Source organism: Oncorhynchus gorbuscha, linkage group LG16 (genome assembly GCF_021184085.1).
Source record: "Oncorhynchus gorbuscha isolate QuinsamMale2020 ecotype Even-year linkage group LG16, OgorEven_v1.0, whole genome shotgun sequence".
NCBI lineage: Eukaryota > Metazoa > Chordata > Actinopteri > Salmoniformes > Salmonidae > Oncorhynchus > Oncorhynchus gorbuscha.
Genome location: NC_060188.1, coordinates 67,847,647 through 67,970,429, shown reverse-complemented (window position 1 = coordinate 67,970,429; position 122,783 = coordinate 67,847,647). Strand labels below are relative to the sequence as shown.

The following is a 122,783-nucleotide window of genomic DNA, read 5'->3' as shown; positions in this document are numbered from 1 at the left end:
CCAACCTCTCTCAGCCTATTGCGGACAGTCTGAGCACTGATGGAGGGATTGTGCATTCATGGTGTAACTCGGGCAGTTGTTGTTGCCATCCTGTACGTGTCCCACAGGTATGATGTTCGGATGTACTGATCCTGTGCAGGTGTTGTTACACGTGGTCTGCCACTGCCAGGATGATCAGCTGTCCGTCCTGTCTCCCTGTAGCGCTGTCTTAGGCGTCTCACAGTTTGGACATTGCAATTTATTGCCCTGACCACATCTGCAGTCCTCAATGCCTCCTTGCAGCATGCCCAAGGCACTTACATGCAGGTGAGCAGGGACCTTGAGCGGCTTTCTTTTGGTGTTTTTCAGAGTCAGTAGAAAGGCCACTTTAGTGTCCTAAGTTTTCATAACTGTGACCTTAATTTCCTACTGTCTGTAAGGTGTTAAATCAAATCAAATTAATTTATATAGCCCTTCTTACATCAGCTGATGCCACAAAGTGCTGTACAGAAACCCAGCCTAAAACCTCAAACAGCAAGCAATGCAGGTGTAGAAGCACGGTGGCTAGGAAAGACTCCCTAGAAAGGCCAAAACCTAGAGAGGAACCAGGCTATGAAGGGTGGCCAGTCCTCTTCTGGCTGTGCCGGGTGGAGATTATAACAGAACATGGCAAATATGTTAAAATGTTCATAAATGACGAACATGGTGAAATAATAATAATCACAGTAGTTGTCGAGGGTGCAACAGGTCAGCACCTCAGGAGTAAATGTCAGTTGGCTTTTCATAGCCGATCATTAAGAGTATCTCTACCGCTCCTGCTGTCTCTAGTAGAGAGGTCGACCGACTATGATTTTTCAACGCCGATACTGATTAAATCGGACAATTTTTATTTATTTATTTGTAATAATGACAATTACAACAATACTGAATGAACACTTATTTTAACTTAATATAATACATCATTAAAATCAATTTAGCCTCAAATAAATAATGACACATGTTCAATTTGGTGTGAATAATGTAAATGTGCAATATGTGCCATGTAAGAAAGCTAAAGTTTAAGTTCCTTGCTCAAAACATGAGAACATATGAAAGCAGGTGGTTCCTTTTAACATGAGTCTTCAATATTCCCAGGTAAGAAGTTTTAGGTTGTAGTTATTATAGGAATTATAGGACTATTTCTCTCTATACCGGTTGTATTTCATATACCTTTGACTATTGGATGTTCTTATAGGCAATTTAGTATTGCCAGTGTAACAGTATAGCTTCCATCCCTCTCCTCGCCGCTACCCGGACTCGAACCAGGAACACATCGACAACAGCCACCCTCGAAGCAGCGTTACCCATGCAGAGCAAGGGGAAAAACTACTCCAAGTCTCAGAGCGAGTGACGTTTGAAACTCTATTAGCGTGCACCCCGCTAACTAGCTAGCCATTTCACATCGGTTACACCAGCCTAATCTCGGGAGTTGATAGGCTTGAAGTCATAAACAGCATTGAAGCATTGCGAAAAGCTGATGTCAAAACGCACAAAAGTGCTGTTTGAATGAATGCTTACGAGCCTGCTGGTGCCTACCATCGCTCAGTCAAACTGCTCTATCAAATCATAGACTTAATTATAACATAATAACACACAGAAATACGAGCCGTAGGTCATTAATATTTTCAAATCCGGAAACTATCATTTTGAAAACAAAACGTTTATTCTTTCAGTGAAATACGGAACCGTTCCGTATTTTATCTAATGGATGGCATCCCTAAGTCTAAATATTGCTGTTACAGTGCACAACCTTCAATGTTATGTCATATTACGTAAAATTCTGGCAAATTAGTTCGCAATGAGCCAGGAGGCCCAAACTGTTGCATATACCCTGACTCTCTGCATGCAATGAACACAAGAGAAGTGACACAATTTCACCTGGTTAATATTGCCTGCTAACCTTTCTTTTAGCTAAATATGCAGGTTTAAAAAACATATACTTCTGTGTATTGATTTTAAGAAAGGCATTGATGTTTATGGTTAGGTACACGTTGGAGCAACGACAGTCCTTTTTCGCTTATGCGCACCGCATTGATTATATGCAACGCAGGACACGCTAGATAAATTAGTAATATCATCAACCATGTGTAGTTATAACTAGTGATTATGATTGATTGATTGTTTTTTATAAGATAAGTTTAATGCTAGCTAGCAACTTACCATGGCTTCTTGGCGTAACAGGCAGGCTCCTCGTGAGGCAGGTGGTTAGAGCGTTGGACTAGTTAACCGTAATGTTGCAAGATTGAATCCCTGAGCTGACAAGGTAAAAATCTGTCGTTCTGCCCCTGAACAAGGCAGTTAACCCACCGTTCCTGGGCCGTCATTGAAAAAAAGAATGTGTTCTTAACAGACTTGCCTCGTTAAATAAAGTTGTGAAAAAATATATTTTGAAAAGCAGGCAAAATCGGTGTCCAAAAATACCGATTTCCAATTGTTATGAAAAATTGAAATCGCCCCTAATTAATCGGCCATTCCGATTAATCGGTAGACCTCTAGTCTCTAGAGAGTTGAAAACAGCAGGTCTGGGGCAGGTAGCACGCCCGTTGAACAAGTCAGGGTTCCATAGCCGCAGGCAGAACAGTTGAAACTGGGGCAGCAGCACGGCCAGGTGGACTGGAGAACAGCAAGGAGTCATCATGCCAGGTAGTCCTGGGGCGCAGTGGTTAAGGGCGCTGTACTGCAGCGCCAGCTGTGCCATCAGAGTCCCTGGGTTCGCGCCCAGGCTCTGTCGTAACCGGCCGTGACCGCGAGGTCCGAGGGGCGACGCACATTTGGCCTAGCGTCGTCCGGGTTAGGGAGGGGTTGGTCGGTAGGGACGTCCTTGTCTCATCACGCACCAGCAACTCCTGTGGCGGGCCGGGCGCAGTGCGCGCTAACCAAGGTTGCCAGGTGCACGGTGTACCCTCCGACACATTGGTGCGGCTGGCTTCCGGGTTGGATGAGCGCTGTGTTAAGAAGCAGTACGGCTGGTTGGGTTGTGTATCGGAGGACGCATGACTTTCAACCTTCGTCTCTCCCGAGCCCGTACGGGAGTTGTAGCGATGAGACAAGATAGTAGCTACTACAACAATTGGATACCACGAAACTGGGGAGAAAAAAGGGGAAAAAAAACAAAGTTAGTCCTGAGGCATGGTCCTAGGGCTCAGGTCCCCCGAGAGAGAGAAAGACAGGAAGACAGGAAGAGAGAGAGAATTAGAGAGCATACTTAAATTCACACAGGACACCAGATAAGACAGGAGAAATACTCCAGATTTAACAGACTGACCCTAGCCCCCCGACATAAACTACTGCAGCATAAATACTGGAGGCTGAGACAGGAGGGGTCAGGAGACACTGTGGCCCCATCCGATGATACCCCCGGACAGGGCCAAACAGGCAGGATATAACCCCACCCACTTTGCCAAAGCACAGCCCCCACACCACTAGAGGGATATCTTCAACCACCAACTTACCATCCTAAGACAAGGCCGAGTATAGCCCACAAAGATCTCCGCCACGGCACAACCCAAGGGGGGCGCCAACCCAGACAGGAAGACCACGTCAGTGACTCAACCCACTCAAGTGCGCACCCCTCCTAGGGACGGCATGGAAGAGCACCAGTAAGCCAGTGACTCAGCCCCTGTAATAGGGTTAGAGGCAGAGAATCCCAGTGGAGAGAGAGGAATCGGCCAGGCAGAGACAGCAAGGGCGGTTCGTTGCTCCTGTGCCTTTCCGTTCACCTTCACACTCCTGAGCCAGACTACACTCAATCATAGGACCTACTAAAGAGATGATTCTTCAATAAAGACTTAAAGGTTGAGACCGAGTTTGCGTCTCTCACATGCGTAGGCAGACCATTCCATAAAAATTGAGCTCTATAGGAGAAAGTCTTGCCTCCAGATGTTTGCTTAGAAATTCTAGGGACAATTAGGAGGCCTGCGTCTTGTGACCGTAGCGTACGTGTAGGTATGTACGGCAGGACCAAATCGGAAAGATAAGTAGGAGCAAGCCCATGTAATGCTTTGTAGGTTAGCCGTAAAACCTTGAAATCAGCCCTTGCCTTAACAGGAAGCCAGTGTAGGGAGGCTACCACTGGAGTAATATGATCAAAGTTTTTGGTTCTAGTTTATTTAGTGCTTTATCTTGGTAGCCGGAAAGTAGAGCATTGCAGTAGTCTAACCTAGAAGTAACAAAAACATGGATTAATTGTTCTGCATCATTTCTGGGCAGAAAATTAGATTTTTGCAATGTTTTTTGCAGAGAAAAACACAGTTGAAGACAGAAGTTTACATACACCTTAGCCAAATACATTTAAACTCAGTTTTTCACATTTCCTAGTAAAATGCCCTGTCTTTGGTCAGTTAGGATCACCACTTTATTTTAAGAATCTGAAATGTCATAATAATAGTAGAGAGAATGATTTATTTGAGCTTTTATTTCTTTCATCACATTCCCAGTGGGTCAGAGGTTTACATACACTCATTTAGTATTTGGTAGCATTGCCTTTATATTGTTTAACTTAGATCAAAGGTTTTAGGTAGCCTTCCACAGCTTCCCACAATAAATTGGGTGAATTTTGGCTTATTCCTCCTGACAGAGCTGGTGTAACTGAGTCAGGTTTGTAGGCCGCCTTGCTCGCACACGCCTTTTCACTTCTGCCCACAAATTTTCTATGGGATTGTGGTCAGGGCGTTGTGATTGCCACTCCAATACCTTGACTTTGTTGTCCTTAAACCATTTTGCCACAACTTAGAAGTATGCTTGGGGTCATTGTCCATTTGGAAGACCCATTTGTGACCAAGCTTCCTAACTGATGTCTTGAGATGTTACATCAATATATCCACGTAATTTTCCTACCTCATGATGCCATCTATTTTGTGAAGTGCACCAGTCTCTCTTGCAGCAAAGCACCCCCACAACATCATCCTGCCACCCCTGTGCTTCACGGTTGGGATGGTGTTCTTCAGCTTACAAGCGTCCCCCTTTTTCCTCCAAACATAACAATGGTCATTATGGCCAAACAGTTCTATTTGTGTTTCATCAGACCAGAGGACATTTCTCCCAAAAATGATGATCTTTGTCCCCATGTGCAGTTGCAAACCGTCGTCTGGCTTTTTTTTATGGCAGTTTTGGAGTAGTGGTTTCTTCCTTGCTGAGTGGCCTCTCAGGTTATGTCGATATAGGACTCGTTTTACTGTGGATATAGATACTTTTGTACCCGTTTCCTCCAGCATCTTCACAAGGTTCTTTGCTCTTGTTCTGATTTGCACTCTTAGCACCAAAGTACGTTCAATCTCTAGGAGACAGAATGAGTGTCCTTCCTGAGCGGTATGACGGCTGCGTGGTCCCATGGTGTTTATACTTGCGTACTATTGTTTGTACAGATGAACGTGGTACCTTCAGGCATTTGAAAATTGCTCCCAGTGATGAATCAGACTTCTTGGATGTCCCCAATATTTTGAGGTCTTGGCTGATTTCCCCATGATGTCAAGCAAAGAGGCACTGAGTTTGAAGGTAGGCCTTGAAATACATCCACAGGTACACCTCCAATTGACTCAAATGATGTCAATTAGCCTATCAGAAGCTTCTAAAGCCATAGCATCCTTTTTCTGTAATTTTCCAAGCGGTTAAAAACAAAAAGGCACAGTCATCTTAGTGCATGTAAACTTCTGACCCACTGGAATTGTGAAATAATCTGTCTGTAAACAATTGTTGGAAAAATTACTTGGGTCATGCAAAAAGTAGATATCCTAACCAACTTGCCAAAACCGTAGTTTGATAAAAATAAATTTGTAGAGTGGTTGGAAAAACTACATTTAAATGACGCCAACATAACTGTATGTAAACTTCGGACTTCAACTGTAATTAATTATATATACATACACACAAACACACCACACACTCTCCTATTCTAACAATAGAAATTGCTAGCTACACGTTGTATATGTATAACAATCAAATATATGGCACCATTAGTAAAAAGTGTTTTTGTTTGATAGCCATTATTTGATACTCCTCACCACACAAGACCAATTGATAACGGTAGACAACCGGAGTCAGCCAACCGCCAAAGTCCTTCCCCCTTCCAGATTGTTCCATTCATTTTGAATTAGTCAGCAGCGCCAGGTAGGCTACTACTGCCCTAGTACTACAGCTGCTGTGGACACCTTACTTTACTCTCAGTATTTGGTGGTAGGCATGCGCTGTGTTTGTGTGATGCATCTACCCCAAAATAAATGGTTTATTACAAAGGAATATAATGCATACATATAAAAACAGCAACTTTAGACAGATCTCTGCTGTTCCCCAATCATAGTTTCACTTTGAATTGCATAGATAAAAAACATAAATAATGAAAACGATTCAAACTTACAGATATCATTTTATTGTTCCAAGATCATAACCCAATAAATCCATTTCAGGTATCCATGTTGTGGAGGGCAGGATCTCTCATATCATGGAAGCAATGTTAAATCCTGCACATTTTCCACATAAGGCAACAAGGATCCTCAAATCAATCTGCAGATGTCTTTCTTAGAGTTGACTGGGTTTTAAAGGGAGAAGTTCAGCTCAAAAATAATTTGACTAATTTAAAAACAGTAAAAACATCATAAAGATTTGATTCTGGGGTATAACGGCCTTGCAGTGTATTGCGCTTACCAGTTAGATAGTCGTGTTTGAGAGTTATATGGCTGACAACACTTTATAATCAAAAAGAGAAAATATTAGGCCCTACACATACACAGGAGTTTGAACTGCTCAAGCAGTCATTTTCTAAATGGACGAAGACTAAACTGAAGTTGAAGGCGCGCATGCTACCCCAAGCGGCGAGTGCCCGAAGGATTCCCGAGTTTGAGCGCTGACGTTCCTTTAATAATTTGAACATTCCAATACCTCGCAAAACCACTTGGGTTAGTAAAGCTAAATGAATGTGACAGCAACATTAGAAGCTCCATGCATTAAAGGCCTTATTGCTTGATGAATAAAAGATGGCAGATGTGCAAGAGACATTGAATCACATTCATTAGGTATACACAGTGTACAAAATCTTTCCATGACAGACTAGGGGGTTTCAAATTGATTCCACGGAGAGCCTAGTGTCCGCAGGTTTACGGTTTCCTTTCAATTAATCCCTAGATAACCAGGTGTGGGAAGTTCCTTGCCAATTAGTGACCTTAATTCATCAATCAAGTACAAGGGACGAGCGAAAACCAGCAGACACTTTGCCCTCATGGAATGAGTTGACACCTGTGACATACTCGCCAGGTGAAAGCTAGCTCTTCTTGAGATCACCTGTTAAATCCACGTCAAAATCTGTGTAGCTGAAGGGGAGGACACAGGTTCATGGATTTTAAAGCCTTGAGATATTGCTTGTGTGCCATTCAGAGGGTGATTGGGCAAGACCAAAATATTTTAGTGCCTTTGAATGGGGTATGGTAGTAGGTGCCAGATGCACCGGTTTGAGTCAAGAACTGCAACGCTGCTGCGTTTTTCACACTTTGTATCAAGAATAGTCCACCACCTAAAGAACATCCAGCCAAACTTCACACATGGGCCAGCATCCCTGTGGAACACTTCACACCTTGTACAGTCCACACCCAGACAAATTGACTGCAAAGGTGTTCCTAATGTTTTGTACAGTGTGTTCGCACAGCAAGTGATGCTTTTATTACAATTACATAAAACCATGCAACTAAATATTTAAATCATGGTATCAACATGCCAAGGCATAGAATTAAGGACACTTTAACGGATTGTGAACAGCGCTTCCTAGAATATCGCATAAAAAACAAGCTTATTTAGCATAAAGACAACTGAAGACTAGCTTAACTAAAGCAAGGATGTAAACAATACACACGGCTTTATTCTTGAACAACTGTGCCAAAAGCACATTTGTCGTAAAATTAAAAATACTGTCTAGGAAATGCAAGTGGGTAGCTGCACATTTCATGTCCCCCCAAATATAAACAAATATCAGTGACAAAAAACAAACAAGCTCATAAAACAGAACTATCTTGGAGCGTTTCTCTCAAATGGGGCATCAGCAGCAATGTAAACTACAACTTTCAATCTTACAATAGACAATGCTTAAATGTAACAACCTGGCATATTATTACACAAAGTAACTCAAATCTGCATTTGACAAGTCAAAAAGGTCAAACCTGTAGATAGCCAGTGCAATAACAGAATATTGGAAAAAGTAGCCTACCCCACGGTAGGAGTATTTACTAACTACTTCCATCCCTTCTCTTGAAACGGGAAATGAATGAATGGGCTGTGATTGTGGTGCTCCAGACATCCCTCCTTTGGTACAGGTTCACCTTGTTACAAGGGAACATGGCTGAAGAGATACGACACAGACTCCCCGTTGTGTGTCCGGCGAATAGCCTCTGCCAAGATCATGGAGATGTCAATAACCTGAAATGAGAAAACAAATTAACAAACCAGAATCTCACTCGGACTTCTTGAATATTGCCTCACAGATAACTTCAAACCGCCAAAGATAAAACAATTGGTCAACTAAACACCAGTAGGTGTGTAATATATCAGTGCATTCGGAAATTATTCAGACCACTTGACTTTTCCCCCATTTTGTTGTTACAGCCTTACTCTAAAATGGAAAACAAATAGTCCCCCCCCTCATTAAAATCTACACAATCTAAAGCAAAAATAGGTTGAAATTGTTACATAGTAAACCTGATATATCTTACTTACATAAGTATTCAGACTCTTTACTCAGTACTTTGTTGAAGCACCTTTGGCAAAGATTACAGCCTCAAGTATTTTGGGGTATGACGCTACAAGCTTGGCACACCTGTATCTGGGCAGTTTCTCCCATTATTCTGTGCAGATCCTCTCAAGCTCTGTCAGGTTGGATGGGGAGCTTCGCTGCACAGCTATTTTCAGGTCTCTAGAGAAGTTTGATCAGGTTCAAGCCCAGGCTACTCAAGGACATTCAGAGACTTGTCCCAAAGCCACTCCTGCATGGCTGTGTGCTTAGGGTCGTTGTCCTATTGGAAGATGAACCTTCACCCCAGTCTGAGGTCCTGAGCATTCTGGAGTAGGTTTTCATCAAGGATCTCTGTACTTTGCTCCATTCAACTTTGCCTTGAGCCTGACTAGTCTCCCAGTCTCTGCCACTGAATAACATCCCCACAGCATGCTGCCACCACCACGCTTCACCACAGGGATGGTGCCAGGTTTCCTCCAGACGCTTGGCATTCAGGCCAAAGAGTTCAATCTTGGTTTCATCAGACCAGAGAATCTTGTTACTTATGGTCCGAGTGTCTTTAGGTTCCTTTTGGCAAACTCCAAGCGGGATGTCATGTGCCTTTTACTGAGGAGTGGCTTCCGTCTGGCCACTACCATAAAGGCCTGATTGGTGGAGTGCTGCATAGATGGTTGTCCTTCTGGAAAGTTTTTGCTCTGATATGCACTGTCAACTGTGGGACCTTATATAGACAGGTGTGTGCCTTTCCAAATGATGTCCAATCAATTGAATTTACCACAGGTGGACCAATCAAGTTGTAGAAACAAAGGATGATCAATGTAAACAGCATGCACCGGAGCTCAATTTCAAATCTCATAGCAAAGGGTCTGAAAACAAAGTTCTGTTTCTAATTTTAATAAATTTGAAAACGTTTCTAAAAACCTGTTGTTTTCGCTTCGTTATTATGGGGTAGTGTGTGTAGATAATTATTTCAATCCTATTTTAGAATAAGGCTGTAACGTAACAAAATGTGGAAAGAGTCAAGGGGTCAGAGTACTTTCTGAAGACACTGTAGCATAGTTTCAACACAGTAAAGAGACGAGGACAATGCAAAACACAGTAAGAATTCATCAAGCAGATCCTGTAGTTAAGGCAACATACTGAGTCAAGGAAATGAAGATTATCTAAGCAGCAGGCTGTCAATCATTGGACATTGTTTAAAGAGGTTGCTATGGAGTGGAGGGAGGTTGGTATGTGTGCTCTGTACCTGGTGTCATGTGATCTGCTATTTGTGAAAGCAAAACATTTGTCCAAACTTCAGCCACTTTCAGTGAATTTCTTACAGTTCAGAAAATGAACTACAATTAAATTATTGTAGAAAATATTATGTTTAAATTCCCGAAGTGACCTAAACCCTGCAACAACAAGTAAACCGTTAGGTGCTGAGGCAGGGATTCACACCTAGGGTTGGGCGATTTATCAAATTAATTATGTTTTAGCGCGATATTCCAAACGCCTACATCACAAGAATCTCTATTTAAAAAATAAGCCCACTTAAGCCCAGCTCATGTCGATATGGTCTTGTCGCTTTCACTTCTGCGATGGTGTACATTCCTATTATCACACACACAACAAAGATGAAAGAAAACCACTTGTCAGAGAAGGTTTCAATTTGCATTTGAGGTTTGGCCCAACAGAATCGGTCATTTGGACACCGAAACACATTGAGAAATTGTTTTACTGTAATAGACAAGAACTTAAAAAGGGTATCATTGGAAAGGTTGTCCCTCAACTCCTCAAATTCCTCGATGAGCAGACACTGGAAAAACAGGAGTATCAATTAATATTGAGTCTGGAAAATTAATGCTCAGTTTGTCAAGTGCGGGTTACCCCTAGCAGTATTTTAGCCAGACTTATTTTCTAAAATGTGTAATGAGCATAAACAACAATTATATAAGGAATTGGCAACTCGTTCTCATTCTGAGAAATAAGGTAGGCACTTGAATTCAACATCTGAACAAAGTGGATAGTCTGTCATGCTGTTCAAACAGTTGGAGACTGACAGAAGGGTGTGTTAATTATTCAACTGTTCTACCTTGTTAGCAAGCAAATTGATCCAAATTAGCTAGACTTTAAATATAAAGATTAGCTGGCTACTTCCTAGCACATGGGCTTGTCTTGAGACATGTTTATGAGGCCCGTGTTCATTTTCTATACTGCCTGCTAAGTTGGTCATTATTAGTGAATGTGCATTGTTCTGGTTAAATTTGTAACCAAAAGCCATTTTCAGACTTGAATGCCAGAGCAGTGATTATAAAAATTTTAAAAAGCAAGTTAGCCTATTTTGATAAAATAATTAAATTATTAGTGGTACTGCTGAGCTATTAGTGCTTCGAGGTCGGTACGATTATGTAAATAATCAGTTTGATTGAATGCTGTAACACAGACTAAAAAACAATTAAAGTCCCATGATGGTAGTGATTGCCTGTCACTTAATTTAATAAAATATTTCAGTTATGTAAATTATGTTTTATTTGATGACGTTTTCCCCATTCTGAGTCATCTCATCTCTATAGACCTACTGCCAAGAGAATTCTCTTCGGTTAGTCACAGCCGTGTATATTCCCCCTCAAGCCGATACCACGATGGCCCTCAAATAACTACACTGGATACTATGCAAACTGGAAACCACATTAGAGGTTGACCGATTAATCGAAATAGCCGATTAATCAAAAGAAATCAGCCAAGACCTCTGAAAAAAACATTGTAGACCTCCACATGTCTGGTTCATCCTTGGGAGCAATTTCCAAACGCCTGAAGGTACCACGTTCATCTGTACAAACAATAGTACGCAAGTATAAACACCATGGGACCACGCAGCCGTCATACTGCTCAGGAAGGAGACGCCTTCTGTCTCCTAGAGATGAACGTACTTTGGTGCGAAATGTGCAAATGAGTCCCGGAGTAACAGCAAAGGACCTTGTGAAGATGCTGGAGGAAACGGGTACAAAGGTTTCTATATCCACAGTAAAACAAGTCCTATATCAACATAATCTGAAAGGCCGCTCAGCAAGGAAGAAGCCACTACTCCAAAACCGGCATAAAAAAAAGCCACACTACGGTTTGCAACTGCACATGGGTACAAAGATCATACATTTTGGAGAAATGTCCTCTGGTCTGATGAAACAAATAGAACTGTTTGGCCATAATGACCATCATTATGTTTGGAGGGAAAAGGGGGAAGTTTGCAACCCAACCGTGAAGCACGGGGGTGGCAGGATCATGTTGTGGGGTTGCTCTGCTGCAGGAGGGACTGGCACACTTCACAAAATAGATGGCATCATGAGGTAGGAAAATTATGTGGGTATATTGAAGCAACATCTCAAGACATCAGTTAAAGCTTGTTTGCAAATGGGTCTTCCAAATGGACAATGACCCCAAGCATACAGCCAAAGATGTGGCAAAATGGCTTAAAGACAACAAAATCAAGGTATTAGAGTGGCCATCACAAAGCCCTGACCTCAATCCTATAGAAAATGTGTGGGCAGAACTGAAAACGCGTGTGCGAGCAAGGAGGCCTACAAACCTGACTGAGTTACACCAGCTCTGTCAGGAGGAACGGGCCAAAATGTACCCAACTTATTGTGGGAAGCTTGTGGAAGGCTAAACAATTTAAAAGGCAATACACTCAACTAGTAGTAGCATGTAAACTTCTGACCCACTGGGAATGTGATGAAAGAAATAATTCTCTACTATTATTCTGACATTTCACATTCTTAAAATAAAGTGGTGATCCTAACTGACCTAAAACAGGGAATTATTACTCGGATCAAATGTCAGGAATTGTGAAAAACAGAGTTAAATGTATTTGGCTAAGGTGTATGTAAACTTTGACTTCAACTGTATATATTTGTAATAATGACAATTACAACTAAACTTAATGAACACTTCATTTGAACTTAATACATAAAATCCATTTAGTCTCATATAATGAAACGTTCAATTTGGTTTAAATAATGCAAAAACAAAAAAGTGCAAAAAGTAATATAATATTGCTAAAAGTAAAAGTGCAATATGTGCCATTTGAAAAAGCTAACGTTTAAGTTCCTTGCTCAGAACATATGAAAGCTTTTTCACGAGTCTTCAATATTCCCCGTTAAGAAGTTAAAAGTTGTAGTTATTATAGGACAATTTCTCTCTATGCCATTTGTGTTTCATAGACCTTTGACTATTCAATATTTTAATAGGCACTATAGTATTGCCAGCCTAATCTCGGGAGATGATAGGCTTGAAGTCATAAACAGCACTGTGCTTCAAGCATTGCAAAAAGCTGCTGGCAAACGGAGGAAAGTGCGGTTTGAATGAATACATACGAGCCTTGCCGCTGCCTACCACCACCTCAGTCAGACTGCTCTATCAAATCATAGACTTAATTATAATATAATAAACACATAGAAACATGAGCCTTGGGTCATTAATATGGTCAAACCCGTAAACTATCATTTCGAAAACAAAACGTTCATTCATGCAGTGAAATACGGAACCGTTACGTATTTTACTGAATGGGTGGCAACCCTAAGTCTAAATATTGCTGTTACATTGCACAACCTTCAATGTTATGTCATAATTATGTAAAATTCTGGCAAATGAATTAGTCTTTGTTAGGAAGAAATGGTCTTCACACAGTTCGCAACGAACCAAACTGCTGCATATACCCGGACTCTGCTTACAATGAACGCAAGAGAAGTGACAATTTCAGGCACCGCATTGATTATATGCAACACAGGACAAGCTAGTTAAACTAGTAATATCAACCATGTGTAATTAACTAGCGATTATGTTAAGATCGATTTTTTAAATATCTTTTTATATAAGATAAGTTTAAATGCAAGCTAGCAACTTACCACGGCTCCTTGCTGCCTGCACTTGCATAACAGGTGGTCAGCCTGCCACACAGTCTCCTCGTGGATTGCAATATAATTGGCCATAATCGGCACCCCAAAACGCTGATTACCGATTGTTATGAAAACTTGAAATCGGCCCGAATTAAAACCGGCCATTCCGATTTAAATCGGTCGACCTCCAGTTGACACGGTCATTGATTTATTTAGAATTCAAAGCACACTTAACCAGCATGGCTACCACAGCGATATGCCACCCCATCTGGTTTGCACTTAGTGGGACTATCATTTGTTTTTCAACAAAACAATAACCCAACACATCTCCAGGCAGTGTAAGGGCTATCTGACCAAGAAGGAGAGTGATGAGTGCTGCATCAGATGACCTGGCCTCAACAACCCCCCAACCTCAACCCAATTGAGATGGTTTGGAATGAGTTGTACCGCAGAATAAAGGAAAAGCAGCCAACGAGTGCTCAGCATATGTGGGAACTCCTTCAAGACTGTTGGAAAAGCATTCCAGGTGAAGCTGGTTGAGAGAATACCAAGAGTGTGCAAAGCTTTCATCAAGGCAATGGGTGGTTATTTTGAAGAATCTAAAATATTTAAACACTTTTTGGTTACTACTTGATTCCATGTGTTATTTCATAGTTTTGATGTCTTCACTATCATTCTACAATGTAGAAAATAGTCCAAATAGAGAAAAACCTTTGAATCAGGTGTGTCCAAACTTTTGACTGGTACTGTATGTAGAATATTGGCCTGTTGGAAATTACAACTCCCTACTACATCACAGTTCAGGATGGGATCTGAATTACCTGTAGAGAAACTGTGCAACGTGCGCCTTGAGCTCAGAAAAAAAAAAAAAATGAAATGGAACTCAAACAAATTGAGTCAACTTCTGTCAGTTGTTTAAAAAACAAACAAAAAATCATCTACATTTCAGTTAGTCGCTGAGCACTAATTATTAGTGGGTCTTATGGTTGTGGAAGGCTTATATTTTAGCAAGCCCTGAATTCATTAGATTATTGCTGACTGTTTCACATGCAGTGTATTTTACCTTTAATTGTACAAAAAAATATATTGCGAATCTCCATATCGCCCAGCCCTATTCTGACCTGTATTTTTGAACAGTGTTTCATCTTGTCCTCCTGTGGGATGGTATTCGTGACAACCACAGCCTCAAAACAGGCATTGTTAATGCGGGTGATGGCAGGGCCTGAAAAGATCCCATGGGTCAGGATAGCGTAGACCTTTGTAGCTCCAGCAGAGACAAGCCTGGATGTCCAGAAGGAAAGAAAGACAAACTAAAAAGTAAACTAAAATTAAAATAGGTCGAATTCACCCCATTTTGTTTGTAAACAACCTTGCTATCCAATTTATATTTTCAGAGACTGTTCCCTAAATAGTAATAGTTTGTCAGTATCGGTTGTACATTTAAAGATTGAATATTCAGTCTCTGCTCTGTAAAGATCTATGCAGCTAAAACACAGTAGTGACTCACTTATCTGCAGCATGGCAGATGGTGCCGCAGGTGTCTGCCATGTCATCAACTAAGATGGCCACTCTGTCCTTCACGTCCCCCACCAGGACCATGCGGTCCACCTCGTTAGCCTTCTTTCGCTCTTTGTGGATGAGAGCGAAGTCCACATTCAGCCTGTCTGCTATAGAGGTGACCCTGCAAGGGGAATCCACAGATTGGTGAGGTTATGGTACTACAGATGATGCAAATTATTCCAAAGTTACATCACATTACAATTAACATAGAAACCGGTTTATAATTCTTACTATAATGATAAATCGCAAATTACAAGCACATGCACTGATGACAGTATCAAAAAGATTATTGCCTATTACAACTAAATGGTTGTAATAATGAACGAGGTGAAAGTAATAAACACGTTAATGAATTGATCCACAATCATCCTTTCAACATGCTGATATTTCTAACAACTAAAATCTGTCCCTTTGAATTGATGTAGCATCTGTAGGCCCATTGGTACCTGCTTTACCTTTTTGCTCCTCCGGCATCAGGAGACACAATGGTGCAATTCTTCCACTCATTGATGTTCTCTTTTATCCATTTCAGCACAGCTGGCTCAGCGTATAGATTGTCCACAGGGATATCAAAGAACCCCTACAGAGGCGTACAGAGAGCAAAACCATGGTAAGATACAGGATCATTAGTCAGTGTCCTCAAACTTCCTTACTTGCAACAGCTTTTTGGAGAAAATGTAATGTGGCTCATTATAGTATGTAAAACAAGTATAGTCTAATGAATAGTTTGTACATGTTACTTGTGAATCCTACACCAGTGACTGCAATATACTGATGGAATGAGACAACTAATGTGCTAGATTGCTCACCTGTATCTGCGAGGCATGCAGGTCCATGGTGATAATGTGATTGGCTCCTGACACTGACAACATGTTTGCCACCAGCTTTGCAGAGATGGGTGCCCGACTCTGTGAAGAAGAACATTATTAACCTCTATGCTTATACAATGCCTGAAGGACCATTGAGTCGCTGCAATTATATATATTTTTAATATTAAAAAGGAGGAATACCCATCTCCTTTCTGAATTAGCTTTGTCAGTAGGGTTGTAAAGGGTCGGAAACTTTCCAGAAATTTTTCATGAGGAAGTTAAGCCCTGGAATTTTGGAAATGTTCCTTAAATTCATCAAAAGAATGAGTTAACAGTGAACCATTGTTTTGTACAGCATGCATAAGTTAATTATAGGTCTTGTGGCATATTTTGGTTAAACTATCCCCAATTCAATGGAATTATAACCCTCTGCATGCACAGTGCACTCTTCCATCACATGTACAGCTGATTCTCAAGATCTTGCACACTAATGATATGCTATTTAGCCCACACTACTACACTGTCTGAGCCAAGGACTACATGCTTTCTGGTCAGTTTTGATTACAATACTGGGTGGGGTGAATATATTTTAGATCACATTATCTTTTGTTAACAAGTAAATAGTAGCCTACAGCAAAGTGTGTTAAAATAATTTCTAACTTGCTAATTTCTGCTAGTTAGTTTTTTCTACCATGGTTTTAGCTTGCTTGAGCCTGCTAACTGAAGTGTTAATTCACCTGTTTCCATACATTCTTCATTCAAAAAAAATATATCTTAGAAAGGAGTTGTTTAATCTAACTGCTAAACTATTTCCGTACAGAGTTATATTATTACTTTTTTGCTCATTTTTTTCTAATCTTTACAGGAAAATGCCACGGGCACTATCTGATGTGTGGAGACTTTTCACTGCAGCTAATGTAGAAGGAAAAGCTGTGTACATTTGCAAATACTGAGCCAAATCCTATGTGAAGAATGCAACAACGATGCAGAATCATCTGGCCATGTGCTTAAAGTTCCCTCAGCGCTCACAACAAGCAACCTCTGACAAGAGTCCCTCTACTTCTATTCGAGGTGAAAATTATAAATCAGACACCGTATCGATAACAGCTCATGGTCCTCCTGGAATCAGAAGTTTTTTGGACTCAATGGAGGAACGTAGTCAGAAATGCTGATGAATGTCTTGTTCGAGCCGTGTATGTAACTGGTTCACCTCTGATGCTCACAGGCAATGTGTATTGGAAGAGATTTCTGAAGGTTCTTCGCCCAGCATACACCCCTCCAACCAGACATGCTTTATGTACTCATTTTCTGGATGCAGAGTTCAAGTGAAGGTCAAGCAAATCATAGAGAAAGCAGACTGTTTTGCAATCATCTCTGATGGGTGGTCAAATGTTTGTGGGGAAGGAATAATTAATTACAATAATTAAATGTTTGACAGTCTCCTGGAGGGGAAGGAGTCTCTCCAAGAAATGGCCATATCGCAGTCTGCCATCAAGAGGACCCTCCTGGATGATGTATTTTGGGAGAGAGTGGTAAGCAACCTGAAACCTATAGCAGTTAGCCATTGAACAGATTGAGGGAGACAATGCCATACTGTCTGATGTTGCAGACGTAAGAGAAGAAATCCGTACTGCCCTGCCCACTTCACTGTTGCTCCAAGCAGAGTGGTGCTTGCCTACGGAGCTGTGAGGGGAACGGCACCTCAGTACCTCCAGGCTCTGATCAGGCCCTACACCCAAATAAGGGCACTGCGTTCATCCACCTCTGGCCTGCTCGCCTCCCTACCACTGAGGAAGTACAGTTCCCGCTCAGCCCAGTCAAAACTGTTCGCTGCTCTGGCTCCCCAATGGTGGAACAAACTCCCTCACGACGCCAGGACAGCGGAGTCAATCACCACCTTCCGGAGACACCTGAAACCCCACCTCTTTAAGGAATACTTAGGATAGGATAAAGTAATCCTTCTCACCCCCCCCCTTAAAATATTTAGATGCACTATTGTAAAGTGGCTGTTCCACTGGATGTCATAAGGTGAATGCACCAATTTGTAAGTCGCTCTGGATAAGAGCGTCTGCTAAATGACTTAAATGTTAAATGTAAATGCAGAGGAAACTGCAGTTCTGAGATACATCAAAAAGCAAAGACTTCTGCCTGAAGCCCGTAAATGTTGGACCCCAAGTATGCTGGCAAGAGCACCCTATCTGGTGCAGAGATCAATAAGGCCTATGGTGTCATCACTACTGTGTCTCTCCACCTTGGCCTGGATGAGGGCAAGGTTCTTGGCAGTCTGGCGAAGTACACTTCCAAGCAAGGGCTTTTGGATGGAGATGCAATATAGCAGTTGTGCCAACATATTTCATCAGCCACCTGGTGGAAGGGACTTTGTGGATCGGAGGCTCTTCCCGTTGCCTCCATCATCCTCCAAATCACACCAACATCAGCCGCCTCAGAGCGCAACTGGTTCTTGTTTGGGAACACACGCACACACCAAAGCACGCACCTGGCTGACCAATACAAGGATAGAAAAATTGGTGGCCATCCAGGCAAATTTGAGCCAGATAATGAGCCATTCTCAAAAAGGTTGGAAAGTGACAGTTAAGATGAGGCCTCAGAGTCTGATGTTCAAGAGTTGGACATTGAGGAGGTCCAGGGAGAAGACATGGAAGCATGAGAGGAAGACAGTAAAAACTAAAGCTTTGGTTTTCATTTTACAGATGCACATTGAAAATGTTTTTGGGAGATGCGATGAATCATTGAGATCATTCAATGTTCCCTTTCTTTTGATGTTCAGTGAAATCATCCCATGTGAAGAGTCAACTCAATTAAAGTTCAATTCATAGCATTTTTTTCTATTAGAAGGATTTAATCATTTGCAATTATGTCTACTTATGATAAACCTTTTACCTTACGTTTCTGTTGCCATATAATAATGGTAAATATATGCAATTCAAAAAACACCTAAATGGTATTAATAATTTGCATATATTTGCATTAATTCCCATAGAAAGTTTCCACCTCAATATTGCCCAAAATGTGCAACCCTAGTTAGTCCATTCAACCAAAGTGGTTCGTCCAACAAGGTATTTTTGAAAAGTAGTCAAATATTTGCTGAGATCAATCAAATCAAATCACTCACTGATTGATATTGATAGTGCAGAGCAGCGGTTCCCAAATTAGGGGTTACAAGCCCCATTTGCGCTCTCCTGATATTAAAAATGGGGTCGCGGGAGAATTTCATTCCCACTGTGAATTGCTAGGCCCGCTACGCTATGAAACCACACACTATTGCAGAGACGTTCATGTCACAGAACGCAATTGATATAGTGAAAACAATGTGAGTTTCTGCACCTCTGCCAGAAACACATCAATACCTTTGTCAGATAACACTGTTAAACTAAGAATTAATGCTATTGCTAGCAATCAAAAGAAAACTGACTGAATGACAAACTCCCCAGTTTATACTCTCCAAATGGACATTAGCTGTGAGGGCCGAGATGCCCATGCACTGACTTTTGTTCGCTACACACGTCAGGGAATGCTATTTACCAGGACCGATTGCTCGGTCTCATGATTCAAGAGCATAAAACGTCAGAGGAGATGTTCAGTGTGCTGCGTGGCCATATTGACGAAAAACAAATTCCATGGGCTCAAACGGTGGACTTTTGCACAGATGGGGCTCAATCTATGGCGGGGCAGGGCAAGCCTCTGCACTCTAGTTATGAATGTCTCCCTCTCCCATATGGATATACTGAGAGCAACTGGCGGCAAAAGAGCTGAGCACAGAACACTGAGATAAATTGCAGCAGGTAACTTTGATTGTAAACTACATCCACTGCACACACCCATTCGCAAAACTTTGTGGAGATATGGGATCAGAGCATGACAATGTTCAATTTCACACCAAGGCGTGGCAGTTATCGAGAGGGAGTGTTGGAAAGATTTTTTCGCATTGAGAGATGAACTGTTGTCATGTAACAGACATATTTGGGAAACTGAACGCAAGCACAGAGGGGAAATACAAAAACATTTTACAGATGAGTGAATCAGTGGATAGAATTCTTATTGGAGAGTCTTTCCAAAGTGAACCATGACACCATTCCTCAGCTGTGCATGTTTCTAACAGAAAACAGAATCAGTAAGTGTCCCACACGAGTGATGGCTGCTCACCTCCAACACTTGGAAGAGCACTTTCTGACCTACTTCCCAATCCTGACTCAGTTGACATGCCGGTAAGTGAAATCAAACATCTGATCAAGCAGTCATGTGACCGAATGCTGCAGACAACATAGGCGTTTTTGTTCCCGACTCAAAGGGAATAACCTGCAGTCTCCCTCTAAGCATTACAACTCATGGTACCCTTCGCCAGCTCATATCTGTGTGAAGCTGCATTCAGTGATCTTGTCTGCATTAAAACCAAATATAGATCCAGGTTGGATGTGACAGCAGAGATTAGGTGCGCACTTTCGACCACACCCCCTGACGCGACATGCATCAAGCACACCCATCACATTAGTGGCAGTGAGAAGAGACATATCAGACTAATTTGCAAATGACTTTCATAGCCCCACATTAAAAGTATGTGATAAGTTGAGAAGACAATCAGAAATAGTATTAGAATGTTTTTCAATTGACTGCCATTGGAGTCAAAAATAAAAAGGTAACATTGGCAGTTAATTACAACAACAAAAATGGCAACATGATTGGGGATGTGAGAATGGGGTCGTGGCCCAGAAAAGTTTGGGAACCCCTGTAGTGTGTTGGTGCTGTGAATAAAGAACAAACGATTTAAGTTTCCCTCACCCCCACCTTGTCCTTCTTGTCTTGTCTTGCATATGGGAAACATGGGATGACAGCCGTGACTCGTGAGGCAGAGGCAATCTTACAGGCATTGATCATGATGAGGAGCTCCATTAAGTTATCGTTAATCTCACCACAACCACTCTGGACAATGTAGACATCCTCTCCTCTGACACTCTCCCCAATCTCCACGCTGCGGGAATAAATCATGTGGTGTCAGACAGTAGACTATACATGGTGACAGGCCCATAACAGGTAGAGAAACAATAAGATCCTAGAATCATGGAACTCATAGAACTCAACAAATTCATGTTCTGTATATTCACAGTCATACATTTCTGCTCTACCAACTATTCTGGGATCTAACATTATACCAACAATATAACTTGAAAAAGAAACAGGGGATATTGAAGAACCCTATGGATGTCAACACTCAGGATGAGGGCTATTATTACAAACCTCCAGGTAAACAATATTCTTAAGCTTTTCACATGTCAAAGGCACCTGCTACTTATACCCAGCAACAAGCAAGCAAAGTCCAATGTCTACTGTCAGACAGGATCATTTTACAACACAGTACAACTCAGAAGTACTAATATGGTTATATGAAAATAATTTAAATTGGTTTGATAAGACTGAACTCCTGTGATGGATGGAAAATAATTTGTTGCAACAGAGTACATCGCCTACCAACTTCACCTACTGCTAGAGGGTCAGTGTGGGTGCTAGCATCAAAAGGAAGTAGAGTAATACAATTATAAGCTTTTAGCCTGACAAATTGGCCAGAAGTCAATTATGCAAAAAAAGATTCCCACTACTTGGAGGATGTAAAATTCGCTAGCCAAATGCCGCTTTCAAAACAACTGGGACCTCGGAAATCTACGACTTCAGACATTTCGGAAAACTAGGGGGGGGGGGGGGGGTCGTTTAAAGGTAATTCAAATCGGAAACTCTGGCCTCTTGCCGTGTTCAAAACTGGGAACTCGGAAAAAAAACGATTTTAACGTTCATCCAACTCGGAAACAATTTACAGAGCTCTGCATTTCCGACATGAAGATCTCTGACGTCATGATTTGACCTCGTATTTTGTCCGAGTTTCCAGTTGTTTTGAACATTCTAGAGTTCCTACTTTCCGTCCTGAGTACGAGTTCACAGTTGTCTTGAAACACCAACAAACAACAGTCAACCTGAATAATGGTGATGATGCCATGATCTCGTGCAGCGTTCAAGTAGTAGTCGGAACTTTAAAAAAACTCGGAAATGTCAGACGTGCTAACTGGCTGTAGTTATACACGTGCTGCAAGTTAACAAACCATAAATGTTCCGAATAGCACGTGAACGCGGCATCCATGCAGAAGTAGCGCATACTATTCACACGTGAGGGACAATTAATGGTATGTGATTCACTGTGAATGGTTTAATGGGAGAAGGTTAACTAGCCCGCTCTGCTTGCTAGCCATTTATACATGTAAAGGGCCACGAAGGGGTTCCCACTAGATAGCAGCCACAACGTCAAAATCGGCTATATCGTAAAAATGACATCGTAAAATGTTAACATTTGCTGTTTGGTCTTACTGTAAGGTTAGGCATAACGTTAAGTAGAGATTTGAAATAACATTTGATTCTGTATTTTAGAAATAGGCGGGGTTTGACATTGTGGCAACAAGTGACGATCCTATGAAAGGTCATTGAAATGACATCCCACAACTACAATCCAAACGGTTTTTGGGAGTTGAAGTTCGAGGCCTCCTTCCCTTACCCGGTCTCATTTGATGGTAAATCTAAATTGCCAACAACTAGTTAACTAGATACAAACATGTACCAGTAGTAGATGCCAACCGCCGTTAAACTCCAATGCCCGGTTTGTGGTAAACTAATCTTAGCTACTATAGCTAGCAACAACGACCACTCACTCGCACTTTCAATTGGCCATGTGGGCTAACTTTAAACTCACCGTTATCTAACGTTGGCAAACAATTACTACAATTCACACATTTGTCAAAAATAACTAACGTTTGCTTGCAATATAACTGGTATTCGGTCAGATCTCAATTGCTTAAACACAACCTACCATGTCTCCTGATTGCTGAATTTTTTAGTCACAACCTTCCCCAGTTCAAGTCCCAGGCGGTCCGCTATTTTCTGGCCAAGGTCCGGATGAGAGCTGCCGCTGAATATCTTTATGTTAGGCATTTTGGACCTACGAGGGATACGATTGAAATAGCCAAACACCCGTAATTACATAAATACACGGCTAACAAGAAAAAACATACATAAATGCTAGCTAGATTATCTTTAGCTAACCCACCAACAGCCAAGAAGGAGCGCTTGGGATGGTGAATGATTCTTTTTTGTCTATAGGTTGGCTGGGTTACTCTTACTATACGGTGCCCAAATTGATGACGGGGAATGCTTGTGTGGTGAGAACTCGATCGGTTGAAATACGATAGGAGCGTTTACTTCAGAGAGCGCTCCGTAAACCACGCCCCAGTGGACAGAGCTAAGCATGTTGCACCGGGACACGTTTTATAGCCTGTAATTTTGCTATGGGTCCGCGGTGGTTCTGTGTAGACTAGTTATGCTAGTATATTTGAGACCAATACGAATGGGGGAAAGAGACAAGAAAGTAGTCAAGACGACTAGCTTGATTAAGTCTTCTCCATGTATATCTCACTAGGTCAGGGTTTTTTAGTCTCCAAATATTCACTATTTCTAATGTGTCCATAATATATTTGAATTCTCGGTGATGATAGTATGGAGAGTAATTTCCTTTACGGACCATTGAGGTACTTAACACTGTGTTATAGTCTCCTACCATAATGATTTGACCAATTCTTGCCTGTAAGTTCAATAAATGGGTATAAATATTTTAGAAGAAGTATATATCATCCTGGTTTGGACCATATAGATGAATGAGCCAAATCTCTTTTTTGTCCACTTTCATATTAAAAAAGATCCACCTTCCTTGCGATTCCTGACTATTTGCACATTCAGATTGACATTTTTGTTAATTATTATCATCATATCTTTTGAGTTCCTGTGTCCATGACATAAAACATTTTCACCACCCTATTTCATTTTCCACACAACTTCACCTAAGGATGTAGAGTGAGTTTCCTGTAAACAGTATATGTTATATTCCTTTTCTTTTAGTCACATAATCACTGATCTTCTTTTTTTATAATCTGTTAAACCGTTACAATTATAACTGGTTATACTTATTTCACCCCTTACTATAACTAGATACTATTCTCAGTCTAAACTGACCATAATTAGTGCTTGTAAAGTTACTGCCATCAGAGGTATTATGACGGTCAAAAGTAGAGCTTTCAAATGTCTGATATTTAAAATTCAAGAAATAGGTTCTAGCAATATTTGTTTTATTCCCTTGCCTGTTCGCCTGTGAGCCAATGTCACAGATGTTAGAAAATTGAGACAATATTATGTGTGTAATAAATCTGATTAGGTTGATCTGTATGCTATTGGATGTGATTTAGTGAGAGTGTACGATGTCTGTATAAGAGTAAGACTATAATGTTTGCTGTCCAAATAAATAATAACTCTGCCAATTTGCATGGTTGAGTGTCTATGTGTGTAACATGTAGTGCGTATAGCCTTAATATTCATGATGATAATTGTAATCCATATTGTATCACCGTCATAGTTGCATCATAATTACCTTTAACATCGTTGAAAAACACATCCCAGCATTTCCATAGCAATTGATGTTTCACATGATCATGAAAGAGACCTTGCATTACTATAGAGACGGCTTCACTACAGTACAAATGTATTCCGTACAATATGTTATTATTCCCCAATGCCCCTATTCTGATATCTTCCCCTTGCTTGTTGTAAACATATATAAACTTGTAGACAAATACATAACAAAGATAGACAAACAAGAAACATATTAAATTATTAAACAGTTCTCGGAAATAGAGAGTGGTGCGAGAGGGAGAGAAGAGAAGGGAGAGTGAGAGAAGAGAGCGAGATTAGGTGTGTGTGTGTGTATGTATAAGTCTGTATGTGTAAGCGAGCATGTAAGTGAGTACGTGTGTGTTCATATCCACTTCATAGTGTTCAGATATTTTTACAGTTCCCAAACATCTTTTTTTTGTAACCTGATGTCCCGGTAGAATTTAGTACAGCCATGGTGTTATGGAGCTCTCTTGGAATAGCTGTCCATCTATAAAGAGTTTGTCCACAATGAGAAAGGCACGCTTAACCTTCTCCCTCTGTTGTCTCTGTACCGGATACAGTCTCTTAGGACGTTTGTTTATCTCCCTTGGAAATTGGTCATTGAGACCGAATTTGATCCCTTTAAGCTCCCTTCCCCTGCTTTTGATCAGCTCCTTTTGATGTTAGTGTTCAAATTTTGCGATGATCGGTTGGGGACCCTTGGTCTTGTCGCGCCGATCTCCAAGTCTGTGTACTCGGTGGAAGCCACCTTGTTTACAGTCTCAATAGAAAGTTTCAAGGCGGATTGCATGAATTCTCTGATTGCACCATTTGGATTATTGAATGCATCTTCAGTAATCCCAGAAAAATATAGATTTTCACACATGCTACGACCTTGTATGTCTAGTAGCGACTCCTTCATCACCCTGTTTTCCCTGAGTAGAATCATGGATTTTAACCTTTGCTGTGAGTGCCTTGTTCTCTTGGAGAGGGAGAATTTCACTCTGGCTAAACTCCAAACTCCCCCTCAGCCCTGCTACCTCCTCACACAACTTTTCCAGTGTTGCATGGATTCCAGCCAGAGCACTAGCCTCTACTTCAACGGTAAGTAAATCGTCCATGTCTGTCGATTAATCTGTTTTTCTTTTTTTGTCAGGTTAAAGTTATTTTGTGAGGTAGTCGGATCTTTCCATGATGGAGTATGTTGTTCCTCCGTAGAGTAAAGCTGTTGGTACTTGTCGATTTCCCTCAGGATCTCCTTAGTATCCTGGTCTGCTCTTTACTGCAACCAGTTTTTTACGAAAAGATAACAATGAGTCTTTCCCACGACAAAGACAGGTTTCTGTAATACAGCCAGCTAGCACTCGCAGAATCCACACTACTGGAGCAGCTGGCATGCAACTAGACCATGTGTCAAACTCATTCCATGGAAGATAAGGAGATAGAAAACCCCTCAATGTGAAGCCCTTGGTGTAGAAGTGTATCGATCTGCATAGGCCAAAATGCTTTCGCCAGAAGCTGTCTCATCACTAGATTACAAGTGAAATGATCTATTATTATTATCTCTGCATAGTCACTTTAAAAGCTCTACCTACATGTACATATTACCTCAATTACATCAACACCTGTACCCCGAATATAAAGCCCCGCTATTGTTATTTACTGTTGCTCTTTAATAATTTGTTATTCTTATCTCGTACTTTTTAAGGTATTTTCTTAACTGCATTGTTGGTTAAGGGCTTTTCACTGTAAGGTCTGCACCTGTTGTATTCGGCGCATGTGAAAAATACCATTTGATTTGAAAACCCTTGTTTGCACATATTATATCTCCTCCATTCATGCCTCCTAGTGGAAACGTTCTCTATGTGTAAGTCTCTCTTTTCCTTTGTGACTTGTCCACCCCCCCTTACCTTGAGGGAAAAGGAAGGATACAACTAGTAGAATGCACCCTGTGTATTTCCATAGCTGGGTTTTGTTTCACATCCTCCCCAGGTTACATTTCATAAATATTCAGTTGTCTTCCCCTCAGTGGTAGACATTCTTACTCCTCTCACTCAATTACTGAGCATGCTGACCTTGGGTTATGCTGTTACCGTAAACAATAGATACACAACATAATATTTTTTAATTTGGTTGGAATATTGTTGTTACATGCAACATTCACACACATTCCTATTTATCTGTTATTTAATTAAAATGTGTGCAGCAGTTGATAAGAAAAGTATATGAACATACCTATTGTGCAACGTATAATCCATGCAAACCATGTGTTAAAAGACAATACACCAGGATAGTTTGAACTAATTCTCATAAAGAGAAAACGATTGAATGGTGCCATCTGCTGGACTAAGAGCTCTATCAGTTGCACTTCCTTGTGCCAAATCACTAAACATAACATAGGAATAGTTTACGCCATAAAGGATTTAAAAATTGTCTGGCCTACTAATTTATCCAGATAATTCAGACTAAACCGTTTTCACTAAAACTTGATGATAATTAGGCCACTAGTTTGACCGGTCCATGCGAGACTTCTAGAATCTAGAGTAGATTGGTGCGTGGGTAAAATCACTAGGGAAGCCAAGCCAGGGAAAAAGCCATATTACAACATAAGTGTTGTGATAATTGTGTTGTTTGCTCTATAACCTGTAAATTCTTATACCTCGTTGCCACCGTGATATATAGGCCTAAGGCTGAGACAATAAGAAGACTCAGTGGCAGAACAAATTCAACCACACCTTTGTTTCGTCACAAAACCAGAGATCAACCTCTGTCCGGTGGAGTCCACAAAGCATATTGCATGTAATAAACAGTTGGTCAATGAAGTTGATGTTTCCAGCACTACTAAACAACTATTTATTTAGAACACCGGAGTTGCTGCAAGTTGCCAATAAATCAGGAGCTGCCTCCACTATTCCAGGATCATTTCAACTTAAACATGTCAACATCATCAAATTACCTATGCTTAATCTAATTCAGTGACAACTAAAAGATTCCAAAAACAACAATGTAGTCCAATCAACGTAAACTAAATATCATGTGGCTTTCCATGGTACTGATTTCTGTGTGTGTGTGTTTATGTATGTAAGTAGAAAAAACATGTTGACTCACCCTAATGCCATTGCCATCCTCCTCTCTTTCATGGATCGGAATCGCCATTGTAATCATTGGCCAGTACGGAGAATTAAGTAAAACCACAAGTTCAAATCCTTATCTCCATCCATGGCTAATTTAGGATAGGGTCAATTTTAGCTAGCTAGCTAGTCACCAGAGGACAACAACACAACAACATTTCTGTCTATGACTTTTGGCTATTGATGTGATGCAATTGGTGTGAAGCCAAATCCAAATTGGCTTCCCGTGACACTTTTTTTTTGGTGCACTAGGACCATTCACAGTTGAGTTCACTCAGTTCGTTGATTGGCTATTATTTTATACATTTTTCTATCAAGGGAGGCCAAATTCTCACTTGCTTCCCTTGCATTCAATGACCAGACATCATCAGCTAGATGGGCTACACATACAGAAACAGAGGGGAGCTGTTTTGCACGCTCAGATGCTTTCTCCGGTGAGACACATTCAACCTCTTGTGAATTGAAGGAAAATAATGAAACACAAGAGAGATAAAATATTTTATGTTTTTTGGGGGTTTTTGTAAATTTTTGGGGAAGCCATCCATGAATATATGCCACTGGAGTAGATAGATTGTAGTCTCTCTAAACATATGCCTATTCATCAAAGCAAATATCTGAAAAAAAAAATTATATGAAGTAACATGTTTTGCATTTTGTGGAGTCCTGGGAAGGTATCTATTTTCAGACATGCAAACACATGCACAGACTACAATAAATATTTTAACATTTCTTGAAATCTTCAAGATGCATGCAACATAAGGACCGTATACATTTTCAGGAAGAGGTCAATACAGTCCCTACATTGAAGAAAATGGAGACCTCATCTGAAAGCAGCAATCAAAAGCTAATTTTTATTTTATATTTATTCCATAAACATTATTACAAAACTCAGCAAGTTACCAATATTACATTGTCACCATACAGGCTTGTCCACAAATATTTAAACCTTTGCAACAGTTACAACAAAACAAAATAATACTAGAATGATTTACATGAAAATCTATAAAACAGCAATAAAATCACAAACATGTCTTTATTTCAGTTTTTCTTTTTGTTTTATCATACTTTTTACACAGTAGCACTACACTCCCACAACAAGATTGGTCTGATTACAAAACTTCCAATAAAATGTTACAACTTTTTTCCCAGTGTTTTACCCTCTTCTTTTTTGGAGTTTTTTTGTTGTCATGTTTGTTATTTTGGTTTTTAAAACCAGAGGCATGTCATTATGCATCCCTTTCACTGCCTGTAAAGGTGAAAAAAGAGTATCCACACTCACAAATACTTCACAGCACTTTCTAAGAAAAATATACACTTAGAAAATATTTTACAAATCGGCACACTGAAAAATATACAAGATTCATCGAGGACGTCAAGAGTTCTTCTGGAATCCCTCTGACAACAACTCTGACGATATTTATAAAGCTCAATATTCTTTTCAACAAAAAAAAGGCAAAACATAATTTCAATTAATGTCAAAATCATGGCAGAATTAGGCTACATCAAACATAACAGTATCTAATACATTCATAAATAGGGCACAGAGGATTTCTTCATCCTTTTTTCAATTACCTGTAAATGAATTTGCTTTCAAGCACCTTTCCGAGGCAGCTCAACAGTGGTACATCATATACAACTCTTGTTGGAGAGGAAGTACAGTACATTCAATTGACAATGGGCAGGGATGATATAAGGCAGTCTACTCCACATCACCTGGTGGTGACACTTGTCGTGATCCCACATCTAAATGACTAGCCTGGCAACCTGGAGAAGATGGAGGGAAGGGGGGTTGCGAGAGACAAAGGTCTTCACAATAAATAATGAGCTCTGATGGATAATATCAATATATGTCAATTGAAATAAATTGTAGAAATCTAATATAGAGCTCCATGTTGGTGCAGTGGTAGGTGAATGCATGAGATTACATTAATCTGTGTGCTAATCTTGAGTATAGTACAAATGCAAACCTTTTGAGCGCTTGGGACTATAAGGTTCTATCTGCAAAAATATGATTCTGAGATAATTGGCTTTAAATTTCCGAACCCTCATTGGTTTCAATGGTGTCTGCAATGTTTATCTTCTATTCTTTTGAAGTTAACAACATGAATTGGTGTATTTACAGTGCTATACAGGTAGAGAACATTGAACAGATCAAGGCTATGCCAATAACTACATTTTGACAAAAATGCAGATAGAACCTTGTCGTCCGATGATCTCGATTTAATTAACCTGTTAGAGCATATTTAATCCCCTTCTCTGTATCTCCATGCTGGCTGTTGATTTTGAGTTCAGATGGTAATCATTTCAGAAGAATGTATGAAAGAAAAGACAGTCATTTGCATTTTGGTCAAATGTGTATCACTGTCAGCTGCAGGTGCTTGGCAAACGGAATAGATCCCAAGTGTAAGATCTCTGGAATGTCGACCGGCCACCATAGTCCAGAACCCCCACCGCACAACCGTAACAAAAAGAACATGAAACAGCCAATATACATACAGATAGAAAATGTTTATACAGGTACTTGATCAACGTTTGGCACATTAATTCCATTTTCAACATTATAATTATTGTCATATTCTGCAAATAGTGCATATGTCTCTGTACAATAGCATTAACAAATTGCAATTTTGGGTACTTACTCCACTTACCCTCCCACCAACTCTCCCCAAACCATGGCAATAAGCCAATGACAAATAATACCATTTAAAGATATTAATACAATTAGGACAGTTTGATAAATTTGTCTTATTGTTAATACAAAAAGAGTCCCTTTTTTAATTCTGAAAAGTCTGTTTCCCAGCAGAACAGTGATACAGTTCTCCAACACCAGCGAAACATCCACAACTGGAATGGCAGGGTGATATCAGTAATGATAGGATAGGCCTACTGTAACTGTTCACTTATGACTCACTCCACTCTCTCTTCTTACACTGAAGAAAACCACTGTCTGAATGTAAGGACGGACAACCTTTGAACTGGGATTTTATTTTGTGGAGAGCCACATACAGAATTTTGACATTATTAAGATGGGGCAAGCTGTTCTGCTGAAATGGAGAAATAAAAACACAAAGCAAACCACTAAGTATCACCAAAAAATATTTTCAAAGCAGTTTCAAAGCAGTTTCAAGGCAATCTTTCTTATTATACAAAAGTCAAATCTAAAGTAACAAAAAACAAAACAATCTAAAGACCAAGAAAGGTGAATCAAGCAGCAGTCAGAAACAAAATGGAGCCACGGTAGTTTGAAAACCCAGTCAAGCTGAAGACAATCAATCACTCAATAGGTAGCTTCTCAGGAACAAATCAAATCTTACATGCAAGTTATTTCGGCTCTATTTAGGGTAAAATAAGCAGGTGGGGTAGTCAAGGTTAATGTCTTTGCCATGCAACACTTGGATTTAAGTCAAAAAGGGAGAGCAGTAAGGGAACCCAGGGAACTGAGCAAGGGGCAGGAGGAAATAGAGTGAGTGGGACATATTTTGCAGCCACCGGTACAAAATATTACCTCAGTTTCTCATAAGAGGCCATCAGAGCTACGTTCTTGCTCGAGTCCCGCTTCCCTGTATTGTTTTCGTCTCGAGCAAATTTTGCACCGGTTTTGTGACGGTACATTTTCTTGTGTGCGGGCCCACAGATGCCAGGTATACCGAGGCTGGACTTGTTAAACATGTTGCAGTCCAGCATGAGAGGGGGGAAGAAGGGGTTTGAAGGACTTAACTTGGCTTGGTTTTTGGCTCCCGTGCCCGTTGCCTTCCTGCCCCTTCCTGCCACAGGGGAGGTGGTATAACCACCCTTTTTCCTGACATTAGCTGTTGTTCCCGCCAGGATTTTAAGTGTCTTAGTTTTAAGGCTGTTGGCATCTGGAGGCTGACAGAGTCCAGACATGGGGTCCCACAGTGGCTCGATTGACACCTTCATAAACCTCTGGACCTCTGCCATCCCAGAGGCTATGTTGGACAGGATGTTGGAGGGCTCTTCAAACTCTCGCTGGTCGTCATCCACAGGACTGTTGTTGTTGCCGTCTGTCCAGCCCCCACCATGCTCCTCCAGTAAAGGCCAGTCTTCTGACAGTCCAGCAAGGCCTTCACTTTCTTCACCTTTTGCATTTGCCTTTGCATCAAGCAGGGCTTTTAGCTTTTTGGATGAACTAGAATTCTGTCTAGGGGCTTTGTTCTTCTCTGTCTTGGGGGCCCTTGGAGCCTTGGTTTTCTGTTTACTGGTTGTTTTCCTTTTTGACTTGGGACCTTTAATTCGACCTCCGATGGATTCGGGCTGCTCATCAAAGACGTTGGGGCCATCAACCTTACATGTGCCGTCATTATCATTGAAAGTATGGAACTGGAACTGATGATTGGTTATCGCTCTGCCATCATGGTTTTGTGTTGGCAGGACATTACAGTCCCACTTAGTCCCATCAGGTGGAGCTGAGAGAGTCTTGTCTCCTGTCTCTCCCTGAAACTCCCTGGCCTTTCCTAGGCTTTCCCTCATTTCCGTCCCCATCACCTGTGGGGAGAGATTTGGTGTGTCGGGTGGTGACATCTCTGACAACGGCGAGTGCCTGAACTTATCGGGGGTGAAGTTGGAGATGTCCAGTAGGTCTGTAGACTCCCTGAGGGGAGTGATTTCATCGGTACTTTGCTGGATCACCAGTTTGGGACTGCAGTGGGCCAAGAAGTTCTCGTTCACATCCTCTTCACTCTCCTTTTCACAGGACTTGAGACTCATAGAGCTGTAGTTGCTGGAGGTGGCAGACAGTGAACTCATAGAGTCATAGCTGGCCAGCCTGCCATTCTCTGTGTTTAGAGTTACTCTATGGAACTGCACCTGTTCCTCTTCAGCTGACCGGCTGACTTGTAGGCCTGAGTCTAGTCCTGGTGGCTCCTCAGGTAAATATGCCTTATCATACAGCAGTCTGTTGCCATCTACATTGACTTGACTATATCCTGACAACGGCAAGTTGTTTGTCATTGGCAAAGAAATGGTGCTGGAAAAGCCAGAAGGTTCAGGTTTAATATCAGGTGTAAATGATAAATGTTTACCTTCAGACTGCCATGATGTGTGAGTGAAGTTTGGCTCCATTTGATTGGAGCAGTTAGAGGGAGATTGTTGGAGCTCAGACTCTGAGGGTGGGGATAGAACACAGCTCTGGGCCAGCTGTAGGTTAGTGAATGGATTCTCCTCCTGGGAGAGGCCATGAGGAAACTGCTGTCGGGGATGCTGCTGATGCTGCTGTGAGTAATATGTCAGCCCAGTGTTACTGGATGAGTCAGAGGCCTCTAGTAATGTCTGCAGGTAGCCTCCAGGGATGACATGTAGACCACTATTCACATTTACAGGATGGGTCATTGTACTGGAAGGGGAGCAGGGGGCTGGTGTAAAAGGGGACGTTTCATTGGGGTTGACACTGACAGTGGAGTCATCACAAAGCTGGGGGCTGCCTGCAGTGGAGTAAACTATGTCAGGGTGCTGATTTGGGGATAGTGGGCCAACCTCTTGTGGCTGTATCACAGTTTTACCATCCTCCCGCTGAGCCTCGTTCATTTTTTTCAACCTCAGTCTGGCCTCGCTTTTAAATTTCCTTATTTGCACAGTCTTATTCCCAAGTCTTTTCCCCTCCCTCTCTAGCGATCTGCTTTTTCCTGTCACACTGCCTTGGTCTAATCTAGCAGCACAGTCAGAGGTCGTTGTTGTTATAGATTCCATATCTGTACAGGCAGCTTCATCCTCAGCTGCGCCCACCTCTTGCTTGTGATCGGTGAGGTTTGGCGAGAGCTTTACAGCGTGAATTCTTTGAATCCGGACTCTATTTGCAATCCTGTATTTTCTTTTTGTCAGGCTCGAATTAAGGGAACGCCTGCAGCCATTTGGAAATGTGTTTTTATCACCAGCAGCCAGCATGCGCTGCTCCTGCATTTCCTGGCGCCTCTTTTGCCAGTAGTCTTTCAGAGGAGCCATTCTCTGGTACTTATGAACTAAGTCCTTACTTAAGCTTACTGTTGTCTCTGATGTGTCAATTTTGCCAAGCTTTAATAACATGTGCTTCTCCCCTTTAAATCGGTTTATGATAATGTATTTGATTATCACCGGAGGCTCTTTTCGTGAGGATTTTCTCCTCTTCTTTGGACACCAGTCGTCATCCTCCTCTTTTTTTGTACCCACCGTCTGCTTGTCTTTTTTCTCTGTGTTCCTCTCGCTCTCGATAGAATCCACGTCGTACAGATAGTCGTCGCTGTATCTGACTTTCCTCTTGGACCTCAGCCCATAGCTCAGCTGGCTGGAGGAGCTGGAGTTCTCCCTGGAGAGGAAGCAGTGTTTCTGTTTGGTCTGGCAGGTGTCAAGGGAGGATCCAGTACAGGAGCTGTCATCGCTGTACTCTCCAGAGTCCACTGTGGAATTGTTGAAGTCAAACAGGTAGCTGCTCTCTGGACTGACATTCGGTGTCACCTCAGCAGAGCTGCTGCTGTTGTTTTTGTCAACCTTTTCTCCAGCCGCCCAGACTTCAACTATCTCCCCCTTCACCTGTGCCCCTTCAGCTCCCTTCTTCACTGTTCCCTCACCCTCCTTTTTGGCCACGACACTTGGGAAGAAGTTGAACTGGGTTTCCTCCTGAATGGGGTTGGTCTTTTCTCGGACGTTGTCCTGGAAGGACTCATAGCGGATCTTCAGCGAGCACACGTCACTGCCCAGGGTGGAGTCCTCGTCCTCATCATCAAACATGTAGTTGTCTACGTCCTCTTCTGAGAAGAGGTTGACAGAGAGCTCATTCTTAGAGCAGAGGTCCAGCAGCTCGATCTTACTTTCGCTGATAAAGGACTCAAAGCAGCCCCAGTCCTGGCTGGAATTGGCCAGTAGAGCCTCCTCACCATTGCACTTGTCCAGGAGCAGGCCTTCGTAGATACTCTTTGACGTGGCGTCCTCCGAGTCGCTGTCCTCCGCTGACTTCTCATCATCTGTCTTCTCCTCTGCCCTGATCTTGTGCTCTGGGTAGCTGAGGAGCTGGTCTGAGAGCAGCTGATCCCCGTAGCGGATACCATCCCCAGAACTCATGCACTGCATGGCCATGTCAGGACAGGAGACAGGACAGGGGTCATAGTCCCGGCCCAGGTCCAGCCCTGGCTCAGGCTCTGTAGCGTCCTTGGTCTCGATGAAACAGCCCAGGCATGTGCGGCTTTGTGGCATGAGGCAGTCCCCTCCAGACAGGGCTGATACACTCCCTACCTCCATTATTGTGAAAGCTGCTTTGTTACTACAGTCCTCTGGAAGAGCCCAGGGACTCACCTCTTTTGTTGTGCAAGAGGAGGTGTGGGAGATGGCATGGATAGAAGAGGAGTCATCAGTGGTAGTGGTGGTGATGCTGGGCTCAGAGGTCTCTGTTGGGCTGAGGGGTGAGGATGGGTTCAGTGAGGTCCTCTCACTCTCATGGCCTCCTTTTGGTTGATTGGCTGTAGGTGAGATGGCGGTGCTGTCTGGCTGCAGATTACTGTCCTGGATGTGCGATTCTGTAGAGCAGAACAGAGAGATGATATCAGATAATAACTAATTCACCAGTGAACTCACTGATGGACAATGTGAGAGTACTTTAATATACTGTCCTTTATGAGAGGACATTTTAATATACTCTACTATTTCCTATCTTTAATAATTTTTCATTTTCAGCTCAATGTATGTTCCTAGCCTCTCTTACAGTTGATAAAATGTACAGGTCGTTTTTTTAAAAACAGGCTGCACAAAGTAATCATTTTGTACAAAGACAAGGAATAATATAGCTAATTCAAGCTGAAAAGGTGAATTCTGCTTTTTATTGAGGAAAATGAAATGCTCATAATTTTCTCATCATTGTGTTTCTTGTGCTTTATAATTTGTGATAAGAATACATTGAGAATAAAATACCCAATAGAAAGTAATGGGACAATTATAGTGGAAATATACCATTAGCCTATTTTTGACTCTTAAATAAGGCCTAGGCACGGCCTCTTCTATTACTCTGGTTCATGTATTTAAAGGATACATGGAAGGAATGACAAACGTAATAACCTTTCCCCTGCTCTTTGTGAGTGGTCTTCCCCCTTTGACATTCAGGATCATTAGGGGTGGGAAAGGATGATAAGTACTTTCAGAAGTAAAAAATGGAGGAAAACATTCCACACATTGGAACGTTTCTGAGCACTGAAACATTACTCATCCATTCAGATGCAGCAAAGGTTAAGGTCAATAAATATCAAGGCTGGGGCTTCTTGCCTTTCAGTTCTGTGAAGGTAACAGGCAAACTCAATAGCAGAGGAGGTGAAAACAATGCATAGCATAAGAACTCTGTGCCTCCTTGTAACCAGCAGGACATCATGTACTGTGGTCATGTGACACCATTCCCTCTGTTCCTTAATAGAAACATGTTAAAATGCTAAAACATACAGTATGAAGTGTTGATATATACCTGAGGTGAGGAATTACATCTTGGTGTGTCCATCATTTTTTATATTCAAGTATGAAATGTCTTTACCATTCTCATCCTCTTTGTTGATCTGTTCCAGGTTTGGAGCCAGCACAGAAAAGTTGGGTTCTTGAAAAACATCCATCAATTTAGCTTGGTTCTAGTTGTCCCTTACACTTTTGCCACTATCCAACCTGCAAAAACACAGAGAAAGAGACACATGAAAAAAGCTGACAAAAGGAGAAGGCTTATTATGTCATCATAACAATATACACTGTCACGTACATCTCTATTGACCCTCGTCTTTGTCAACTACAATGTATGAAAGGCTTCAAAAGTGCCTAGGGAATGGAGATTTTATGTATGAAAATGTTTTTTTTTTTTAACGATATTTCTCCTCAATAACATGTTTTTTTGCCGACGATTCTATTCTTTGTTCCCCTAAAATATGTGTCCCAATCTACGGGCTATTAAGGGATATTGGGCACCAATATAGGAGACTGACATATATTGTATATTGTATCTAGTAGACTTTTCAACACCTGAGCCTCAGGCTGTATGCAAATTGTAGGCAAATCCTCCTGGCCTTTTGAATATTGCTTTAATCAAGCATTTCTCAGCTCTGAAAACTCCTCAATAACTTGCTTGCTTTATGAGAATTGCTCTAAGCAAATGTCAGAAGTAACAATAGTATAAAATCACACCAACAAGATCCGATTTCTGTACCATATTCAATATTCTTAGCTCTCTAACTCTCCTGTTCACTCTTCCCCACTCCCCGTCCTCCTCCAACCATCCATTTTCTTGCAACCAAGGAGCAAAAACAAATGGCCAGATTAATGAAGATGGAGAAGAAGCAATAAGAGGTTGCATAAAATTAGCCTTCTGTCTAACGATCATGTCCAATTTAACACCTTATTAAGCCATGTTGTTTCATCTCCTGGAGGCCATTTGCAACAAAGGTTTGTGAGCCGCATGAAACAAGACTTTCTGCCAGTGCAGTGCTGACTCACTGCCAGCTGGAATGATGCTGGTAACCTGGACTGGGTCTCTGTCTCTGTGTAATTAACCTGGGTCTCTGTGTTAACCTGGCCAACCATGGGTCTTTGTGTTAACCTGGCCTGAGTACTCTGTGTTAACTTGGCTATTGTTCTCTGTTTTAACCTGGCCATTATTCTCTGTTTTAACCTGGCCATTCTTCTCTGTTTTAACCTGGCCATTATTCTCTGTTTTAACCTGGCCATTATTCTGTGTTAACCTAACCAGCCATGGTGTTTGTGTTAACCTGACCAGCTATGGTCTTTGTGTTAACCTGACCAGCCATGGTCTTTGTGTTAACCTGACCAGCTATGGTCTTTGTGTTAACCTGACCAGCCATGTTCTTTGTGTTAACCTGACCAGCCATGGTCTCTGTGTTAACCTGACCAGCCATGGTCTTTGTGTTAACCTGACCAGCCATGGTCTTTGTGTTAACCTGACCAGCCATGGTCTTTGTGTTAACCTGACCAGCCATGGTCTTTGTGTTAACCTGACCAGCCATGGTCTTTGTGTTAACCTGACCAGCCATGGTCTCTGTGTTAACCTGACCAGCCATGGTCTCTGTGTTAACCTGACCAGCCATGGTCTTTGTGTTAACCTGACCAGCCATGGTCTCTGTGTTAACCTGACCAGCCATGGTCTTTGTATTAACCTGACCAGCCATGGTCTCTGTGTTAACCTGACCAGCCATGCGTCTCTATGTTAAACTGACCAGCTATGGGTCTCTATGTTAAACTGACCATGGTTCTCGACTCTGTGTTAACCTGGCCATGGGTCTCTGTGTTAACCTCCCAAAAACTGTTTGAATCAATGTTGTTTCCACATAATTTAAACCCAAAAAATGTAACGTGATGATATTGAATCAATGTAGAAAACTGATTGGATTTGCAAAATGTCATCAGTGTAAGGGAATTGTATCTATTTTTACCCAACCTAAATCCAATGTCAATGTGATTTCCCGTTAGTTGGCAACAAAGAAAGACGGTGAACTGACATCTATGCCAGCGGGCTGGCCACGGGTCTCAGTGTTAACCTGCTCATGTCTGTGTTAACCTGACCACGGGTGTCAGTGTTAACCTGACCACGGGTCTCAGTGTTAACCTGATCATGTCTGTGTTAACCTGACCACGGGTCTCTGTGTTAACCTGATCATGTCTGTGTTAACCTGACCACAGGTCTCTGTGTTAACCTGAACACGGGTCTCTGTGTTAACCTGACACGGGTCTCTGTGTTAACCTGACCACGGGTCTCTGTGTTAACCTGACCACGGGTCTCTGTGTTAACCTGACCACGGGTCTCAGTGTTAACCTGACCATGTCTGTGTTAACCTGACCACGGGTGTCAGTGTTAACCTGACCACGGGTCTCAGTGTTAACCTGATCATGTCTGTGTTAACCTGACCACGGGTCTCAGTGTTAACCTGATCATGTCTGTGTTAACCTGACCACGGGTCTCTGTGTTAACCTGACCACGGGTCTCTGAGTTAACCTGACCACGGGTCTCTGTGTTAACCTGACCACGGGTCTCTGTGTTAACCTGACCACGGATCTCTGTGTTAACCTGACCACGGATCTCTGTGTTAACCTGACCACGGGTCTCAGTGTTAACCTGACCACGGGTCTCAGTGTTAACCTGACCATGGGTCTCTGTGTTAACCTGACCATGGGTCTCTGTGTTAAGCTGACCACGGGTCTCTGTGTTAAGCTGACCACGGATCTCTGTGTTAAGCTGACCACGGGTCTCTGTGTTAACCTGACCACGTGTCTCAGTGTTAACCTGATCATGTCTGTGTTAACCTGACCACGAGTCTCTGTGTTAACCTGATCATGTCTGTGTTAACCTGACCACGGGTCTCTGTGTTAACCTGACCACGGGTCTCAGTGTTAACCTGACCACGTGTCTCAGTGTTAACCTGATCATGTCTGTGTTAACCTGACCACGGGTCTCTGTGTTAACCTGACCACGAGTCTCTGTGTTAACCTGATCATGTCTGTGTTAACCTGACCACGGGTCTCTGTGTTAACCTGATCATGTCTGTGTTAACCTGACCACGGGTCTCAGTGTTAACCTGATCATGTCTGTGTTAACCTGACCACGGGTCTCAGTGTTAACCTGACCACGGGTCTCAGTGTTAACCTGACCACGGGTCTCTGTGTTAACCTGACCACGGGTCTCAGTGTTAACCTGACCACGGGTCTCAGTGTTAACCTGACCACGGGTCTCAGTGTTAACCTGACCACGGGTCTCAGTGTTAACCTGACCATGTCTGTGTTAACCTGACCACGGGTCTCTGTGTTAACCTGACCATGGGTCTCAGTGTTAACCTGACCACGGGTCTCAGTGTTAACCTGACCACGAGTGTAACAGATGTCCAGTGTAGACAAGAAAACTGGTCTCGGCACAAGTGTAATATATGTTATCGTGTATCGTAACTCTCTTGTGTTGTGATTTTAAAGAAGGGAATACCCAGCCAGCGGGCCAAGTTGATTGGTGTTTGTTCTGAGGATAGACACAAGAGTTGCCCATTAGATGTGCAAGACAACAGTATGTTGATGGCTGTAGATTTGCGATCCATCGCGATCCATGTCAATATCAGAATGGGTATTTTGTAATCAAACATAACCATGACAAAAAGAGTACAAAATACAATAAATGTAAGTACCTGATGATAGACACAAGGAATCACATTAGATGTGCAGGACAATAGTATGTTGATGGCTGTAGTTTCATGATTTGTCTGTTAGCATGGAAATAACAATGATTTAGCAGGGACTAGTGTGACCATTGCCATCTTGAGCATGCTAGCTAACTCGCTCTTACAGAAATAACATGCAAAAGCACATCCCAAGATGCTCCCAATATCTAACAGGTACTGTACACATATTCCTTCATAAAGTATCCACACTGCTTGACTTTTTACAAATTTTGTTGCCTTACAAAGTGGGATTAAAATGGATTTAATTGTCATTCTTTGTCAACAATCCTCACAAAATATTCTAATGTGGAAGAAACTGTGGAAGAATATGGGAGAAAAATGTGGAAGAAAAATTCTAACATTTGTAAAACATTTATGAAGTATAAAACACTAATATATTTTGATTAGATAAGTATTCAACCCTTTAAGTCAATACATGTTAGAATCACCTTTGGCAGTGATTACAGCTGTGAGTCTTTCTGGATAAGTCTCTAAGAGATTTCCACACCTGGATTGTGCAACATTCCACCTCTGTCAAATTGGTTGTTGATCGTTGCTAGACAACCATTTTCAGGTCTTGTCATAGATTTTCAAGCAGACTTAAGTCAAAACTGTAACTCAGCCACTCAGGAACATTCACTGTCCTCTTGGTAAGCAATTCCAGTGTATATTTGGCCTTGTGTTTTAGGTTATTGTCCTGCTGAAAGATGAATTCATCTCCCAGTGTCTAGTAGAAAGCAGACTGAACCAGGTTTTCCTCTGGGATTTTGCCTGTGCTTAGCTCCATTCTGTACATTTTCTATCCTGAAAAACTTCCCAGTCCTTAACAATTACAAGCATACCCATAACATGATGCAGCCAACACTATGAATAAAAATATGGAGAGTGGCACTCAGTAATGTGTTGTATTGGATTTGCCCCAAACATAAACACTTTGCTTTCAGGACAAAAACTTAACTGCTTTGTCACATCTTTTGAAGTATTACTTTAGTGCCTTTTAGCAAACAGGATGCATGTTTTGGATTTTTTTTTGTTTGTTCAGGCTTCCTTCTCGAACAACATAATTCCACTTTGACATTATGGGGCATTATTGTGTGTAGGCCAGCGACAATTTTAAATTCCATCTGCAACACAAGAAAATGTGGAAAAAGTCAAGGGGCGTGAATAATTTCTGAAGGCACTGTATACACATCAGGACATATACGCAGTAGACTCGTACACATTGTAGAATACGTTACTTCAGAACGTGACCTACATGCTTGCATGTCAATATCAGACTGGGAAGAATGTATTTTTGCGATCTCCCCCTATCTGCAAGCATGACTAATGGCATAACATCTTATTGATATGTAAATTCAACCAACCAATAGGAATACAGAAACATCGGATACATATTTCTGCAGTGTCAAGTGGAAACATAACCAACCCCATTAACAAGATCGGACCGTTTTTATTTTTTTTTGCCTAAAATTACATACCGAAATCTGCCTGTAGCTCAGGACCTGAAGCAAGGAAGCATATTATTGATACATTTTTAAACACTTTGAAGTTTGTGAAAATGTGAAATTAATGAAGGAGAATATAACACATTAGATCTGGTAAAAGATAATACGTGTTTCTTTGTGTTTTTTGTTCCGTTATCTTTGAAATGCAAGAGAAAGGTCACAATGTATTATTCCAGGTTAGGCTCAATTTTGATTTTGGACACTAGATGGCAGCAGTGTATGTGCAAAGTTTTAGACTGATCCAATGAACCATTGCATGTCTGTTCAAACTGTTGTATCAAGTCTGCCCAAATGTACCTAATTGGTTTATTAATACATTTTCAAGTTCATAACTGTGCACTCTCCTCAAACAATATAATGTTATTATTTCACTGTAATAGCTACTGTAAATTGGACAGAGTAGTTAGATTAACAAGAATAAAAGCTTTCTGCCCATATCAGATATGTCTATGTCCTGGGAAATGATTGTGTTACTTACAACCCCGTGCTAATCACATGTTTACTCAACCTTCCCACGGGTGGGGGGTTGGGGGGTGCACCGATCCTGTAGAGGTTAACCTGGCCAAGGCCCTCCTTGTTATCCTGGCCATGGTTCTCTGTCTGTTTTATCATGGCAATGGGCCTCTGTTTTACCCTGGCCACTCTGTCTACCACTGTAAACTAATTTTACTGAAAAGACTCTGGTCTACTCTTAAGTTATCACTGAGTCATTGGGAAGTGGAGTTAAAATCTTAACTGTAGAATTGTCTTATCTCAGCACTGCGTAGAGAGAGACCACTGGAAACAGAGTAGTACAGGGAGAGAGTTTGCAGAGATATGAAATATTATCTTCAGCGGGAGATGCTCAGCATCTTTTTACAACTGAAAACAACACCTGGTGGGCCCAAGATGACAAATGCGTGAAAGTATAACTGCCAGACTTGAATCCATTACTGGCATGGAGTAGCATCTGTGGTTATCAAACCCTTGTGAGGCACATTCAATGTATTTTTTAATGTATGTATGCAGAGAAAAGGAAAACATGTCCTATCATCTGAAATGAATGCCCAGGTTATCATAGCTCTCTCTCTACTCAGAAGGGGTCACTGTTAAACAGAAAGGATCACTGTTGATGCAGGAGAATTCACTTGTACAAGTCCACAATTACGTCCACATCACCTGATCCACCTGCTGCAGTTAGGGCTCTAAATGGGAGGATCTGTGACACACACTGACACTGCTCTGTGCCTTTCTTCTCAGGAGGAACAACTGACTTCCCAGATAAAACACTGAATTTAATATGAACCAAATATGTTTTTCTTGAAATTTGAAATGGTTACTCTTTGTACTATGTTTCAACTACAGAATACTTTCTGAAAGACATGCTATATGGTGGTGCTAGACTACAACATAGCCAACCTGGTTGACCTGTTTCACTTAAAATAATTAAATGCTATGGATTTGTAGTAGAGCATAGCAGTATCCCATTACAGGAGTATGTTGATGTTATAGCAAATTGTAAGTCTTCAACAGTCAACTTTCAAAATGATACAAAGTTCTGTTTGCAAGATACAACTGAAAACTGTCGTCCTGATTAAAGAAGCAATAAAACCGGCCATCTTTAGACTTGTTGAGTATCTGGAGCATCAGCATTTGTGGGTTCGATTAAAGGCTCAAAGTGGCCAGAAACAAATAACTTTCTTCTGAAACTCGTCAGTCTATTCTTGTTCTGAGAAATGAAGGCTATTCCATGCGAGATATTGTCAAGAAACTGAAGATCACTGTGTACTACTCCCTTTGCAGAACAGAGCAAACTGGCCCTAACCAGAATAGAAAGAGGAGTGGGAGGCCCCGGTGCACAACTGAGCAAGAGGACAAGTACATTAGAGTGTCTACTTTGAGAAACAGACGCCTCACACGTCTTCAACTGGCAGCTTCATTAAATAGTACCCGCAAAACACCAGCCTCAACGTCAACAGTAAAGAGGCGACTCCGGGATGCTGGCCTTCTAGGCAGAGTTGCTAAGAAAATGCCATATCTCAGACTGGTCAATAAAAAGAAAAGATTAAGATGGGCAAAAGAACACAGACACTGGACAGAGGAACTCTGCCTAGAAGGCCAGCATCCCGGAGTCGCCTCTTCACTGTTGACGTTGAGACTGGTGTTTTGCGGGTACTATTTAATGAAGCTGCCAGTTGAGGACTTGTGAGGCGTCTGTTTCTCAAAGGAGTGATGGATTGCTGATAATGGGCCTTTGTACGCCTATGTAGATATTCCATTATTTATTTATTTTATCGTTATTTAACAAACAAGAAGAAATTCAGGAGCAGAACAACAGATTTGTACCTTGTCAGCTCGGGGGTTTGAACTTACAACCTTGCAGTTACTAGTCCAAAGCTCTAACCACTAGGCTACCCTGCCGCCTCCCAAATCAGCCGTTTCCAGCTACATTAGTCATTTACAACATTAACAATGTCTACACTGTATTTCTGATCAATTTGAAATTTTCTTTCAAAAACAAGGACATTTCTAAGTGACCCCAAACTTTTGAACAGTAATGAACATTATACTGCACCCTTTTTTTCTTTTTTTCACCTTTATTTAACCAGGTAGGCTAGTTGAAAACAAGTTCTCATTTACAACTGTGACCTGGCCAAGATAAAGCATAGCAGTGTGAACAGACAACACAGAGTTACACATGGAGTAAAGAATTAACAAGTCAATAATACAGTAGAAAAAAGAGAGTCTATATACATTGTGTGCAAAAGGCATGAGGAGGTAGGCGAATAATTACAATTTAGCATATTAACACTGGAGTGATAAATGATCAAATGGTCATGTACAGGTAGAGATACTGGTGTGCAAAAGAGCAGAAAAGTAAATAAATATAAACAGTATGGGGATGAGGTAGGTAAATTGGGTGGGCTATTTACCGATAGACTATGTACAGCTGCAGCGATCGGTTAGCTGCTCAGATAGCAGATGTTTGAAGTTGGTGAGGGAGATAAAAGTCTCCAACTTCAGCGTTTTTTGCAATTCGTTCCAGTCACAGGCAGCAGAGAACTGGACCGAAAGGCGGCCAAATTAGGTGTTGGCTTTAGGGATGATCAGTGAGATACACCTGCTGGAGCGCGTGCTACAGGTGGGTGTTGCCATCGTGACCAGTGAACTGAGATAAGGCGGAGCTTTACCTAGCATGGACTTGTAGATGACCTGGAGCCAGTGGGTCTGGCGACGAATATGTAGCGAAGGCCAGCCGACTAGAGCATACAGGTCGCAGTGGTGGGTGGTATAAGGTGCTTTAGTAACAAAATGGATGGCACTGTGATAATAAGTCTAGCTAGACACCTAGGTACTTATAGATGTCCACATATTCTAGGTCGGAACCTTCCAGGGTGGTGATGCTAGTCGGGCGTGCGGGTGCAGGCAGTGAACGGTTGAAAAGCATGCATTTGGTTTTACTAGCGTTTAAGAGCAGTTGGAGGCCACGGAAGGAGTGTTGTATGGCGTTGAAACTCGTTTGGAGGTTAGATACACACATTCCTTTGCTTGAAGCCATATTGAGAAATATTAGTAAAAACCGTGCTCTTACTTAGCTGCTAAGCAAGTGAATAAAAAAGAATCTCCTGAAATGTTGATTATGGGATCATTTGCTTGAGTCCACGTTCAGTACAGTAACACCCTTACTAGACCGGCCACATTGCGTGCACAAGCGTAGCAAAATAAATGTACACATACATGTTATTCAATAATTTCATCCAAACTGCTTGCGCGCGTTAACGAGCGTCTGCGTAGCCAGGTGCTAAAATAGAACTTGGTTCTAGTAGAGGCACTTCACGTGCTGCAAGTCCCCTCTTTGCTGGATATCACGAAGATACAAACCCACGAGGATAGATTAATCAAATATAACTAACTAAAAACTAAATAGGTTTACCTTTTTATCTGTGGATTATTTGTCCGAGAAGAGAAACAAGATTATGTAAAACTCCAGATAAAATTCTACAAAGAACCAGCTAAAAAGAGGACCATATGCATGTCAGGTAAAATAACAACAGAATGTTCATCTCCCAGGACATCAATGTTACCTACAGTACCTCCGGAAAGTATTCAGACCACTTCGGTACTTTGTTGAAGCACCTTCGGCAGCGATTACAGCATCGGGTCTTCTAGGGTATGACACTGCAAGCTGGGCACACCTGTATTTGTGGAGTTTCTCCCATTCTTCTCTGCAGATCCTCTCAAGCTCTGTCAGGTTGGATGGGGAGCATTGCTGCACAGCTATTTTCAGGTCTTTCCAGAGATGTTCGATCGGTTTCAAGTCTGGGCTCTAGCTGGGCACTCCTGTGTTGTTTTGGCTGTGTGCTTAAGGTCGGTGGCCTGTTGGAAGGTGAACCTTCGCCCCAGTCTAAGGTCCGGAGCGCTCTGGAGCAGGTTTCATCAAGGATCTCACTGTACTTTGCTCCGTTCATCTTTTCCTCGATCCTGACTAGTCTCACAGTCCCTGTCGTTTTAAAACATCCCCACAGCACAATGCTGCCAACACCATGCTTCACTGTAGAGATGGTGCCAGGTTTCCTCCAGACGTAACACTTGGTATTGAGGCCAAATAGTTCAATCTTGGTTTCATCAGACCAGAGAATCTTGTTTATCATGGTTAGAGAGTCTATTGGTGCCTTTTAGCAAACTTTTACTGAGGAGTGGCTTCCGTCTGGCCACTCTACCATAAAGGCCTGATTGGTGGAGTGCTGCAGAGATGGTTGTCTTCTGGAAGGTTCTCCCATTTCCACAGAGGAACTCTAGAGTTCTGTCAGAGTGACCATCGGGTTCTTCGTCACCTCCCTGACCAAGGCCCTTCTCCCCCGATTGCTAAGTTTGGCCAGGCGGCCAGCTCAAGGAATAGTCTTGGTGGTTCCAAACTTCTTCCATTTAAGAATGATGGAGGCCAATGTGTTCTTGGGGACCTTCAATGTTTCAGAAATGTTTTGGTACCCTTCCCCAGATCTGCGCCTCAACACAATCCTGTCTCGGACCTCTACGGACAATTCCTTCGACTTCATGGCTTGGTTTTTGCTCTGACATGCACTGTCGACTGTGGGACCTTATATTTTCAGGTGTATGCCTTTCCAAATCATGTCCAATCAATTGAATTTACCACAGGTGGATTCCAATCGAGTTGTAGAAACATCTCAAGGATGATCAATGGAAACAGGATGCACCTGAGTTCAATTTTGAGTCTATTAGCAATGGGTCTGAATACTTACATTTACATTTACATTTAAGTCATTTAGCAGACGCTCTTATCCAGAGTGACTGACTTTACTTATGTATATAAGGTATTTCAGTTTTTTTATACATTTGCATTTGCATTTATTGTGTGTAGATTGCTGAGGTCATCCATTTTAGAATAAGGCTGTAACGTAACAAAATGTGGAAAAAGTCAAGAGTACTTTCCGAAGGCACTGTAGTTGTGGCTAGCCCCCACCCCCTTACTAGATCTGACTTTGCTGATAGCTACCTTATTGACGAAAAAATGTACTTACAATGACTGTGATATGTGGTTGTCCCACCTAGCTCTCTTAAGATGAATACACTAACTGTAAGTCATTCTGGATAAGATGTAAATGTAAACACTTGAAATTCAACACAAATAAAACAACCAGCAGCACCAATGATACCATTGCTGTGCATTACTTGAATTTAGAAGCCATTCCAATAGTGCAGTGTTTTAAACCCGTGATAATCAAACCTTCCATACATATCAGTAGGATTGTCAAAGCCAAGGAGAAGCTGCTTTTTTTCATATCAAAGCAGCTAATATAAATTCTGATAACAGAAGCTCTAATCCGTAAATCCATAATAGCACTTTATTGTGACTTCCACAAACAGCTTAGAAGGGCAGCATACATTTTTATTGAACAGGTGTACTACAGGATTTCAAAGGCCATCTGGGCGAGGGGCAACCTTGTACTGGAAATACAGAGTAGACAGGTAGGTTGCAGAGGTGGAAAACCTGCAGTGGAAAACTGGAGGTACTGAGGAGGAAAATATGTTTTATGCTTTTTATTGGTTATTTATTACCCCGACCTATACCATTACTTTGAGCATACAGACGACTATATCTGGCGTGTCCCTTCTGTCCTGCATCATATCATGATTAATTTAATCTACTTGCGTGATGGATGGACTACTCGCACAGGCTCAAATTGACAGTCACACTTAGAGTACTAACTGTACAGCCTTGTTTTTGTTTTTTTAATGTTTTCTTCAAAAAATAATAACATTACATTTATTTACATTTGTTTTCTTCAAAAATATCAAAACTTAGGGGGTACAAACATCTGGTTTTTTGTTTTCTTCAAAAAATAATAACATTACATTTACATTTACATTTAAGTCATTTAGCAGACGCTCTTATCCAGAGCGACTTACAAATTGGTGCATTCACCTGACATCCAGTTTTCAATCTAAAACTGGGGTACAGGTGCAGGTGGTCTGAGGGAGTTTGTTCCACCATTGGGGGCCAGGGCAGCGAACAGTTTTTTTGTACTTTTTTTATAATGTTTTCTTCAAAAAATAATAACAGTTGGGAGTATTACCAGTATTATAAGCAGAGAGAGAGAGAGAGAGAGAGAGAGAGAGAGAGAGAGAGAGAGAGAGAGAGAGAGAGAGAGAGAGAGAGAGAGAGAGAGAGAGAGAGAGAGAGAGAGAGAGAGAGAGAGAGAGAGAGAGAGAGAGAGAGAGAGAGAGAGAGAGAGAGAGAGAGAGAGAGAGAGAGAGAGAGAGAGAGAGAGAGAGAGAGAGAGAGAGAGAGAGAGAGAGAGAGAGCGCAGATGAGCTCCCACATTTTTCAGCATGTTTAAAAAAATAGATTTAGAGTTAGACAAACGTAGAGTATTTGGCAGGGACATATACAGGATGCTACGCTAAACAAAATAACTTTCACTCCAAGTCGAAACTCCAAACTTACAACTTGATTTTGGACGGAATTACCTGGAATGCTTATACAGCAATAGTTATACAGCAAATGCTCTGGAAAACAAACAGAAACCTGAAAACACCATCCAACCTGGAGCTGAGTGAGTAATGCTTAGCCTGAAGCAATTTCTTACTTTCAAAAGCCATGAAGAAAAATACTCTACAATGATATACAGTGGGGCAAAAAGGTATTTAGTCAGCCACCAATTGTGCAAGTTCTCCCACTTAAAAAGATGAGAGAGGCCTGTAATTTTCATCATAGGTACACTTCAACTATGACAGACAAAATGAGAAGAAAAAAAAATCCAGAAAATCACATTGTAGGATTTTTAATGAATGTATTTGCAAATTATGGTGGAAAATAAGTATTTGGTCAATAACAAAAGTGTATCTCAATATTTTGTTATATACCCTTTGTTGTCAATGACAGAGGTCAAACGTTTTCTGTAAGTCTTCACAAGGTTTTCACACACTGTTGCTGGTATTTTGGCCCATTCCTCTATGCAGATCTCCTCTAGAGCAGTGATGTTTTGGGGCTGTTGCTGGGCAACACGGACTTTCAACTCCCTCCAAAGATTTTCCATGGGGTTGAGATCTGGAGACTGGCTAGGCCACTCCAGGACCTTGAAGGCCCCCCCCCCATTCTAATCTCGCTGGCTTTGTATTCATGTTACCTGATGAAATTGCTGTACCATATGATCTTGTTGCCATCTAATGCCATCTACACCCTGGCCCATTACTGTTGCTAGCCCCAATTCTGACTTGTGCTCGGATATCTGCTTCACTGATTTCTGCTCTTGTAAAATCCTGGGTTTTCTGCACATTAACAATATAAGCTTATTACCTAAAATGGATCAATTGAAAGTATGGGTTCACCACTCCAATCCAGATGTTGGTCATTACTGAGACGTGGTTAAGGATGAGTGTTTTGAATACTGATGTTAACCTTTCTGGTTATAACCTTTTTCGGCAAAAAAAGATCTTCAAAGGTGGGGGAGTGGCAATCTTTACCAAGGTTGTCTCCACCAAGTCTGTCCCCAAACAATTTGATTTGATGGTTTTAAGTATTAAACTTTCAAATAGCTCTCTGTTGACTGTTGCTGGGTGCTATCGTCCACCATCAGCACCAGCCTGTACCCTAAGCTCTCTCCTGGCCCCTTACACTAAGTCTGAATTTGTCCTGGCAGGTGACAAACTGGGACATGCTTAAATCACCTGACCAAGTCCTAAAGCATGGGACTCCCTACATTTTTCTCAGATTATTACAAATCCCACAAGGTAAGACTCCAAACACCCAGAAAAGGCTACTTTTCTTTATGTTATCCTCACAAATATGTGTGATAGCTATCAGTCTGGTGTTTTCTGTAATGACCTTAGTGATCACTGTTTTACAGCCTGTTTTCGTAATGGCTGCTCAGTGAAACGACCTGTCCTGATTCGTCATAGACGCTTGGTAAAAAACTTGAATGAACTTTAACGAGAATCAGCTTGATCCCCCTCTGTCGAAGACGCTTGAACCTTCTTTTTTGATATTTTCAGTGGTTTGACTGTGATCTTGCAGAGTTACTCCACCACAAGAATTGCATTTGGCAAAATGCTCAGCACACACATAATCGGGCTGAGAATGATAAATAAGTGCACTCAGGTTATCCGGAAAGGCCAAAGTTAGTTACTTTAAGGAGCAGTTCTCTCTCTGTGGGTCTAATCCCAACAAGTTCTGGAAAACTTCGTCCAACATTTCCTCATCTCCCACCCCTTCTAATGCGACTATCCCCGATGCTTCTCCCTCTTTTCCCCCTGCCCCACTACAAAGTTTTCCCCTGCAGGCAGTCATTGAGTCCGAGGTGCTAAAGCAGCTCCTGAAACTTGACCCTAAAAAAACATCTGGTTCAGATGGTTTAGAACCTTTCTTCTTTAAGGTTGCTGCCCCTATCATCACCAAGCCTATCTCTGACCTTTTTAACCTGTCTTTCCTTTCTGGGGAGGTTCCCATTGCTTGCAAGGCAGCCACGGTTCATCCTTTATTTGAAGGGGGAGATCAAGCTGATCCTAACTGTTACAGGCCTATTTCTATTTTGCCCTCTTTATCAAAAGTGTTGGAAAAACCTGTCAATAACCAACTGACTGGCTTTCTTGATGTCTATAGTATTCTCTCTGGTATGCAATCTGGTTTCCGCTCAGGTTATGTATGTGTCACTGCAACCTTAAAGGTCCTCAATGATGCCCTTGACTCTAAGAAATGTTTTGTTGCTATTTTTATTGACTTGGCCAAAGCTTTTGATATGGTAGACCATTCCATTCTTGTGGGCCGGCGAAGGAGTATTGGTGTCTCTGAGGGGTCTTTGGCCTGGTTTGCTAACTACCTCTCTCAATGAGTGCCCAATAATGTTTGTAACATATTTTGTGCTGCTACCATGTGTTGCTACCATGTTGTTGTCATGTGTTTCTGCCTTGCTATGTTGTTGTCTTAGGTCTCTCTTTATGTAGTGTTGTCTTTCTTGTCGTGATGTGTGTTTTGTCCTATATTTATATATATATATTGTTTAAATTGTTAATCCCAGTCCCCTCCCCGCACGAGGCCTTTTGCCTTTTGGTAGACCGTCATTGTAAATAAGAATGAGTTTTTAACTGACTTGCCTAGTTAAATAAAGGTTAAATCCAAATAAATAAATAAGCAATTTTACATTAATTTTCACAATGCAAATGGTTTAAAATAATAATAACAAAATTATTGCTGCATTCACTGATAAAACTGACTGTAACGGTTTTCTTGAGTTGAAGGAGAGGCGGACCAAAACGCAGCGTGGTTATTTATAAATATGAAAAAATATGAAAAATAGAACACTATACAAAAACAAGAACCGTGAAAAACCGAAAACAGCCCTATCTGGTGTAACAAACACAAAGACAGGAACAATCACCCACAAAACCCAACACCAAACATACTACCTAAATATGGTTCCCAATCAGAGACAATGACTAACACCTGCCTCTGATTGAGAACCATATCAGGCCAAACACAGAAACAGACAAACTAGACACACAACATAGAATCACCCACCACAACAGGACCAAGCGGCGTGGTGACAGGCAGCGGCAGCAGGAGCAACAAAGTCTGGATTATACGACTTGGGAGGAAATAGACAGGTGGGTGGTCGACCCAGGAAGAGTGCCGGAGCCCGCCTGGGATTCCCTGGAGCAGTGCGAAGAGGGGTATAGGAGAATGGAGTTGGAGAGACAAGCACGGCGGCGCGGTAGGAATCCCGAGAGTCAGCCCCAAAAATGTCTTGTAGGGGGCACACAGGAAGTGTGGCGAAGCCAGGTAGGATACCTGCGCCAACATCCTGTGCTTACCGGGGGGCGAGAGAGACTGGGCAGGCACCGTGTTATGCGGTGGAGCGCACGGTGTCCCCAGTGCGGGTGCATAGCCCGGTGCGGTACATACCAGCTCCGCGTATCGGCCGGGCTAGAGTGAGCATCGAGCCAAGTGCCATGAAGCCGGCTCTACGCATCTGGTCTTCAGTGCGTCTCCTTGGGCCGGCTTACATGGCACCAGCCTTGCGCACGGTGTCCCCGGTTCGCCTGCAAAGCCCAGTGTGGGCTATTCCACCTCTCCGCACTGGCAAGGCGACCGGGAGCATTCAACCGGGTAAGGTTGGGCAGGCTCGGTGCTCAAGAGCTCCAGTGCGCCTGCACGGTCCGGTCTATCCAGTACCACCTCCACGCACCAGCCCTCCGGTGGCAGCTCCCCGCACCAGGCTTCCTGTGCGTGTCGTCTGCCCAGTACCACCAGTGCCAGCACCACGCATCAGGCCTACAGTGCGCCCCGCCTCTCCAGTGCTGCCGGAGTCTCCCGCCTGTTCAGCGCTGCCGGAGCCTTCCTCCGCTACAGCGCTGTAGGAGTCTCCCGCCTGTCCAGCGCTGCCAGAGCCTTCCTCCTCTCCAGCGCTGCCAGAGTCTCCCGCCTGTCCAGCGCTGCCAGAGCCTTCCTCCTCTCCAGCGCTGCCGGAGTCTCCCGCCAGTGCGGCCAGTCAGCCAGGAGCCACCAGTCAGCCAGGAGCCGCCAGTGCCGCCAGTCAGCCAGGCAGTCCGCCAGTCAGCCAGGATCTGCCAGTGCCGCCAGTCAGCCCAGAGGCGCCAGAGCCCCTCAGCCCAGAGGCGCCAGAGCCCCTCAGCCCATAGGCGGCAGAGCCCCTCAGCCCAGAAGCGCCAGAGCCCTTCAGTCCAGAGGCGCCAGAGCCCTTCAGTCCAGAGGCGCCAGAGCCCCTCAGCCAAGAGGCGCCAGAGCCCCTCAGCCCAGAGCTTCCGCCCCTCTGTCCAGAGCTTCCGCCCCTCTGTCCCGAGTTGCCGCCCCTCTGTCCCTAGCTGCCGCCCCTCTGTCCCGAGCTGCCCCTCTGCCCCTCTGTCCCGAGCTGCCCCTCAGTCCAGTGGGGTCATTTAGAAGGGTCGCCGTGGTTAGGAGTCCACGGAAGCGGACAATGGGGAGGACTAAGAATTTGGGGAAGTGGGGGCCACGTCCAGCACCAGAGCCGCCACCGCGGACAGATGCCCACCCAGACCCTCCCCAATAGGTTCAGGTTTTGCGGCCGGAGTCTGCACCTTGGGGGGGGGGGGGGTGACCATAGTTTGCTTTGTATGTTTCTATGTGTTGTTTGGTCAGGGTGTGATCTGAGTGGGCATTCTATGTTGTGTGTCTAGTTTGTCTGTTTCTGTGTTTGGCCTGATATGGTTCTCAATCAGAGGCAGGTGTTTGTCATTGTCTCTGATTGGGAACCATATTTAGGTAGCCTGTTTGGTGTTGGGTTTTGTGGGTGATTGTTCCTGTCTCTGTGTTTGCACCAGATAGGGCTGTTTTGGTTTTTCACATCTCTTTTTTGTTAGTCTATTCATGTATAGTTTCTTTATTAAAGAACCATGAATAATAACCACGCTGTGTTTTGGTCCGCCTCTCCTTCGACTCAAGAAAACCGTTACACTGACTCCAAATTTGACCACCAATATATTTTATGTAAAAAACAATCTGCGAATTTGTGAATGGTGGTCTTCAAGAGCTTTTGGCTGTGATTTGGTGGTCTCAGGTTTGGAAAGGTTTGGGAATCGCTGCTGTATAGCACATAAACAATAGCTGTAGGTGGGAGGTAGAAGTGATTCATAATTCCGGTGCAGGAGGGCATCCTGACTAAGTTTAACTCCAAAGTGTTAAGATGCAGGCTGGGAAGGCACTGACTGACTGATTGATGCAACACTCGTATTTTCACTCCAGGGAAATAACCCCACAATCCACCTCACATACTATTACACTGACAGCCATCAGGACAGCACAGAGTGGGGATATGAAAGACTTCCCAAGTGATTCCACTACTGAGGCATAAACACAGGAAAAAATCATACAAAATAGAATGAAACAAAACTCCACAGAGGGCTGGAGAGGAGGAAGCACTGCCCACTAGGGATTAGCATGGGTAACCGGGATCCTCGGGAACACTTCATATTTCCAGAAAAAAAGAAAGGGCAATACCCAGGAAATTACTAATAGTTTCCCCAATGTCGGCGCTAATGCAATTCCACAAATACACAACATGCGCAGTATCAGATGATCAAAAAAATAAAATATAGCACGTTATCCAAACAGGTTGTTGCATGGAAGCCTTTAGCCTAGCGTATTTACTTCACACAAAATCGCCATAAATTCAAAGCGCATGCATAATTGACACACATAAACTGAAGGCAGTTGATAAACCCTACAGGAAAGCTCTACAGTATAGTCTGGCAAATAACACGTGCCTCTTTGAGCTGTCATTGTGAGTCTTTAGTCACACATTTCATAGGCCTATGAACAATTCACTACATAGGCATCTCTGTCACAGTCATGAAGTCTGAGACATGAGGGAAAATTATATCTCCTGTCCTATAGCCTAGGCTATTTTTCTGTCCAGTCTTAATCCCACTGATACTCAAAATCCTGACTCCTGTGTCCCATGAAAACTCCTAACTTTATTCTGTAATCCATAGGTTGCATTATCAAAGCACGTCTCTCTCCTATGCATTTAAAAAATACCGCTATAACATTTCCCCAGCTTCTCTGCGCTGTCTCGCACGTGCTGCCCATATGAGACCTTCGGGAGAGAATGTGTGATCAACAAACGGTATTTCAACTTCATCTCCCCGTTATTCCTGAGCTGATCTGTTATCTCCATATTAATCTCCCCGTTATTCTTAAACTGATCTGTTATCTCCATATTCATCTCCCCGTTATATATTCATCTCCCCGTTATTCTTGAGCTGATCTGCTATCTCCATATTCATCTCCCCGTTATTCTTAAGCTGATCTGCTATCTCTATAATCACTAAGGGATCCCAAGTGGCGCAGCAGTCTAAGGTACTGCATTGCAGTGCTAGAGGTGTCACTACAGACCTGGGTTCAATCCCGGGCTGTATCATGATCCAGAGTCCCATAGGGTGGTGCACAATTGGCCCAGCGTCATCTGGGTTAGGGATGGGTTTGGCAGGGTAAATAAGAAATTGTTCTTAACTGACTTGCCTAGAAAAAATTGATTTTTCTAAATATAGGAGATATTCTGTCATTCATTGAATGAGGTTATCTAGCAAGCTTAGCAACTTAGGTCATTTGACTTAAGTTTGACTGCCTTTACAAAGTTAGAATGATTCGACAACGCACAAAGTGAGCTCCTGAGCACACTCTGTGTCGAGATAGCCTACTGCACTGGTGAACAAAGATAGTTACTCTATCATTACTAAATATCAGTTTAATTTGATTATTGCCAAGACGACAAGGTGGTGCAGTGCCCCTCTTATTTAGGGAGAACCCTGGCATGGTGACCATATGTTCGTTTTAAACACCATAAATGGGCACTTCCGGTTGCGGTATTTCCTTGGACTCTCTGGATAAATATGAATTATTACCGGTATTGAAACTTGGTCGATTTAAAAAAATATATATTTAATCCATACCACCCACATACCGAGCGACCAAGACTTTTCTGGCTGAATACACTTGAGTACTACAAACACAACATTTCAGCTACTTTATTACCGTCTATTATGACCCCATTGATACCTATTTCTGCTGACTAGAAACACTGGGACACAACCATTGTTTTGTATCTGTCATATCCTGAAACACCAGCCTCTCAATATAGGACCTGACAACGGATCATTCTGATACATATTGTACAGAGAAAGAATTTCCAGTGTTCAGAATCATCATTGCCCTTACCTTCCCTTCCAATTTGTGTGAATTACTAAGGAACAGTAGCTAGATAATATACAACCAATTTCTAGCTATTAGATTTCACGCAAAACCACATTTTAAAGCCGGGGGCACTTAGTAAATGAACATACTTTCTCTGTCTGCCAGCTAATGTATGCACAGTTGGACATCACATTAGCATTGCAAATAGGGTTGGTCTAAAAATGACATCTCAATTTTATAAAACTTTTGGACGATTCACGATATACATTAAATTCTTTTTATTTAATACACTGCCGATTTTGCAGGTTTTCCTACTTACAAAGCATATAAAGGTCTGTAATTTGCAATAAAATGCTAATTAATTACTTAAAAATCATACAATGTGATTTTCTGGATTTTCGTTTTAGATTCTGTCTCTCACAGTTGAAGTGTACCTATAATAAAAATTACAGACCTCTACATGCTTTGTAAGTAGGAAAACCTGCAAAATCGGCAGTGTATCAAATACTTGTTCTCCCCACTGTACATAGCCCCCCATTTTTAGCAGCTCAAAGGTAATTCGACAAACGAACATAATCATAAATTAAATTGTGAGTTTTAATACTTGGTTGCAAATTCTTTGCAGTCAATGACTGCCGGAGGTCTGGAACCCATAGACATCACCAGATGCTGGGGTTCAGAATTCATCCTGCTGCTTTTGTCAGCAGTCACATCATCAATAAATACAAGGGAACCAGTTCCATTGGGAGCCATACACGTCCACGTTCACAGATGAGGTAGTATGCTTCGGATCATGAGCAGTTCCTTCCCTTCTCCATACTCTTCTCTTCCCATCATTCTGGTACAAGTTGATCTTTGTCTCATCTGTCCATAGGATGTTGTTCCAGAACTGTACAGGCTTTTTTTAAATATGTTTTTGTGGCAAACTCTGTTTTTGAGGTTTACCAATGGTTTACATCTTGTGGTAAACTCTCTGTATTTACTCTGGTGAAATCTTCTCTTGATTGTTGACTTTGACACAAATATGCCTACCTCCTGGAGGGTGTTATTGATCTGGCCAACAGTTGTGAAGGGGTTTTTCTTCACCAGGGAAAGAATTCTTCTGTCATCCACTACAGTTGTTTTCGGTGGTCTTCCGATGCTTTTTGGTGTTCCTGAGCGCAACAGTGCGTTCTTTCTTTTTAAGAATGTACCAAATAGTTAATTTGGCCACACCTAATGTTTTTGCTATCTCTTTGATGGGTTTGTTTTGATTTTTCAGCCTAATCATGGCTTGTTTCACTGGCAGTGACAGCTCTTTGGACTTCATATTGTGGGTTAACTTCAAACCACACACTTCAAATCAACTCTAGGCCTTTTATCTGCTTATGTTTAAATGAGCTAATGAGGAAACAACACACACCTGGCCATGGAACAGCTGAGCAGCCAATTGTCCAATTACTTTTGGTCCCTTAAAAAGGGGGGGACCACATATAAAAAGGGCTGTAATTCCTACACTGTTCACCCGATATGGATGTAAATACCTTCAAATTAAAACTGAAAGTCTGCACTCATATTCATGATTTAATTTCAACTCCAATATGCTGACAATATGTAGACAACTAAAATAATAATAATGTCAATGTCCAAATATTTATGGACCTGACTGTATTTAAAATCTAGTCAACAAATCAAACCAACAAATCAAAGTTGATTTGTTTAATGGTTAACTAACATGTAGAACAGTTGAACTGTTATGAATACACCCTCCTGTCTGTCTCCAACTGTTTGAACAACATAGCCTGTTCACTTTGTTTAGATCAGTGATTGGCAACCTGCGACTCATGTAGCCGTCAGATCAATTTAAAATATGTTTTATTATTTTTAAACTCAGTCAGGGTCTCAATTTACTATTGCAAGTTAGAATAGTTGAATACACAATCTGCAATTTTATCTTGTTATTTCAGTCACTGATAGTCCCTCAATTAGCCAATGTCAGCTCAGATTTTTTGATTGGTAAGTTAGTCTAGGGCCAGCTATCTAAACGTAGTAATCATGGTCGAATTACTGGCCAGGGGGCCCCCATTGATTTTGTTAGTCAGTCTCACTCAGATTATAGGGATGTTGTGGTCATGACATTTTGTCAGGCTGTTATTGTCATGCAAAAGACTACCGGTCTCACTGTAATTTACTGCTAATTAACATAAACATGTTTAGCATTTCCAGGCCTCCACACATACAAGCTGCAAGTCTGATATGTGCCTTTGGAACATCTACGTTTAAAAAAGTTGAATAAATCAATTTAATATAGACCTTCACAGTAAATCCATTATTTATTTTAGTCAGGTCTAAAGAAACATGATATGAAGAAAATGTATTTCAGAAGAACAGAATATGAGTTGTCCTACTGTATGTTCTGTGGCTATGCGCCATGCCATAGGCATGCTTGGTCATTTAGCAGACAAGATATGCTTATAAATCCTGTGCCATTATGTTATATTATATGATTTTATAGCAAGAAGAATATAAATGAACTTAGCTGAATAAAATAGAAAGGATATTTTCCCCATTCCGGGAATGAGTGCGCGTATGAATTGACTATATTGAGTGTAAAAGTGATAATTTGAAGTAAGTCCTATACACTAGATTTAGAGTTATTTGTTAACTTTAGTTGTGAATGATACGAACTTTAGAATGTCGTAGAAATCAAAACGTATATGGTCTGCATGATATGACTATAGGCTATTGATGATTTTAGTCGCAAAAAAACTTGCGCTCTGTTCCTGACCTCAGGCTGCCCAGCTGATTTCTCATCAAATGATCATATTTTCACCCACCAGTCTATTCTCAATGTAATCTTGTGTTTACTAATATGTACAAATAGTTTAGATTTAGAAATCCATTATCAAATGGGCAGGAACAGGGGCAGGGGCAGGGGGAAAAATACCTAATCTGTATGCACTCGAATAGTGAATGGAGGCCTTGCGGTTTCCAGACAGTCCGTTTTTCAATGATGCTGGGTAGGCTACTTCGTTTTCAAAGCAGAGCATGTACTTAATATGAGCAGCTGAGAAATAAATATAAGAACACTTAATTCACTCCATGCATCAGACACTGTTTGAGGAGCAGGCTCTCACTGCACGACAGGAGATATTCCGCCCAAAGTCTGTATACAATGGGCTCTCCAACCCTGTTCCTACAGCTACCCATCGCTTAGTCAAATTAAATCAAAGTTTATTTGTCACGTGCGCCGAATACAACAGGTGTAGAACTTACAGTGTAATGCTTACTTACAGGCTCTAACCTTTAGTGCAAAAAAAGGTATTAGGTGAACAATAGGTAAGTAAAGAAATAAACAACAGTAAAAAGACAGGCTATATACAGTAGCGAGGCTTTAAAAGTAGCGAGGCTACATACAGACACCGGTTAGTCAGGCTGATTGAGGTAGTATGTACATGTAGATATGGTTAAAGTGACTATGCATATATGGTGAACAGAGATTAGCAGTAGCGTAAAGAGGGGTTGGCGGGTGATGGGTGGCGGGACACAATGCAGATAGCCGGTTTAGCCAATGTGCGGCAGCACTGGTTGGTCGGCTCAATTGAGGTAGTATGTACATGAATGTATAGTTAAAGTGACTATGCATATATGATAAACAGAGAGTAGCATCAGCATAAAAGATGAGCTGGGGGACACACACAATGCAAATAGCCATTTGATTACCTGTTCAGGATTCTTATGGCTTGGGGTTAAAAACTGTTGAGAAGACTTTTTGTCCTAGACTTGGCACTCTGGTACCGCTTGCCATGCGGTAGCAGAGAGAACAGTCTATGACTGGGGTGACTGGGGTCTTTGACAATTTTATGGGCCTTCCTCTGACACCGCCTGGTGTAGAGGTCCTGAATGGCATATGCATGGCATATGTGTTGCTACCTTCCCTCACCACCTGGGGGTGGCCCATCAGGAAGTCCAGGATCCAGTTGCAGAGGGAGGTGTTTAGTCCCAGGATCCTTAGCTTGGTGATGAGCTTTGAGGGTAATAATATGGTCTTGAATGCTGAGCTGTAGTCAATGAATAGCATTCTCACATTAGTGTTCCTTTTGTCCAAGTGGGAAAGGGCAGTGTGGAGTGCAATGGAGATGGCATCATCTGTGGATCTGTTTGGGCGGTATGCAAATTGGAGTGGGTCTTGGGTTTCTGGGATAATGGTGTTGATGTGAGCCATTACCAACATTTCAAAGCACTTCATGGCTACGGACGTCAGTGCTACCTACGGGTCTATAATCATTTAGGCAGGTTGCCTTTGTGTTTTTGGGCACAGGGACTATGGTGGTCTGCTTGAAACATGTTGGTATTACAGACTCAATCAGGGACATGTTGAAAATGTCAGTGAAGACACCTGCCAGTTGGTCAGCACATGCCCGGAGCACACGCCCTGGTAATCCGTCTGGCTCCGCAGCCTTGTGTATGTTGACCTGTTTAAAGGTCTTACTCACGTCGGCTACGGAGAGCGTGATCACACAGTCATCCAGAACAGCTGATGTTCTCATGCATGCCTCAGTGTTGCTTGCCTCGATGCGAGCATAGAAGTGATTTAGCTCATCTGGTAGGCTCGTGTCACTGGGAAGCTCGCGGCTGTGCTTCCCTTTGTAGTTTGTAATAGTTTGCAAGCCCTGCCACGTAAGACGAGCGACAGAGCCGGTGTAGTATGATTCAATCCTAGCCATGTATTGACGCTTTGCCTGTTTGATGGTTCATCGCAGGGCATAGCATTACTTCTTGTAAGCTTCCGGGTTAGAGTCCCACACCTTGAACGCGGCAGCTCTACCCTTTAGCTCAGTGCGAATGTTGCCTGTAATCATTGGCTTCTGGTTGGGGTATGTACGTACAGTCACTGTGGGGATCACGTCTTCGATGCACTTATTGATAAAGCCAGTGACTGATATGGTGTACTCCTCAATGCCATTGGAAGAATCCCGGAACATGTTCCAGTCTGTAATAGCAAAACAGTCCTGTAGTTTAGCATCTGCTTCATCTGACCACTTTTTTATAGACCAAAACACTGGTGCTTCCTGCTTTAATTTTTGCTTGTAAGCAGGAATCTGGAGGATAGAGTTGTGGTCGGATTTACCAAAAGAGGGAGAGGGAGAACTTTGTACGAATCTCTGTGTGTGGAGTACAGGTGATCTATAATTTTTTTCCCTCTGGTTGCACGTTTAACGTGTTGATAGAAATTTGGTAGAACTGATTTGAACTGTTTCCCTGCATTAAAATCTCCGGCCACTAGGAGCGGCGCGTCTGGGTGAATGGTTTCCGGTTTGCTTATTTCCTAATATAGCTGACTGAGTGCGGTCTTAGTACCAGAATCTGTCTGTGGTGGTAAACAAACAGCCACGAAAAGTATAGCTGAAAACTCTCTAGGCCTGCAATTTTATCACAATATACTCTACTTCAGGCGAGCAAAATCTAGAGACTTCCTTAGATTTCATGCACCAGCTGTTGTTTACAAATATGCACAGACCGCCCCCTCTTGTCTTACCGGAGTGTGCTGTTCTATCTTGCCGGTGCAGCGTGTATCCCGCTAGCTGAATATCCATGTCGTCATTCAGCCACGATTCCGTGAAACATAGGACATTACAGTTTTTGATGTCCTGTTGGTAGGATATTTGTGATTGTACCACGTCTAGTTTATTGTCCAATGACTGCACGTTGGCGAGTAGTATTGACGGTAACGGACGCTTTCCCATTCGCCTTCTCCGGGTCCTGACCAGGCGTCCGGCGCTTTGTCCTCTGTACCTGTGTCGCTTCCTCGTGCAAATAACAGGGATGTCGGACCTGTCGGGTGTTTGGAGAATGTCCTGTGCGTTCTCCTGTTGTAGAAAAAATCTTTGTCTAATCTGAGGTGAATGATCGCTGTCCTGATATCCAGAAGCTCTTTTTTGCCGTAAGATACAGTTGTAGAAACATTATGTACAAAATAAGTTACAAATAACGTGAAAAAAAACACATAATAGCACAATTGGTTGGGTGCCCGTAAAACAGCTGCCATTTCTTCCGCCGCCATTTTGAGGTAATTTTGGAAACCAAGTGAAATCTGTTCAGGAACATCGACATTAACATGTTCAGCACAACTAAACATATTTCACTAAACTGTTGACAGCCCCTCAGTGTGCTCAAGAAAGGAAGCATAGCACAGCTATTTTTTTTCAGGTCTCTCCAGAGATATTAGATTGGGTTCAAGTCCTGACTCTGGCTGGGACATTCAGGGCCTTGTCCCGAAGCCACTCCTGCGTTGTCTTGGTTGTGTGCTAAGAGTCGTTATAATGTTGGAAGACCTAACTGACCTAACTGAATGATAAGGAGGGTGAAGAGGTTGATTTAATTTAGAAAGACAATAGTGTAATGATGAGTTTGCAAATATTTTGAATGTAAGCCTTGCGGGTTGATACCATTCTCTTTTACATTTAACTTTGTAAAAAAGAGGCTGTTATGGGACTGTTGTATTGACTATAACTCTATTACTAATTAAATGTATTGTAAGGGAAATGAAAACATGCTACATGTTGCAGAAGGCCTTTAGAATAATGCAGTAGGCCTTTAGAATAATGCAGTAGGCCTTTAGAATAATGCAGTAGGCCTTTAGAATAATGCAGTAGGCCTTTAGAATAATGCCACACATATCCTTGACTCTGTCCAGCGAAGCAAACGATGCCAGCCCACTGAATGAATGACAAATGGATGGAATGGACAATTATGGTGTAAGTTACTTCACAATCAAATTTAAATTGTGCCTAACTGAATGATGAGGTTGATTTATTTTAAAACAACAATAGTTTAATGATGAGTTTGAGTTATGCCTATTTATCAGTGTTGGCACTCATGTTAATATTGTAATTTGAGTGCACGCCTTGAGGGTTGATATCATTCTCTTTTACATTTTAAGTTGTAAAAATAAGCTGTTACATGACTGTTCTATTTAATGTAACTATATTACTAATCAAATGTATTGTAAGGGAAACTAAAACATGCTACGTGTTGCAGTAGGCCTTCAGAATAATGCAAAACAAAAGTTGATGAGCATCGAAACTACACCTAAACTATATCCCGAATCGAATTTCACACATAATAAGAGAGAGCCTATAAACCAGTGGAGGCTAATCAGAGGAGGAAGTGGAGGACCATCCTACTCAGTGAATTTCATAAAAATAAAAATGGTAAAACATTGAAAAAGTTAAACTTCTTAAATAAAACTCTAACAAATATATTCATGTTCTTGCTCTGTAAGGGCCGTGGCATTTGTGGAGCGATGGGTAACAATGCTTCGAGTGTGACTGTTGACATGTGCAGAGCGTCCCTGGTTCGCGCCCAGGTCGGGGCGAGGGGACAGACGTAAAGTTATACTGTTACATTGATGCTGTTGACCCGGATCACTGGTTACTGCGGAAAGAGGAGGAGGTCAAAATGTGGGTGAGTGTAGCCAATGTGAAATGGCTAGCTAGTTAGCGGTGGTGCGCGCTAGTGGTGTTTCAATCGGTGATGTCACTTGCTCTGAGACCTTGAAGTAGTGGTTCCCCTTGCTCAGCAAGGGTCGTGGAGCGAGGGTGACTGTTGACATGTGCAGAGCATCCTTGGTTCGCGCCCAGGTCGGGCGAGGGGACGGACGTAAAGTCTATACTGTTACAGATGACACAAGTCATTTTTCCAACAATTGTTTACAGCCAGATTATTTCACTTATAATTCACTGATTCACAACTCCAGTGGGTCAGAAGTTTACATACACTAAGTTGACTGTGCCTTTAAACAGCTTGGAAAATTCCAGAAAACGATGTCATGGCTTTAGAAGCTTCTGATAGGCTAATTGACATCATTTGAGTCAATTGGAGGTGTACATGTGGATGTATTTCAAGGCATTCCTTCAAACACAGTGCCTCTTTGCTTGACATCATGGGAAAATCAAAAGAAATCAGCCAAGACCTCAGAAAAAAAATGGTAGACCTCCACAAGTCTGGTTCATCCTTGGGAGCAATTTCATCTGTACAAACAATAGTACGCAAGTATAAACACCATGGGACCATGCATCCATCATACCGCTCAGGAAGGAGACAAGTTCTGTCTGCTAGAGATGAACGTACTTTGGTGTGAAAAGTGCAAATCAATCCCAGAACAACAGCAAAGGACCTTGTGAAGATGCTGGAGGAAACAGGTTCAAAAGTATCTATATCCACAGTAAAAAAAGTCAGATATCGACATAACCTGAAAGGCCGCTCAGCAAGAAAGAGGCCACTTCTCCAAAACTGCCATAAAAAAGCCAGACTACGGTTTGCAACTGCACATGAAACTAGTCATATCAATGCCCATAACTGAGAACAGTGGTGTTTAAACAGCACTGTATATTGTACATTGCTATCTTCACTATCCAGATAGTGATCATACTTTTTGAAGAAATGTCCTCTGGTCTGATGAAACAAAAATAGAACTGTTTGGCCATAATGACCATCGTTATGTTTGGAGCAAAAAAAGGGGAGGCCGAAGAACACCATCCCAACAGTGAAGCACGGGTGTGGTAGCATCATGTTGTGGTAGTGCTTTGCTGCAGGAGGGTGCACTTCACAAAATAGATGGCATCAGGAGGGAGGAAAATTATGTCGATATATTGAAGCAACATCTCAAGACATCAGTCAGGAAGTTAAAGCTTGGTCGCAAATGGGTCTTTCAAATGGACAATGACCCCAGGAGTACTTCCAAAGTTGTGGCAAAATGGCTTAAGGACAACAAAGTCAAGGTATTGGAGTGGCCATCACAAAGCCCTGACCTCAATCCCATAGAATGTGTGGGCAGAATTTAAAAAGCATGTGCGATCAAGGAGGCACCAGCTCTGTCAGGAGGAATGGGCCAACATTCACCCAACTTAATGTGGAAAGCTTGTGGAAGGCTACCCAAAATGTTTGACTCAAGTTCAACAATTTAAAGGCAATGCAACCAAATACTAATTGAGTGTATGTAAACTTCTGACCCACTGGGAATATGATGAAAGAAGCTATTATGCTGACATTTCACATTCTTAAAAAAAAGTGGTGATCCTAACTGACCCAAAAAAAGGGAATTTTTACCAGGATTAAATCTCAGGAATTGTGAAAAACGGAGTTTAAATGTAGTTGGCTAAGGTGTATGTAAACATCCGACTTCAACTGTATGTTGACTAGGATGTTACTTTAGCTAATTTGGGAAAATGATCTAGACTGTGTGTAGCGGTTATGATATGGTTATGCTTGGAAAAGTTTTTTCGCCTGGTCACATACAGCTGATGTGTTGTTCATTGAAGTCCACAAATGAAGGGCAAAGGTGAGAGGAGGAGAGTGCATAGAAGCTAGAATGAATATAACGTGGCTGCTATGATCAGGTGTGTATTCATTCCGACGATTCTGTTGAAAAACGTTACTTAAATGGAAGCAAATGAATCAGGGACTGTTGGACTAATGATTACATCCTAGAAAAGCTGGATGCAGGCAAGATTGTGCCAGCTGGTATTGAATGTGTCACTGTCTGTTATCTCAAATTTTTCTCTCGACCTGTGTGCACCTACGTTGTGAACTTTCATTCATAGGCTAGGTTGTAGCAACCACATGATGGGTATAGGGAAAATTCATGTACCATGTAGTAGCCTAAACTACGGTGTTACATTGAACTGGGTGAATGGAATATGAATGACAATCATCCAACATGCTGTAATAGAAATAAGGCCATGCTCATGGAAAATAAAATTGTCCTCAATCATCATAAACGGCACTGACCGCTACTGCTATAGACAAGATTCAATTGACAATAATCTGATGAGTGACAATATTAGGCTTATCTGTTGTCAAATTGTACATGAAGTGAAGGACGCATCATGTAATTGACAGATGCATGGAAAGGACCATCACTTTATCAAATCCTCCTTCAGTGTCACATGCACGTGAAACATGTTGATTTCTACAGAACCAGTCAAAGGTTTGGACACAGCTACTCATTTAACAGTTTTCTTTATTTTTTACTATTTTCTACATTGCAGAATAACACATATGGAATCATGTAGTAACCAAAAAAGTGTTAAACCAATTTAAAATACAATTTTAGATTCTTCAAAGTAGCTAGTAGTAGCTACCCATTTGCATTGATGAAAGTTTTACATATTTTATTTCTGCTCATGAAACATGAGACCAACACTACATATTGCGTTTATATTTTGCTTCAGTATATTATCAGAAAGAGCAGATTCTGCAGTTTCTATGACACTTACATTTGTCAAATAACAAAAAAAATCACTTATCCCAAGAATATCCGTGCTGTCCATGCATTCAGCACATGACCATTCGCAAAGCAGCATTGCTCTGACAACTAAGCAAAAACTAGTAACATAATAAACTTCAAATGAAACAATGCTATTCTGTCGTCATTGGATGAATGGGCAATAGATCCAGCTAGAAACTGATAAAGGTGCATGTGAGGTGTTGCATGAACTGAATGATGAGGAGGGTAAATGAGGGTGATTGAATTTAGAACAATAGTGTAATGATGATTAAGAATTGTGGGCAGTCTAATTATTTTATTATGAAAGGCTGGAAATGGTATATAATTACTCCTCGGAGATACAACATTCAATGTGTGTAGTTCACAATGGCAAGCCAAATCAAACAAATGGATGCACTGACAGCATTGCAAATGCTGCAGAATTTAGATGAGTTTTAGTCGGATAAGATATTGAGCTTAAAATCAACGTTGATGATGAAGTGTCTTCATCTGATTCTGATGTTGACTTTGAGCCTCCGCCTCCAATGCCTGAGCATCGCCGGAGAAAACACAGAACAGAGCCAACTGAGAAGGTGATCCCAACTTCCACGATGAGACAGGAGTCTGGGAGGGAGGCATGGTTTGGGTAGAAAAGAGTGACGAGTTTATGTGACATGCAGATGTTGCAGCACATCAGATATTAGGACCTAGGACATGTCTATGGATGAACTCAAAGCATTTATTGCACTCTTGTATATCTGTGGGGCATACAGCAGAAAGAGCATGGAAGTGGAGTCTTTTTGGTCTGAAAGGTATGGGGTGGACTCTTTCCGAGAGTCCATGCCACGCAACTGCTTCAGAGATTATGAGACACCTGCGGCAGTTGCACATGAAACAAGGCCCATGAAAACTGTGTGCAGGGCAACCGATTTGTTTGTGGGGCTAGCTCACATAAAGCCCAGAAGCTGTATGCCGACTGTGGAGCCGAAGCATAAAGAGAAGATGATATTGATTCATGCGTATAGGGACGCGTATAAGGACACAACATAGTGTCTGATACAATCAACAAATTACTGTTTTTATATCTTGTCATGAATATACAGTGGGGCAAAAAAGTATTTAGTCAGCCACCAATTGTGCAAGTTCTCCCACTTAAAAAGACGAGAGAGGCCTGTAATTTTCATCATAGGTACACTTCAACTATGACAGACAAAATGAGAAGAAAAACATCCAGAAAATCACAGTAGGATTTTTAATGAATGTATTTGCAAATTATGGTGTACTAAAGTACTACTTAAATACTACTTAAATAGTTTGTACTTTACTATTTATATTAACTTCTACTTTACTACATTCCTAAAGAAAACAATGTACTTTGTACATTGTACCATTGTCACGTTCTGACCTTTATTTCCTTTGTTTTGTCTTTATTTAGTATGGCCAGGGTGTGAGTTGGGGTGGGCAGTCTATGTGTGTTTTTCTATGTTGGGGTTTTGAGTTCAGCCTAGTATGGTTCTCAATCAGAGGCAGGTGTCGTAAGTTGTCTCTGATTGAGAATCATACTTAGGTAGCCTGGGTTTCACTTTTGAGTTGTGGGTGTTTGTTTCCGTGTGAGTGTTTGTTGCCACATGGTACTGTTTCGGTTTCGGTCGTTTTCACGTTTATTGTTTTGTAGTGTTCAGTTTATGTCTGTAAATAAACATTATGGACACTTACCACTCTGCGCATTGGTCCTCCGATCCTTTTCGTTACTCCTCCTCAGAAGAGGAGGAAAGCTGTTACAACCATACATTTTCCTGACACCCAAAAATACTTGTTACATTTTGACAGGAAAATAGTCCAATTCACAAGAGAATATACCTAAACACAAATGCTTCATTTATAAATTAATGTCTGGGTGTTGGAGTGTGCCCCTGGTTATCTGGAAATAAAAAAATATATCCACATTTTCTCATCTGATTTGCATAATATAAGGAATTTTAAATAATTAATACTTTTACTTTTGATACTTAAGTATATTTGAGCAATTCCATTTACTTTTGATACTTAAATATATTTAAAACCAATAGGGTTGAGGTCAGGGCTCTATGCAGGTCAGTCAAGTTCTTCCACAGCGATCTCGACAACCCATTTTTGTATGGATCTCGCTTTGTGCACGGGGGCATTGTCATGCTGAAACAGGAAAGGGCCTTCCTCAAACTGTTGCCACAAATATGGAAGCACAGAAGTGTGTAGAATGTAATTGTATTCTGTAGCGTTAAGATTTCCCTTCACTGGAACTAAGCCCGAATCATGAAAAACAGCCCCAGATCATTATTCCTCCTCCACCAAACTTTACAGTTGGCACTACAAATTGGGGCAGGTAGCGTTCTCCTGGAATCCGCCAAACCTAGATTCGTCCGCCGGACTGCCAGAAGTGAAGCGTGATTCATCACTCCAGAGAACGCATTTCCACTGCTCTAGAGTCCAATGGAGATGAGATTAACACCACTCCAGCAGATGCTTGGCATTGTGCATGGTGAATTTAGGCTTTTGTGCGGCAGCTTGGCCATGGAAACCTATTTCATGAGGCTCTTGAGGAACAGTTCTTGTGCTGACGTTGCTTCCAGAGGCATTTTGGAACTCAGTAGAGTGTTGTAGCCGAGGACAGAAGCGTTATGCGCTTCAGCACTCGGCTGTCCCATTCTGTGAGTTTGTGTGGCCTACCACTTTGAGGCTAGGCGTTATTGCTCCTAGACGCTTCCACCTTACAATAACAGCACTTATAGTTGACCGGGGCAGCTCTAGCTGGGCAGAAATTAGATGAACTGACTTGTTGGAAAGGTGGCATCCTATGAAGATGCCACGTCTAAAGTCACTGAGCTCTTCAGTAAGGATATTCTACTGCCAATGTTTGTCTATGGAGATGGCATGGCGGTGTGCTCGATTTTATAGCCTTGTCAGCAACTGCTGTGGCTGAAATAGCCGAATCCATTAATTTGAAGCTGTGTCCACATACTGATGTATACAGTTGAAGTCGTACATTTACATACAATTTAGTCAAATACATTTAGGCTCAGATTTTCACAATTCCTGATATTTAATCCTAGTAAAAATTCCCTGTCAAAATAGGATCACCACTTTGTTTTAAGAATGAAATGTCAGAATAATAGAAGAGATAATGATTTATTTCAGCTTTTTTTTTAATCACCATTACTCTCTCCAGAAATAAGTCTCTCACTGTTGCCGCCTGCTACCGACCCCCCTCAGCTCCCAGCTGTGCCCTGGACACCATTTGTGAATTGATCGCCCCCCATCTAGCTTCAGAGTTTGTTCTGTTAGGTGACCTAAACTGGGATATGCTTAACACCCCGGCAGTCCTACAATCTAAGCTAGATGCCCTCAATCTCACACAAATCATCAAGGAACCCACCAGGTACAACCCTAAATCTGTAAACAAGGGCACCCTCATAGACGTCATCCTGACCAACTGGCCCTCCAAATACACCTCCGCTGTCTTCAACCAGGATCTCAGCGATCACTGCCTCATTGCTTGTATCCGCTACGGATCCGCAGTCAAACGACCACCCCTCATCACTGTCAAACGCTCCCTAAAACACTTCTGCGAGCAGGCCTTTCTAATCAACCTGGCCCAGGTATCCTGGAAGGATATTGACCTCATCCCGTCAGTTGAGGATGCCTGGTCATTCTTTAAAAGTAACTTCCTCACCATTTTAGATAAGCATGCTCCGTTCAAAAAATGCAGAACAAAGAACAGATATAGCCCTTGGTTCACTCCAGACCTGACTGCTCTCGACCAGCACAAAAACATCCTGTGGCGGACTGCAATAGCATTGAATAGTCCCCGCGATATGCAACTATTCAGGGAAGTCAGGAACCAATACACACAGTCAGTCAGGAAAGCCAAGGCCAGCTTCTTCAGGCAGAAATTTGCATCCTGTAGCTCTAACTCCAAAATGTTCTGGGACACTGTAAAGTCCATGGAGAACAAGAGCACCTCCTCCCAGCTGCCCACTGCACTGAGGCTAGGTAACACGGTCACCACCGATAAATCCATGATTATCAAACACTTCAGCAAGCATTTCTCAACGGCTGGCCATGCCTTCCTCCTGGCTACTCTAACCTCGCCCAACATCCCCCCCCCTGCAGCTACTCGCCCAAGCCTCTCCAGGTTCTCCTTTACCCAAACCTGGACCCGTACAAATCAGCTGGGCTTGACAATCTGGACCCTCTATTTCTGAAAATATCCGCCGCCATTGTCGCAACCCCTATTACCAGCCTGTTCAATCTCTCTTCCATCCCCAAGGATTGGAAAGCTGCCGCAGTCATCGCCCTCTTCAAAGGGGGAGACAACCTGGACCCAAACTGTTACAGACCTATATCCATCCTGCCCTGCCTATCTAAGGTCTTCGAAAGCCAAGTCAACAAACAGGTCACTGACCATCTCGAATCCCACCGAACCTTCTCCGCTATGCAATCTGGTTTCCGAGCCTGTCACGGGTGCACCTCAGCCACGCTCAAGGTACTAAACGATATCATAACCGCCATCGATAAAAGACAGTACTGTGAAGCCGTCTTCATCGACCTGGCCAAGGCTTTCGACTCTGTCAATCATCATATTCTTATCGGCAGACTCAATAGCCTCGGTTTTTCTAATGACTGCCTTGCCTGGTTCACCAACTACTGTGCAGAAAGAGTTCAGTGTGTCAAATCGGAGGGCATGTTGTCCGGTCCTCTGGCAGTCTCTATGGGGGTGCCACAGGGTTCGATTCTCGGGCTGACTATTTTCTCTGTATATATCAATGATGTTGCTCTTGCTGCGGGCGATTCCCTGATCCACCTCTACGCAGACGACACCATTCTGTATACTTCCAGCCCTTCCTTGGACACTGTGCTATCTAACCTCTAAACGAGCTTCACCGCCATACAACACTCCTTCCGTGGCCTCCAACTGCTCTTAAACGCTAGTAAAACCAAATGCATGCTTTTCAACCGTTTGCTGCCTGCACCCGCACGCCCGACTAGCATCACCACCCTGGATGGTTCCGACCTAGAATATGTGTACATCTATAAGTACCTAGGTGTCTGGCTAGACTGTAAACTCTCCTTCCAGACTCATATCAAACATCTCCAATCTAATCAAATCTAGAGTCGGCTTTCTATTCCGCAACAAAGCCTCCTTCACTCACGCCGCCAAACTTACCCTAGTAAAACTGACTATCCTACCGATCCTCGACTTTGGCGATGTCATCTACAAAATAGCTTCCAATACTCTACTCAGCAAACTGGATGCAGTTTATCACAGTGCCATCCGTTTTGTTACTAAAGCACCTTATACCACCCACCACTGCGACCTGTATGCTCTAGTCGGCTGGCCCTCGCTACATATTCGTCGCCAGAACCACTGGCTCCAGGTCATCTACAAGTCCATGCTAGGTAAAGCTCCGCCTTATCTCAGTTCACTGGTCACGATGGCAACCCGTAGCATGCGCTCCAGCAGGTGATCATCCCTAAAGCCAACACCTCATTTGGCCGCCTTTCTTTACAGTTCTCTGCTGCCTGTGACTGGAACGAATTGCAAAACTTGCTGAAGTTGGAGACTTTTATCTCCCTCACCAACTTCAAACATCTGCTATCTGAGCAGCTAACCGATCGCTGCAGCTGTACATAGTCTATCGGTAAATAGCCCACCCAATTTACCTACCTCATCCCCATACTGTTTATATTTATTTACTTTTCTGCTCTTTTGCACACCAGTATCTCTACCTGTACATGACCATCTGATAATTTATCATTCCAGTGTTAATCTGCAAAATTGTAATTATTCGCCTACCTCCTCATGCCTTTTGCACACAATGTATAGACTCTCTTTTTTTCTTTTTTTCTACTGTGTTATTGACTTGTTAATTCTTTACTCCATGTGTAACTCTGTGTTGTCTGTTCACACTGCTATGCTTTATCTTGGCCAGGTCGCAGTTGTAAATGAGAACTTGTTTTCAACTAGCCTACCTGGTTAAATAAAGGTGAAATAAAATAAATAAAAAATAAATCCCCAGTGGGTCAGAAGTTTACATAGACTCAATTAGTATTTGGTAGGATTGCCTTTAAATTATTTAACTTGGGTCAAACATTTCTGGTAGCCGTCCACAAGCTTCCCACAATAAGTTGGGTGAATTTTGGCCCATTCCTTCTGACAGAGCTGGTGGTGTAACTGGGTCAGGTTTGTAGGCCTCCTTGCTCACACACGCTTTTTCAGTTCTGTCCACAAATGTTCTATGGGATTGAGGCCGACATGGTTGCTGTATGGACAGTGGAGAGGACATGGATGTCTCGTTTGTCATGCCACTTTACTGCCAGCTGTTGACATTTCTTATTTTGTTTAACAGGTCATTTAGGATGTCAGTAGCATTGTTGATGAAATGCAGTCACCGCAGCAGAACTAGGAAGCAGTCTTGAGAAAAGAGGGTGGCAAAGAAGGGAGTTGCAAACATAGGATCTGTGCTCCAGTATTCTCTTAGGGAGTTCTTCTTTACTATCCCCATGAGAAGAACTGTCACCAGGAAGGTATACATTTCACTAATTGTGGTTGTCCCCCCACTCCTGACTCTCTCTTCTCCTGTAGCTCCAAGGCATAGCAATTGGTCTCTGCTATGTCATGTTTTGTCTTATATCATCTTGTCATTTTGCTTTTCCTTCTGTTCGTTTCCCCCTGCTGGTCTTATTAGGTTCGTTCCCTTTTTCTATCCCTCTCTCTCCCCCTCCCTCTCTCTCCTCTCTCTATCGTTCCGTTCCTGCTCCCAGCTGTTCCTATTCCCCTAATCATCATTTAGTCTTCCCACACCTGTTCCCGATCCTTTCCCCTGATTAGAGTCCCTATTTATTCCTTTGTGTTCCGTTCCTGTCCCGTCGGTTCCTTGTATTGTATTCACCATGCTGTGATTGCGTTTCGCCCTGTCCTGTCGTGTTTTTGCTGTGATTGTGTATCGCCCTGTCCTGTCGTGTTTTTTTGCCTTCATCAGATGCTGCGTGTGAGCAGGTGTCTCTGTCGACTACGGCCTGCGCCTACCCGAAGCGACCTGCAGTCTGTGGCCGCTTCTCCAGTTATTTCCCCTCTACAAGTCTAGAGGATTTCTGTTATTCCCTGTTTGGACTTAAATAAACTCTGTTTCTGTTAAGTCGCTTTTGGGTCCTCTTTCACCTGCATGACATGCTATGTCTCCCACCAGCTCCTCTGTCAGAAACAACTTGAAGCACTCTGCCTCAGATGGAAATGGCAAGGGGCGTTGCTCTCCAGACTGGGAATCAAAGCAAACAGCAGGGCCAGGAGGGGTGAAATGTCTGGCAGCATTCCAGCTACCACAGAACTCCTGTACTTCATCCACTGTCGGTCTGCCTCCATCACCACCAGCATCTTCAAAGGGAACTGGGACTTTGTCAGTGGACAAGGGGTCCTCAGATTCAGGGTTCTCATTGGCTGGGGGGGCAGCTCCTCACTGTCACTGTCAGAATCTGATTCCTGACTTTCAGACTCATTGTCAGAATTTTTTAAAATCTCCAGAATTTCTGCATTTGTGAGTTGTCTCCTTTTGAAAGACATTGCTAATGCTACAGCTTAGCTCACTAGCTACATACATAAACAACAACACCGAATGGCTCAGAGTGGGGATGAGAGGTTATGTGATTTACTGCCTGCACGCGCCATTTGTATCAATAAATCACTAACAGAAAATGATTTGTGTGGTAATTATTGATATATTTACTGTTTATTCACGTTTTTCAAGTACCAGTGATAAATCATGCATTCCGATTCTTGCAAAGATTGTAATGGGCACATATTATGTTTGTAAAATACTTTTTTGAAGCTTGTACTGATTATGATGAGCTAAGCTAATTCCGGCTATGTGTGGAGCCATGTTTGTTGATATACAATGCATTCTGGGTTTCACGTAATCGTCTGTCGGACCACTGCAAAGCGATGAGTGCTTCGTCATTGTTTGCGTTTTAAACGACACTATCAAATAGAGTATGTCAATCTCGACAAACAGAAAATACATCCCTCCCTACTCTGTATTGAAGGCTTGGCTTGACAATATCCAAATGTCATTAAACTTGTGTTTTTTAACAGATGTCTCTTTCCATTCATCGAATGGCCGGTGCGCAGTTTGGATGCTGGAATTATGTTAAGAGTGGCATGGATGAATGTGCGCAGGTAGTTTACAGTAGACTTTTGAAGTAGCCTAATTTGATTAAAACATTGTGACTGGTTGTGTTTATGCCACACATAAAAGGTAATACATTTTAAAAGTTAAATGACATATTTAGCCTATACTGAAGTGTTCAAGGTTACAGGTCAAGGAATAGCAGCTCGGATTGGAAAGGAGGCAGAATGCGAGTTAAGCTTTCCTGAATAACTGGGCCTGCTGAGAGCATAGGCCTATGTGACTACAGGACGACTTGGGATAATGATGATCTGCCACAGAAAGCGATCAGTATCAGAAGTAAAAATACAGCCAGACTGTCCTGTACTCTGCTTTTCTATAATCTGTTGAGATTAGACCCTCAATTGGTCCTCAATTGAGGTCTGAGCCATGCGTTCTGAAGGCTGCACGGCCGCCATCCTACTTCTGAGACCAATGTAGCAAATGGGAGAACGGGGAAGTGAAACTGGGTCGTTGGCGTGAAAAGCAAACACCCTATGCATCGTGGCAATAGTGTTAACCCATTTAGTAGGAATAGTATCATTACATTTTAAATTTGTCATTTGGGAGAACCTTCAGTTACTGGCCCAACGCTCTTAACTGCTAGGCTACCTGACACCCTCATTGTGAGGATTGTGACAAAGTCATTTTCAGGAATGACAGTGACAGGGTCTAGGGTTTGAGTCCCAGTCATAGTACCCATCTAATCCACTATATTGGTGTCAGGTGTTAGGCTAGCAGTGATTCTGTCAGGTTTCTGTACTGCACATGTGATGGTAGAGTATGCAAAACAAATGTACACCTGATTGATACAAATCATGATGATGTCATTATGTCAGGTAGGCCAACTTTGCAATCAACATTTAATTGGGTAGGGTTTGGAGGTAAAACATTGAAAATACTGTTTCAGCGTGCACCACAGATTTTATAGAGCCGATAGAGCCGTTGCAAAGTCCCATAAATATTATGTCCAAATCTACTTAAAGTACAGTGTATTCGGGAAGTTTTCAGACACCTTTACTTTTTCCAAATTGTGTTACATTACTTACATTGCTTTGTCATTATGGGATATTGTGTGTAGTTTGATGAGGTGGAAAAAAACTTAGAATAATTTTCGAATGCCAACTGTATTTACAAAATGAGTTTTGCAGCAAAACAACTCCAATGGAAGGCTACAGCTACTTTATTTTAATTTTACTGTTCTGTTATTTTTTTACTGTTATTTTACACGTTCTGACCTTAGTTCCTTTGTTTTGTCTTTATTTTAGTATGGCCAGGGCGTGAGTTGGTCCTCCTGCAAATTGGTCCTCCGATCCTTCTCACTACTCCTCCTCAGAAGAGGAGGATGAGATCCGTTACAGAAACACCCACCAACCAAGGACCAAGCAGCGTGGTATCGGGCAGCAGCGATCTCCGGAATCCTGGACATGGGAGGAGATACTTTACGGCAAGGGACCCTGGGTACAGGCTGGGGAATATCGCCGCCCCAAGGCAGAGCTGGAGGCAGCGAAAGCTGAGCGGCGCCGATATGAGGAGGCAGCACGGCAGCGCAACAGGCACGAGAGGCAGCCCCCAAATTTGTTTTTGTGGGGGGAGTGGCACACGGGGAGTGGGGCAGAGTCAGGTTGGAGACCTGAGCCCACTCCTCGTGCTTACGGTCAGGCACCGTATTATGCTGTCAAACGCACAGTGTCGCCAGTACGTGCTCATAGCCTGGTGGGCTATAAGCCAGCCCCCCGCAAGTGCCATGCGAGAGTAGGCATCCAGCCAGAGCGTGTTGTGCCAGCCCAGCGTGTTTGGTCTCCAGTATGCCGTTTTGGTCCAGGGTATCCTGCGCTGGGGCTGCGTTCTGTGTCTCCAAGGCGCTGGGAGGGTGCAGTGCGTTCTATGCCTGCGCTCCGCCCGTGCCGGGTGAATGTGGGTATTGAGCCGAAGGGAGAGGTGTGAGTGGTATGCACCAGAGCTCCAGTGCTTACCCACAGCCCGGTTCAACCTGTGCCTGCACTCGGGAGGGTCCGGGCTAAAGTGGGCATCCAGCCTGGAGGAGTGGTGCCAAGGCTGCGCACCAGAGCTCCAGTGCTCCCCCACAGCCCGGTCCATCCGGTGCCTTCTCCATGCACCAGGCCTCCTGTAGGTCTCCCCAGCCTGGTGGGCCCTGTGAGAGCCCCACGCACCAGGCTGTCTCTCTGTCTCCTCCCTACAGGTGCTCCCGCCTGTCCGGCGCTGCCGGAGTCTCCCAGCCTGTCCAGCGCTGCTGGAATCTCCCGTCCATTCGGTGCCCGTGGCTTGGGTCCCCAGTCCGAGGTCGGCGGCGAGGGTCGCTGTTTTTAAGAGGCCACGGAGGTGGAGAAAAACTATGGTGAAGTGGGGTCCACGTCTCACGCCAGAGCCGCCACCGCAGACAGACGCCCACCCAGACTCTCCCCTATAGGTTCAGGTTTTGCGGCGTGAGTTGGGGTGGGCAGTCTGTTTGTTTTTCTATGTTGGTTTCTGTGTTCGGCCAAGTATGGTTCTCAAACAGAGGCAGGTGTCGTTTGATTGAGAATCATACTTAGGTAGCCTTTTTCCTGTGTTTTGTGGGTGTTTATTTTCTGTCTTTGTGTATGTCGCCAGACAGGACTGTTTCGGTATTCGTTCTTTCACTTTATTGTTTTTTGTATTTCAGTGTTCAGTTTTGATTCATTAAATATTACATAATGAACACTTACCACGCTGCAAATTGGTCCTCCGGTCCTTCTCTCTACTCCTCCTCAGAAGAGGAGGACAAGATCCGTTACAACTGTTTGCAATTCACAAATTATTATTTAGATTCCCATGATTCAATTCACCGTGATTTAACCGGACCCTGAAGCGCATCATTCAATTTGTCAAAAATAGTTAAAATATTTTCATATGAATTAAATTAGTCACTATTTATTCATTAGTTTTTACTATTTTGAGAAATGTAAAGAGGGGCATGCGTTATATAGTAAATCAAATTTGTATGGCCTAAATCAAATAAATAGGGGAGCTTTTTGAGCTGTGTGTCTCATGTCTTGACTGCTCTTTCATGCCCAATGACGCACCTGGCCTCTCCGCTGCCTATCAGCTACCTCTATGTTCTTATGGATTTATATAGACAATTGGTGCAGATTTGAATAATTTTATGTGTGGTATGTTTAGTTAGGGCTGTGGTGGTCACAAAATTTCGTCAGCCGGTGATTATCAAGCAAATAACTGTCTCACGGTAATTGACCGTTAATTAACATAAACACATTTAGCATCTCCTGGCTTCCACACGCCTACAAGCCACTGATGCAGACCTTTGGAACATCTACATTTTAAAAAGTATAATAAATCCATGTAATATAGCCTACACCTTCACAATAAATCCATAATTTATTTTAGACAGTTCTAAAGAAGCATGATATGAAGAAAACATAGTCTATTTCAGAAGACCAGAATAGCATACCCTGAGTTATCCATGTTTTTTATTTATTTCACCTTTATTTAACCAGGTAGGCTAGTTGAGAACAAGTTCTCATTTGCAACTGCGACCTGGCCAAGATAAAGCATAGCAGTGTGAACAGACAACACAGATTTACACATGGAGTAAACAATTAACAAGTTAATAACACAGTATAAAAAAAGGGGAGTCTATATACAATGTGTGCAAAAGGCATGAGGAGGTAGGGGAATAATTACAATATTGCAGATTAACACTGGAGTGATAAATGATCAGATGATCATGTACAGGTAGAGATATTGGTGTGCAAAAGAGCAGAAAAGTAAATAAATAAAAACTGTGGGGATGAGGTCTGTCAGGACCCGGTTACGAACCCGGGTCTCCGGAGTGAGAAACAGTCACTTAACCAACTGAGCCACGAATAGTCGGCAGAACCCAGAAGATGAGGCAGACACAGCAGTACTTGAGACGGTGTATTTAATGAAGTAAAAGTGAAGTTCTTCAGGAAAACATGTAACTCCACAACCTCAAAAGGAATCCTACAAGAACAAAGGTAATCCTCCAAGACAAAAAAGGTAAATCCACAAGGAGAGTCCACCGGGATCAACAAGAGTTCTCAGAGTACTAGGGCTGGGTGCTAACATACAAACACAGAGCAAAGAACAGAGGAAAACATAGGGTTTAAATACAATCAGGGGAAACGAGGCACAGGTGCAAATAATAATGGGGATCAAAGGAAAACAAAAGGTCAAAAGGCACAATGGGGGCATCTAGTGACCAAAAACCGGAACAACCCTGGCCAAATCCTGACAGAGGTCGGTGAAAATGGGTGGGCTATTTACCAATAGATTATGTACAGCTGCAGCGATCGGTTAGCTGCTCAGATAGCTGATGTTTGAAGTTGGTGAGGGAGATAAAAGTCTCCAACTTCAGCGATTTTTGCAATTCGTTCCAGTCACAGGCAGCAGAGTACTGGAACGACAGGCGGCCGAATGAGGTGTTGGCTTTAGGGATGATCAGTGAGATACACCTGCTGGAGCGCGTGCTACGGATGGGTGTTGCCATCGTGACCAGTGAACTGAGATAAGGCGGAGCTTTACCTAGCATGGCCTTGTAGATGACCTGGAGCCAGTGGGTCTGGCGACGAATATGTAGCGAGGGCCAGCCGACTAGAGCATACAAGTCGCAGTGGTGGGTAGTATAAGGTGCTTTAGTGACAAAACGGAAGGCACTGTGATAAACTGCGTCCGGTTTGCTGAGTAGAGTGTTGGAAGTGATTTTGTAGATGACATCGCCGAAGTCGAGGATCGGTAGGATAGTCATTTTTACTAGGGTAAGCTTGGCAGCGTGAGTGAAGGAGGCTTTGTTGCGGAATAGAAAGCCGACTCTTGATTTGATTTTCGATTGGAGATGTTTGATATGGGTCTGGAAGGAGAGTTTGCAGTCTAGCCAGACACCTAGGTACTTATAGGTGTCCACATATTAAAGGTCGGAACCATCCAGTGTGGTGATGCTAGTCGGGCATGCGGGTGCAGGCAGCGATCGGTTGAAAAGCATGCATTTGGTTTTACTAGCGTTTAAGAGCAGTTGGAGGCCACGGAAGGAGTGTTGTATGGCATTGAAGCTCGTTTGGAGGTTAGATAGCACAGTGTCCAATGACGGGCCGAAAGTATATAGAATGGTGTCGTCTGCGTAGAGGTGGATCAGGGAATCGCCCACGGCAAAGACCAACATCATTGATATATACAGAGGAAAGAGTCGGCCCGAGAATTGAACCCTGTGGCACTCCCATAGAGACTGCCAGAGGACCGGACAGCATGCCCTCCGATTTGACACACTGAACTCTGTCTGCAAAGTAATTGGTGAACCAGGCAAGGCAGTCATCCGAAAAACCGAGGCTACTGAGTCTGCCGATAAGAATCTGGTGATTGACAGAGTCGAAAGCCTTGGCAAGGTCGATGAAGACGGCTGCACAGTACTGTATTTTATCGATGGCGGTTATGATGTCGTTTAGTACCTTGAGTGTGGCTGAGGTGCACCCGTGACCGGCTCGGAAACCAGATTGCATAGCGGAGAAGGTACGGTGGGATTCGAGATGGTCAGTGACCTGTTTGTTGACTTGGCTTTCGAAGACCTTAGATAGGCAGGGCAGAATGGATATAGGTCTGTAACAGGTCCTGATGTGGCTATAACAAATAGCTGTGGGCTACACTAGCTCATTTAGCAGACAAGATTTGCTTAGAATTCCGTATCATTATTTTGTACTATTCTATAGTATGAAGAATACAATTGAACACAGCTGAAAAAAATATAAATGATATTTTCTCCAAAAGATTTGAGGGAGTGTGAACATGCGACTATTCTGTGTTGATCGGTTAACACCAGGTAGGCTATACTCCTGTTGTAAAGATAAGCAATGTGCTTAATATTAGGAAGGTTGGTAGAGCATGGCGCTTGTAACGCCAGTGTAGTGGGTTCGATCCCCGGGACCACCCATACGTAGAATGTATGCACACATGACTCCTGTGGATAAAGATGCTAAATGGCATATATTATTATTATTATTATATTATTAAATAAATATAGCAGACCTATCCTATTCTTTTTAATGGAGGCCATCACTCTGCCTATAGAAATGTTGCGCAACATGAACTCATGGGCTCTCATGAAGTGTTTGATTAGATTTTCAATAACATTTGCATTGATGTCAGAGTGATTAGAGGAACAATATAGTGCTGAGTACCAGGCAGTTAGCAAGTTAGGTAGGCTACTAATGACCATCAGCAGCATCAGAGTTTGGAGAAGCCTAATAACCGTGACTAAACGTCATGTGGAATTTGACTGCATTCATGGACGGGGACCGCCGGTGTGGCGGTAATATGGTCACCGCAACAGCCCTGGGTATGATTGCTTGTTAACCTATTGCAGATCTGGACAAACGATCCACTTACCACTATTGTCACTGTGGATAGAGGTCAAGATAGAGTTGACTGTATAATTTGCAGAAAAGCTTAGTGCATAAGGGAAGTCCCAAAACACTTAGATAAGAGAGGCACATGCAAGTACAAGAGGGAATTTGGCTATATGAAAGAAATGATGTAGTAAAATATGTAAAATGGGGAATGTAAACCACAAAAACCCCAAAGCAAAAAAATGTTTTATAACACTTCCTATTCCCCCCCCCCACCCCCAGTACATTTTGAACTGCCTCTAATTGCAAAATGATCTTGCCCAGAGAGCGGCCAAAAGACAGAGGGAGAGATAAAATTGCTGTTGTACTCATACATACACAGCATATTTTCTTTGTGATCCTATTCATGGGGATGGGGATATGGCTGGAGAGTGAAAAATATAAAATTACACTTATGTATCCTCCTGGGGAAATACCAAAGCTGCAACTGCTTTCCCTTCCTGGTGTGGGGCTGTTTATGCATGCAGGCTAGCTGAAATAGTATAGTAATGCACTGGCTACTTAGCCTTCTGACTCCAACCATGTTGTCATTGAATAAAGACTGAGAGAGTTGCTGGATTCAAACTTCATATAATTGAAGAGCTAATTCCGAGACATTAAATACTTTTAGAGCCTTCAAATAAATACTGGATAAAATATCCTGAAAGACGTCAGAAAATAAAGCAGAGAAAAAAAGGTTGTAGGCTCGTCGATATGTTTTGGTGACGATTGAAGCACATGTAAATCCTGACAGACTATATTTTGCCCAGTGTCTTTTGTTGGAAGCAAATAGTTGGCGCTCCAATAGACACCCCCGCCCCCTCCAAGCATGGTGTACTAGACTTGGAACGCCTGCCAATTGCCTGCCCTGCATAAACAAAGCAACACAAAAATAAGAAATCAGGTCTTAACAGCGCAGTCAAATGCATCCACCCTCAACTGTCAATTCACCAACTGACTTTTGGAAGGAAAATACAGCACAGAGAAAACACTTGCTGAAGTTATACTCCAAAGTTATACTCATCACAATACGGTTGGACTTTTAGTCTCAATTCTAGATCCAGGAATACCTCATGTACAGATGTTGTATCCTAATTTGATCACTCTGTTGTCACAGAGAATTGTACTGCGCAACAGGAAATTTAAATGATCCTTGCGATTTAAATGAACTGAAAACCCGCAGTTATTCTTCTCTCACTACATCTCACACGTAAACTATAGCCTACAGTGCACCCTATCAAAACGAATTTCCCATTAGAAATTACATTTACATACATACAAATAAAAAAAAATCCTCCTGCTGCAGGATTATTTTACACCAGCGAAAAAATGGGTCGAATTATGATCCGACACCTACATAGGCTATTTCAACTACCCATCCTCTCTATGACCAGATAGCACTGCATCCATCCAAAATGTTCCTCCATCCAAAAGTGAGTCCTCAGACTCACTGCATATGGGACCCTAAGTGACAGATCGGGAAATCCACATGGTCGACTGGTCCAGAACAGAGCACAGTCAGAGAGAACAAAAGAGAGGGACCGCATCTAAAAACATCTCAGTAGATCAGCTAGAAAGCACTTGATTGGTGGTCCACATGCATCTCACTTTAGGAGAATGAACACAAGGCATTTGTGCATGACAAAGCAAACCAAATTAACTAGCTAACATAGGTTTGGCTAAAAGCATAGAAGCATGTACAATGATGATTGGATGGATTGGCCAAGATAAGATAAATGTAGGGCCGACATGTAGGTCCCCATAAAATACGCATCGCAGAAAACGTGGATGGAATCACAGAATCCAGACATTAAAACGGGATTTAACAATATTAGAACATGTGTTAAACTTAGTAGGAAATCAACTATTGTTTTGAAAATACATTCATTTTCCCAAGTTGGTCATAAGACATGAACAAAATGAATCAGTGATTCTTGTTTTCTTGCAACTTTCTGAAAAGGCACAGGAATGCCCTTGTCTGTGTGTGTGGTGCACACATTCAGTATGGCTACGATGATGCTAATTATAACCTCCTTCTGGTAGAGATGGAAAGGCTTTCCCAAAAACGGTCTAAATTAAATGTTACAAAGTAGCCTAGTAGCCTATGTGTACCTGGCAGAATGATATCATGATTATTTGCAGCAATCCAGTGGCCATTTGTTTTGCAAACTCTGCATTCACATGAGTGTTACAGAAGAATTGCAAACCAAACAACGGTCTCTTTCTTGTTTGCACTTGCATTAAAGGGTAACTATACCCAAATTCCAAATTTCTTCTATTTTTCCCAGACCTCAAAAGTGGTCTCCTGATGCGGTTTAATCATTGTTGTGGACTTACAGCATCCAATTCTGTTGTTTTTCTCTTTAAAAAGTGTGATTTTGAAAGCGAACACCTTAAAAACTGGTGGGAAAATGGAAACGGAATTTGGGAAAAACTAAACAGAATCAGGCAAAAAATACAACAGATTTCATAGGGCCCTACACATGTTAAAATATTGAAATCTGTAACTATCATTTTATTAAAGCCACACAGCAAGTTGGCCAGTGTTACCTAGTTTAGATTTTTCAGTGTAACATTTCTAGTGTTGATTCAAGTGTTAAATTAACTCTGTAAGTGTCAAATTAACACTCATTGGTGTAAAATAACCCAAGTGCTGGTGTTAATTTGGGTGCACGTTTTGATTTTTGTCTTAGCACTACACGGCTGCTTCAAATAAACAACTTATCATCAAGCTTTGATTATTTGAATCAGCTGTGTAATGCTAGAGCAAAAAATAAAATGTGCACCCAGAGGGGGGGGGGCCAAGGACCGAGTTTGAGAAACCCTGGATTCATTAATCTTATGCTACTCAAATATATTTTTTGAAACCATACATTTTTCTAAACAAATTGTTCCAGTTAAGATGGTTTAGGTAGTATCATGTCTTAACACTTCCCCACTCTGGATGGAATCCAAGAGGAATTACACTTCGCTTTGCAAGCCAGTATAATGTGACTTGCAGGCCTGAAAACCAGCAGATTCAGGCCCTCAAAATAATGCCTTATTAAATAATTTTGTGTCGAATAATTTAACTTTAATGACATATTTGCTTAAGATCTCACTTGGTGAAAGAAAAAGGACGAAAAAAAGAGACTGCAACGACCATGTCTTTGTCACTAACAAATACAGTCATGGGGGGTAACTCTACAATTCACCAGAAAGGCAAGGTACTCTGGGAAATTTGAAAAATAAGCCTTTACACTAATCAGTGTATTAATTTAACAGTGAAAAGTGTGGATCCGTATAGACACTGGGACAGTGTTAAATTTAACACTGTCAGTAGCTAGGTTTCCATCCAAATCCGAATAAAAACAATTTGCGCATTTTGCCACCAGAGATGTGTTTCCATCAAATTGACCTGTTGCGGATAAAAGGCAGTGTGTGATGACTTAGTGCATATGAATACAACTTTTGTGGTTCAATTTCCATGTACAGAATTAAAGAATACAAGTTAAATGAGCAAAATCCAAATCAACTTGATACCTTCACAATTTTCACCTCCATCTGCGATTAATCTGCGATTAACAAACCCTTCTTAAGAAGAAATCTCTTCTTAACTGCCAATTTTCCTTAAAGACTTAAGAAGAAAGTTAAGCAAAGTTGCTATTCCTCAAAAAGGTTCTTGGACATTTTATTTAGCTATTTCTTATGTTTCTCCTTAAGCAAAAAGTTAAGAAGAAATTTGATTATTGAAAATAAAGTTATTGGAAATGTTCTTTATTCCAAGATGGCTAAACCCTTTGTCATATCTACTAATGCTCCTCCACTCCAGGCGTTCAATATTGCCGGTTTACTAATCACAGGTCCTGGGAACCATCATTACGCTCACCTGGCTTTCATCATTATGCGCACCTGTGCTTCATCATTAAGCACACCTGGACTCCATTACCTCACTCATTACCTTCCCTTTATCTGGCACTCCCTTAGGTTCCTTCTCCAGGCAGTATTGTTTCTGTTGTTCATGTCTAGATGCCTACAGTGTATCGTTATTTGTTATATTAAAGTTACCACCTGCTTCTCAGCTCCCAGGGTCTACATGACAGAATACTGCCTCACAAAATGGAAGCAGCAGGAAATCAGAACATCTGACGGTCGATGAGCAGGGATACCTACTTCAGCAACACCATGACCAGCTGGCAAAACTGGGGATGGGTATGGAAGAGGTTCTTCAGTGTTCAATGCCTCAAACATACCCGAGAGGCGTTGCCTTCACCTAGCGGAGGATACTCTACCACCAGTCAAGACAGCACACCAGCCCATTCAGTAACCTGCCCAGGCCAGCGATGCCCATTTGTCCATCCCAGATAAATGATGGCACCCCATCTAAATGGGGCTTTCTACTACAGTGCTCTCTCTATCTTGCGAAGCAGTTGGGAGCTCCTACCACTGAGAGGTCCAAGGCTGCCACAGTTATTTCTCTGCTGACTGGGCGGGCGTTGGAATGGGCCAATGGACAAGAGGAGCTGGATTCGTATGATGGGTTCATGGCTCGTTTCAGAGGTATCTTCGATCCTCCACCAGAGAGCAGAGAGGGGGGGTGAGCGCCTACTCCAACTAGGGAAGGAGGACCAGGCGGCTGCCGAGTACACGCTAACCTTCCGGACAATGGCAGCATCCAGCGGTTGGAATGAGATGGTGCTTCGTACGCTATTCAGAAGAGGAACTGCTTGAGGAGGTTCAGACGGGACTGGTCTGTCGAGACGACAACCTCTCCTTGGCTGCACTCATCACGATGGCCATCCATCTGGAAAACCTTCTTTGGAAGCGTCACTTCTCTCCCTCCCTCAGTACTGTCACGTTTACTCCTCCCCCTTCCGGCATTCAACATTGGCAGTTTACTAATCACCAGTCCTCATGTGCACCTGCACTCCATCATTAAGCACACCTGGACTCAATTACCCCCCCCCTTATCTGGCACTCCCTTAGGTTCCTTCCCCAAGCAGTATTGTTTCTGTTCATGTCAAGACGCTACTCCTACGTTGTATCATTCCATGTTATTTCTTATATTAAACTTATCACCTGCTTCTCAACTTCCAGCGTCTACAGTGGTTCTTCCTTTAAAAGTTACGAGCTTATGCCATTAGTGATAGATGGGTGGCATTCTGTAATTGCACTGCACTATCACAAGGGAGAAGTTAGACCGCTGATCTATCAGTAGTCTAAACTGTGGCACAAATTGACTATATTATTGTAAATTAATGGAGGTGTTTTCAGTCAGTCTCTGGCACTAGAGTCCTGTATCAGGCAACAACAAACTGTTGGTAGTCCTGGAGTTAGCTTCTTCGGGATAGGAGGCAGTATTCGGAAGTTTAGATGAATGAGGTGCCCAAAGTAAACTGACTGTTACTCAGGCCCAGAAGCTAGAATATGCATATCATTGGTTGTACTGGATAGAAAACACTCTAAATGTTCCAAAACTGTTAAAATAATGTCTGAGTATAACAGAACTGATATGGCAGGCATAAACCTGAGGACAATCCATCCAGAATGTTTTTCCCCACCTTACCACTGATCATAATGGCCGGCAATGGGAATATAAAAGGAATACCTCCCAGATTGCAGTTCCTAGGGCTTCCACTAAATGTCAACAGTCTCTCAAAAGAGTTTCAGCTTGTTTTTTGAAAAATGAGCTAGAATTTGTAGTTTTTGTAAGTGGCTCCCATTTTGGCTGTAGTGTTTGTAGCATGTTCCGGTAAGGGCGCACACTTTGTTATTTATCTCCGGTAATGAATATACTATTCGCCATCTTAAATTTGATAATTTATTTACATATTAGGAGAACTTGGGGGAATTACACTTGACATGTGGATTGACGATTTTCGAAAAATGGGCACGGTGGGCTTTTGATTTCTCTCCCTCTAAAAACAAAATTGTAAAGAACAAACTGGCTTTATTTACAAATTAGTAAGAATGTCTCACCCCATGTTCAAGAATAGCTTTTATTCAGATTACAACCGCTCACTTTCGGTTATTTGAAAATAAAGCCATAGAAAGTTGCTTGCAATTTCAGTTTAATCCAGAAAAGACCAAAGAAATAATACAACCGATATTGTGATTAAACTTAAATATACTAATTGATCAAAAACTTTATCAAGTGGAAGGGAAGTAAGGAACTTGTCTGTCGGGCCAGCATTAAAGACCAAAATAGGTTAAAGAAAATTGTGATAAAAATGTATAATGAGTTCCGAGATCCGATCTATTATCCAACGCTTATTATTATTATTAACCCTGCATTATAATTATATAAAATCCCCTTAGTTATTCTGTTTTTATTTACAGTAGTGATGGACAGCTTGAGTCATTTTGTTTTTCACAAGCGTAGCGGGCTGTGAATTCTGAAAACAACGTTTCCGGGATGGGCTATTAGCAGGACAGCCTTTACCAAAAAAAAGTACTCTAAAGGTTTACATTTCTAACTCCAAACCTCATGCAACCACAACATGTCAGATCAAGGATATACTGTACAGTATTTATGCTTTCGTTAATAAAATTATGATAAAAATACTATTTCAAAATGCAGATGTTTCTTTCAACTATCAGCAGGACAATAGGAAAAATTGATTGACAAATCAATCAGATTTTGATTTGGAAATGTTAGGATTATTTGGCTCTTCACTTGTTGTCATTTAGTAGCTTAGGCCTACTCCCGACTGGTCCCGTTGTACAGTGACATATTTTCCTAACTGAAACCCTTAATTAAATCGTTTTAGCTGTGATTGTAAAATTAATCAGCTGATGCATTTCTCCAGAGCCAGGTGGTATTGGCAGAGAGTCACTCGTCATTGGCGGAGAGTCAGGCGGCATTGGCGGAGAGTCAGACAGGGAATGACGCATTGAATAGGGCGAGGAATGGGATGGAGTCACAATCCATGCCAGGCACACCTGTGAGCTCTGGATCTCCACCTCCTATTTGTGGACTCTGCAAACAACATGTCCTTGATGGGCTAGAATCGATCCACCCTTGATGGGCAATCAGCAGGACAATAGACTCTTGCCGAGTTTAGAGACTTTAAATGTACAGTATTAACTTCTTTGGGGTCCCCCCCCCCTTCTTCTCAATTTCCGCCTAAAGACATACCCTAATCTAACTGCCTGTAGCTCAGGCCCAGAGGCAAGGATATGCATATTCTTGGGATCATTTGAAGGGAAACACTGTGGCTTCTGTGGAAATGTGAATTGAATGTGGGAGAATATAACACAATAGATCTGGTAGAAGAAAATACAAGGAAATAAACATAAGTTTTCTGTTTTTTATTGTTGCTGCATCATCTTTCAAATGATCAAGAACAGCCAAACATACAGATAAGATGCTGTGGATGATTTGAATGAAGAACAAAAGATGGCAACAATTGCTGAGCAAAGTTTTGGACAGATAACTTCAAAAATGAGCGAGGTACATGACATTGAGCATGAAGTCACCCAGGTGTCCCACACAAATGTACCCAAATGTACCCAAGTGGCCGAATTGGTACAGTGATACATTTTGAAGGAAAGAACTATATACAAAATACATAAATGCTATTCTAACACCCCCCCCCCCAAATTTATATATATATATATATATATATATATATATATATATATATATATATATTTACAAAATATACAGTGGACTTGCTGTAGCTAGCAAGCTCCTGGATGAGCAGCTCCCTGAAAGCTAGCTGTGAGATGGGGGACTATCCACAGCTCTTAGCCATTTCCTTCTGGAGGATGAAGGCATTCACCACAGCAATGTCAATGAAATGATAGAAAAATGTCTTGTACCATTTAATGGTCTTGTGGAGAACATTGTAGTATCCTATCAGCGCATCTGACAGGTCCACACCTCCCATGCTCTTGTTGTAGTCCTTCACAGCAGCTGGAACGGGGACATTTTTTGTGGTCCATGCCCTGGCACCGTCCTTCACACGCCTGACGACGTATTTATCTATTTCCTCTAAATCTGTATACCTAGACTTTGTTTTAGCTTTTCCTGATTTATTCGCCATATTTTGAATATATAAACTTGTTGAAAATGCTATTGTTATATGTACTGCTATGCATAACACCCGTGGCTCCGTCAAGTAGGATTTGCAATGGCGAATGAACCTGTTTTACGCCAGAGTTTACGACAAAGGCTGGTATTCAAATGTATAACGATGACATATTGCCGTTTACCTCAGCTCATTGGCTATCTTCCAAGCTAGATTTCAAGATGATCAGTGGTCATTGGGCCAAAATACTGTCAATCAACGATAGACCAGTCCTACCATTGGTGCACAATGATGTCATTGATTGGTGTTTTCAAATTGTTTTTCTTCAGGGAAAAATGTCCCGGGAAACGAACCATCAAGTATGGTTGTGTTAGTAACAACCAGAGGATTGCAATGAAACCAACCATGGCTGGATAAACATTTGTTTAGTGTGTGTAATTACCACGAACGCATCTTCCAAAGTTGAATGAGACGGAAATCATGATGCAAGCGGTTTACAAATGTTTCATGTTAGGCTATAAATATGGATTTTATCAAACAAAACAAACATTCACTGTGTAGATAGGACACTTGGCATTGCCACCAGAGAAATATCTTCAATGGTAAGCAATTTATTTTATTGTTATTTCTGACTTTCATGACGCTAATGCTTGGTTGGAAAATGCTAGTAATACTTGTGAGGAGAGGTTAATGGATGTTTGCGAGGCATGGCACTTCTCCCATATATTTTGCATAGCCCACCAAATGCACTGTTTTCTTACCAAATCTAGATGGATCCATAACGAATTACTATAGGAATAAATATCGCTGAATGACAGAGCATGGGGACTGGTCTTTATAAATGAATCAGATGTTTATATGGAAATGTAAGTATTATTTTGCCCTACACTCGCAGTCACTTAGTAGCTTAGGCTTACTCCTGACCGGTCATGTTGTACAGCGCCATATGTTCCTAACTGAAACCCTTAGTTAAATCGCTTTAGCCGTGATAGTAAAATTAATGAAGGCTCCCATTGTTATTTAGTTTTATAACTAAAATGCTTGACTATATTTAAAGACATGGATGACTTGTATGATGTGTGATGACATACACAAATTAATGAGTGATTGATTGAAGTACTCTATATTTAAGTGGGCCTTCATGCCAATAAGTAAGTTATGCTAAAACAGCTATAGTTACAAATGCATATTCGTTTTCTTGGAATAGAAACACTTTGTACAGTGCCATATTGTCCTAACTGAACCCCATTAGCCAAGGCTCCCTTTGACTCTTAGGCCTACAGCTATATGTCTCTGGTGGGCAAACTAGCATTAGCTACCATTAATGGTAAAAATGGCTGACACTTAAATAACGTGTCACTTAAATAGCGTGCCATAGAATTGTGCGGCTGCCCGCAAGCTGTGCTGCAGTATGACACCACTTATAAAGGAAGAACCAACATGTTTAATTCATGTAAGATATCTTTGAAGAAAATCATAAAATCTTAAGATTGTTGAGGAATTGCACTTATTATTTTTTTTAATAAGCTTCTAACGTTTTTGCGTAAGAAATGTTTTGTGAATCTGGGCACAGATCCTTTCATTGCCTATATTGGCAATCATCTACCTTGAGAGGGGCTGTTTCTACGCCGACTTAAAGGGAAATAATCAGAAATGCACAATGAAAACTGGAACTGCTAGTCTTCGCGGTGGGTGGATATTGAAATTCAGTCTGTTTGCTTTGTAATTCAGATTCCAAGAACACAGGATGAGATGTTACTATCCTTTGTGCAAGCACTTCCAAGAGTTAATGAACAGTGAGCATGGTGAAATTTGGGGAGCGCATCGTCAGTAGTGTACCTTTGGTTCCTAGGGTGTTTCGGCCTTTCACACTATACACCCTCCTCAAAGGCGGCCAGCAACAGGGTGATCAATCCATAGACTGCTCAAAAAAATAAAGGGAACACTAAAATAACACATCCTAGATCTGAATGAATGAAATATTCTTATTAAATACTTTTTTCTTTACATAGTTGAATGTGCTGACAACAAAATCACACAAAAATTATCAATGGAAATCAAATTTATCAACCCATGGAGGTCTGGATTTGGAGTCACACTCAAAATTAAAGTGGAAAACCACACTACAGGCTGATCCAACTTTGATGTAATGTCCTTAAAACAAGTCAAAATGAGGCTCAGTAGTGGGTGTGGCCTCCACGTGCCTGTATGACCTCCCTACAACGCCTGGGCATGCACCTGATGAGGTGGCGCATGGTCTCCTGAGGGATCTCCTCCCAGACCTGGACTAAAGCATCCGCCAACTCCTGGACAGTCTGTGGTGGATGGAGCGAGACATGATGTCCCAGATGTGCTCAATTGGATTCAGGTCTGGGGAACGGGCGGGCCAGTCCATCGCATCGATGCCTTCCTCTCTTGCAGGAACTGCTGTCACACTCCAGCCACATGAGGTCTAGCATTGTCTTGCATTAGGAGGAACCCAGGGCCAACCGCACCAGCATATGGTCTCACAAGGGGTCTGAGGATCTCATCTCGGTACCTAATGGCAGTCAGGCTACCTCTGGTGAGCACATGGGGGGCTGTGCGGTCCCCCAAAGAAATGCCACCCCACACCATGACTGACCCACCGCCAAACCGGTCATGTTGCAGGCAGTAGAACGTTCTCCACGGCGTCTCCGGACTGTCACGTCTCTCACATGTGCTCAGTGTGACACTGCTTTCATCTGTGAAGAGCACAGGGCGCCAGTGGCGAATTTGCCAATCTTGGTGTTCTCTGGCAAATGCCAAATGTCCTGCACGGTGTTGGGCTGTAAGCACAAGCCCCACCTGTGGAAGTCTGGCCCTCATACCACCCTCATGGAGTCTGTTTCTGACTGTTTGAGCAGACACATGCACATTTGTGGCCTGCAGGAGGTCATTTTGCAGTGCTCTGGCAGTGCTCCTCCTGCTCCTCCTTGCACAAAGGCGTAGGTAGTGGTCCTGCTGCAGGGTTGTTGCCCTCCTACGGCCTCCTCCACGTCTCCTGATGTACTGGCCTGTCTCCTGGTAGCACCTCCATGCTCTGGACACTACGCTGACAGACACAGCAAACCTTCTTGCCACAGCTCGCATTGATGTGCCATCCTGGATGAGCTGCACTACCTGAACCACTTGTGTGGGTTGTAGACTCCGTCTCATGCTACCACTAGAGTGAAAGCACCGCCAGCATTCAAAAGTGACCAAAACATCAGCCAGGAAGCATAGGAACTGAGAAGTGGTCTGTGATCCCCACCTGCAGAACCAATCCTTAATTGGGGGTGTCTTGCTAATTGCCTATAATATGTCATGTTTGTCATTTATTATCATGTCTTGTCCCTGTGCTCCCCATTCTATTCGTTTCCCTCTGCTGGTCTTATTAGGTTCTTTCCCTCTTTCTATCCCTCTCTCTCCCCCTCCCTCTCTCACTCTCTCGCTCTCTCTTCTCTCTATCGTTCCGTTCCTGCTCCCAGCTGTTCCTATTCCCCTAATCATCATTTAGTCTTCCCACACCTGTTCCCGATCCTTTCCCCTGATTAGAGTCCCTATTTATTCCTTTGTGTTCCGTTCCTGTCCCGTCGGTTCCTTGTTTAGTATTCACCATGCTGTGATTGCGTTTCGCCCTGTCCTGTCGTGTTTTTGCTGTGATTGTGTATCGCCCTGTCCTGTCGTGTTTTTTGCCTTCATCAGATGCTGCGTGTGAGCAGGTGTCTCTGTCTACTACGGCCTGCGCCTACCCGAAGCGACCTGCAGTCTGTGGCCGCTTCTCCAGTTATTCCCTCTACAGACTAGAGGATTTCTGTTATTCCCTGTTTGGACTTAAATAAACTCTGTTTCTGTTAAGTCGCTTTTGGGTCCTTTTTCACCTGCATGACAGAAGGAACCGACCAAGGAATGGACCCAGCGACTTCAGACGCTCGTTACACTGCCGTCAAGATCCAAGGAGCCATGCTCGGCAGACACGAGCAGGAATTGTCTGCTGCTCGCCATGCCGTGGAGAACCTGGCCGCTCAGGTTTCCGACCTCTCTGGACAGTTCCAGAGTCTACGTCTCGTGCCACCTGTTACTTCCTGGCCTGCCGAGCCTCCAGAACCTAGGGTTAATAACCCACCTTGCTACTCCGGGCAGCCCACTGAGTGCCGCTCCTTTCTCACGCAGTGTGAGATTGTGTTCTCTCTCCAACCCAACACATACTCTAGAGAGAGAGCTCGGGTTGCTTACGTCATTTCACTCCTTACTGGCCGGGCTCGAGAATGGGGCACAGCTATCTGGGAGGCAAGGGCTGATTGCTCTAACAAGTTCCAGAACTTTAAAGAGGAGATGATTCGGGTTTTTGACCGTTCAGTTTTTGGTAGGGAGGCTTCTAGGGCCCTGGCTTCCTTATGCCAAGGTGAACGGTCCATAACGGATTATTCTATTGAGTTTCGCACTCTTGCTGCCTCTAGTGAGTGGAACGAGCCGGCGCTGCTCGCTCGTTTTCTGGAGGGACTCCACGCAGTGGTTAAGGATGAGATTCTCTCCCGGGAGGTTCCTTCAGATGTGGACTCTTTGATTGCTCTCGCCATCCGCATAGAACGACGGGTAGATCTTCGTCACCGGGCTCGTGGAAGAGAGCTCGCATCAACGGTGTTTCCCTGCTCCGCATCGCAACCATCTCCCTCCTCTGGCTTTGAGACTGAGCCCATGCAGCTGGGAGGGATTCGCATCTCGACTAAGGAGAGGGAACGGAGGATCACCAACCGCCTGTGCCTCTATTGCGGAGTTGCTGGACATTTTGTTAATTCATGTCCAGTAAGAGGCCAGAGCCCATCAGTAAGCGGAGGGCTACTGGTGAGCGCTACTACTCTGGTCTCTTCATCTAGATCTTGTACTACTATGTCGGTCCATCTACGCTGGACCGGTTCGGGTGCTACATGCAGTGCCTTGATTGACTCTGGGGCTGAGGGTTGTTTCATGGACGAAGCATGGGTTCGGAAACATAACATTCCTTTCAGACCGTTAGACAAGCCTACGCCCATGTTTGCCTTAGATGGTAGTCATCTTCCCAGTATCAAATTTGAGACACTACCTTTAACTCTCACAGTATCTGGTAACCACAGTGAGACTATTTCTTTTGATTTTCCGTTCACCGTTTACACCTGTTGTTTTGGGTCATCCCTGGCTAGTATGTCATAATCCTTCTATTAATTGGTCTAGTAATTCTATCCTATCCTGGAACGTTTCTTGTCATGTGAAGTGTTTAATGTCTGCCATCCCTCCCGTTTCTTCTGTCCCTACTTCTCAGGAGGAACCTGGCGATTTGACAGGAGTGCCGGAGGAATATCATGATCTGCGCACGGTCTTCAGTCAGTCCCAGCCAACTCCCTTCCTCCTCACCGGTCGTATGATTGTAGTATTGATCTCCTTCCGGGGACCACTCCTCCTCGAGGTAGACTATACTCTCTGTCGGCTCCCGAACGTAAGGCTCTCGAGGATTATTTGTCTGTGTCTCTTGACGCCGGTACCATAGTGCCTTCTTCTTCTCCGGCCGGGCGGGGTTCTTTTTGTTAAAAAGAAGGACGGTACTCTGCGCCCCTGCGTGGATTATCGAGGGCTGAATGACATAACGGTTAAGAATCGTTATCCGCTTCCCCTTATGTCATCAGCCTTCGAGATTCTGCAGGGAGCCAGGTGCTTTACTAAGTTGGACCTTCGTAACGCTTACCATCTCGTGCGCATCAGAGAGGGGGACGAGTGGAAAACGGCGTTTAACACTCCGTTAGGGCATTTTGAGTACCGGGTTCTGCCGTTCGGTCTCGCCAATGCGCCAGCTGTTTTTCAGGCATTAGTTAATGATGTTCTGAGAGACATGCTGAACATCTTTGTTTTTGTCTATCTTGACGATATCCTGATTTTTTCTCCGTCACTCGAGATTCATGTTCAGCACGTTCGACGTGTTCTACAGCGCCTTTTAGAGAATTGTCTCTACGTAAAGGCTGAGAAGTGCTCTTTTCATGTCTCCTCCGTTACTTTTCTCGGTTCCGTTATTTCCGCTGAAGGCATTCAGATGGATTCCGCTAAGGTCCAAGCTGTCAGTGATTGGCCCGTTCCAAGGTCACGTGTCGAGTTGCAGCGCTTTTTAGGTTTCGCTAATTTCTATCGGCGTTTCATTCGTAATTTCGGTCAAGTTGCTGCCCCTCTCACAGCTCTTACTTCTGTCAAGACGTGTTTTAAGTGGTCCGGTTCCGCCCAGGGAGCTTTTGATCTTCTAAAAAAACGTTTTACGTCCGCTCCTATCCTCGTTACTCCTGACGTCACTAGACAATTCATTGTCGAGGTTGACGCTTCAGAGGTAGGCGTGGGAGCCATTCTATCCCAGCGCTTCCAGTCTGACGATAAGGTTCATCCTTGCGCTTATTTTCTCATCGCCTGTCGCCATCTGAGCGCAACTATGATGTGGGTAACCGTGAACTGCTCGCCATCCGCTTAGCCCTAGGCGAATGGCGACAGTGGTTGGAGGGGGCGACCGTTCCTTTTGTCGTTTGGACAGACCATAAGAACCTTGAGTACATCCGTTCTGCCAAACGACTTAATGCCCGTCAAGCTCGTTGGGCGTTGTTTTTCGCTCGTTTCGAGTTTGTGATTTCTTACCGTCCGGGTAGCAAGAACACCAAGCCTGATGCCTTATCCCGTCTGTTTAGTTCTTCTGTGGCTTCTACTGATCCCGAGGGGATTCTTCCTTATGGGCGTGTTGTCGGGTTAACAGTCTGGGAATTGAAAGACAGGTTAAGCAAGCACTCACGCACACTGCGTCGCCGCGCGCTTGTCCTAGTAACCTCCTTTTCGTTCCTGTTTCCACTCGTCTGGCTGTTCTTCAGTGGGCTCACTCTGCCAAGTTAGCTGGTCATCCCGGTGTTCGAGGCACTCTTGCGTCTATTCGCCAGCGCTTTTGGTGGCCGACTCAGGAGCGTGACACGCGCCGTTTCGTGGCTGCTTGTTCGGACTGCGCGCAGACTAAGTCGGGTAACTCTCCTCCTGCCGGTCGTCTCAGACCGCTCCCCATTCCTTCTCGACCATGGTCTCACATCGCCTTAGACTTCATTACCGGTCTGCCTTTGTCTGCGGGGAAGACTGTGAGAGCCGCCAATAAACGCAGGATTAAGAGTCCAAGGTATTGTTGCGGCCAGAGAGTGTGGCTTTCCACTCGCAACCTTCCTCTTACGACAGCTTCTCGTAAGTTGACTCCGCGGTTCATTGGTCCGTTCCGTGTCTCCCAGGTCGTCAATCCTGTCGCTGTGCGACTGCTTCTTCCGCGACATCTTCGTCGCATCCATCCTGTCTTCCATGTCTCCTGTGTTAAGCCCTTTCTTCGCACCCCCGTTCGTCTTCCCTCCCCCCCTCCCGTCCTTGTCGAGAGCGCACCTATTTACAAGGTACATAAGATCATGGACATGCGTTCTCGGGGACGGGGTCACCAATACTTAGTGGATTGGGAGGGTTACGGTCCTGAGGAGAGGAGTTGGGTTCCGTCTCGGGACGTGCTGGACCGTTCACTCATCGATGATTTCCTCCGTTGCCGCCAGGATTCCTCCTCGAGTGCGCCAGGAGGCGCTCGGTGAGTGGGGGGTACTGTCATGTTTGTCATTTATTATCATGTCTTGTCCCTGTGCTCCCCATTCTATTCGTTTCCCTCTGCTGGTCTTATTAGGTTCTTTCCCTCTTTCTATCCCTCTCTCTCCCCCTCCCCTCTCTCACTCTCTCGCTCTCTCTTCTCTCTATCGTTCCGTTCCTGCTCCCAGCTGTTCCTATTCCCCTAATCATCATTTAGTCTTCCCACACCTGTTCCCGATCCTTTCCCTGATTAGAGTCCCTATTTATTCCTTTGTGTTCCGTTCCTGTCCCGTCGGTTCCTTGTTTAGTATTCACCATGCTGTGATTGCGTTTCGCCCTGTCCTGTCGTGTTTTTGCTGTGATTGTGTATCGCCCTGTCCTGTCGTGTTTTTGCCTTCATCAGATGCTGCGTGTGAGCAGGTGTCTCTGTCTACTACGGCCTGCGCCTACCCGAAGCGACCTGCAGTCTGTGGCCGCTTCTCCAGTTATTCCCCTCTACAGACTAGAGGATTTCTGTTATTCCCTGTTTGGACTTAAATAAACTCTGTTTCTGTTAAGTCGCTTTTGGGTCCTCTTTCACCTGCATGACATAATATCCACCTGTTGTCTATTCCATTTGCACAACAGCATGTGAAATGTATTGTCAATCAGTGTTGCTTCCTAAGTGGACAGTTTGATTTCACAGAAGTGTGATTGACTTGGAGTTACATTGGGTTGTTTAAGTGTTCCCTTTATTTTTTTGAGCAGTGTATTTAGTCCCTATTTAGTTTTGTATTCAGCGGATTTCATTTAGAAAAAGCTGATGTTTTCACTCACGAACCTGCAGTTGTCAGTTGACATTCAAAGTTAGCGACGTTCTGCCGCAGAGCAGCACCACAGAGTTCTATGAGCAGTGACCACTTTTTGATCCTGCCTGTGAAGACATTGTATGTAACTTTTTAACCTTATATGGTAGAGACATGGGGTTTGTACTATTGCTTTTCTGACTGAATGTTCTATTGAGTGGACATATTTGTATAAACCTTGAAAATGACTCTATACAGGGTGTTCACCCATAAGAGGATAATTCAATCAAGTATTGAGAAAGGATTTCTGCTGAAGAACGCATGGAAAGTTTAACCAGAAAGAGAGCCAACAGAATGTCAATATGATGTAGGCCTTGACAGAACCCAAAAGAGGGGCCAAAGATTATAGCAACAACCTTGTAAATTAGACAGTTTTGTTTTCAGCCATTCATTTTTCTCCATAAAACATAACGAAGCTAAGGTGATATGTTTAACTTTGCTGTAAAGTCAAGACTTTAGAAGCCTCGGCTCTCATCTGGTTCAATAAGCAATTATAATGGCTACAGTTTAAGGCATGAATCATGATGCTGGATTTCTCTCATATCTATATTATTTCTGCCTTTTTGACATTAATTTAGAGAGAAAACAAATGGAACAATAAAGGTTATTCAAAGATGCTAAATAGATTTTTATTTGAGATGAAATAGCAAATACGTTCAAACAACGAATCCACAAAATGTGACATTTTCTGGTCCTGTTTCCTGTCTGACGTCTCTTGTAGCTCAAGACTCTTTGGCCCATTTGTGCTGCTGTATTGAGAGGCAAAAACTCAAGCTAATTGAGATTCAGCCTCTCATCTCTGTACCCATACAACCCCCTCCACTAACCCCCTCCAGTTACACAGGCAGGCCACATCTCAAACAGAGTGGGGCGGGTAAGGAGGTGGGTGGAGTGGGGCTAAGGAAGGGGAGTCGGGGGAGGGGTGTGTGACAGAAAGGGGGCAAAAGAACAGAGAAGTAGAGGGGTTGAATGCCGATTGCACGATACAGCCCATATAGGAGATGTCCTGGGTAGAACTGGAGACGTGATGGTTGAGCATGTTTTCTCCCTCTTCCTTCAGGTGGGAACTGGGAAGGAGTACAGCTACCTGATAAGAGGAGCCTCTGCAGTAAACAGGAGTAGCTCTTCCTTAATACAGTCAATAACACCTCCAGCACACAAACAAACCTAATACACACATAGTGGAAGGGTGCCATTCGTTATCACTCTGACCAGTTTCGAGTGTTAGATTTTGTATTGAAGACAACTGTCAACATTGCTGGCTGACCTGCCCTTTCATTCTCCCATACATCAGCCTCCTCTTATGTTTCACTCCAAATCATTAGACAGCACGTCAAAATTAAAAGACGAATGAGCAATTAGGTTAACCTCTTATGAAACATACTGTATACAATGCTTATTAGAGTATAATCTAATAGAGTATATAATTTAGGCCTTCGTGTATTGTGTACATTTTGTACATCATTGAAGAAATGAATTATATTCTTCCCACATTTCCAGTGCAAGAAAAAAAAACAAGCAAAAACAGAATTGCTGGTGACTGCATATCCCTTTGTCCTCCGTTGTCACAACTTATTTGTCATCATGCGTATGATTATCATTTTATTTCAGATCCAACCAGAGGACACAAGGAGGAAAAACATGGTGACTGTAACAAAGGAGCAAAAGCTCAATATGCTCATTAACATGCAAACGGCCCTCATCCCAGGGCTTTTGAAATTAGTTTTTCCTTTTACAGTCACAAATGTGATAACTTTTCCATTATAAAGCACAAAGACTTCATTCTAGGGTGCCTGATGCCACAAATGACAGGAAATAAAAACAACTCCACAGAGTGAGACATGTCTATCACAAATGAACTCGCCACTTCATCCAGTTTAGAGTGTATCTTTTAGAGGTCGACCGATTATGATTTTTTCAGCGCCGATACCGATTATTGGTGAATTCCCCCCCAAAAGCTGATACCGATTAATCGGCCCATTTCTTTTGTTTTTTTGTTGTTGAAATAATGACAATTACAACAATACTGAATTAACACTTATTTTAACTTAATATAAAACATCAATAATCTCAATTTAGCCTCAAATAAATAATGAAACATGTTCAATTTGGTTTAAATAATGCAAAAACAAAGTGTTGGAGAAGAAAGTCATATGTAAAAATATGTGCCATGTAAAATATGTGCCATGTAAAAAAGCTAACGTTTAAGTTCCTTGTTCAGAACATGAGAACATATGAAAGTTGGTGGTTCCTTTTAACATGAGACTTCAATATTCCAAGGTAAGAGGTTTTAGGTTGTAGTTAATATAGTATTTATAGGACTATTTCTCTCTATACCATTTGTATTTCATATACCTTTGACTATTGGATGTTCTTATAGGCACTATAGTATTGCCAGTGTAACAGTATAGCTTCCGTTACCCATCGCCCCACAAAAGCCCTTGCAACGCAAGAAGGAATAACTACTCCAAATCTAAAAGTGAGTGACGTTTGATATTAGCGCACACCCAGCTAACTAGCTAGCCATTTCACATTGGTTACACCAGCCATTAGGCTGATAGGCTTGAAGTCATAAACAGCGCTGTGCTTGCGAAGAGCTGCTGGCAAAACGCACTAAAGTGCTGTTTGAATGAATGATTACGGGCCTGCTGTTGCTCAGTCAGACTGCACTATCAAATCAGACTTAATTATAACATAATAACACATAGAAATACGAGCCTTTGGTCATTAATATGATCGAATCCGGAAACTATCATTTCGAAAACAAAACGTTTATTATTTCAGTGAAATACGGAACCGTTCGGTATTTTATCTAACCGGTGGCATCCCTAAGTCTAAATATTCTTGTTACATTGCACAACCTTCAATGTATGTCATAATTACGTAAAATTCTGGTAAATTAGTGATTAGTCATTGTGTCATTGTGCAATGAGCCAGGCAGCCCAAACTTGCATATACCCTGACTCTGCATGCAATGAACACTAGAGAAATTACAAAATTTCACCTGGTTAATATTGCCTGCTAAACTGGATTAGTAGTTATAACTAGTGATTATTATTGATTGTTTTTTATAAGATAAGTTTAATGCTAGCTAGCAATTTACCTTGGCTTCATCTGCATTCGCATAACCGGCAGATTACTCATGGAGTGTAATGGTTAGAGCGTTGGACTTGTTAACTGTGCGGTTGCAAGATTGGAACCCCTGAGCTGACAAGGTGAAAATCTGTCATTCTGCCCCTGAACAAGGCAGTTAACCCACAGTTCCTAGGCAGTCATTGAGGATAAGAATGTGTTCTTAACTGACTTGCCTAGTTAAATAAAAGGTATCAAAAGAATATTGTAAAAAATTTCAATAAAAAAAATAATCAGCGCCCAAAAATACAGATTCCCGGTTGTTATGAAAACTTGAAATCGGCCCTAATTAATCGGCCATTCCGATTAATCGGTCGACCTCTAGTATCTTTAGTATCTAGAGTTTTCAAAACATGTTTTCAGGAGGGGATTGTGAAAAGGACTAATATACTGAACAAAAATATAAACACAACATGAAACAATTTCAAAGATTTTACTGAGTTACAGTTCATTGTCATGTTTTGTCATATATTGTCATGTCTTGTCCTTGTGCTTCCCCTTCTGTTCGTTTCCCCCTGCTGGTCTTATTAGGTTCTTTCCCTCTTTCTATCCCTCTCTCTCCCCCTCCCTCTCTCCCTCTCTCTCTCTCTATCGTTCCGTTCCTGCTCCCAGCTGTTCCTCATTCTCCTAACTACCTCATTTACTCTTTCACACCTGTCCCCTATTTTGCCCTCTGATTAGAGTCCCTATTTCTCCCTCTGTTTTCCGCTTCTGTCCTTGTCGGATCATTGTTTGATGTTTGCTGTGCTGTGTTCTTGTTCCGTCGTGTTTTTGCCTTCTTCAGATGCTGCGCGTGAGCCGGTGTCTATGTCAGCTACGGCCTCTGCCTTCCCGAAGCGACCTGCAGTCTGTGGTCGCGTCTCCAGGCGTTCCTCTCTACTGACGAGAGGATTTCAGTTTTCCTGTTTGTATTTTCCTGAGATAATTTCCAGGATTATCGTTTTTGTTAAAGACTGGAATAAAGACTCTGTTTCTGTTAAGTCGCTTTTGGGTCCTCATTCACCAGCATAACATTCATATTAAAGAGATCAGTCAATTCAAATAAAACTCATTAGGCCCTAATCTATGGATTTCACCTAACTGGGAATACAGATATGCATCTGTTGGTCACAGATAGCTTTAAAAAAGGTAGTGGTGTGGATCAGAAAACCAGTCAGTATCTGGTGTGACCACCATTTTCCTCATACAGCATGACAAATCTCCTTCGCATAGAGTTGATCAGGCTGTTGATTGTGGCCTGTGGAATGTCCCACTCCTCTTCCATGGATGTGGGAAGTTGCTGGATATTTGGCGGGAACTGGAACTCGCTGTCGTACACGTTGATCCAGAGCATCCCAAACATTCTCAATATGTGACATGTCTGGTGAGTCTGCAGGCCATGGAAGAGCTATGACATTTGCAGCTTCCAGGAATTGTTAACAGATTCTTGCGACATGGGGCTGGGCATTATCATGCTGAAACATGAGGTGATGGCAGCAGATGAATGGCACGAGAATGGGCCTCAGGATCTTTTCACGGTATCTCTGTGCATTCAAATTGACATTGATCAAATGCAATTGTGTTCGTTGTCCAGAGATCATGTTTGCCTATACCATAACCCATTGACAGTACTTTGGTTTGACTTTCATTGTTGCTGAAAAAAACACACAACAAAGTGGTCAGGTCCCCCTTCATTCATACATTTCAATTTCTTTCCTGGAGCCGACTACTCCCACTTTATCTTCTGATATAATCATATTGTAACATATTCAGCATCCAGTAGCCTGGATTATGTAAAAATATGAAAATATTGTGATGAATTAAACATATTTGTTGTAAGAGATTAAATAAAATCCTAGACTCAAGGGTTTAAGGCCTCTGCCTCAGGATGAGATGTGTTCTGAGATAAACTGTCCTTCTGGCCAATATGGTTCAAAGGACATACAGTACAGCTCTGGTGTGGATGTGTAACTGTGAGCATATTGACGCCACCTCTCAATCACTGTACCACAGTAAATATCTTCCTGGGTAAATAATGAGCAGGGGACAAGTTAACCACCAATCAGAGGTTAGCATGGGGTTAGGCATGTTGCATGGGAGGAGGTGTTGATTTCTCCTGATAGAGTACTGGACAAATACAAACAAATGAAGCATGGCGTGGTGACTCACAGCTCTAATGAAGCAGTGTATTGACTAAATTCCCCCTCTGTCTGCGAGGCGTGCATCCCAGCTGCCCTTCTGAATACCAATTACTGTACCGATGGGCTGCTCTGTCACTCAGCCCAAATGCCAGTGAGCTGGTGTGTGTGTCAGAGAGAGAGAGAGAGAGAGAGAGAGAGAGAGAGAGAGAGAGAGAGAGAGAGAGAGAGAGAGAGAGAGAGAGAGAGAGAGAGAGAGAGAGAGAGAGAGAGAGAGAGAGAGAGAGAGAGAGAGAGATGCTGTGGGTCAAAAGCTCAGAGGATGCAGGGAGGAAGGAACAGAATGTGTGAAGCTAGAGCTTTAGGTTTGTCATCTAACTGAATTCCTTTTCAGTTCCATTTTCCTATCCTATCAAACCAAATATCCTCTGAAGATCTTGGAGCGCTGTAATCTATTACTTGTCAGTGCTAGAGAACAAAATGCTGATGAACAAAGAGGCTCAAATTGCTACAGAACCTTTTTTAAACTTATATGTGGTGTGATGACGTGCTGACATAATTAGTCAGTAGCATAGTGAGAGGAGAAGATGACAAGCATTTGGCATCTACAGAATCATCGGTACATTGGATTGGTAAAGACTCTCATAATAGTACTGTACCTGAGGCTCAGACTGGGGACAACAATAACTGTTGTTCAATATTATAGCTTCTCTAATTCCCTCCGCACTGTTTTGTGGAAGGTCTTTGTTTGATTTCTCTCATCTTCGCCCCAAACAAGAATGAAGGAGCCGAATAAAGAGTGGGCAATATAAATAACGCTGAGCAGCCCAAAGGCAGGGCAGTACAAAGCCTAGTAAACAGCCATTGATTTGAGCAGGGCCAGGGCCGGTCCTCTCTCCGAGGAGGTGCCTCCGCTTCTACTGATGGACGGGCCTGACAGCAGCTCCTTCAGCAAACTCCTTTTATAAAAAATGTGATTAATATTTATCCAGCATTAGAGCCATCCTTAAGACTGAAACTAGACGGACTAGACAGTCCCCCCCAGTCAAGGAGTTATAGAAGAAGGGAAACCAGCTGAAAGTCATTATTCTTTTTCAAGCCTTGAAGATTTATTGGAATCACAAGGCTGGAGAAAGGAATTTTAGGAATATTAGTTCATCCTCAATAAAAGCGTTATGCAAAGTCCTGACAGAATTACAGTACATAAAGGAAAATGTCTATGCCGTCAATTTCTTTGTGGGAGGAGTATTTGCATTTTATTTATCATATGCTCGATGTAGGGTTGAAAAGATGATACGTTTCTAGCAATTTTTCTCCCGAGTGGCACAGCTGTCTAACGCACTGCATCTCAGTGCTAAAGGCATCACTACAGACCCTGGTTCAATCCCGGGCTGTATCACAACCAGCTGTGATCGGGAGTCCCTTAGGGCAGCGCACAACTGGCAAAGCATCATCCGGGTTAGGGGAGGATTTGGCCGGGGTAGGCTGTCATTGTAAATAAGAATTTGACTTGCCTAGTTAAATAAAATAAAAAAGTAGTAGCAGAACAGCATTGAGTACAACTTTTTATCCCTACACCGCTTAAAGGTTAATCCAACCTCTGACCTATGCACCACTGAACTTTGACCTATAGCGCTTTCAGAAAGTATTCAAACCCCTTGACTTTTTCCATATTTTGTTGTGTTACGGCCTGAATTTAATGGATTCAATTTATATTTTGTGTCACTGGCCTACACACAACATGCCATCATGTCAAAGTGGAATTATGATTGTATAATATTTTACAAATTCATTAAAAATGAAAAGCTGAAATGTCTTGAGTCAATACGTATTCAATCCATTTGTTATGGTAAGCCTAAATAGGAGTAAACATTTGCTTAATAAGTCACATAGACTCACTCTGTGTGCAATCATTTTTAATTTTACCTTTATTTAACTAAGCAAGACAGTTCCGTACAAATTCTTATTTTCAATGATGGCCTAGGAACAGTGGGTTAACTGCCTGTTCAGGGGCAGAATGACAGATTTGTACCTTGTCAGCTTGGGGATTTGCATTTGCAACCTTCCGGTTACTAGTCCAACGCTCTAACCACTAGACTACCTCATCTATCGGCCCCACACATGTCTGTAAGCTCCCTGAGTTGAACAGTGAATTTCAAATTCAGATTCAACCACAAAGACCAGGGAGCTTTTCTAATGCCTCACAAAGAAGGGCACCTACTGTACACCCAGTCGCTACAAAGATACAGACGTCCTTCCTAACTCAGTTGTCGGAGAGGAAGGAAACCACTCAGGGATTTCACCATGAGGCCAATGGTGAATTTTAAACAGTTACAGAGTCCACAACTAAGAGGTTTTAATGTCCCCTGTTTTGGGGAACTGCTTGGTTCTGGTACTGGTTCCGACCAACATTTTCACTTTTAAATCGATCTGTGGACACCATAGATCAAAACGGCTTGCATTGAGCGTTAGCCCTGATTTTCACAGACGCAGGAATATGTCTCTCTTGCCTGTGTGAAGCAGGATGTGAAATCTGTCACCACTAGAATCTGGAATGTCCCTCCTACCATTTCATTGGCTCTTCAGACTTTCCATCAACTCCTGACTGAACCCTACGTCACAGCCACAAACAATGCATAAGCCTTGACTCATTACATCGTAGTGCAACGTGGTTTTGCCGCTGTAGCACCTTCAGAGATCGATTTAGAGCCAGTAGTCTAATATGAGCCACGATTAATATGAGATGAAAGGTGAGTTCCTAATGAGTTCATGAAGCCACACTAGAGCTCTGTGAGAAGTTCACAGCGGTGGGGGCAGACGTTTTGAACAAGAGAGACCTTTAGAAAATATGCACATTTTCTCTAACTCTAGACATACAAATATGTATTTTACAGTTATAAGGAAGGTGAAATCTCATAGTTATTCAATTTATAATTTGATTGTACTATATTTAGAAAGAATATATGTCATTTCAAGCATTAGTCATACAGTTTTGTAGAATAGGAAATACATCATAAAATATTTCATATTTTCATATTTTTATCATATTTGTACTGGATACTTGAGCTTGTGTCCACAAAATTGGCTACAGCAATTTATAACTTTTTCTACCAGAAAGGTGAGATTTTAACCTTTCTTGGTGTATGCAGCATTACTAGTTATTGTTTATGGCCCTCTCATAATAAATCATTACTTTGGAGGATTAAGTAGATTACATTTCTGGTTACATTTTGTTACATTTAACTGGTTAATGGCTGTGATAGGAGAAACCTGAGGACGGATTGTGTAGTTACTCCACAATACTAACCTAATAGACGGAGTGAAAAGAAGGAAACCTGGACAGAATAAACATTTTGCAATAAGGCACTAAATTAAAACTGCAAACATGTGGCAAAGAAAATACCTTTATTTCCTGAATACAATGCATTATGTTTGAGGCAAATCCAACACAACACATCACTGAGTACACCTCTTGATATTTTCAAGCATGGTGGTGGCTGCATCATGTTATGGGTATACTTGTCATCAGCAAGGATGGGGAGTTTTTTAGGACAAAAAGAAATGGAATAGATCTAAGCACAGGCAAAAACCTAGAGGTAAAGCTGGTGCAGTATGTTTTCCAACAGACACTGGGAGACAAATTCACCAGTCAGCACGACAATAACTTAAAACACAAGGCCAAATATACACTGGAGTTGCTTACCAAGATGAAATTGAATGTTCCTGAGTGGCTTAGTTACAGTTTTGACTTCAATTGTCTTGAAATATATATTTTTTAAGAATAATGTGCAAATATTGTACAATCCAGGTGTGCAAAGCTCTTAGAGATTTACCCAGAAAGACTCACAGCTGTAATCGCTGCCAAAGGTGATTCTAACATTTATTGACTCAGGGGTGTGAATACTTATGTGAACAAAATGTGGAAAAAGACAAGGGGTCTGAATACTTTCCGAATGCACTGTATCAATACAACATGTAATTGAGCAAACACTGACTCTGAGAGACTGGAGAGTATGGTCATTTACTGAGAGGTTGACCTGAGAGGTTAACCAAAATGTTGAGGTGTCTGATTGTGAGAGACAGGACATAACAACAGCCGTACCTTTGAAAACTTGGGCCCTATCAAAATAGAAACGTAAAACATTGCTGTTTTTTTGTTTGAATGCAAGGAGGAACTTTTCTGATGACACAAGTCATTAATGACTGGCAGAACGACTCCTCCCCCTTCACAGCTCTAGTGCATTAAACTGGAGGCTCCATTTTCAAGCGGGGGGACGACGACGACACAAAAACCTCCTGCCAATCCTCTCTGAATGCATGCCCCTACAACAACAGCACTAGGGCCTCTTTACAGAAAGACCTCTGACGGGCAGCCTGACATTCTGCAACAGCCCAGAATGCCAACATGCACTCAGACTACAATAGCAACACCTTCTCCCTAAATATCATTGTGAATCAAAGCCAATAGTCACATATTTGTTAATAATAGAAACGTGCAAGAGTCCTCAGCTAAGAGACATTGGAATAGGTTATTTAGCAAATAAGGATGGAGCTGAGAGAACAATCTAAAGGTACAGATATAACAACTGTCTTCACTGTTTCTAACTCTCTAATGCCTTAGGGAATCTACAAAATGTTAGTTCTTTTTAGAGTGTGTGTGCCATATTTATGCCTTATTAATAATACACTGAGTATACAAAACATTTAAAGGGATAATCCACCCCCAGAAATAAAAATCATGAAACTCCAGTTGATTTGGTGAAAGCCTACGTTCTGCCAGTGCGTAAAATAAATCCCTATGATTTAACTTCCAAGTCAGTGGTCGCCAACTGGTCGATTGACTGGTCGATCTTCCAGGCATTCCTAGTCGATCACCAAACATTTCTGGAGAAAAGCCAAAGATAAAGGGGCCAACAGTAGGTGCAAAATCAGGTCAGTTTCACAGGAGGAAAAGAAGGAAAGAACAGGGACCATGAGAGGCAGACCCTCTGCTGCTCTCTTCCTCCCTCCACTGAGACTAATGCTGTGTTCAAAACAACTGGGAACTCCTATATATCCAGCTTCAAACCTCAGTGCATTCAAGGCAACTGGGAAATCGGAAATAAAAACGAGATCCAACTGGGAATAATAGATTTGAACTCATCCAACTCGGAATTCCAAGTCGGACACTCAGGCATCTTTCTAGAGGGCAGACTTTTCAAACTGAATATCACCAACGTCATGATTTGAGTTCCCGCTATATGTACAAAATGAGTGGATTTGGCAATTTCAGCCAAACCCATGGCTGACAGGTGTATGAAATCGTGCACACAGCCATGCAATCTTCATAGACAACCATTGGCAGTAGAATGGCCTTATTGAAGAGCTCAGTGACTTTCAAAGTGTCACTGTCATAGGATGCCATCTTTCCAATAAGTCAGTCCGTCAAATTTCTGCCCTGGTCCACTGTAAGTGCTGTTATTGTGAAGTGGAAACGTCTAGGAGCAACAACGGCTCAGTCGCAAAGTAGTGGGCCACACAAGCTCACAGTCAATTTGCTTATTTGCAATTCGCCATCACACTGCACACTGCCAGGAATACCTATGTAGGAATGCTGTTCATTGACGTTAGCTCAGCATTCAACACCATAGTACCCTCCAAGCTCATCATTAAGCCCAGGGCACTAGTGTCTGAACCTCGCACTGTGCAACTAGGTCCTGGACTTCCTGACGGGCCGCCCCAGGTGATGAATGTAGAAAACAACACCTTCTCTTCGATGATCCTCAACACAGTGGCCCCACAAGGGTACATGCTCAGCCCCCTCCTGTACTCCCTGTTCACCCATGGCTGTGTGGCCACGCATGCCTCCAACTCAATCATCAAATTTGCAGATGCCACAATAGTAGTAGGCCTGATTACAAACAACGACGAGACAGCCTACTGGGAGGAAGTGAGGGCCCTGGGAGTGTGGTGTCAGGAAAATAACCTGTCAGTCAATGTCAACAAAACAAAGGAGATGATCGTGGTCTTCAGGAAACAGCAGAGGGAGCATCCCCATATCCACATCAACGGGACCACAGTGGAGAATGTGGAAAGCTTCAAGTTCCTTGGCGTTCACGTCACTGACAAACTGGAATGGTCCCCCCCGCATACAGTATATTCAACATCAGGAGGCTGAAAAAAAATTGTTTTGGCACCTAAAACCCTCACAAACTTTTACAGATGCACAATTGAGAGCATCCTGTCAGGCTGTATCACCGCCTGGCACGGCAACTGCACTGCCCGCAACCGCTGGGCTCTCCAGAGGGTGGTGCGGTCTGCCCAATTCATCACCGGGGGCAAACTGCCTGCCCTCCAGGACACCTACAGCACCCAATGTCACAGGAAGGCCAAAAAGATCATCAAGGACAACAACCACCCAAGCCACTGCCTGTTCACTACGAAATCATGGGACGGAGAGACAGCTTCTATCTCAAGGCCATCAGACTGCTAAATAGCCATCACTAGCACCTTAAGAGGCTGCTGGCCTATATACATAGACTTGAAATCACTGACCACTTTAATAATGGAACACTAGTCACTTTAATAATGTTTACATATTTTGCATTACTCATCTCATATGTATATGTTGTATTCTATTTTATTCTACTATATCTTAGTCTATGCCACTCTGACATTGCTTATCCAAATATTTATATAATCTTAATTCCATTCCTTTACCTTAGTGTGTATTGTTGTGAAATTGTTAGATATTAATTGTTAGATATTACTGCACTGTTGGCGCTAGAAACACAAGCACTTCGTTACACCCGCAATAACATCTGCTAAACATGTGTATGTGACCAATAACATTTTATTTCATTTGACAGAGTGGGACCGCCGAGTGCTTGAGCGTGTAAAAATCGTCTATCTTCGGCTGCAACACTCACTACCAAGTTCCAATCTGCCTCTGGAAGAAACGTCAACACAATAACTGTTCGTCTTCAGCTTTATGAAATGGGTTTCTATGGCTGAGCAGCTGCACACAATCCTAAGAGATCACCATGCGCAATGCCAAGCGTCGGCTGGAGTGGTGTAAAGCTCGCCGCCATTGGACTCTGGAGCAGTGGAAACGAGTTATCTGGAGTGATGAATCATGCTTCACCATCTGGCAGACAAATCTGGGTTTGGCAGATGCCAGGAGGACACTACCTGCCCCAATGCATAGTGGCAACTGTAAAGTTTGGTGGAGGAGAAAAAATGGTCTTAGTTCCAGTGAAGGAAAATCTTAATGCTACAGCTTACAATGACATTCCAGGCTATTCTGTGCTTCCAACTTTGTGGCAACAGTTTGGGGAAGGCCCTTTCCTGTTTCAGCATAACAATGCTCCCATATAAAAAGCGAGGTCCATACAAAAATGGTTTGTCGAGATCGGTGTGGAAGAACTTGACTGGCCTGCACAGAGCCCTGACCTCAATCCCATCAAACACCTTTGGAATAAATTGGGAAGCCAGTCCTAATCGCCCAACATCAGTGCCCGACCTCACTAATGCTCTTGTGGCTGAATGGAAGCAAGTCCCAGCAGCAAGTTGAAAAATATATGGCAAGCAAATAGAAACTGGATGGTCTTCATAGATAGATGGGAGGGGTTGAGCATAGCTGAAGGACTAAAAACAAACAAAATATAACTCATGTAAAATATACTGTGTCCGTAAAATATATAGAGTTTCAAGTTTTAATGTCACATGCACAAACAAGTACATATAATATGTATAAGCCGAAAGTAGAAGTGTTGTTGTCCATTCGTTTACTCCAATTAGGGGGAGGTGTGGCAGGGTTAGGGAAAAATAATAAAGGAAAAATATATTTATAATCTGTACCAGTCAAGAGTTTGGACACGCCCACTCATTCAACGGTTTTTCTTTATTTGTACTATTTTCTACATTGAAAAATTATAGTGAAGACATCAAAACTATGAAATAACACATACGAAATCATGTAGCAACCAAAAAGTGTTTTGAGATATTTGAGATTCTTCAAAGTAGCCACCCTTTGCCTCCTGACCCCTCCTGTCTCAGCCTCCAGTATTTATGCTGCAGTAGTTTATGTGTCGGGGGGCTAGGGTCAGTTTGTTTATCTGGAGTACTTGCTGTCCTATTCGGTGTGATGACTGACATGATGAGTCCACCTTTGACACTCTTGGTCCACCTGGCCATTCTGCCTTACTATTATTCAACCATGTCTCCACCTGGCACAGCCACCGTGACTACCTGACATGATGGCTCCTTGCTGTCCCCAGTCCCTGCTCCAGTTTCAACTGTTCTGCCTTATTATTATTTGACCATGCTGGTCATTTATGAACATTTGAACATCTTGGTCATGTTCTGTTATTTTACGGAGGACCTGAGCCCACAGGCCAGAAGAGGACTGGCCAACTGTTCTGCCCCATGCTGGTCATTTAGGGGGAGGTTTTGGCCTTTCTAGGGAGTTTTTCCTAGCCACCGTGCTTTTACACCTGCATTGTTTGCTGTTTGGGGTTTTAGGCTTTTACAGCACTTTGAGATATCAGCTGATGTACGAAGGGCTATATAAATAAATTTGATTTGATTTGATTTGATTTGATGACAGCTTTGCACTCTTGGCATTCTGTCACCCTGTTTTGAGACCCGCATTTCATGTTTTTTTTGGGGGGGGGGGACTTGCCTGTTTTGCATGTTATTTTACATTAATACGTACTAGATATCAGTTTGCAAACAATGTAAAAATATGTATACACTACCGTTCAAAAGTTTGGGGTCACTTATAAATGTTCTTGTTTTTGAAAGAAAAGCACATTTTTTGTCCATTAAAATAACATAAGATTGATCAGAAATACAGTGTAGACATTGTCAATGTTGTAAGTGACTATTGTAGATGGAAACATTATTATCAACCATCACTCCTGTATTGCAATGGCACGTTGTGTTAGCTACTCCAAGTTCATAATTTTAAAAGGCTAATTGATCATTAGAAAACTATTTTGCACAGCAACAACAGTTTTCAGCTGTGCTAACATTATTATTATTATTATTATTATTATTATATTATTATTATTATTATTATTATTATTATTATTATAATTATGTTAGCACAGCTGAAAACTGTTGTCCTAATTAAAGAAGCAATAAAACTGGCCTTATTTAGATTAGTTGAATATCTGAAGCATCAGCATTTGTGGGTTCGAGTACAGGCTCAAAATGACCAGAAATAAAGCACTTTCTTCTGAAACTCATCAGTCTATTCTTGTTCTGAGAAATGAAGGCTATTCCATGCGAGAAATTGCCAAGAAACTGAAGATCTCTTACAATGCTGTGTACTAGCCCCTTCACAGAACAGAGCAAACTGGCTATAACCAGAATAGAAAGAGGAATGGGAGACCCCGGTGCACAACTGAGCAAGAGGACAAGTACATTAGAGTGTCTAGTTTGAGAAACAGACGCCTCACAAGTCCTCAACTGGCAGCTTCATTAATAAATAGTACCCGCAAAACACCAGTCTCAACGTCAACAGTGAACAGGCAAATCCAGGATGCTGGCCTTCAAGGCAGAGTTACTCTGTCCAGTGTCTGTGTTCTTTTGCCCATCTTAATCTTTTCATTTTATTGGCCAGTCTGAGATATGGCTTTTTATTTGCAACTCTGCCTAGAAGGTCAGCATCCCAGAGTCTCCTGTTTTGCGGGTACTCGTTGAGGATGACAACGAACCATCCTCAACTAGGTTGGAAAGTGACAGTGAAGATGAAGCCTCAGAGTCTGATGTTCAAGAGGTGGACATTGAGGAGGTCCAGAGAGAAGACATGGAAGCCTGAGAGGAAGACAAACAAAGCTTTAGTTTCTAGACTATCATTCACAGATGTATGTTGAAAACATTTTTGGGAGATGCGATGAATCATTGGGGATCATTCAATATTCCCTTTCTTTGTTGTTCAGTGAAATCATCCGATGCAAAGAGTCAACTCATTTCATTAAAATTAAAAACAAAATTGTTTAAAAAAATGTATATTGGAAGGATTTAATCATTTTTTAATTGTGTCTACTTATGATAATGTAAAAGGTTTATGTTTCTGTCTCCATATGATATGGTAAATATATGCTATGCAAAAAACATCTACATTTAAATGGTATTAATATTACTTTGCATATATTTCCATTAATTAACATATATACCCGTGATTGGCTCAGTGTTCTGTCACTCATGGGAACACTACGTCAACGCCAAGTCTAACGGTAGAGATCAAAAATTCAAGCCCCTTGGGTGCTGCCATAGAGTTACATTAGAAGTGCTCATCCAAGAAGGCTCAAAGTCATTGGCCACAGACAAAATTAAGTCAAAACACGTTATATGTACAATAGCTTTGATTGGACTATGAACATCATACTTTCAAAATCTTAGCTAGCAGTCATCATCATGAATCAATTCGACAATCTACTGGCAAATCCTTTTAAATCCTTGTCATATGAAGATAAATAATTATAGATAAAACGTATCGGTGCTCATCGGCCATTGGACATAAACATTACACAACAAGTTGGAAATAGCAAATTCAACAATGAGTGGTTTGGAAGGAATCAGTGGATAACTGCAAACATTGCAAAGCAATCATTAGCCTGCTATTCAGTGGATTGGCTGTGTGGTTCCAAGTCTAAGTTTAATGGTCTCTTTTCTTAGTTTAAAATTATATACATTCAACATTGGCCTTGCTGTCAATGAAGCATGATTTGTGCCTCGCTCAAAACAATTGTTAACTCAAAATCTGACTTTAGTGAGTTCAAGACAACTGGGAACTTGGGAAAAACGAGCTACAACTGGGAAGATAAGTTTTGAACTTTCATCCAACTCAGAATTGTAAATCGGGATCTCAGGCCTCTTTCTAGAGCTACGACCTGAAGATCAATGACGTCATCATGATTAAACTTTTTTTAGAATTACCAGTTGTCTTGAATGAACCATAAATCCAGAGAATGCCAGACTTTGATTACAAAGTTTGATGACAAAATTTGCCCACGAAGGACCGCTGCGCCACTTTCCTGTTCAAGTGAGCACAGCACAACAAGGTGAGTCCAAAAATGTTCTGTATGCTGCTGCATAAATAATGTAATATGCCAGGGAGATATGTATACTGTAGTTAAGAAAGTAATACTAAGTGTATGTTGTGTAGTAAGCTGTTAGTAGCCCATGTGCCTCACCCTAATAATTTGGTCTATTTTCACCTCTTAATTTCGCCTACTGTTCTGACTTGGTGGTGCACATGTAGCCTATAACCTGTTTTTGAGAAATGTAATCATCACATACTGTAAGAACTTTAATTGTCTGCTTATATGCCCCCTTTATTCATCCTATGGTTCTAACTTGGTGTACAGGGAGAACACTGTAAGAACGGCCCACGTTCTTGAATTCTGTCACTGTACATTTCAAAAGTGCTGAACAAATAGTTATACTGACTACGTACGTCCAAGCTTGCTCATTAATGTCTTAATCGAAATTACGGATTGCATCTTATCCGCCCTTATTCCGTATTTTGTACATCTCAATTGTTAGTAGAAACCACATTTGTTTAAGCAAGGCAGTAAATGAGGCTGAAGGGCAGTAAATGAGGCTGAATGAACTGTTTCACTGCCAGACATGGCTCTGCTGATAGCCAGGTGTAGCAGTGGTAAGGTGTTGGGACTGCTGTTGGGACTCTGCTGTTGGGACAGCTTTATGTAGGCCCTAACAATTTGTGGGCCACTGTTTGTCACCGTTATAGTGCAATTAATGTATTGTTTAGTGTTGTGTTGTGTAGTGGCTTTGCTGGCATGCATCCCACATTATAATTTGTTTGCTCCACCAAGATTGACGTGCTACAATCGCCATTGGTTAACTCCAATGCTTCCCACAGTTGTGTTAAGTTGGCTAGATGTTCTTTGGGTGGTGGACCATTCTTGATACACACAGGAAACTGTGACAAAAACCCGTTGCAGTTCTTGACACAAACTGCTATGCCTGGCACATACTAGCATACATTGTTCAAAGGCACTTAAATCTTGTGTCTTTCCCATTCACCCTCTGAATGGCACACATACACATCAATGTCTCAAGGCTTAAAAATCATTCTTTAACCTGTCTCCTCCCCTTCATCTACTGATTGAAGTGGATTTAACAAGTGACATAAATAAGGGCTCATAGCTTTTACCTGGATTCACCTGGTCAATCTATGTCATTGAAAGAGCAGGTGCTCTTAATGTTTTGTATACTCAGTGTATAATACCATATGCAAAAGTCTCACAGAGGATATTTTTCAATAAAGAAATACAGCAAGTGATTCCTTCATAATTTGACATAGAGAGACAAACCAGAGTCATCCAGGACATCAGCAGTGTGGTTGGTGTTTGTATCTGTCTGCCAGTGAGGAGGATAGAGGTTAGAAGCATTGTGAATGTTACAGGCCCAGCATGGGCAGCTAAAGATCTCAGCACTCTGCTCTGCTCTAATGTCTGTCTGTCCCACTAGAGAGGAAGCTCAGTTCAGACTTTTTCCCTGCGGTCATGAAAGTAATCAAAAAGGGCTGAGCCACCCATCTCACGGGGTCGTTACCTTTCTGTTAATTACAGCATGCTACCTCAACTCCCTCCGATGCCGAGCAGCGCCACAGTCACCACAACAATGCAGTACTGAGCCGAGGGGGTTATCTCTGAGTGAATTAATGAATGACTGACAACCAGGCACAAAAACATTTGCCCACTATTCAACAGGTTAAATCATATGAAAACATGTCTGTTCATGTTCTGTATGGTCATTTTAACTGGTGGGAAATACCGGTTGATACCATACATACCGGCTCCTATATAGAAGACTGAAATGTGTTAATCAGTGTGACGTCTACCCAGGTATTGGTACAACCTTTCACCCAACCTCCCAGGCAGCCTCGCTCCTCCCCCTCTGGCACTACTTTCAGATAAACACAATGCAGTGCTGTGTGCAGCCCAGCCTTCAAGGACCTGCTCTCTCTGTTCTCTCTGAGAACATTGGGCTGCTGAAGTAAGGAAGACAAAAACCCATAGAACGGAGGCACAGAGGACTACATTAAGTGGATTGTTGTTGCCTCACCCTGAACATGCCTAATCCTATTCACTTTCAAACATAATAGGCAAAATGAGATGGAGAAAAAACAGCATGTTTCTTCAAAACTACTTTAGTACCTTATAACATAAATGGTGCGACCTGGGGCTGGACAACCAAACAACACATTGGGACAGTAAAGGAAACGTACTAGGTCTGGCACTGGGATGGGTAGCTCTTAGCAGGAATCCTGCTTGACTTGATATACAGACCTGAACAAATTCAAGGATTTTCAGTGCCTATTATTGGGGACACTTTGGGCTAAATTAAGAGGGTGTATTTCGTACTCTTATCTTCTGTATTTTCAAAAACATGAAACCAAAAAAATTACCTTCAATTTCAAATGAACACTTGTGCATAATTAAGCCTGATAAACAATTCCCCAGCCCTTTCACAAAGGAATGTTGTTGAGTTAAACTCTGCCTCTTAGGGACAACCACCTGTGAAGGATAGCTTTAACCAGGCATTATTCTGGAAAGATGGTGAATCATTTAGTTGTGCTATCCCTGCAATTTGGCAGAGAGCTCCATATATATTATTGCCATCCATGTGATAATTAGGATCGAGATTTAATCTTACAATGATAATAATACTGTAATAACAATAATGTTGAGACCATTTTTATTTGCTTGTCCTTTTTGTAAACACTAAGAGTGCATTTATGCGAGTGCGACAGGTCTGACCTTATGTCACATACAAATATGAACAGAAATTGAACACAGCATCTAACCACAGGGAAAGAAGAAAAGCTGGGAACTCCATGCTGAAAATAAATGAATCTGGGAGCACAGAGCAATGGTCGATTTCATGCCAAGGGGAGCACATTATTCAGTGAAATGTTCAAGTTGAAGCATTTGTTTATTGAACTAAGCACTGCCAAATACTGCAAAGGTTGTCCAGGACCTGGACTGACAATTCTCATATTGCCTGTGTGTTGTGTGTCTGTGTGTTTTGGGGGATGGGATATGGGGTGCAGTTTGCTGGTACCTCTAATGCTCCAATGTAGGGTATCACTTTTTTTCTTAATAAGGAATGTTGTCTTTCAATGCATTTTATGACAATTGCTTTTCTGCACAGTTTAAAAGTGAAGTAACTGTATACAATTAAATACATTCTTAAATATACAAACACAACAGATGAATGTTGATTTAACGTGATACATGAAATACCCTCCCCCCTTTTCTCTCGAATGCAGCCGAAGAAATTGTAGGCTATTTGACGTTGCATATTCTTTATGCAAGTGTGTTGCCCTGAACTGAGAACCATATTCGTCATTGTACAACATTTAACTTACCTCTCTTTTCACACGGGCTGCGCTTTTCCCGTCGTCATCATCCCATTTACAGTTATTTATTTGACAGATGGAAACTGTATCTTCTCCTCAATGCAGCGAGTGCGACCTCACCATGTTTTTCCCAAGCCCGGACTCCCTGTATCAGCAGGTGGACGCGCCTCCCTATGATGGAGACAGCGCGCCTTTGCCCCCCTACCACTCCATTTTATTGTACAATCTTCTTCGTAATCCAGCAAACAAAAAAATATATTGGCCATTCCATGTGTCGTGTACATTATGTTATATAAAGGGGCGCCATGTTCGTGTTCGTTTCCTATGACGCACCCTGGATCAATGTACACCGAAACTGGATGATGCTATTGTTATGTCCTATCCTTTTTTCCACAGATGCACCCCGTCCCTGACAACGACGGTAGGCTCGTGCCAGTTTGCTCCCCCTCTTTTGCGACGTGCCATAAAGAGCGCGCCCACAAATTTCACTCGGGACCGCGCTTCTCCATGCCCAGTTTAACAGGTGCAGTTTGGTTCTCAAGGAAATTAGCTATTACACTGCCATCACTCGAGTTGACACTTTAATTGACAAGCAGAGGTCTCTTCTCTTACAATTTATATTTAGCTAAATCGGAGCCTAGTTTTGGGGCTTTATAAATTGGATGGATTATATACTGAACAAAAATATAAACACAACATGCAACAATTTAAAATATTTTACTGAGTTACAGTTCATATAAGGAAATCAGTCAATATAAATACATTCAGTAGGCCCTAATCTATGTATTTCACATGACTGGGAATACAGATATGCATCTGTTGGCCACAGATACCTTAAAAAAGGTAGGGGCACGGATCAGCAAACCAGTCAGTTTCTGGTGTGACCACCACTTGCCTCATGCATCGCGACATGTCGTTCGCATAGTGTTGATCAGGCTGTTGATTGTGGCAAGTGGAATGTTGTCCCACTCCTCTTCAATCACTTTGCAAAGTTGCTGGATATTGGGAACTGGAACACGCTGTCGATGCTCAATGGGTGACATGTCTGGTGAATATGCAGGCCGTAAAACAAACGTACAGTCAATAATACAGTAGAAAAATAAGTGAGGTGAGATAAGGGAGGTAAAGGCAAAAAAAGGCCATGGTGGCAAAGTAAAAACAATATAGCAAGTAAAACACTGGAATGGTTGATTTGCAGTGGAAGAATGTGAAAAGTAGAGATAGAAATAATGGGGTGCAAAGGATCTAAATAAATAAATAAAGTAGGGAAAGAGGTAGTTGTTTGGGCTAAATTATAGATGGGCTATCTACAGGTGCAGTAATCTGTGAGCTGCTCTGACAGGTGGTGCTTAAAGCTAGTGAGGGAGATAAGTGTTTCCAGTTTCAGAGATTTTTGTAGTTCGTTCCAGTCATTGGCAGCAGAACTGGAAGGAGAGGCGGCCAAAGGAAGAATTGGTTTTGGGGGTGACCGGAGAGATATACCTGCTGGAGCGCGAGCTGAGATAAGGGGGGGACTTTACCTAGCAGGGTCTTGTAGAAGACCTGGAGCCAGTGAGTTTGGCGACGAGAATGAAGCGAGGGCCAGCCAATGAGAGCGTACAGATCGCAATGGTGGCTAGTATATGGGGCTTTGGCGACAAAACGGATGGCACTGTCAAATCAAATCAATCAAATCAAATCTAATTTTATTTGTCACATACACATGGTTAGCAGATGTTAATGCGAGTGTAGCGAAATGCTTGTGCTTCTAGTTCCGACAATGCAGTAATAACCAACAAGTAATCTAACTAACAATTCCAAAATACTGTCTTATACACAGTGTAAGGGATAAAGAATATATACATAAAGATATATGAATGAGTGATGGTACAGAGCAGCATAGGCTCTACAGTAGATGGTATCAAGTACAGTATATACATATGGGATGAGTATGTAAACAAAGTGGCATAGTAAAAGTGGCTAGTGATACATGTATTACATAAGGATGCAGTAGATGATATAGAGTACATTTACATTTAAGTCATTTAGCAGACGCTCTTATCCAGAGCGACTTACAAATTGGTGCATTCACCTTATGACATCCAGTGGAACAGTCACTTTACAATAGTGCATCTAAATCTTAAAGGGGGGGGGTGAGAGGGATTACTTATCCTATCCTAGGTATTCCTTAAAGAGGTGGGGTTTCAGGTGTCTCCGGAAACCCCACCTCATGTACAGTATATACATATGAGATGAGTATGTAAACAAAGTGGCATAGTTAAAGTGGCTAGTGATACATGTATTACATAAAGATGCAGTAGATGATATAGAGTACAGTATATACGTATGCATATGAGATGAATAATGTAGGGTATGTAAACATTATATTAGGTAGCATTGTTTAAAGTGGCTAGTGATATATTTTACATCATTTCCCATCAATTCCCATTATTAAAGTGGCTGGAGTTGAGTCAGTGTCAGTGTGTTGGCAGCAGCCACTCAATGTTAGTGTTGGCTGTTTAACAGTCTGATGGCCTTGAGATAGAAGCTGTTTTTCAGTCTCTCGGTCCCAGCTTTGATGCACCTGTACTGACCTCGCCTTCTGGATGATAGCGGGGTGAACAGGCAGTGGCTCGGGTGGTTGTTGTCCTTGATGATCTTTATGGACCTCCTGTAACATCGGGTGGTGTAGGTGTCCTGGAGGGCAGGTAGTTTGCCCCCGGTGATGCGTTGTGCAGACCTCACTACCCTCTGGAGAGCCTTACGGTTGTGGGCGGAGCAGTTGCCGTACCAGGCGGTGATACAGCCCGCCAGGATGCTCTCAATTGTGCATCTGTAGAAGTTTGTGAGTGCTTTTAGTGACAAGCCAAATTTCTTCAGCCTCCTGAGGTTGAAGAGGTGCTGCTGCGCCTTCTTCACGATGCTGTCTGTGTGAGTGGACCAATTCAGTTTGTCTGTGATGTGTATGCCGAGGAACTTAAAACTTACTACCCTCTCCACTACTGTTCCATCCGTCTCGTCGTTGTTGGTAATCAAGCCTCCCACTGTTGTGTCGTCCGCAAACTTGATGATTGAGTTGGAGGCGTGGGTGAACAGGGAGTACAGGAGAGGGCTCAGAACGCACCCTTGTGGGGCCCCAGTGTTGAGGATCAGCGGGGTGGAGATGTTGTTGCCTACCCTCACCACCTGGGGGCGGCCCGTCAGGAAGTCCAGTACCCAGTTGCACAGGGCGGGATCGAGACCCAGGGTCTCGAGCTTGATGACGAGCTTGGAGGGTACTATGGTGTTGAATGCCGAGCTGTAGTCGATGAACAGCATTCTCACATAGGTATTCCTCTTGTCCAGATGGGTTAGGGCAGTGTGCAGTGTGGTTGAGATTGCATCGTCTGTGGACCTATTTGGGCGGTAAGCAAATTGGAGTGGGTCTAGGGTGTCAGGTAGGGTGGAGGTGATATGGTCCTTGACTAGTCTTTCAAAGCACTTCATGATGACGGAAGTGAGTGCTACGGGGCGGTAGTCGTTTAGCTCAGTTACCTGAGCTTAACGAACAATGGTGGCCCTCTTGAAGCATGTGGGAACAGCAGACTGGTATAGGGATTGATTGAATATGTCCGTAAACACACCTGCCACCTGGTTTGCGCATGCTCTGAGGGCGCGGCTGGGGATGCCGTCTGTGCCTGCAGCCTTGCGAGGGTTAACACGTTTAAATGTTTTACTCACCTCGGCTGCAGTGAAGGACTGACTGTCTGAGCTGTTGAATTGAGATTCTGTGATAGACTGCATCCAATTTATTGAGTAGAGTATTGGAGGCTATTTTGTAAATGACATTGCCGAAGTCGAGGATTGGTAGGATGGTCAGTTTTACAAGGGTATGTTTGGCAGCATGCGTGAAGGATGCTTTTGTGCGAAATAGGAAGCCAATTCTAGATTTGACTTTGAATTGGATATGTTTGATGTGAGTCTGGAAGGAGAGTTTACAGTCTAACCAGACACCTAGGTATTTGTAGTTGTCCACATATTCTAAGTCAGAGCCGTCCAGAGTAGTGATGTTGGACAGGCGGGCAGGTGCAGGCAGCGATCGGTTGAAGAGCATGCATTTAGTTTTACTTATATTTAAGAGCAATTGGAGGCATTGAAGCTCACCTGGAGGGTTGTTAACACAGTGTCCAAAGAAGGGCCAGAAGTATACAGAATGTTGTCGTCTGCATAGAGGTGGATCAGAGACTCACCATCAGCAAGAGCGACATCATTGATGTATACAGAGAAGAGAGTCGGTCCAAGAATTGAACCCTGTGGCACCCCCATAGAGACTGCAAGAGTCCCGGACAACAGGCCCTCCGATTTGACACACTGAACTCTATCAGAGAAGTAGTTGGTGAACCAGGCGAGGCAATCATTTGAGAAACCAAGGCTGCCGAGTCTGCCGATGAGGATGTGGTGATTGAGGATGTGGTGATTGACAGAGTCGAAGCCTTGGCCAGGTCAATGAATACGGCTGCACAGTATTGTTTCTTATCAATGGCGATTAAGATAACGTTTAGGACCTTGAGCGTGGCTGAGGTGCACCCATGACCAGCTCTGAAATCAGATTGCATAGCGGAGAAGGTATGGTGGGATTCGAAATAGTCGATATCTGATTGTTGACTTGGCTTTCGAAGACCTTAGAAAGGCAGGGTAGGATAGATAGGTCTGTAGCAGTTTGGGTCAAGAGTGTCCCCCCCTTTGAAGAGGGGGATGACCGCAGCTGCTTTCCAATCTTTGGGAATCTCAGACAACATGAAAGAGAGGTTGAACAGGGGGGTGGCAACAATTTCGGCAGATCATTTTAGAAAGAAAGGGTCCAGATTGTCAAGCCCGACTGATTTGTAGTGGCCCAGATTGTGCAGCTCTTTCAGAACATCAGCTGACTGGATTTGGGAGAAGGAGAAATTAGGAAGGCTTGGGCGAGTTGCTGTGGGGGGTGCAGTGCTGTTGACCGGGGTAGGGGTAGCCAGGTGGAAAGCATGGCCAGCCGTAGAAAAATTATTATTGAAATTCTCAATTATAGTGGATTTATCTGTGGTGACAGTGTTTCCTATCTTTAGTGCAGTGGGCAGCTATGAGGAGGTGTTCTTATTCTCCATGGACTTTACAGTGTCCCAGAACTGTTTTGAGTTTGTGTTGCAGGAAGCAAATTTCTGCTTGAAAAAGCTAACCTTGGCTTTTCTAACTGCCTGTGTATATTGGTTTCTAGCTTCCCTGAAAAGTTGCATAACACAGGGGCTGTTCGATGCTAATGCAGAGCGCCATAGGATGTTTTTGTGTTGGTTAAGGGCAGTCAGGTCTGGAGAGAACCAAGGGCTATATTTGTTCCTGGTTCTAAATTTCTTGAATGGGGCATGCTTATTTAAGATGGTGAGGAAGGCATTTAAAAAAAAAAACAGGCATCTTCTACTGACGGGATGAGATCAATATCCTTCCAGGATACCCCGGCCAGGTTGATTAGAAAGACCTGCTTGCTGAAGTGTTTCAGGGAGCGTTTGACAGTGATGAGTGGAGGTCGTTTGACTGCTGACCCATTACGGATGCAGGCAATGAGGCAGTGATTGCTGAGATCTTGGTTGAAAACAGCAGAGGTGTATTTAGATGGCAAGTTGGTCAGGATGATATCTAAGAGGGTGCCCGTGTTTACGGCTTTGGTGTGGTACCTGGTAGGTTCATTGATAATTTGTGTGAGATTGAGGGCATCAAGTTTAGATTGTAGGATGGCTGGAGTGTTAAGCATTTTCCAGTTTAGGTCGCCTAGCAGCACGAGCCCTGAAGATAGATGGGGGCAATCAGTTCACATATGGTGTCCAGAGCACAGCTGGGGGCAGAGGGTGGTCTGTAGCAGGCGGCAACTGTGAGAGACTTGTTTTTGGAGAGGTTTTGAAAAGTAGAAGTTCAAAATGTTTGGGTACAGACCTGGATAGTAGGACAGAACTCTGCAGGCTATCTTTGCAGTAGATTGCAACACTGCCCCCTTGCGACATGATAGGACAGTTAGGACAGTTAGTGTTTTCTAATGCCTCGCAAAGAAGCGCAATTATTTGTAGATGGGTAAAAAAAAAAAGCAGACATTGAATATCCTTTTGAGCATGATGTTATTAGTTACACTTTGGAAGGTGTATCAATACACCCAGTGACTACAAAGATACAGGTGTCCTTCCTCAGATGCCGGAGAGAAAGGAAACCGCTCAGGGATTTCACAATGAGTCCAATGGTGACTTTAAAACAGTTACAGAGTTTAATGACAGTGATAGGAGAAAACTGAGGATGGATCAACAACATTGTAGTTACTCTACTATACTAACGTAAATGACAGAGTGAAAAGAAGGAAGCCTGTTTCAGAATGAAAATATTCCAAAACATGCATCCTGTTTGCAATAAGTCACTAAAGTAAAACTGCAAAGAATGTAGCAAAGAAATTAACTTTATGTCCT

At 42.6% G+C, this 122,783-nt stretch overlaps 2 protein-coding genes across 7 annotated transcripts; both read right to left on the bottom strand.

Annotated features, from left to right (window-relative positions):
• Positions 1–6,359: 6,359 nt before the first annotated feature.
• Positions 6,360–23,254, bottom strand: prps1a (phosphoribosyl pyrophosphate synthetase 1A). Of its 6 annotated transcripts, XM_046305956.1 has the most exons (8): positions 23,074–23,253; positions 22,837–22,965; positions 20,769–20,958; positions 15,972–16,070; positions 15,618–15,742; positions 15,110–15,283; positions 14,724–14,883; positions 6,360–8,415 (listed from the first exon to the last, which is right to left on the bottom strand). In XM_046305956.1, the coding sequence occupies exons 2-8, from the start codon at positions 22,956–22,958 to the stop codon at positions 8,323–8,325; spliced, it is 963 nt and encodes a 320-aa protein (XP_046161912.1). In that variant the 5' UTR covers positions 22,959–22,965; positions 23,074–23,253; the 3' UTR covers positions 6,360–8,322. The 6 variants fall into 6 exon arrangements, with proteins under 6 accessions (XP_046161912.1, XP_046161913.1, XP_046161911.1 ...); XM_046305957.1 differs by having other exon boundaries at positions 20,775–20,958; positions 22,837–23,254; XM_046305955.1 differs by having other exon boundaries at positions 22,837–23,253.
• Positions 23,255–28,402: 5,148 nt separating this feature from the next.
• Positions 28,403–116,741, bottom strand: LOC123998587 (neurite extension and migration factor-like). Its single transcript, XM_046303565.1, has 3 exons — positions 116,353–116,741; positions 36,075–36,199; positions 28,403–35,076 (listed from the first exon to the last, which is right to left on the bottom strand). The coding sequence occupies exons 2-3, from the start codon at positions 36,148–36,150 to the stop codon at positions 31,079–31,081; spliced, it is 4,074 nt and encodes a 1,357-aa protein (XP_046159521.1). The 5' UTR covers positions 36,151–36,199; positions 116,353–116,741; the 3' UTR covers positions 28,403–31,078.
• Between the last annotated feature and the right edge of the window lie 6,042 nt (positions 116,742–122,783).

Excerpts from the sequence above, each read along its gene's own strand:
- prps1a (XM_046305955.1), bottom strand. The coding sequence starts at position 22,958 with ATGCCTAACATAAAGATATTCAGCGGCAGCTCTCATCCGGACCTTGGC. Across the intron at positions 15,743-15,971 it reads TGCATGCCTCGCAGATACAG|GGGTTCTTTGATATCCCTGT; the intron begins GTGAGCAATCTA and ends ACGCCTCTGTAG. Across the intron at positions 15,284-15,617 it reads GATGCCGGAGGAGCAAAAAG|GGTCACCTCTATAGCAGACA; the intron begins GTAAAGCAGGTA and ends TTCCCCTTGCAG.
- LOC123998587 (XM_046303565.1), bottom strand. The coding sequence starts at position 36,150 with ATGGATGTTTTTCAAGAACCCAACTTTTCTGTGCTGGCTCCAAACCTG. Across the intron at positions 35,077-36,074 it reads CAACAAAGAGGATGAGAATG|AATCGCACATCCAGGACAGT; the intron begins GTAAAGACATTT and ends TCTGCTCTACAG.